At 52.7% G+C, this 140,969-nt stretch overlaps 1 protein-coding gene across 8 annotated transcripts; it reads left to right on the top strand.

The window, feature by feature from the left end:
* The first annotated feature begins 51,312 nt into the window (after nucleotides 1-51,312).
* PTPRF (protein tyrosine phosphatase receptor type F) lies at nucleotides 51,313-138,228 on the top strand. Of its 8 annotated transcripts, XM_067009498.1 has the most exons (36): nucleotides 51,418-51,503; nucleotides 58,540-58,616; nucleotides 66,008-66,143; nucleotides 75,097-75,242; nucleotides 75,424-75,565; nucleotides 87,731-87,919; nucleotides 93,750-93,767; nucleotides 96,544-96,654; nucleotides 106,093-106,362; nucleotides 107,871-108,452; nucleotides 108,673-108,809; nucleotides 109,259-109,403; nucleotides 113,199-113,504; nucleotides 114,155-114,348; nucleotides 117,912-117,938; nucleotides 119,275-119,392; nucleotides 119,473-120,051; nucleotides 120,724-120,821; nucleotides 121,003-121,256; nucleotides 121,346-121,439; nucleotides 122,068-122,283; nucleotides 122,562-122,716; nucleotides 125,278-125,393; nucleotides 128,510-128,542; nucleotides 129,444-129,541; nucleotides 132,489-132,612; nucleotides 132,776-132,951; nucleotides 133,653-133,772; nucleotides 134,090-134,244; nucleotides 134,323-134,608; nucleotides 134,709-134,887; nucleotides 135,101-135,227; nucleotides 135,404-135,529; nucleotides 135,794-135,948; nucleotides 136,035-136,170; nucleotides 136,515-138,228. In XM_067009498.1, exons 3-36 carry the CDS (start codon nucleotides 66,053-66,055, stop codon nucleotides 136,581-136,583), a joined length of 5,772 nt encoding a protein of 1,923 aa, XP_066865599.1. In that variant the 5' UTR covers nucleotides 51,418-51,503; nucleotides 58,540-58,616; nucleotides 66,008-66,052; the 3' UTR covers nucleotides 136,584-138,228. The 8 variants fall into 8 exon arrangements, with proteins under 8 accessions (XP_066865622.1, XP_058918903.1, XP_058918911.1 ...); XM_067009505.1 differs by lacking the exon at nucleotides 117,912-117,938; XM_067009521.1 differs by lacking the exons at nucleotides 93,750-93,767; nucleotides 113,199-113,504 and having other exon boundaries at nucleotides 51,313-51,503.
* Nucleotides 138,229-140,969: the final 2,741 nt, after the last annotated feature.

The following is a 140,969-nucleotide window of genomic DNA, read 5'->3' as shown; positions in this document are numbered from 1 at the left end:
TAAAGTTATGTCATATATATACAATGCATATATATTTAGAAATGTTTTCTAAATCTATATATATATATTTAGAAATGTTATCTCTAGTGTGTTTAATATTTTATCATCTTTATCTGATTGTTTTTATTCTTGGTATTTTTTTTGCCTTAAAGTCTGCTTTGTTTGATATTAATCTAGCTATGCCAGCTTTCTTTTGCTTAGTGTTTGTTACATGTTTTTCCATCTTATTACTTCCAACCTTTCTTTGTCCTTATGTTTTAGGTGTGTCTCTTGTGAATAACGTGAAACTGGATTTTATTGGGTTTCTTTGTTTGTTTCTTTTTTTTTTTTTTTTTTTTTTTTTTTGCGGTATGCGGGCCTCTCACTGCTGTGGCCTCTCCCGTTGCAGAGCACAGGCTCCGGACGCGCAGGCCCAGCGGCCATGGCTCACGGGCTTAGTTGCTCCGCGGCATGTGGGAACTTCCCGGACCAGGGCACGAACCCGTGACCCCTGCATCGGCAGGCGGATTCTCAACCACTGCGCCACCAGGGAAGCCCTGTTTGTTTCTTAATGTAAGCTGACTAATCCTTTACTTTATTGTGATTATATAAATAGTTGAAATAATTTCTACTCTTATCTGTGCTTTCACTTTGTCTTCCTACCTACACACACATATCCACATATATCTACCCCTTCTCACAGTGGCGCACTGGAAAAAGTTTAACCACCAGCTCTCTAAATATAGTTCTGATATCAATGTTGGTTTATATTTTCATTGACATTAATAAGAACATCTTCTTTGCTAAACTAGATAATAGTTTCAAATATTGAAAGGCTATTCCCTCAATATTTTGTGCTATTCCCAATATAATGGCTGCAGACACAACATACTTTATTTGTGCTAGGCGGGCCTCTCACTGTTGTGGCCTCTCCCGTTGCGGAGCACAGGCTCCGGACGCGCAGGCTCAGCGGCCATGGCTCACGGGCCCAGCTGCTCTGCGGCCTGTGGGATCTTCCCAGACCGGGACACGAACCCGTGTCCCCTGCATCGGCAGGCGGATTCTCAACCACTGCGCCACCAGGGAAGCCCTACACAACATACTTTTAAGTTTGACCTGTGTTAACATTTTTCTTCATCACTTTCTTGAGTCTGGATTATCAACAAAACAATAAACCAAGCCCTGATTTGTATTGTTTCCTGATTTCTGGGTGTAATCACTCCTATCATGGCTCCTTTCAAGCTACCAACATGACATCACTAAACACAGAGTTTGAAAAAAATGAGCAATAGCACACAGTATTTCCACCAGACAGATGGAATAGATGTGAATAACTTCAAGAGCACAGGTAATAGTAAAATAATTATGAAGTGATGAATTTTGAGTATTTATTACCTCTGTTATTAATAAACTTTGTATATTTAATTGTAAGTATCTATTTTAACATCTAATCATAGCTATGGTTAACAACTGGTTCACATAATTCCTGAAAATTTAACAATTGGCTCTCAGGAGCCAGTACAAGATGTCTCCAGCACACTACTTCTTGCCTTCTTTTGGATTTTTTTCCTCTACTAGTTTTGAAAGTATACACTTCATTTATATGCTTTTAGTAGTTACTCTAAACATTTTAACATTTATATTTAACTTTAAAAGTCTACAGTTAATATCTATATCATCCTTCCAATCAATTCATGGATCTTGTGATATTTGAACTCCAGTCATCCTATTTCAGACCTATGTGCTATTGTTGTCCTTGTTGTTCTGTATGTTAGATCTACCTCGTTATCTTTAACCCCATGAATTAGATATTATTAACAAATTTTTACAACATTTTATTTTTAAATTTATTCACGTTTTTCATGTTCTTTGCTCACAATTTTTTTCCTGCATTCAAGGCATTTCTAGGATTGATTTCCTTCTGCTGATGTACATCCAGTGGTAAGCAGTAAAGTGGGGGTGAGGGGATCCCTGATTTGAGGTCAATAAGTGTACTCCCACCACAGCCTATTTCAAGCTACCAATGTAACATCACTGAAGGTGGACGTAGGAAGAGACGGTCGAATTTTGTAGGCTCCAGCACGCCACTGAATTCAGTTTTTCTTTTCCCTTCCTCCCTCCTTCCTTCCTTTTCTTCCTTCCTTCCTTCCTCCCATCCTTTCTTACCTTTTTTTACATTTTTATTGAGGTATAATTGGCATGCAATAAACTGTATAAATTTAAAGTGTACAGTTTGATAAGTTCTGACATCACCATCACCACAATCAAGATAGTGAACTACCCATCCCCCACAGATGTTTCCTCATGACCCTTGGTGATCACTCCCTCCCACCCCTACTTACCCCTGCCTCATCCCTGGGCAAGCACTAATCTGTTTTTCTGTCACTAAAGATTAGCTTGCATATTCTAGAGTTTCCCTCAGCAGTGAATGAGCGTCTCGTTGCTCCATTTTCTCAGCAACACTTGATGTAATCAGTCTCTAAATTGTAGCCCTTCTAGTGGGTATGTAGTAGTATCATTGAGGCTTTAACTTACATTTTGCTCATGACTACTGAAGGTGAGTATTTCATCTAAAGGTGCTTAACCTTTAGCATCTTCTTTAGTCAAGTGAAGGTAAATTCCTCTGTTTTTATTTGTCCAGAAATACCTTTATTTTGCCCTCTCTTTTGAAAGAAAATTTTGCTGAGCATATAATTAAACAACAATTACTTTCTCCCAGCACTTTGCAGATTGTATCCTCCCATCTTCTGAGTTCCACTGTGGCTGTTGAAAAGACGGCTTTCAGTCTAATTCTTGTCCCCTTGTAATGATCTGTTTTTGCTCTTTCTTCATCTTATACAGATGTATATTTCCTTTTATTTATCCTCTTTGAGAATTGTTTGCCTTTTTGAATCTCATACTGATAATTTGACACCTGTCATCTGTTTTGGAAATTCTCAGTGACAATCTCTGAATATTGCAGCTCCCCTTCTTTCTGGAATTCCTATTATGTTTATAGTAAGCCTTTTCATTCACTCCTCCTTATCTCTTAATCCTTCACATTTTTGCTACCTTTGTCTCTTATTAATGCATTCTGTGTAGTTTCCTAGATGTATCTTCTCCTTCCACCTGAGTATAATTTCCCTTTTTAAATTTTTTCCCATTTTATTTTTAATTTCCAGAAGTTCTATTTGGTTTGTTTTCAACTCTGCATAATTCCTCTTGATGGTCACTTTCTCCTTTGCCAAACTTTTGATGTCTTCTGTATTTCCTTAAGCATATTAAATGTGTCTTTTATATTATGTACCTGATCATTCTAGTAGCTATCATATGTACAGGTCTGATTCTGCTAGGTATTGTTTCTGCTGATTCACATAGGGAGTGTCTTATTACCTCCTATGTTTGAGGATTTTTAAAATGTGTGTGAACTCATATTCTTTGAAAATATATCTGTGGGAATTGAGGCCTGGGTGAAAATGTGTTCCCTGTGGAAAAATCTCCCATTGTTGCTTCTGCCAGGTAGTTAAGTGCACTGCAAACCCAGAATCACTTTAACTAAGTTTGGGGCTTGAGGGGTTTTTTTGATGCACACTTATGAGACATCACTTCCAAGTGAGCACAGCCCCAGGTTTGGAGGAGACAGGTATCCACATTGCCTTTTTTCTGTTGGCAGCATTTTTTTTTTCAGTTCAATCACTTTTCTAGTTCACACTCAGGGAATTCCAGCTTTATGTGTTTTCAATCCAAACTCCCTGCCCTCTTAGGCTTCAACCCCTATCCTCTGCGTTTTGCTAGGCCATCAGGGATTGGCAGATGTCACCAGGCAAATACCAGCTCCAGCTGGAATTTTTCTGGAGTGGAGCTTTCTTCTTGTCTCTGACAATTTCCCTTTCTTTTCTGACATCGCCATGCCTTTAAAAAGAAAGATGCTTTTTTGTATTTCATCCAGCATTTTAAGTGCTCTATACTAGGAGGTTTCTCCAGACAGCTATTGCTAGAAATAGACTATTTATATTTTTACCCATCTGGAATTTAATTTTATACGTGGTGTGAGGCAGAGGTCTAAGAACTCTGCCACCATTTTTACTGTTCCTCCTTTTTCTTCAGAAATGGTATCTGTAAATCAACTTTTAAAACAATATTTCTTCCCTATTTTCTGTTGCTTATTGCCAGCTGGATATCTAAAAGAGTCATAGAAACCTACGTTTAAGTGAAATATTCCTAAAATAAAAAACTGTAATACTATTGGCTCCTTTAGTGGCTCTGGGTTTTTTACTCTTATGTATTTCTTTATGAATAAACCCAAAATCTATATAACAAAGTTTTTTCATTCTTTTCCCTTTTTAAAATAAATTATTTATTTTATTTTATCTATTTTTAGCTGCATTGGGTCTTCGCTGATGCGTGCAGGCATTCTCTAGTTGTGGCAGCGGGGGCTACTCTTCGTTGAGGTACGTGAGCTTCTCATTGAGGTGGCTTCTCTTGTTGCGGAGCACGGGCTCCAGGCACGGGGTCTTCAGTAGTTGTGGCACATGGGCTCCGTAGTTGTGGCTCACAGGCTCTAGAGTGCAGGCTCAGTAGTTGTGGTGCATGGGCTTAGTTGCTCCACAGCATGTGGGATCTTCCCGGATCAGAGCTCAAACCTGTGTCCCCTGCATTGGCAGGTGGATTCTTAAAGACTGCGCCACCAGGGAAACCCAAGAAAGTTTTTTCTAACACTCCAATTTCATCATTTGATTAGAGAGAAAAGGGAGCTAGGTCTTCTGATATACAGATAAGCAAATGCAGATTAACAACATTTTGCATTTTTTAAAAATCACAAATTTTAACAAAGAAAGGATTCATAACTTGGACTCTCAAAGCTATAAATCATACTGGAATAGAATTATCATCAGTTTGAAGGCCAAGACAACCTGAGATTCGTTCAAAATGGAGGAGTAGAAGGAAGTGCGCTCACTCCCTCTTGCAAGAACACCAGAATCACAACTAACTGCTGAACAGTCATCAACAGGAAGACACCGGAACTCACCAAAAAAGGTACGCCACATCCAAAGACAAAGGAGAAGCCACAATGAGACAGTAGGAGGGACGCAATCACAAGAAAATCAAATCCCATAACTGCTGGGTGGGTGACTCACAAACTGGAAAACAATTATACTACAGAAGTCCACCCAGTGGAGTGAAGTGCAAATCAAAACTACAATGAGGTATCACCTCACACTGGTCAGAATAGCCATCTTCAGAAAATCTACAGACAACAAATGCCAGAGAGGGTGTGGAGAAAAGGGAACCCTCTTGCACTGTTGGTGGGAATGTAAATTGATAACAGCCACTATGGAGAAGTATTGAGGTGCCTTAAAAAACTAAAAATAGAACTACCATATGACCCAGCAATCCCACTACTGGGCATATAACCAGAGAAAACCATAATTCAAAAAGACACATGCACCCCAATGTTCATTGGAGCACTATTTACAACAGCCAGGACATGGAAGCAACCTAAATGCCCATCGACAGATGAATGGATAAAGAAGATGTGGTACATATATACAATGGAATATTACTCAGCCATAAAAAGGAATGAAATTGGGTCATTTGTGGAGTCGTGGATGGACTTAGAGACTGTCATACAGAGTGAAGTAAGACAGAAAGAGAAAAACAAATATTGTATATTAATGCATATATGTGGAATCTAGAAAAATGGTACAGATGAACTGGTTTGCAAGGCAGAAATAGAGACACAGATGTAGAGAACAAATGTATGGACACCAAGGGGGTAAAGCCGGGGGTGGGAGGGTGGCGGGTGGTGGTGGTGGGATGAATTGGGAGATTGGTGTTGACATATATACACTAATATGTATAAAATAGATAATTGATATGAACCTGCTGTATTAAAAAATAAAATTCAGGGCTTCCCTGGTGGCGCAGTGGTTGAGAGTCCACCTGCTGATGTAGGGGACACAGGTTCATGCCCCGGTCTGGGAAGATCCCACATGCCGCAGAGCAGCTGGGCCTGTGAGCCATGGCTGCTGGGCCTGCACGTCCGGATTCTGTGATCCGCAACGGGAGAGGCCACGACAGTGAGAGGCCCACATACCACAAAAATAATAATAATAATAAAATTCAAAAAAATAAAAGTAAAGAAAATAAAGACCAAGACAACTTTCTATCAGCTAAATTCATACCAATGGATGGAAAACAGAAGATGTTGCAAAATAATTTGCTGCATGTTTTTTCATGTAATTGTAGAGAATACACTGCTCAGCCCCAATCACATATAGACAGGCAAACATTAGAAAGAGAACATCTGTTGCAGTTTTCACAACATAAATTTATATTTTCAATTATGTTAAATTGTTACTTGGGAGGCATATCCCCAAGGAAACAATAACTTCTAAAGCTCTATAAACACTGTTTTTTATTTAATTGGCTCTCAGCCAAGCTGAAAATATCAAAGGAAACCTCTAGAACAAAACTCTTTATTCAAAATATCAATCCCACTTAGAAGGAAAGATATGAGGGGGGAAGTTAAATATATTTTTAAAGATGCTTTTTAATTTTAATCAGTGAGTGCAACTCGTGGGGGAAGAAGATCTCCTGGTTCTTCAAGTAAGGTAAAATTTTATGTACAATAAAATGCTCAGATTTTAATGAGTTTTGACAAGAATATACATCCAAGTAATCATCACAATCAAAATAGTAAACATTTCCATTACACAAGAGCGTTTGCTCGTGCCTTGTTCCAGTCATCCTCCCATCTTACCCAAAAGGTAAATACCACTCTCATTTCTATTGCCATAGCTTAGTTTGTCTCAATCAAACATTGGAAAACTTTTCTATAACGGGACAGATAGTAAACAATTTAGGCTTTGCAGGACACATACAATTTCTGTCACTACTGCTTCTCCTCCTCCTTCTCCTTTACAGCCCTCTAAAACTGTAAAAACCATTCTTAATTCAAGGTTATACAAAAACGGGCACTGGGTTAGATTTGATCAATGGGCCACTGTCTAGAACCCCAGATATATGGAATCCTACTCTTTTGATCTGGCTTCTTTCACTTAACATACTTTTGAGTCAATCCATTTTATTGCATGTATCAATAATTTGTTCTTTTTATTGATATTTGGATTTATTGATTTTTCTGTATTTGTCTGTTTCTCTTTCATTTGTTTTCACTCTTATCTCTATTTTCTCCTTTATCCTCCTTACTTTGAGATTAATTTGCTCTTCTTTTTTAGCATTTTAAGGTGGAAGCATAGATAATTGATTTTAACACTTTGTTCTTTTCTAATATTAGCATTTAAAGCTATAAATTTCCTTCAAAGTGTTGTTTTAGCTGCATCCCCCAAATTTTGGTATAAGTTCATTATCATTCAGTTCAAAGTATTTTTGAATATCCCTTGTAATTTCTTATTGACTTCTGGATTTAAAGGGTGTTCTTTAATATCCAAGTGTTTGAGGATTTTCTAGTTTTTTAAAATTTATTTTTATTTGCTTCTAATTTAATTCCATGTTGATCACAGAACATATTCTGTATGGTTTCAGTCCTTTGAAATTCATTGAGACTTGTCTTAATGTCCAGCATATGGTCTACCTTGATAAATGTTCTTTGTGCACTTGAAAAGAAAGTGTACTCTGGAGTTGTATCAATGTTATATAAATGTCAATTAGGTCAAATTCATTGATAGCATTCAAATTTCCTGTATCCTTACTTTTTTTGTGTGTGTGTGTGTGTGTGTGTGGTATGCGGGCCTCTCACCGTTGTGGCCTCTCCCACTGTGGAGCATGGGCTCTGGACACGCAAGCTCAACGGCCATAGCTCACAGGCCCAGCCGCTCCGTGGCACGTGGGATCCTCCCGGACTGGGGCACAAACCCATGTCCCCTGCATCGGCAGGCAAACTCTCAACCACTGCGCCACCAGGGAAGCCCAATCCTTACTATTTTTACTGCACTTGTTTTATCAATTACTGAGAGGACACAACAATTTGAAATATGTATATGCACCTGTATCAGTCAGCTTGGGCTGCCATAGCAAAATACCACAGACTGGGTGGCTTAAACAATAGACCTTTATTTCTCACAGTTCTGGTGGCTGGGAAGTTCAAGATCACAGTACTAGAGCCCTCTTCCTGGCTTGTAGACAGCCAGCCTTCTCGCTATATCCTCACATGGTAGAGAGAGAGTTCTAGTTTCTTCCTCTTCTTATAAAAACACGAATCCCATCATGGGGGCCCCACACTCATGACCTCATTTAAACCTAATTACCAAAATGCCCTACCTCCAAATACCAACACTTTGGGAATTAAGGCTTCAACACATAAATTTGGGGGAGACACAACATTTAGTCCATAATAGCACCTAACAATAGAGCTTCAAAATACATAAAGTAAAAATTGACAACTATCAGGAGAACTGGTCAAATTCACAATTATTGGAGATTTCAGCACCATCTCTCTTGAAAAGTAGATCCTCTTATCATTAAGAAATGACATCTTTATCTCTGATAATACTCCTTGTCTTAAAGTTTACATTTTCTTATATTAAAATGGCCACACCAACTTTCTTATACCTCCAGCCAAGATAGAGTACCAGGGATCAGATTTACCCCCTCACCTGAAACAGGCAAAATACATGAAACAAGTTTTCAAGACACTGTACATCAAGCAAAAAAGAACGGTGATCCTGGACTTCCCTGGTGGTCCAGTGGCTAAGACTCCATACTCCCAATGCAGGGGGCCCAGGTTCAATCCCTGGTCAGGGAACTAGATTCCACATGCTGCAACTAAGAATTTGCATGCCACAACTAAAAATCCCACATGCCACAACTAAAAGATCCCACATACCACAACTAAGACCTAGTGCAGCCAAATAAAATAAATAAATATTTTTTTAAAAAGACAAAAAAAAAGGTGATCCTTGAGAATGGGAAGCAAATGAGGTAAATCCTATGATTTCCCAAACTTACTGCCTTGAAAGAGTTTCTAAGCCATAGAATAAGTAGGGGGAACTTTGGCAGAACCTAGAGATGTCCTGAGTTGAGAGGATGGAACTGAGAGTCTGGAGACAAGGCAGCTAGAGTTTATAGGACAGACTACAAAAGAGTGGAGAGCTGCACAGAGAGAGAACCCTGAAGATTTACAGAGGATCCCACTCATGTATTCAACAGATACACTGGTTAGTACATGTGTGTGAGGAAACTTCCTGAGACTGGAGAAAGAACCATCCAAAAGGATTAGAGGGAGCAGTGCCTGGCACTCCCACACAAGGCCAGACTGGAAAACTCTAAGTTCACCAGGCATTGGGCAGAGTACTCAAGCATTGTGTAGAATGCCACAGGAACAGGGGAAAATTAGCCTTGGACTGAGCATGGCTGCAGACCCAGCCAGTGAATCATAAAAGCAAGACCTGAAAGGACCAAATTGTTTAAAAGTAACTTAGTTGCATCCCAGAACAAAGTTCAAGAAGAATTAAAAGGTTCTGCTTTTTTATATCTAGTCTGTCAATTTCTACCTTTTAATAAGGATATTTAGTCCATTTATAGTTAATATAATTATGATATGGTAGGGTTTTAGTTAAACATCCTGTTATTTGTTTTCTATGTATTCCCTGTGTTCTTTGTTCCTTTGTTCTTTCTTTTCTGCCTTCTTTTGGATTAATCAAGTATTTTTAGTATTCCATTTTTATCTTCTTCATTGGTATTTTTTAAAATAGAGTTTTATTGATGTCTAATTCACATGTCATACAATTCACCTATTTAAAGTACAGTTGACCCTTGAATGACACGGGTTTGTACTTTGCAGGTCCACTTATATGCAGATTTTTCATGATCCCTGGTTGGTTGAATCCATGGGTGTGGAACCATGGATACAGAGGACCAAATATAAATCTCTGTGTGGATTTTTGACTGTGCAGGAATTAGTGTCCCTAACCCTTGTGTTGTTCAAGGGTCAATTGTATACAATTCAATGGTTTTTAGAATATTCACAGAGTTGTGCAACCATCACCACAAAAAATTTTAGAACATTTTCATTACTCCCCTGAAAAAACCCACATACAATTTAGCTCCCTTCCCTCTGCTGCCAGCCCTCTTCTAGCCCTAGTCAACAGCTAAACTACTTTCTGTCTCTAGAGTTGACTGTACTGGACATTTCATATAAATAGAATCATACAGTTTGTGGCCCTGAGTATCTGGCTTCTTTCCCTTAGCATAATGTTTTCAAGATTCATCCACGTTGTAGCCAGGATCAGTACTTCATTCTTTTTTTTTTTTTAAGTTCTGTCTTTTATATATGTATATAATTTATGTTAACCCTCTTATTTATTTATTTATTTTTGACTGTGTTGGGTCTTCATTGCTTCACACAGGCTTTCTCTAGTTGCAGCGAGCAGGGGCTGCTCTTCGTTGCAGTGTGTGGGCTTCTCATTGCGGTGGCTTCTCTTGTTGCATAGCATGGACTCTAGGTGCGTGGGCTTCAGTAGTTGTGGCACACGGGCTCAGTAGTTGTCACACACAGGCTTAGTTGCTCCATGGCATGGGAGATCTTCCTGGACCACAACTCGAACCAGTGTCCCCTGCACTGGCAGGCAGATTCTTAACCACTGCGCCACCAGGGAAGCCCAGTACTTCATTATTTTTTACAGTGAAATAATATTCCATTGTATGGATAAGCCAAATTTATGTATCCATTCTTCAGTTGATGGACACTAAGTTGTTTCCACTTTGGGGCTCTAATGAATAATACTGCTATGAACATTTGTGTATAAGTTTTTGTATGTATGTATGTTTTCATTTCTCCTGGGCATATACGTAGGATTTTAAGTATTAGGTCATATGGTAACCCATTGTTTAAATTTTTCAAAAACTGCCAGATTGTTTTCCAAAGTGACCCATTTTACTATACCTGCAATATATAAGGGTCCCAATTTTCCACATCCTCACCAATATTTGTTATTATCTGGTTTTTCTTTCTTATAACCATCATAGTATGAAATGGTATCTCAATGAGTGTTTTTTAAATTTAATTTAATTTATTTTTTTAGACAGCAGGTTCTTATTAGTTATCCATTTAATACATATTAGTGTATATACGTCAATCCAAATCTCCCAATTCATCACAGCACCACCCCCACCCCCACCGCTTTCTCCCCTTGGTGTTCATACGTTTGTTCTCTACATCTGTGTCTCAATTTCTGTCCTGCAAACCAGTTCATCTGTATCAGTTTTCTAGGTTCCACATATATGCATTAATATACGATATTTGTTTTTCTCTTTCTGACTTATTTCACTCTGTATGACAGTCTGTAGATCCATCCACGTCTCTACAAATGACCCACTTTCGTTCCTTTTTATGGCTGAGTAATAGTCCACTGTATATATGTACCACATCTTCCTTATCCATTCCTCTGTCACTGGGCATTTAGGTTGCTTCCATGACCTGGCTATTGTAAATAGTGCTGCAATGAATATTGGGGTGCATGTGTCTTTTAAAATTATGGTTTTCTCTGGGTATATGCCCAGTAGAGGGATTGCTGGGTCATATGGTAATTCTATTTTTAGTTTTTTAAGGAACCTCCATACTGTTCTCCATAATGGCTATGTCAATTTACATTCCCACCAAGAGTGCAAGAGGGTTCCCTTTTCTCCACAGCATCTCCAGCATTTCTTGTTTGTAGATTTTCTGATGATGCCCATTCTAACTGGTACGAGGTGATACCTCATTGTAATTTTGATTTGCATTTCTCTAATAATTAGTGATGTTGAGCAGCTTTTCATGTGCTTCTTGGCCATCTGTATGTCTTCTTTGGAGAAATGTCTATTTACGTCTTCTGCCCATTTTTTGATTGGGTTGTTTGTTTTTTTAATATTGAGCTGCATGAGCTCTTTGTGTATTTTGGAGATTAATCCTTTGTCTGTTGATTCATTGCAAATATTTTCTCTCTTTCTGGGGGTTGTCTTTTCATCTTGTTTATGGTTTCCTTTGCTTTGCAAAAGCTTTTAAGTTTCAGTAGGTCCCATTTGTTTATTTTTGTTTTTATTTCCATTACTCTAGGAGGTGGATCAAAAAAAGATCTTGCTGTGATTTATGTCGAAGAGTGTTCTTCCTATGTTTCCTCTAAGAGTTTTATAGTGTCTGGCCTTACATTTAGGTCTCTAATCCATTTTGAGTTTATTTTTTGTGTATGGTGTTAGGGAGTGTTCTACTTTCATTCTTTTACACGTAGCTGTCCAGTTTTCCCAACACCACTTATTGAAGAGACTGTCTTTTCTCCATTGTATATCCTTGCCTCCTTTTTCATAGATTAGTTGACCATACATGCGTGGGTTTATTGCTGGGCTTTCTAACCTGTTCCATTGATCTATATCTCTGTTTTTGTGCCAGTTCTATAGTCTTGATTACTAGAGCTTTGCAGTATAGTCTAAGTCAGTAAGCCTGATTCCTCCAGCTCCGTTTTTTTCCCTCAAGACTGCTTTGGCTATTCGGGGTCTTTTGTGTCTCCATACAAATTTTAAGATATTTTGTTCTAGTTCTGTAAAAAATGCCATGGGTAATTTGATAGGGATTGCATTGAATCTCTAGATTGCTTTAGGTAGTATAGTCATTTTCACAGTATTGATTCTTCCAATCCAAGAACATGGTATATCTCTCCATCTGTTGGTATCATCTTTAATTTCTTTCATCAGTGTCATAGTTTTCTGCATACAGGTCTTTTGTGTCCCTAGGTAGGTTTATTCCTAGGTATTTTATTCTCTTTATTGCCATGGTAAATGGGAGTGTTTCCTTAATTTCTCTTTCAGATTTTTCATCATTAGTGTATAGGAATGCAAGAGATTTCTGTGCATTAATTTTGTAACCTGCAACTTTACCAAATTCATTGATTAGCTCTAGTAATTTTCTGATGGCATCTTTAAGATTCTGTATGTATAGTATCATGTCATCTGCAAACAGTGACAGTTTTACTCCTTCTTTTCCAATTTGTATTCCTTTTATTTCTTTTTATTCTCTGATTGCTGTGGCTAGGATTTCCAAAACTATGTTGAATAATAGTGGTGAGAGTGGACATTCTTGTCTAGTTCCTGATCTTAGAGGAAATGCTTTCAGTTTTTCACCATTGAGAATGATGTTTGCTGTGGGTTTGTTATATATGGCCTTTATTATGTTGAGGTAGGTTCCCTCTATGCCCACTTTCTGGAAAGTTTTTGTCATAACTGGGTGTTGAATTTTGTCAAAAGCTTTCTCTGCATCTATTGAGATGATTATATGGTTTTTATTCTTCAACTGGTTAATATGGTGTATCACATTGATTGATTTGCATATATTGAAAAATCCTTGCATCCCTGGGATAAATTCCACTTGATTATGGTGTATCATCCTTTTAATGTGTTGTTGGATTCTGTTTGCTAGTATTTTGTTGAGGATTTTTTTTTGTGTGTGTGTGTGTGGTACATGGGCCTCTCACTGTTGTGGCCTCTCCCATTGCGGAGCGCAGGTTCCGGACGCACAGGCTCAGCGGCCATGGCTCACGGGCCCAGCCGCTCCATGGCATGTGGGATCTTCCCGGACCGGGGCACAAACCCGTATCCCCTGCATCGGCAGGCGGATTCTCAACCACTGCACCACCAGGGAAGCCCTTTGTTAAGGATTTTTGAGTCTGTATTCATCAGTGATATTGGTGTGTAATTTTCTTTTTCTGTAGTATCTTTGTCTGGTTTTGGTATCAGGGTGATGGTGGCCTCATAGAATGAGTTTCGGGGTGTTCCTTCCTCTGCAATTTTTTAGAACAGTTTGAGAAGGATGGGTGTTAGCTCTTCTCTCAATGTTTGATAGAATTCACCTGTGAAGCCATCTGGTCCTGGACTTTTGTTTGTTGAAAGATTTTAAATCACAGTTTCAATTTCATTACTTGTGATTGATCTTTCCTATTTTCTATTTCTTCCTGGTTCAGTCTTGGAAAGTTATGCCTTTCTAAGAATTTGTCCATTTCTTCCAGGTTGTCCATTTTATTTCCATAGAGTTGCTTGTAGTAGTCTCTTAGGATGCTTTGTAATTCTGCAGTGTCTGTTCTAACTTCTCCTTTTTCATTTCGAATTTTATTGATTTGAGTCCTCTCCCTCTTTTTCTTGATGAGTCTGGCTAATGGTTTATCAATTTTGTTTACCTTCTCAAAGAACCAGCTTTTAGTTGTATTGATCTTTGCTATTGTTTCCTTTGTTTCTATTTCATTTATTTGTGCTGTGATGGTTATGATTTCTTTCCTTCTGCTAACTTTGGGTTTTGTTTGTTCTTCTTTCTCTGATTCCTTTAGGTGTAAGTTTAGATTGCTTATTTGAGATTTTTCTTGTTTCTTGAGGGAGGCTTGTATAGCTATACACTTCCCTCTTAGAACTGCTTTTGCTGCATCCCATAGGTTTTGGATCATCGTGTTTCATTGTCATTTGGCTCTAGGTATTTTTTGATTTCCTCTTTGATTTCTTCAGTGATCTCTTGGTTATTTAGTAACGTATTGTTTAGCTTCCATGTGTTTGTGTTTTTTACGGTTTTTCCCTATAATTCATTTCTAATCTCATAGCATTGTGGTCAGAAAAGATGCTTGATATGATTTCAATTTTCTTTATTTTACTGAGGCTTGATTAGTCCCGCAAGATGTGATCTATCCTGGAGAATGTTCCATGCGCACTTGAGAAGAAAGTGTAATCTGTTGTTTTTGGATGGAATGTCCTGTAAATATCAATTAAATCTATCTGGTCTGTTGTGTCATTTAAAGCTTGTGTTTCCTTATTAATTTTCTGTCTGGATGATCTGTCCATTGGTGTAAGTGAGGTGTTAAAGTCCCCCACTATTATTGTGTTACTGTCAATTTCCTCTTTTATCGCTGTTAGCAGTTGCCTTATGTATTGAGGTGCTCCTATGTTGGGTACATATATGTGTATAATTGTTATATCTTCTTCTTGGATTGATCCCTTGATCATTATGTAGTGTCCTTCCTTGTCTCTTGTAACATTCTTTATTTTAAAGTCCATTTTATCTGATATGAGTATTGCTACTCCAGCTTTCTTTTGATTTTCATTTGCATGGAATATCTTTTTCCATCCCCTCACCTTCGTTCTGTATGTGTCCCTAGGTCTGAAGTGGGTCTCTTGTAGACAGCATATAGATGGGTCTTGGTCTTGTATCCATTCAGCAAACCTGTGTCTTTTGGTTGGAGCATTTAATCCATTCACGTTTAAGGTAATTATCGATATGTATGTTCCTATGACCATTTTCTTAATTTTGGGGGGTTTGTTTTTGTATATCCTTTTCTTCTCTTGTGTTTTCCACTTAGAGAAGTTCCTTTAGCATTTGTTGTAGAGCTGGTTTGGTGGTGCTGAATTCTCTTAGCTTTTGCTTATCTGTAAAGCTTTTGATTTCTCCCTCGAATCGGAATGAGATCCTTGTCGGATAGAGTAATCTTGGTTGTAGGTTCTTCCCTTTCATCACTTTAAATATGTCATGCCACTCCCTTCTGGCTTGTAGAGTTTCTGTTGAGAAATCAGCTGTTTACTTTATGGGGGAGTTCCCTTGTATGTTATTGGTCGTTTTCCCCTTGTTGCTTTTAGTAATTTTTCTTTGTCTTTAATTTTTGTCAGTTTGATTACTATGTGTCTCGGCGTGTTTCTCCTTGGGTTTATCCTGCCTGAGTCTCTGTGCTTCCTGGACTTGCGGAAATCTTTCCTTTCCCATGTTAGGGAAGTTTATGACTATAATCTCTTCAAATATTTTCTCAGGTCCTTTCTCTCTCTCTTGTCCTTCTGGGACCCCTATAATGAGAATGTTGTTCTGTTTAATGTTGTCCCAGAGGTCTCTTAGGCTGTCTTCATTTCTTTTCATGTACTTACTGGTCTTCTTTAGAGAAATATCTGTTCAGATCCTTTGGGTTGTTTGGGGTTAAAAATAACCCAATTTTGGGCTTCCCTGGTGGCGCAGTGGTTGAGAGTCCGCCTGCCGATGCAGGGGACGTGGGTTCGTGCCCCGGTCCGGGAAGATCCCACATGCCGCGGAGCGGCTGGGCCCGTGAGCCGTGGCCACTGAGCCTGCGCGTCCGGAGCCTGTGCTCCGCAATGGGAGAGGCCACAACAGTGAGAGGCCCGTGAACCACAAAAAAAATAATAATAATAACCCAATTTTTAAGTTGGATTATTTGTCTTTTTTTATTATTGAGTTGTAAGAGTTTTTTTAATATATTCTAGATAAAAGCCCTTTGTCAGATATATGATTTACAAATATTTTCTCCTGTTTTGTAGGTTGCCTTTTCATTTTCTTGATAATGTTCTCTGTGCAAAAGTTTTTAATTTCAATGAAGTCCCATTTATCTATTTTTTATTTGGTTGCTTGTGCTTTAGTTGTCATATTTAGCAAACCACTGCCTAATCCACGGTCATAAAGATTTACTTCTATATTTTCTTTTAAGAGTTTTATAATTTTAGCTGTTATATTAAACTCTTAGATCCATTTTGAGTTAATTTTTTTATATGGTATGAGGTAAGAGTCCAATTCATTCTTTCACTTGTGGATAATCAACTGTCCCACCACCATTTGTTGAGAAGACTGTTCTTTCTCCCATTGAATGGTCTTGGCATCCTTGTTAAAAATCAACTGACCATAGACTCTTAATTCTATTCCATTGATCTATGTGGCTATCCTCATGCCAGTACCACACTGTCTTGATTACTGAAACTTTGAGGTAAGTTTTGAAATTGGGAAGTGTGAATCCTCCAACTTTGTTCTTCCTTTTCAAGACTGTTTTGGCTATTCGGGGTCTTTTATGTATCCATATTACTTTTAGGATCATCGGGACTTCCCTGGTGGCGCAGTGGTTAAAAATCTGCCTGCCAAAATTTTAAGGCTGTAATGAGGAGTCACATTTACAATCATCAATATATTCTCTACAATGAATATGCTCCCTTAATTAAATCATGATGCTGAAAAAAAAGGAATCCACCTGCGAATGCAGGGGACACAGTTTCGAGCCCTGGTCCGGGAAGATCCCACATGCTGCGGAGCAACTAAGCCTGTGTACCACAACTGCTGAGCCTGTGTTCTAGAGCCCATGAGCCACAACAACTGAAGCCCACGTGCCTAAGAGCCTGTGCTCCACAACAAGAGAAGCCACCACAATGAGAAACCTACACACTGCAGTGAAGAGTAGCCCCTGCTCGCTGCAGCTAGAGAAAGCCCGCACACAGCAATGAAGACCCAATGCAGCCAAAAATTAATTAATTTAAAAAAATTTTAGGATCATCTTATCAATCTCTACAAAAGAGTAGCTGGAATTTTGATAGGGATTCCACTAAATCTCCAGACCAATTTGGAGACTATTGCCAGCTTAACAATATTAAGTCTTCCAAACCATGAAAATGGGATGTTTTTCTATTTATCTAGATCTCCTTTAATTTCTTTCAACAGTGTTTTCCATTCTTCAGTGTAGAAGTCTTACACATATTTCAGTAAATTTATACCTAAATATTGCATTCATTTTGATGCTATCATGAATAAAATTGTTTTCTCAGTTTCATTTTTAGAGTTCATTGCTATACAGAAATATGGTTGATTTTGTTTCTGGATCTTGTATTTTGATTTTGAATCCTGCACACTTGCTTAACCCATGTATTAGTTCTAATAGTTTTTAGTGGATTCTTTAGGATTTTCTGTATATAATATTATTTCATCTACAAATAAAGATAGTTTTACTTTTACCTTAACAATCTTGATGGCTGTTATTTCTTTTCTTGCCCAGCTGCTCTGGCTAGTATCTCTAGTACAATGTTGAATAAAGTGACAAGAGCAGACATCCTTGTCTTGTTTCTGATTTTAGAGGGAAAGCCTCTAGTCTTTCATCATTAAGTATGATGTTAACTGTGGGTTTTTCATAGATGCCTCATATAATGTTGAGGAAATTCTCTTATAGTCCTAGTTTGGTTAGTATCTATCATGAAAAGGAGTTGGAATTTGTCAAATTTTTTTTGTGTGTGTGTGTGTGTGTGTGTGTGTGCCTATTGAGATGATCACGTAGTTTTTGTTTTTTATTCAATTTATATGGTGTATTACATCAATTGATTTTTTTAGCTGTTAAATTAACCTTGCATTCCTGGGATAAATTTCCACTTGGTCAACTGTATAATTCTTTTTATATGTTGCTTGATCAGATTGTTATTATTTTGTTGAGGATTCTTGTATCTATCTTCATAAGACATATTAGTCTGTAGTTTTCTTGTGGTATTTTTGTCTGGTTTTGGTATTAGGATAGTACTTGTCTCATGGAATGAGTTGAAAACTGTTTGCTTTTATTTTTTGGAAGAGTCTGTGAAAAAGTGGTATTAATTCTTTAAATGTTTGGTAGAATTCACTAGTGAAGCCATCTGGGCCTGGGCTTTTACGCATGGACAGTTTTGTATTTTTAATTACTAATTCACTCTCTTTACTTATTATGTATCTATTTGGACTATTTCTTCTTGAGTCAGTTTCAGAAGTTTGAGTCTTTCTACAAATTTACACACTTAATCTACATTATCTAATTGTTGACATAATTGTTTATAGTATTCCCTTATAATCTTTTTTATTTATATGTCAACAGTAATATCCCCACTTTTATTCCTAGTTTTAATAATCTGAGTCATCTCTCCTTTTTTCTTGTCATGTCTAGCTAAAGATTTGTAAATTTTGGTCTTCTTTTTAAAAAACCAATTTAATTTTTGGTTTTGTTGATTTTCTCTATTGATTTATTTTTTATTATTATTATTTTTTAGTTGCACTGGGTCTTAGTTGCAGCATGCATGCCCCTTAGTTGCAGCCAGCAGGCTTCTTACTTTCAGCTCACTGGCTCCTTAGTTGTGGTACATATGCTCCTTAGTTGTGGCATATGAACTCTTAGTTGCAACATGCATGTGGGATCTAGTTCCCTGACCAGGGATCAAACCTGTGTCCCCTGCATTGGAAGGCAGATTCTTAACCACTGCACCACCAGGGAAGTCCCTCTATTGATTTCTTATTCTGTATTTTGTTTATTTCTGATTTCATCTTTATTATTTCTTTTATTCTATTTGCTTTGGGTTTAATTTTCTCTTCTCTTTCTAGTTTCTTAAGGTGAAAAGCTGGGTTATTGATTTGCAATCATTCTTCTTTTTGAATGTACATCTTTGCATTATTTCTCTCTGAGCACTGTTTTCCTGCATCCCATAAGTTTTGATATGTTGTGTTTTTGTTTTCATTCCTCTCAAAGTAACTTCTAATTTCCCTTGTGATTTCTTCTTTACCTCTTGCATGTTTGAGAGTGTGTTGTTTAACTTCCACATATTTGTGAATTCCCACATTTCCTTCAGTTAGTTCTAATTTTATTTCATTGTGCCTGGAGAACATACATTGTATGAGTTCAGTCCTTTTAAATTTATTAAGCCTTGTTTTATTGCCTAACATATGGTCTATTCTGGAGAATAATTCATGTGCACTTGAGAAGGATGTGCATTTTGTTGTTGTTGAGTAGAATATTCTATAGATGTCTGTCAGGTCAACTTGGTTTATAGTGTTGTTTAATTCTCCCATTTCTTTTCTGATCTTCTAATTTTCAGTTTTTGCTTTTATAATTTGAAGCTATCTTTACGTTCACTGATTATTTCTTCTGCCAGCTCAAATTTGCTGTTGAAGACCTCTAATGATTTTTCCATTCTAATTATATTTTTCTACTCCAGAATTTCAATTTGGTTATTTTTTTATTATTGTCTCTTTGTTGATATTCTTTAAATGGTGATTCATCATTTTCATAATTTTCTTTAGTTCTTTAGACATGGTTTCCTTCAGTGCTTTGAATATATTTAAAATAGTCAATTTTAAGTCTTGGTCTAGAAGATTCAACATCTGGGCTTCTTCAGGGACAGTTTTTATTAATTCCCTTTTTCCTGTGAATACTTTTTTGTATTCACAGGAAAAAGAGAATAATAATTTTTCACTAAAACTGGACATGTTAAATACTATTATGTGGTAACTTGGAAATCATTGCCCCCCCCACCAGTGTTTATAGGTATTGCTACTTGTAGCTGTGTGGGGTTTTCTTTGTTTGTTTATTTTTGTTTTTAGTGACTTCTCTGAACTAATTCTTTAAAGTGTATATTCTTTATTGTGTGTGGCCAATGAGGTTTTTACTTCATTAGCTTGGTGGTCAGCAAATGATTGGACAGAGAGATTTCCTTAAAAACTGGAATGAATAAGTCATTGCCAAGGGGTTCTGTGTGTGCGTTGGGATGCATCTTCAACACTCAGTCAGGCAGTTTACTACTCCACCTAAGCCTTTACTTCCTATTTGCACAGGCCCTCAAGGTCAGCCATAAGTGAGAGCTTGGGGCTTTCTCCAGTCTTCCTGAGCATGTGCACAGCTCTACACATGTATGTGGCCTTGTAGATCCCCAGGAATATGACAGAGCTTTTCAAAACCCCATGGTCATCTCATTCCCTAGATTTTCCTTTAAAGCTTTTTGATTAGTCTTTTCTACCCCCAGCTATTATCCATTACTTCAGGTAGCCATGAAGTTAAAGCATTTGCCTGTAATTATTTTCAACAAACACCCCTTCCTTCCCCTCAGGAGGAGGCTGTTTATATGAGCTTGCTTCAAACTAGCCTTGTAATTGGGATCTTTATAGGGACAGGCCAAACAATGACACTTTTTGAGACAAGTCTTTGGAAGAGATCCAGCTCCAGTTTGTTCCCTCCAATGGCTGCCAAGAGGGCTTCCCAAGAGGGAATCGGGCTGTTATTCTTCAAGGCTACTGATGAATGGGAGAGTGGGAGATGAGACTAGAGCATGGGAGAGTGGGAGATGAGACTAGAGCAAGTTTAAATGTGACAAAACTTGCTGCTTTTACTGAGATTCAACCATTTTTCTTGAATACACACTCCCGAGGTTACTCCAAGCTCTTGGTTAATTTCCAGAGTTCTGCATATGTTAATCCTGTCAATCGTTTTCCAATTCTTTTGTTGTTTTTATGGAGGAGTGAATTTTGGGAGGATCTTACTCTTCCATTTTCCCAATATGCTTTTAAACTTATTCAATGAATATTTTATTTCATTTAGTATATTTTTCAGTTCAAGGTTTCCATTGACCTTTTAAAACATATGTAACAGTTTTATTCAGATGTAGTATACATAACATACACTTCACCCAGTTAAAGTGTACAATTTAATTCACATTCACAGAGTTGTGGGATTTGTTTTGTTTTGTTTTACAGTTTTTTACCTCTACTGAAATTCTTCATTTACCACATTATTTTTACCTTTTCCTGTGAGTTCTTTAACGTATTTATCAGTTATCTTGTCTGTTAATTCCAACATTGGGTTATCTGAGGGTTTGTTCCTATTGCCTTATTTTTTTTTCTCTACTAAGAGTCACATTTTCCTGTTTCTTCATATGTCTAATAATTTTTTATTGTATACTGGGTATCATAGGTAAAACATTGGGAGATTCTGGATTCTGTTATCTTCCTCAGAAGAAGGTTGAGTTTTGTTCTAGTGGGCAGTTAAATTACTGGTACATCACCTTGAGATTGTGGAAGCTTGGTTTTATGCTTATATATATATATATATATATATATATATATATATATATATATATATAGGCCTTATTCCTAGGGAGAATTCCTTAGTCCCAGTCATTGTCCTTCTGGAATTTCAATGTAAAGCCTGTGGTATTTACAAAGCTCCCCCTAACATGATGACACTCAAATTCCAAGCACTGCTTCCCTTGAAGTGGAGAGCTATGGAAGTCTCTGCTCAGATGTTTCAGGCTTCTGGAAGGTATTTTCCCTTAATTTTTTTGGAGTCTCTCCATTCATGTAGTTCAGGAGTCAGCCAAGGATTTGAGGAAAATTTATGTACAGATTTGGTGTTCCACCTTCTGTAGTTCCCTCCTTCCTCGTTTTCCCTCCTCAAGTTCCTGCTGCTCTGACAGCCCTACATTCTGTCCTCTGACTCATCAGTTTACAGCTTTTTATTTGTTCTCTATCCTCACACTTTGCAAGAACTGGGAAGTACTCTCCGAGGAGAAACCATATAAACATGGATCTCACCTAGCATGTTCTATTCTTTCAAGAATTGAATTCTCTCAAGTTTCGTCCTGTTTTTTGGTCATTCTCCAGTAGCTTCAAGTCATTTAAAAAATATTTTGACCAGAGTTTATCATTTTTATCTTCAAGAGAACAACTCTGATGTAAACTATGCTGCCAACACCAAAAGTCTGGACCCTGTTCTTAAATTGTTACCCTCTTAAAGTTAGTTATAAAAATTATTCACTTATTACCCATTTTATTATACAACTAATAAATACTCTTATGTAAAATAATACAAGTAATACAGAGATATGCAAAGGAAAAATTAATTTTTAAGTAATTAAAAAATTTAATTACCCCCATCCCATTTTCCTCTCCATATAGTTTGATATTTTTTCTTTATTCACACACACAGAAACACACATGTATTATTTTTACATGAATGATATACTATACATGTTATTTGTCAATTTGCTTTTTTTTCACTTATGTATTTAAAGGTTTTTCTATGAGTACATATTTATTCTATCATCACATATTCATAGGGCACTTGCTATGTGTCAGGCACTATTCCAGGTCTTGGGGATAAATCAGTGAACCAAACATACAAAAGACTTGCTTTCATGAAACTTACATTCTAATGAGGGTGGGAGGAGGTGGATTAGCAATAAACAATAAAAAAAATAAATAAGTAAAGTGATAAGTGATGTGGAGAAAAATTAAGTGAGAAAGGCAATAGGGAGTGCTAGCATGTGGAAGGAAAAGAGGTTTGCAGTTTTTCAGAGGGTGAACAAAGAAGGCCTCACTCAAAAGGTAATGTTTGAACAGACGTGCAAGAAGGGAGGCAATATGAGAAAAGAGCTTTCTAGGCAAAGTGAGAGCAAAGGCTTGGCAACAACCTGCTAGCGCGTTTGGGGAACAACAAAGAGACTTCTGTGTCTGAAGCAGAGTGAGAAAGGGACCAGTAATTGGAGATGAGGTCAGATTGCTATAGAGGGCCATAAACACCAAGAATTGTCTGCCTGTAGTTACCTATCTCTACATGACATTCCATGGAAGAGGTCAACTTGACCCTCTTGAGCCACTAGTATTTTTTCTTCAGTTGACTCTACATGGTGTTCCTGTTGAACCTGGCCCCCACAACCCAATGCATGCTCTTCTACTCTGATGCTGACCTTGTTGGCCTGGGTCTTTCTTAGTAGAGTTGCAACTTAACTCTAGTTTCCCCAAAACATTACCATGCCTAGGTGCTCTGACCTAAAAGCACAGCTTTCCCTATGATCTCTTAGATACTTGTTTTGAGCCCATATTCCCCCTTCCTTCATGATGATTTCTCCACTGGAAACCACTGTGTTTTTCTTACCAGCAGACCTACATCAGGACATTAGTGTTCTACCTGTCAGGGCTCCTTAACTTCCAATGTCAGAAGAGAGGCTACAACTGCCATCCCCTCCTTCTCAGAGAACTTGTGCTTCTCATGTAAATCAGTTTACCTTCTCCGCAAAGACCAAACCTCCATAGCAAGGGCATCTGTAAGAATCCTGCTTTGATGAAGCCACAGAAAGCTTCATTTCACCATTCTCTCAGGGCAAGAGGTGCCTGTCTAACGTACATTGCCATAAATAATGGATAGCACGAAAGCTATCCTTCCCTGAATGGAGGAGGCTTTTTTCAAGGTGAAATGTTAAAATCACCTAAGCAGAGAAGCAGGGCAGCTGCTTGGCCCTCTCTTACATATGGATGTATTGTAATTTAATTGATCTTTCCTCTACTTTTAGATATTTGTTTCCCTCCTTTTTTATTATTATAAATAATTCTGCAATGAGTATCTTGGCATGAGTGCAGATATTTCTGTAAAATAGATTCTTGAAAGAAGAATTGCTGGGTCAAAAGACACATGCATTTAAATTTAAAACATTCCCAAATTGCCCTTCCAAAACACGTTACAGATTTTTATTCCTATGAGAATGTGTTTCCCCACTTCATCACCATCACTAAATATTAAGGATCATTTTTCACTTTTGATATTAATATTGTTTCAATTTCCATATCTCTGATTACTAGTGAGGTTGAACTTGTTTTTATGTCTACCAACCATTTTTATTTTTCTGTGAACTGACTGTTCATAACCTTTGCTTATTTTTCTATTGGATAGTTTGTCATTTTCTTATCTTGCACACATTGTTTTAAGTTTATTCCTAGATATTTCGAAGTTGTTGTTAATTGATTACTACGGACAAATAGTAGAGCTATTGATTTTGATGTCTTGGTCTTATTGCTGGCATCCTTCCTGAACATTTTTCTTGATTTTAATACTTTTATAGTTGATTATAATTTCTTTCCTGGGGAACCCATCATATCATTTGCAAATGTATTTGCAAATGTATTTGGTGTATTTGGACTGATGTATTTGGGCTTGTGCCTACTATTTTGATGTATTTGGACTTATGCCTACTATTTTGGTCTGTATTTTCTGTTGATCATGTTTTCTGATTTCCTTTTTCTCTTCATGCCTTTTGAGGCTTTTGAGGCTTGATAACATATCTTTGTTCCTTTTGTGGTCTGGAAGATCTGCATTCTGTTTCTACACTTCTAGTGGTTGTCCTTGTATATTTTGTTAAATATTGAAACAAATTTTCCTGTTAATGTCAAGAATCAGATCAGCTAATAAATTTCCTCCAAATAAGATAAGATCATTAACTGCACTCCACTCCTCACCCCTTTTTTATTGAAGTCATTTGAAATCTTAGTATCAGATTATTTTTTATAATCGTTTTTCACATTGCAACTCTATTACTTAGGAATCCTTTACTTTCTGCTTTTTGCTATATAGCATCTTCTATTTTCTTTTGTCACCTCCCATGATTTAAAAGGTAGTAATCCTGTTTTTCATTTTACTGGTGATCGACTTTTATATTTACCAACTATATTCCTAAACCTCTATTTCTCTGATTAGGAAAGTAAAGAACAATCAATATCTCCCACTTCCTTACTTTATGTCAGATGAAGATTTTAGTGTATCCTTACCTGTCTTGCCCTCTGTTCTCTCATTTCCCTGTCTTTTAAAATGTGCTGTGTGTTTATAAATCCAGCTTGCGTTTCAACCATATATATTTTGTTGTTGATGTTCAAGTCTTATGATATATTTAGTTCATTTTAAATGCTTGCAACCAAACCTTTTATATTACAGTGTTCCCATTTTCAAGTTCTTAATTTTAATTCATCTCCTGAGCAGCTGAAATATGTCTTCAGGTTGTTTACTTAGGGAGAACACATGTGTGATACATTTTCTACATCCTTCTCTGTATATCTAGAACGTCTTTCTGTTGTTTTCGCACACGAATGACAATTTGTTGGGTACGGAATTCTTGTGTCACCATGTTTTTCACCCAAAACTATAATCATTGCTCCCTATTGTCTAGCACTTAGAAATACTGAGGCAAAGCCTAAGACCAACCTAAAACTTCCCCCTTTGTAACCTGATTTAATCTGTGGATCCGTGCGATATTTTTCCTTCATGGTAGAAAAAGAAGTTTTGCATGGCTAGGATATGTCCTGGTATATAATTCCTTTGTTAATTTTCCCTGGAACTCATTGATTTATTTACCCAATCATTTTTCAGCTCAGGAGGTCATTTCCCATTGAGTAAGTGAATATTACTTCCGTTCATTTGATGATAATGATTGTAAATATCTCTTGGCTGTGCCCTCTTTTCCATCATCTCTCATCTCTCACCAGGGTGAAGGCAACACCCTGCTTTCACTCGGCCCCTACTCACTTTTCATTCTCTACTTCCATTTAAGACCCTTGCACTGAGGACCCTGACTGCTCTGTTCACTGCTCTGAACACGAGCTTCCCACTGCTCTGGGACTGTGACCCAGATCCTGAATGTAGCTACTGCAGCCTCTGGTGAGGCACCCCCATCCCCAGCCTCGTCTCCCACTAAATACCTACCGTGTACCCTACACACCAGCCACACTGCTTCCTCTTACTCCTTCAGTTAGGCCGGCTCCCTCCATGCCCACCACTCTCACCATTGGCCACCCAGGCCTGGCCCGTCAGAATGCCCCATTCCCTAGGACACAGAGATCAGGCCAGAAGAGGCATGTGATCTACGCTGAACCAATCACCAGTTGTCTGGGCCCTGATTTCTGCCCCTCTGCTCTTATGGCCTGGCCAACTCCTCCCTGTTCTTTTTTTTTTTTTTTTTTAATTTTTATTAGAGTATAGTTGCTTTACAATGTTGTGTTAGTTTCTGCTGTACAGCAAAGTGAATCAGTTATATGTATACATATATCCCCTCTTTTTTAGATTTCCTTCCCATTTAGGTCTCCCTGTTCTTTAGATCTCAGCTTAAATGTTGCTTCCTAGAAATACTCTCCCTGACACTTGCACCTTCCCTCTGGTATGTCTGGAACTTTGTCTTTTGTTCATTTTTTTCAGTAAGTATTTCTGAGCATCCCTTATGTGCCTGGGGATACATCAATGAACAAAAGAGACGACCCTGCCCTCACAGAGCTTCATTCTACAGGTGTTTCTTCATGGTGCTTCTTAGAATTAGTATATAAAATAATTTATTGTGGGATTCTTTTTATTCTGCCTCTTCCAGAAAACAGTAAGCTCTCTGAGGGCAGGGATCAAGTCCACTTGTTTATACTTGTAGCTCTGGGATATAAGTCACTTCTTGGTATATGATAGGCACTCAATAAATGTTTGATGAATGAATTAACGAATTCATGCTATTTGTAGAAGTCAGGACTCTTTCAGTTACAGTCCATCTCAAACTAGCTTCAGCAAAAAAATAAAGAAAAGAAAAAAAAAAGAAGAAGTAAAAGGAAACGAAAAGAAAGAAAGAAGTGAAAAGAAAAGAGCAAGGGGAGATGTGGATTCATAGGCTCACTCCAGGGGAAATGCCACGGCAGCTCTAGCATCGTGCATAGTGGACCCAGCGCCCCCCTCGATGCCGACAGGGCTCCCTCAGCTTCCCTCTGTGTATTTATCTTCTCCTCTCCGTCTCTAGATGGATTTCCTCCATGTTGCCAGGGGAGATAGGTGCCTCTCAGTTTAGCAACACCAAAGAAAAAAGCCTTTGTTTCTCTCAGCATCTCTATGTTTGCAGGGCCCAGACAACTGGTGATTGGTCCAGCATAGATCAGATGCCTCCTCTGGCCTGATCTCTGTGTCCTAGGGAATGGGGCATTCTGACTGGCCAGGCCTGGGTGGCACACCTCTCCCTGAGGGTCTGGGGGAAGTCATGTGGGCAGGACACCGAGACCTTCACACCAAGAAGTCTCGCAGTTCAGGAGATATTCCCCGAAGGAATAACAGGTGTCACCAACAGGAAGAAAGAAACATGCTAATAGGACAAATGCAACAATTGCCCCCATATCACAGGATGGGTTTTCTTGCATTCTTTATTTTTTGCAGCCAGTGCTTTTGCATCTCTCTCCCTTAGTCTATTCATTCTGTCTTCTGGTCAGCAGCTGTTTCCTGGGGTGCTGTCCTCGTGCTCAGCACAGGCAGGAGAGGAGTCCAGGGAACCTTGCACCTGCTATACACAAAGCTACCTTTTATTAATTTATTTTTTGTGTGTGTGGTACGCAGGCCTCTCACTGTTGTGGCCTCTCCTGTTGCGGAGCACAGGCTCCGGACGCGCAGGCTCAGCGGCCATGGCTCATGGGCCCAGCCGGTCCGCGGCACGTGGGATCTTCCCGGACCGGAGCACGTGGGATCTTCCCGGACCGGGGCACGATCCCGCGTTCCCTGCATTGGCAGGCGGACTCTCAAACACTGCGCCATCAGGGAAGCCCCACAAAGCTACCTTTTGAAGACAGTAGCTTCAGATGGCTCCTTCATACTCTGGGAACTCTTGTCCCAGAGTAATGCTCCACTGGAGAAGGGCCAAACAGCTCCAATCAAATCACTTTGCGTCTCTGTGATCCAGACCGGAAGACCAGGTTAGTAGAACTGCTAGTTCAATTTCATGTGTTGAGGAGCTAGCTCTTCATCTGGAGCCCTCCCAGGCCCACACTGTTTTGAGGGCACTGCACACTTTGCTGTCCTGTAACAGAGTTAGGGTCCAGGTTCAGATCATTATAAACAGGTTATTCACTTACATGAAAGTCCAGTGGGCTATTCCCAAGCCAGGCAAGATATAGGAGGCCTTTGCCTTGGGGTCCCAACAGCAGCTATAATTCAGATCTCTCCACCTGCTCCCCTTACAAGCATCACATCTAAACATTCTTGCTTCCTGAAAGGCCAGCCCTGGAGATAAGAGTCCTGGCAGTGATAGACTCACATAACCTTGCAGAGAGGGCCCCTCCTCCACTCCACCATGGCCTGTATCACCTGCTGAAGCCCACTGCTTTTCCTGGGGTCTCACCAAGTCCCTCAATTTTTTTCTGAAGGCCCTATAGCTCTGAAGGGCTCACACTTCATGAGCCTAGGATCAAATTCAAGGCAGGCATGATGGGCTCCCCAGCCCCCTTTCCCCCAGGCACATGTGCCCTGAAATATCCCCCAGGCAGGGCAGGTTCAGTTCCAGGACCCAGCAGGCAGGATTGGTCTCCAAAGCAGCAAAGCCCTCCCTCTTCCTCCTGCTGGAAGGAACCTTCTGAGTCCTGAAGCCATTCTTCCGAGTAACCACACTCTCTAGGGCTGCATGGAGTCATGTTTGTCCTGGAAAAGGGAGGAGCAGAAACAGGAGGTCTTCATTTGGGTTCTGAGCACAGAGGCCTCTCTCACGCCTTCATTTGAACCTTCTCTGGATTTCACTGGCTTATCATGTCGCTTGCATATGAGTGGGCCACCCAGGGCTGTGCTGGCTCTCCCCTGACACCCTTGAGGCCAGTCCCCGCTGCACTGCGGCTGCATCCCAGATAAACAGAATTCCAGCTCCAAAGGCAGCAATAGATAACCTCGATTTTTTTCTGAGGCTTTGTGAGATGACGGTGGGGGTGGGGGGGATCCAGCGCTCCCCTCAGGCTCCTTCCATCAAGTCCTTCTGCGCACAGCAGCTGCACATCCCTCCCCTCTCCCCAACCTTTCTTCCTTGCTCTCTCTCCCTCTCTCCGTGGTGACTCCAGCCTCCCCTCTCCTCTCTCTCAAAATCAGCATGTAAACACCCTGCCACCCCCTGCATCCTTAGCCAGATGGAGGCCACCACCTGCTGGCTGTTCCTCTAGCACCCCCAGAAAGGCCTCGGTTCATCTCCCACCCTCTCCTGCTCAACAGATGCCTCTGGTCTTTAGCAGAGGAATGGGCGTGCTATTTGCTTGTGCCCAGGAGTTTCTTCCGGCTCAAGCCCAGCCCACCGCCCCCTCGTCCCTTCCCACCCCATCCTCGCCTTCATCTCTGAAGCTTTGCTCACAGACGTGCCTGCCAGGCCCAGCCTGGCTCTTCAGGACAGTCTCCTCCAGGACCTCTCCCCCGACCCCCACTGGCCCGAAGGGGACACTCGGTTGTTAACAAAACCTGTGGTGATGCCCTGGAGCTGAGGAATGTGTGACTGTTACGGAGGCAAACCCACGGGTCCTGGGATTCACTAGGAGCTGAGCCGGAAGCTGGTCCTTCGGCCGGGGGCTGCTGTCCTGTGTCTCCCACTCCCTCGTTTTCCTGGGCATCACTCTGTCCACTTTGGTCTCCCTTCCCCAGGAGAAGTGCCATGTTTGCCAAGCTCTTTTCCCACGGGCACGGTCTGCTATAGCAAACCCTTCATTGCCACAATCTGTACACATTTTCCGGGCAGGAGAGAGTGGAGAGTTTCATGCCACAAAGCCCTGGACTGTCCTGGGTTGGCCCCAAGGCTGTCTGCCCATTGCTGGACCCTATGGGGAGCCATGAGAGCCAGGAATCTCCATGCACCAAACTTGGACATGGTATCTAGCCAGGTCTGGAGCCCATCTGAGGGACCCTCAGATTGGGGCTTATCTCCCTGCTCTCCAGGGCTCATCTATTGAGAATTTGACCTACATCACCTCCAGCTTCCTGTGCCGTCCTCTCTGATCCCAACCTGCCTCTTTTCCTCCCTCACTAAGAGCTGGAATGCAGGTGGCCCTTCCAGATTCTAGAGGGTCTAAAATTGTCCAGGAAAACTTGGCCAAATCGTCCCCACACTGTCTGGCTTCGGCCATTCCAGATTCTCAAAGCTGGGCTTGTACACCGTGCAAACAGCTCGCTCCAAATGTTTCCGCAGCCCATACACACATGTGAGAGTGCCTCCCCATTCCCGGTGACCTGGGGTCACTACCTCAACACCGGAAACAGGCACCTCACCTCCTTGCTCTCTGCTGTCACAGCTGTCAGCTCATAGGACCACTTGGTTCCCCAGAAGCAGACCCTGAAAGGAGAATTTGTATGCAGGAGATTTAAGAGTTCCTGGGAAAAAACACTGGGGAGTTGGGGGAGGGGGTGGCGGACGGTCACCAGGCAGGGAGGGGGTCAAGTGAGGGTGGGATATTGAGCAAAGTCCCATGGAGGGTAAACTTGGCTTGATCCCACACGGGGACTTTGAGGACCACCCTGCAGGGTCGTCCTGACCAGGGAGCAGGGGAGCCCCACAGTCACTGGTAAAGGCTGCCCCTGCCCTGTGTCAGTTCCCAGGCCCCTGCCTGAGCTCAGTCTCTGACAAAGGTAGAGTGCAGGCTCTTGGGTATGAAAGAGCTCGGGAGCTGATATGCAAAAAACATCCAGGGGAATATGGGCAGAGCACTGACAGCATCAGCTAGTCTCTCTGCAATAACTTCTTTTTCTTTTAATTAATTAATTTATTTTTGGCTGCATTGGGTCTTCATTGCTGCGTGCAGGCTTCCTCTCTAGTTGCAGAGAGTGGGGACTACTCTTCGTTGCAGTGCGCGGGATGCTCATTGCTCCGGCTTCTCTTGTTGCAGAGCACGGGCTCTAGGCATGCGGGCTTCAGTAGTTGTGGCACGCGGGCTCAGTAGTTGTGGTGCACGGGCTTAGTTGCTCCGCGGCATGTGGGATCTTCCCTGACCAGGGCTCGAAACTGTGTCCTCCTCTGCCTTGGCAGGCAGATTCTTAACTACTGCGCCACCAGGGAAACACTGCAATTACTTCTTTTTTTTTTTTGCGGTACACGAGCCTCTCGGGCCTCTCACTGTTGTGGCCTCTCCCGTTGTGGAGCACAGGCTCCGGACGCGCAGGCTCAGTGGCCATGGCTCACGGGCCCAACCGCTCCGCGGCATGTGGGATCTTCCCGGACCGGGGCACGAACCCGCGTCCCCTGCATCGGCAGGCGGACTCTCAACCACTGCGCCACCAGGGAAGCCCTGCAATTACCTCTTAATGCAAACTCTTCATATCTGAAACCTGCCACTCTAAGTCATCTCCCATCCTGGGCAGAGTGCCTTTTTGCCCCATCCTATCCCTTGGCATCTGCTCAGCCAGCAGGTGAAGTAAGAGTGGACCCCAAACTAATCCAGTTATATGGGGTCCCTACTCCTCTCTCCTCCAGGAAAAGATTGACCCCCTTAAGGAACTGAAAGTTTGTTGAGGCTGGAGTTTCCTATTTCCTCACAGAGAGGGATTTACACATGAAGGGTAGCAAGGGTTTGGAGCATCTGCATGCCCCACAGAGGAGGCAGCCCCTAGACAGGTGGGGGTGTCCATCTTGGGCAAAACCACCCTCTAATCCAGCAACTGAGTGACTGGTAGGTTTTCCCTTGCCCATCTGCTCCAGCTCCCAAGCTCTCCACCCACCACCCCTCCCTTCGTGATACTCTTTTCTTCTTCCTTATCGTCTGCTGTCTCCAGATTAAGTGTTGTGAAGAGGGCTTCCCACATCCCCATGGAGAGGAGTAGATGTCTGGGATCAAGGCGTCACTAGGATCCCCTGCCAAATGGTCATCAGGCATATCTCCCCTCCTTGTCATGCTCCTCACCATTCGTCTTCTACCCACTCCTCACCAAGAGAGAGGGCTGCCTTCTCCTCAGCCTCCTTAGGGCATTTCCTGTTCCACTGATCATGGGGTTATGGCCAGAGTCCTCAGACAGGTAGACTGCCACCCTTCCAGGTCTCCCCCCGGTGGAAGTTTGCTTGGATGCACAATCTTACAGCCCTGGCCTGTGGCTGCATATTATAAACAGTCAGGCATCCTGACCAGTCCCCTATCAGATATGGGGTTTCCTTTAGTGCTAAGCTGTCTCCTGCCTACCTGAGGTCACCAGATCCATTGTGAAACCCCGTCTCCAGTCTGCAACCCTGGCTCTGTACTTGGGTAAATTAGTAAGAAACCTCGCCATCGTGTCGACAAGAATACCGGCTCAAACTGCTTTAAGTAAAAGGGGAATGTATTGGTTCATTAACTGAAAAATCACAAGGGCAGTTAGCTTCAGGCTCAGCTGGATCCAGGTACTTAAACAAAGGGTTGATAAACTACTGCCTGTAAGCCACATCTGGCCTGGCCTACCACCTGTTTTATAAATACCTTGATATTGAAACACAGCCATGCTTATTTGTTTACATGTTATCTATGCTGGCTGTCAGACTACAACCAAAGAGCTGAGTAGTTGCAACGGAGACCTATGGCCCACAAAACTGAAAATATTTACTACTGGCTTTTTGTAGATAACTTTGCCAACCCCTGACTTAAATAATATCATCAGGAATCTACCTTTATCTCTTGCCCGATGGTTGTTTGTGAGTTCCCCTAGTCCCTGACCCCTAAACTACACGGACTGAGAGTGGCTGAGGTGTGGTTCCCTAAGTGAAAAGTGGAGTGTGATCCCTGGAAGAAGGATAAGTGGCTTCTGAGCAGGCCAAAACAACAGATGTCTGCTTGGCAGGCTCCGATCTTGTTTTCTGTGCTGTGTTCCAACAAGCCACCGTGGTGACAAACCATCAGCCACCTGGAGCTTATCCTTCAGCTTGGTGGCATACTGAGTGAGACTGTCCCTGTGTGGCCCCTTGTTGTCAAGCCCAAAATAAGATCAATCAGTGGCCATGGCTCCAGTGCAACTATCACGATGGAGCGCCATCAGCAGCACTGTTCCCAGGGCTTGGCATGGATTAGAGCATCTACACACCAGCACCACTGCCACTGTTGATCTGGATAGAACCTTCCATGCATGTTTAGTAAAGTTCTGTGGAACCCCTTAGGTTGGGGTCCATTTCAGGGAGTGGTCCTAGCCTTGCCAATTACCATTCTGCTAGTAAAAGGGTTCCCCAAAATCTCACAATTTCTTGGTGAGGATGTAAAAAGACAGGAAATCCACAAACTGAGAACTTCTCCCACCACACCCCTGCCAAGAGGATGCTTCTTGATCCCTGGTGGGATGCCCGGGCATGGGAGGAACTGTGCCATCCCAATTTTGACTCTCCAGTTTCAGAAGACAACTATCAAGGTACACTGTTTCTAAGAGTGTGCCACTCTGAGTCCTCTCCAGATAGGCTGGTCGGGAAGCAATGTTGTACACACAATGCACTGGGCACATCTGTCCCACTTTATTTGGACGTCCTCTGCCGTCATGGGCCAGAGGAACCATGCCCTAATTAGTCCCAGCATCTGTTCCCTCCCCAAGGCCCAGTGTCATCATGCATGGACCTCAGTGCTGTGGGGCAGCCTTTTTGAAACAGTACCAACTGCTTCCACAGTCCATTTACGAGGCACACAGGATCCTGTGTGATACCCGATAATCAAGGCGATGTCCTAGAGTAGGACATTTGGGCCATAAGAGGAGCTTCATACCCTCCCTGCTAGAAGGATCCACTTCTTCCCCTTCACTGTCAACCACAGCTCACTTCCTGATTAAGCTCTTTGCTGACTCCCCACCTGCATGTGGGGAGGCACAGTTGGGTTATGTAATCCAAGGTTGTAAGTACAGCTTCTGAGGGTTGCCCCAGGCTGTCAGCCAAGCCTCTTTTCCAAGACCCCTTTGCCATTCCAAATGACCTGCACTCCCTCATTAAAGATGGTCTCAGTGACCTGAGGACATGACCTTTGCAATGTAGCAGCTGCACATTCAGAGCAGATGATAACAATACTGGAATTACAGGCCCCTGGAGCTTCCATCCAACTTACCTCTTCATACCCAATTCAGCACTGGAAAATGAGGCAGGTAGCAACCCATGCCAGGAAGGGTGCACCATACTCATATTCCTTAAATGTATTCTTGGTAATCCACTTCAGCATTAAAAACTCTATAGTCTGTTAATGGGGTCTTGGGCCTCACTGCCAGGTGGGCTTTGATGAGCAGTGTCACAGTTTTATTATTCCCATAGACCCAATATTACATCACCTTCCATCTTCTTGTCCTAGACCAAGGTTGTCTGTCTGCCTGGCATACTTTTCTGTAGGGAACCACCACCCCCCCCTCTAATTCCATGTGGTTTAGGTGGCACTGAGCCCCACTCAGTCCCCAGTCCCAGAGCCCAGAGATGGGTATGTGACACAGGCCTGCACATCATTCCATTTCACTAGCCTTAGTGATTAGTTCAGGGATGGGTACATAGCCAAGCTGGGCCAACCTGACACCTCCCTGAGAGTTTTCTGTCAGCTCCATCAAGAAAATGCTCCCTCCGTTTCTGAGAGTTCAAGCTGGAGCCACTGTCCCCATGGAGGAAAAATTCTACAATAGAAGAGAATGAAGCCAACAGGTCAACTGAACCAGAGATCAAGTGGAGATGAGAGATGAAGAGAGACAGAGAGACAGAGAAAGAGAGCACTTTGATGACCATATTTGAGCCCCTGGACCCAACCATGTCTGAGTATCAATCCTTTGAGGAAATAAAATATTATAAGCCCCCAATCTCTTATTTCATGTATGTTTTAGAATGTAGTTGAAACAATAAATAAGGAATCTTGAGAGAATGAGAAGTTATTGCCATGAGGGCTTTTGAGAAGACAAAGCATTGGGTTGGATATAATTTTTGTGTGGCAAAGATTAGGAGTAAGTTGAAAAGTACAAGGAATACATAGAGAGAAAGAGAGAGAGAAAGAGAGAGAGAGAGAGAGAGAGAGAGAGGGAGAGAGAGAGAATATTAACCATATGGAGTTAAGATTTTATTTCAAATTACATTTATTCTTATTTTATATCTTGTCATGATGATATTGAGTAGTTTGTATGCAAGAAGCTCTCCTATAAAATTCTAACTACAATCGTTTATTGTTTTATAACCCTTAACCTTGAGACTATGATGCTTGTTTATTGTAGGAAATTGTACTTACTCATTGTAAGTTTGTTATACGAAATTGAACTTTCCATCAACCTTGTAATATTTAACCTGCTGAGTATGACTTCGGTGCTTTTGTTTTATTTAAACCAACCAGCAGTGTAAGTATGGTAGAGTTTCTTGTCATTTGGAAAAAGAATTTGTAAGTTTTTTCCCCCTTGAAGAAATTATGTAAGAAAAACAAGTACTAATTATAGCCAACTCACATTAAAAACACAATGCAGAATTTCAACTTTTTCTTCCACACCCTGGACTCTTCAGTTACACAGACCAATACATTGTACTTTCTCTGCCATGTGCAATGGAAAGAATCCTGACTAATGTACCTTCCAAGGAGGAGTGGTGAGGGAGGCCAGTCAGGTGGGTCAGCAGGGTAATCCAGGAGCACAGAGTAGCTGATCCCTGGGGTTCTGAGTACCCTGCCCTCGTTCAGGGCCTGTGGCGACCCCAGATATTTTAGAGATCGCTGGGCATCGGCACTGACCTAACATTGATTCCCAGAGCTCCTGATACCAGTAGGTCCACTGGTTAGAGTGGGAGTGTATGGGGTTGAGGGCAAATGGAGATCTGAACCTGAGTCCCCCCACCCCCGCAGAAGCCCCAGTGAGGCCCCGACACTATCTGCAGTCATTCCCCTCATTCAGGAGGTGTAGCCAGGACCCAGAGCTCCAGCAGCTCCTGACCCCCACCCAGATCCCTGCCCTGTATGCATGAAGAGCTTTTTTCACAGGAAGGTCCTAGTGTGAGCTCCTGGATTCTCCTTCTCCATCTAAACAAAATAAAAGGTATCCTATATCCCTGGGACAATTACATATGTTGGTGAAACCACTAATAACTTGAAATATACAGGATTCATTATTTCCATCACATACCAATACTTCCTCATTTCTTTTGGCCCTAGCCTTGGAGAATGGCAGTGGATCATCACACGCTTCCTTAGTGACACTGTTTGCATCTGTTGCTCCAGATGTGCTCAGATCATACATGTGCACACAGCTCCCTGCACGGCTGCCTCCCCTAGACGTTGTCTGGGGCTGCCTGGTTGAACCATCCATGCTCAACAATTACACCCTCCAGCCACCCCGGAGCCAGGTGTGACTGTAACCTCTCGCTCCCCCCTACCCCGCCCCCGCCCCCGGCCCGGGTCTCTCTTCTTCTTCCTTCCATTGCTGGATGCCCTTTATTCCTCAGTACATTCCTTACTGCTCCTAGGATATCACAGTGGAGAACATTGGGATGAACAGTAACATGGTGGGGTTGCCAGCCTCGGTCGATACTTCTGGGTGGTTTTCACTGACACTACTCAACACGACTCTGTAAACGTGGAAGTGAGGGAGAAGTAGAGTTTACTGTAAACAACTGTACTATTAGTCAGAAAAAGGCATATACCTAAAGCACTAAAATCATTGTTGACTTCTGACTTGAGTTTTTCTTCCAATCTGTACAGAGTGTATCCAGAGAACTTTCAAGAATGGCTGGACCCTAATAGCGGCGCAGTCAGCAAGGGCCTTTTCGTGCAGACTCTCATCGCACCCAAAACCACCACCCTCTTGACACTGGGAGGAAGAAAACCCTCTCCTGAACCCTGTCTCTCTCTTCTCTGGCTTCACCTGTTTGTGTGTTGTCTTTCCTTCCCTGGTTCAGGAGCCTGCCTCCTTGAGCTCTGGTTCAAGCTGTCAGTTGTTCAGTTCTGTGGTTTTACTCCAGATGAGTAGGATTGGGATACAGATGGGGGCTGTTGGTTGAGAGAATACCGAGAAAGAAAGACTTTTCCTACCACCATTGCAATCTCCTCTTGGCCTGCGTGTTGTTATGTACAAAGAGCGCTTGTCTCTTTGGTCAGGAGTCACATGGCCACATGCCCTTTTGGTCACTTAGGCCTTTGTATGTCTCATGCTTCAGGAAGGCAGATATGGGCCCAGAGAGGACTTTGTGCCATCACAGTTGTCATTTCTATCTCAGAGTGGTTTCCACAATTTCCCCCTGACTTTGAGATGGGATTCCAAACTTCATTACAGCTCAGGCCTGATCAATCTTCATTTCTTGGTGCCATAAATCTGCAAGCTTGGCAGTCAGAGTGAGGTTGGACTCTGGAGTTTGAGAAGAATGATTTCATCCAAGATGCAGGTAAGTACCACCCATGGGGTAAAAAAATCCCGGTCAAGACCCAGCCTTTAACCCCCACGTGACTGGATCTCCCGAAGGCACTTCTTCCGCCACCCTCTGCCAGACAGGAAGTTGGTCTCTGCACACTATGAAATCTCCCCAAATACAAACCCAACTCCCATGTGACCAAAAATTTCTTGGGGCACTGAAGAGAAAGGTGCATGACCTTTCTCTTCATTCATGCACAGCAGAATCCCCTTGGGTCCTCACTCCTTCAGCAGCTGTCCTCACGTCAGAACCCACACTCACCCCTTCTCCCCACATCCATCCACATTTCAGCCTCTCCCTGCCAGCCTGACTTTACCCCTTCCCTGCTCTGTATATCAAAATCCTGTCAGCCTGAACATACCACTCGGGAAAGAGAAGCCAGCCAAAGGGTGCTGTGTGAAACAGAAGCCCAGTCGTTAGCCGAACAGCTAAACTAACCAAATATTGTTCCCCAAAGGAGTGTGACCCTCGGGGGCCAAGTTTATCCCACCACTACCCATTCAAAAGTTAGAAGAAGTCAAAACATATCTATGTTAAACCAGCTCCTATTTTTTAAAAATAAAATTTCCACTCTTATCCCCAACCCATCTTTTTGCCCCTGTTCTCAATGTGTGATGTTATGAAAGCAGATTGAACTCCAGGCTTTTTTTAAAATTAATTTTTATTGGAGTACAGTTGCTTTACAGTGTTGTGTTAGTTTCTACGGTACAGCAAAGTGAATCAGCTATACGTATACGTATATCCCCTCTTTTTTGGATTTCCTTCCCATTTAGGTCATCGCAGAGCATTGAGTAGAGTTCCCTGAGCTATACAGTAGGTTCTCATTAGTTGTCTATTTTATACATAGTATCAATAGTGTATATACATCAATCCCAATCTCCCAATTCATCCCACCCCCGCCTTTCCCCCCTTGGTGTCCATACGTTTGTTCTCTATTGAACTCTAAACTTTTGTTTTTACTAAACTCCCCTCTAGCCTAGCACCACCCAGTAGAACTTTCTGCAGTGATGGAAATGCTGTATAGATGCACCATCCAATATGGTAGCCACCAGCCCAGGTGGCTCCTGAGCACTTGGGATGTGGCTCAGGTAACGGAGGAATGAAATTTCTAATTTTAGTTTTAATTTCAATGGCCACGTGCAACTCTGGCTACCACATTGGGCGCACAACTCTAGCCTAATTCCACCAATGACAATGAGGGATGTTCTAGGAAACTGTCAAAGAAAACTCCATAGGATGTTAACTGGTTCCTATATTGCCCACTCACTAGGAAAAATTTTTCTCAGGTCTAAGGAACTGAAAAAGCAAAGCTGCTCTTAACCAGTTAGTCTTGTTTTGTTTTTAATCTTAAAGACAAGATTAAATTGCATACTCAATTTGTTTCCTTTTCCCCTTTGGCTGTTAGAAAGCACAGCCAAATTTAGAGCCCACCTCTACCTTATGTACCCTTGGATACTAACATCACCCTCAGTTCCATTTATTTTTTTCCTACCCTGTTGTCCTGTATGGGATGGGATATAGAATGTCGACACCCTTCCCCACAAGAATAATCTTTAGGAGGAGGTGCCAACTTGAGCATTACTGATCAACTTGCTGAAGGCTGCAGACATGACTTACAAGTTATTATCCTGGGGAACAGAATGGGGGAAAGGAAGGGATCTAGGGAGTTAGACCCCCAACCCGGTGGGGAAGGAAGGGATTTTCTGTGTTGCAAGGGGGAGTTGATGAAGGATGCAGTTCAGAGAAAACCTGTATAAAAGAGGGTAGGAGAGTGAAACCCTCATTTGATTCTTGAGATACTTTTCTCTCTGGTCTCAGGGAAAATCCCAGTTATTACCCAGCTATAATTTTTCTCTTTCTTCACTGTGTGTGTGTGTGTGTGTGTGTGTGTGTGTGTGTGTGTGTGTGTGTGTGTAGCGTTAAATGATTCTTAGTAAATTTACAGAATTGTGTAACTATGGCCACAAAACATTTCCATCACCTTGAAAAGAATCCTTGCACTCATTTCTAGTCACTCCACATTCCCACCAGCAACCACTAATCTGCTCTCTGTTTCTGTAGGTTTGTTTTTTCTGGACTTTTTATATACATGGATTCATATAATATGTGATCTTTGGCTTCTTTCACTGAATATAATGTTTTTGAAGTTCATCTGTAGAATCCATTAGTACTTTATTCCTTTTTTATTGCCAAATAGTATTCTACTGTACGGATAGCCTACATTCTGTTTATCCATTCACCAGTTGATAAACATTTGGGTTGTTTCTATTTTTTGGCTATTGTGAATACTGCTGCTATGAACTTTCACATGTAAGTTCTGTGGACATGTGTTTTCATTTCTCTAGGGTTGTTACCCTGAAGTGAAATTGCTGGGTGCATGGTAAATTTGTGTTAAGAATCTCAAACTGTTTTCCCAAGTGCTGCACTATTTCATGTTCCCACAAGTAATGTGTGAAGACTTTAGTTTCTCCACATCCTCATCAACACTTGTTACTGATTGTGTTTTTGATCACAGCCATTGTAGTTGATGTGTAGTGCTATCTTATTGTGGTTTTAATTTGCATTTCTCTAACAACTAATGCTGAGCATCTTTTTATGTGCTTATTGGCCATTCATATGCCTTCTTTGGTGAAATATCTGTTCAATTCTTTGCCCATTTTTTAAAAATTTAATTTAATTTAGTTTTGGCTGCGCTGGGTCTTCATTGCTGTACATGGGCTTTCTCTAGTTGTGGCGAGTGGGGGCTACTCTTAGTTGTGGTGCGTGGGCTTCTCATTGCAGTGGCTTCTCTTGTTGCAGAGCACGGGCTCTAGGTGTGCAGGCTTCAGTAGTTGTGGCACGCGGGCTCAGTAGTTGTTGCACACAGGCTTAGTTGCTCCGCGACATGTAGGATCTTCCCGAACCAGGGATCACACCCGTGTCCCCTGCATCAGCAAGCGGATTCTTAACCACTGTGCCACCAGGGAAGCCCCTTTGCCCATTTTTAAATTGAGTTATTTGTCTTATTATTGAGTTGTAAGAGTTCTTTACATTTTCTAGATACAAATTCTTTTATCAGGCATGAGATTTACAAATATTTTCTCCTAGTCTGTGACTTGTTTTCACTTTTTAAAAATCTTTTTTATTTTTGGCTACGTTGGGTAGTCGTTGCTGAGCATGGGCTTTCTCTAGTTGCAGAGAGCAGGGTCTACGCTTCTTTGCTGTGTGGGGGCTTCTCATTGTGGAGCATGGGTTCTAGGCACGTGGGCTTCAGTAGTTGCGGCTCGCAGGCTTAGTTGCTGCGTGGCATGTGGGATCTTCCAGGACCAGGGCTCGAACCCGTGTCCCCTGCATTGGCAGGCAGATTCTTAACCACTGCACCACCAGGGAAGCCCATGTTTTCACTTTCTTAATGGTGTTTTCTGAATTGAAAAGTTTTCAATTTTTGTGAAACCCAATTTATTATTTGTTTCTTATATTGCTTGTGTTTTAGTGTCATATCTAAAAACTCTTCCTAACCCAAAGTCCTGAAGATTTACTCCTATGTTTTCTTCTAACAGTTTTATAGTTTTAGCTCTTACATTTAGGTCTATGACCCATTTTGAGTTAGTTTTTGAATATGACATCAGACAAGAGTCTAAATTCATATTTTTGCATGTGGATATCCAGTTGTCCTAGAACCATTTGTTGAAAAGACAGTCCTTTCCCCTATTGAATTGTCTTGGCACCTTTGTCAAAATCAATTGACCATAAATGTAAGGGTTAATTTCCGGGCTCTCAAGTCTGTTCCATTGATTTGTAGGTCTATCCTTATGCCAATAGCACACTGTCTTGATTACTGTCCTTGTTTTGGGGTTGTTGTTTTTTTTCAGCCTTTTCATATACTTCCATTTTATTTAACTGGGAGAATAGGCCAACCCCATTCTCTTTCCCCAGATTGATATTAGCTCTTGGCAAGAATATAATTGAAGTGTCCTAAAATCAAGCCATCAAATCCTTGCTTGTGAAAATCACTGAGAAATCATTAAAGGGACTATGACCATATTCTTATTCAAACAAATCCCAAAGGGGATCAAGAAAGGAACAGACATTCTAGCTTTGCCACAATAATCGGATTTACTGATTCCCAGGGAAAAGGGAAGACACGATGCTAATTATGAGGCCGTTAAGGAATTATTTCCTTTCTCAATATGGTTTTAGAATGTACTAGACCTAAGAAGTAAAATCTTTGAGCTATGGGTATGAATGTATTTGTTTAGCAACTTCAATATTTAAGGAAACCAGTATGGATACTGAATATTGAAAAGAATATTTTCATTTTATTTTATTATTATTTTTTTGGCTGCGTTGGGTCTTCATTGCTGTGTGTGGGCTTCTCTCTAGTTGTGGCGAGTGGAGGCTACTCTTTGTTGTGGTGCACGGGCTTCTCATTGTGGTGGCTTCTCTTGTTGCGCAGCACAGGCTCTTGGTGCACGGGCTTCAATGGCTGTGGCACGTGGGGTCTAGAGCACAGGCTCAGTAGTTGTGGTGCACGGGCTGAGTTGCTTTGGGGCATGTGGGATCTTCCTGGACCAGGGCCCTTGAAGAAAAGAAACCCACCTTGAAGAATGGGAAGTAGAATGCCAAAGCCCTTCCCCACAAGAATAATCTTTGGGAGGCGGTGTCAATTTGAGCATTACTGATCAACTTGATGAAGTCTGCAGATATGACTCAGGAGTTATCTTGGGGAACTGAATGGGGGAAGGGAAGAGATCCAGGGAGTTAGACCCCCATCCTGGTGGGGAAGGAAGGGATTTTCTCAGTTGCAAGGGAGAGCTGATGAAGGATGCAGTTTAGAGAAAACCTGTATAAAGGAGGGCAGGAGAATGAGGTTAGCATTTAATTTTTTTTTCTTTATCTTTTTTTTTTTGGCCATGCCATGCGGCATGTGGGATCTTAGTTCCTGGACCAAGGATAGAAACCCCACCCGCTGCAGTGGAAGCACGGAGTTTTCTTAACCAGTGGACAGCCAGGGAAGTCCAGCATTTGATTCCTGAGATACTTTTCTCTCTGGTCTCAGGGAAACTCCTAATTATTACCCAGCTGTAACTTTTCTCTTTCTGCATTGTAATTATTTTAAGCTGCCCTTCCCTGCATTAGAGCAAGTCACATATGGCAACTCAGCCTCATATAATGGTCTTGCAAAGAACGAAAGGTGCCGTGGTGAAGGGGCAGGGGGTTTGCTCCACCTCCAATCTCTTTGTTGGGGTTCAAGGGGAGGAAGCAAAGTGTTCTTGAGTTATCTACATCCCAGGCTCCAGGTGATGACTAGCATTATGAGATGTGATCCCCTGCAGAGCTTAGAAGAACATTTAAAATGGTGCACCAGCTTCTCATGGAACAACTCAAGGGAGGTCTAAGACTGAACCTTCTACTTCTCTGTTTATGTTAGATGAAACCTCTGAAGGGGGGAATGGGGAGAGAGGGACTTCTATGTAACATTTTAAAATGTATTCATTTATTCACAAATATAAGAGAGTCCTACTATGTACCAAGCATCTTACATTACATGTTTTTAATGTCACCCAAGCCCTTTCAGAAAGAAGGTAGGGTAGAGAAAGAGGAAAAAGCACTCAATAAATCTTGGTTGAATCAATGAATTTCAAGAGCCAGATGGCGTGAGCCTTAAATGAGCAGGAATTTTTCTGAGAGGCTGAAGGAATATGATCTGGGAGTGGCTTTTGTGAGAGGGAAGGCTCTGCCCTGGCCTCTTTACTCTGCACTTGTGGAGAATGGCAGCTTCCCTGGAGATAGTTGCTAGGTCCTCAGTGAGGCAGGAATTGGAGGAAGGACTTCTGAAGAGGCTGAGGGAATACAGAGGGCTACAGGGGAAGGCTGGGGAGGGAGCAGTGAAAAGTTGGATGAGGGGGGACGAAGTGCAGAAGGAGGTTGATGAAGGATGAAGCTGGCTCTCATTCAGACAGTAGCTAAGGATTACCAGGATATGGGACCCAGTGGGATTAGCTTTTAAATGGTCCTCCGAACCGATGCTTTTAGAGGCTTGATTATGCTAACTCTAATAATCATCAAATACCTTCTATTTTCAAGAACCTGTGATGTGAAGCGCAGATGAAGCTCTTTACAAACACAATTTTATGTCATTTTTACAATGCTGCAAAGTAAGTAGTATCCCCTTTTTACAGAAGACGAAAGTGAGGCGTAGGCAGAGAAGTAATTTGCCCAAGACCAGATAGCTAGTAAGTGCCACAGGTATAAATCAGACCAGGTCTGTATGTCTCCAAATGCTGGCCTGCCCCTAGCAACTGGTCTGTTCTGACTGGGGCCAGTTCAGCCTGGGATATCCAGTGTCATTGGCAGCTTGTGGGGAGCTCTTGGAAACATGGAGGTGTCCATGATATACACCTATGCAGCTCCAAGCCCCTGGTCAGAAGCCCCCACTACACTTACTTTTAAAAGATTTATTTATTTATTTGGCTGCACCAGGTCTTAGTTGCGGCAGGTGGGACCTTAGTTGCCACGTGCAGGATCTTCTTTGCTGCATGAGGGATCATTAGTTGTGGCATGCGAACTCTTAGTTATGGCATGTGGGATCTAGTTCCCTGACCAGGGATCAAACCCGGGCCCCCGGCCTTGGGAGCACAGAGCCTTAGCCACTGGACCACCAGGGAAGTCCCCCACGACGCTTATGAATCCCAATATGCCCACATGGCCTGGAACCCCCATGGACTCCACCCACCTCCCACACAGGGTGAGTGGCTCAGAGAGATATGTATGTAATATAATTATATATGGAAGAAACAGGACACAGTAAGAATGTGTAACAAACAACCCTGACCTACATCAGGGAAGGTTGCCCCAAAGAAATGATGCTTGAGCAAAAAGTGAAGAATCAATTAAAAAGTGAGTGTCAGCTGGGCTTCCCTGGTGGCGCAGTGGTTGAGAATCTGCCTGCCAATGCAGGGGACACGGGTTCAAGCCCTGGTCTGGGAAGATCCCACATGCCACGGAGCAACTGGGCCCGTGAACCACAACTACTGAGCCTGCACGTCTGGAGCTTGTGCTCCGCAATGAGAGAGGCCGCGACAGTGAGAGGCCCGCGCTCCGTGATGAAGAGTGGCCCCCGCTAGCCACAGCTAGTAGAAAGCCCACGCACAGAAACTAAGACCCAACACAGCCAAAAATAAATAAATAAATAAATAAATAAATAAAAATAAAAAGTGAAGTGACGGAGTAGAAAGGTCTTCTAGAAAGAATGTGCAAAGGCCTGGTGGTTGGGATGGGTGGGGGCACATAAGTGTTTGAGGAATTGAAAGGAAGCCAGTGCAGCTGGAGGGCACTGAGCAGCGGGGAGCGGGGAGCGTGATGCTGGACTGGTGCTGGAAGGCGGGCAGGGGAGGGCATTTCGTACTTGTTAATGGGTTGTGGCTCTTTATCTCAGGAGCAATGGGAAGTTATTAGAAGGTTTTAAAAGGGGAGTGAGTGAAGTGATAAGACTGGATAAGGACAGGGCAGACACAGTAGGAATCCAGATAAGAGGTAACAGTAGATTAGAGAGATGCTTTGGAGGTAAAATTAACAGGATTTGGTGATGGTTCCTAGGATTCTGGCTTGCCTGTTAGATGGACAATGGTGCCATCCACTGAGAAAGAGAACACTGGGAAGGTGAGGGAATGAGGACCATGAGTTAGGTCTCAGACGTGTTGCGGTTGAGGTCCTCTGAGAAATGGAGGTGGAGATGATGAAGCCATTGGCTAGGCTCCTGCTGGTCGGGAGCTCAGACAGGAAGTTCTCCAGGCTGGAGACATAAAGGTGTGAATCATCAGCAGATGAACGGTAACTGAAGCTACTGAAGCTATAGTATGGATGAGATCACCAGGGAGGGTCCACAGTGAGAGGGGGAAAGTCCTAGGAATGGGCTTGAGAAACACCCGCATTTAAGGGAGGAGGGTGACCCTGCAAAGAAGACTGAGAAGGAGACCAAGGAGTTAAGAGACAAACCAGGAGGGTATGGTGTCAAGGGGGTCAAAGAAGCTAATGTTTTAGGAGTTGAATAATCAGGAGGTCTAATAAGATGAATACCGGGAAAGATGCCCATCCAGTTTTGAGACATGGAGGTCCTAGCTCAAATATCATGTTTTGGGGAAGTTGTGGAAGATGAAAGCAATACAAGACTGAATGTTGGAGTGGACAGGAGTGCCCAACGGCCAACAGTGGGGGACGGAGCCAGGGTTCAGGTTGCAGGGGCAGGTTGGTGGGAAGGAGAGCTCAGAGAGGGAAAGGATAATAGATAGAGAAGCCGCAGGGGCTAGGGAGTCAAGGATGGGCAGCAGCCCTGGCCTGAGATAGGAGGGGTGCTTCCTGTGAGGCAGCAGGACAGGGGGCAGGTGTAGGGAGATGTGTGACTGTGTTAGTAGGAAACTGGGGGGCAGGGGGGTGGGGTTCCTGTCTGTGGCTTTAATCCTGTAAAGGAGCAGTCGAGGTCACATGTGCTGGCAAGGAGGAAGTGGGCTGGTTGGAGGCTTAAAAAGAAAACGGCGAAGGTTGAAAACAGCCACTGCGGCGGGGGGCGGGGGGTGTTCCAAGCTGACGGGAGAGATATGTCGAGGGCCCATATGCAGTCAGCAGCTATGATTTATGGGAACATCACTCTGACCTGTGGAGTTCCTTGGCTGTTTGAGCACAGCACAAGAATGCAGATAGGAGGGCTCATCCGGAGCTGGGGGCTTGCCAGACAGATAGGATCAAAAGGCAGAGAGGCAGCGAGGCTTGGGGTATTGACGAGAGTGTTATTAAAATGTTAGGCCTTGACATCCAGGTGGGACAAGAAGAAAAGCAATGGAAGGAGAGAGCAGATGCATTAGAACACAAAGAGGTCCACGGTGGAGAGGTCTGAGGAGACCCAACAGTTATCTCATCTTGAGGTCACCTGAGCAGGTGGTGCGGTGAGGGACGGGACGAGAGGCCCAGCAGGTGACGGTGTGAACAGGTGACCCAGTGGCCTGCAGATGGGGATTCGACGAGGAGGTCAGGAGCTGGTCTGTGTGTGCTGACACTGAAGGGACTGAAGTAGCAAAGGCCACTGAGAGGTCCACTAAGCTGCAAACAGGCAAGGTCGTTGGATTGGGCAAAAGGGAGGTGAATAGTCATCATGTCAAGAGCAATTTCAAAGGAGTGTTGGTCCCGAAAGCTGTGTCATAGTGGGCTGAGTGTGTACAGGAGACGGGAGGGGGGAGGCTCCCCGTGTCAACAGCTCTTGGGTTTGCTGTGAAGGAGAACAGAGAAACTCTGCATCTCTCCCACTCTGGACAGGCCGGTGGGGTCCAGGGAGGGGACTTTTTAGGATGGGAGAGACTTGAGCATGACTGCAAGTTGGTGGGAATGGTACAGTAAAGAGGAGGCAGGTGGGCTCAGCCCCTGCCACGGCAGGGCGCATCTCAGGAGGGAGAGAGAGAGAGGAAGGAGTCGATGGGGTGGATTTGTGGATTTGATAGTGGGGGATGGAGATGTCCTCCCCGGTAGCCTCTGTTTTCTCAGAGAAGCTTGAGGGGAAGTCATCAGCAGAGTGTTCTATTGAGACATTAACTCCTGTCTCATTCACACCCCCCGGACCCCAGGTAGTGACTCACCAGGAAGGAGTGAAAGGCATTAGCCAGGCATTTGTGTTCTAGGGCCTGGGCCTTTTTGTTCCCACTCCACACCTGAGATGGTACACAGACTGTTTTGCGGTGCTGGCGTCTGAGTTCTTTCTGACGGGCTGAGAGGAAGAACATCACTGCGTCTTAGGGAGTTGATTCTCCATCATGGAAGAGAGGGGCAGGAGGACGGGCATTCCCCATCCCACCCTGGCACGCACCCCTCTCCTCCCAGGAAAATGGCTGTGTGTGACTTCAAATGCCAAGGCCTAAGGGCTGCAACTTTGAGAGTCTATGGGAGAGACCCCCATAAAGAGCCAGGGATGGGGGAGTGGCCCTGAAGATGGGGGACAAATAGTGGGAGGCCTACAGCGGGGACGACTAATGTCCTGCAACAGCAGCACCGGCCTGAAATAGACCTCAGCCTTTCTCTGCATCTTTGGGGCTGTGCAAGCCCCTGGCATTCTAGGACCATTGGAGGGAGGTGAAGGAGAGCTGTGAGTGATATGGAATTCTCACAGATCTGCTGGGCAGCGACTCAAGCTGAATTTAATTTGATTTAGACCAACTAAGAGATGACTAAGAGTTGTATTTACGTCATGAGTTTGAGCAGTGTCCAGTGGGCCTGGGACCTGGACAAAGAGTGAACAGTGAGTGGGAGCTGACATCTGGCTCTCCCCTCACCCTGCCCCCTGGGGCTGGAGCCCGACAGACACAGATCTACCATGTGGTAGCACTCGGCCTTCACAGATGAGCACAAGGACGTTCCCTCCCCGCCAGGCCCAGGAGCAGAGCAGCGGGTCAAGTCCACATGGACCCCGAGCTCAGAGTTTGGCAGTCTGGACAGAGCCGTGACTCTTCTCTTTCCACGGCTCTCAGGCATTCACAGGCCCAGCCACCTGAGGCTCTTGTCTGTGTGGCCCCAGGGCCTGGGCCTCTGGTTCCTTTACTTCGGCCTTGTGTCCAGTTCCAGGTGCTGGGCACGCTGAGATCTGGGCAGGCTGCTTGCAGCCAATCTCACGCCCCACCTCAGCAAACACCTGGCCACACGTGGTACTGAGAGGTGGGTGAGCAGGGGGCTAGAGACCAATGGCTTGAGATTCTGAGAACCCTCTGTCCCTGTGAGGGTTGAAGCAGGAGGCTGGCTGGCCCAGCAGTGAGTGGGTCTGCTGACTTCAGCCATAGGAGTGTAAGGCCCCTGGCCCACGGGCCTTCCAAGTATTTAGTTCACAGATTAGGCAGTGCTGGACAGAGGGAACCAGGCTGCCAGAGCTGCAGACCCACTGAGACCCAGGCTGCAGGCACACAGGTCAGCGAACACCACGAGCCCCTCTCAGGGCATGCCAGGCCAGCAGAAGCCCCAGGAGTGGACGAGCTCTGAGGCTTGGTCAGGGAGCTTTCCCAACCTGGTCACTTATGTCTGATGGTCCCTGAGCACAGAAGAGGAAAAGCTATCTTTTTATTCCTTTAACAAATATTTACTGAGCACCTTTTGTGTATCAGGGCCCAGTACTGGCCCCTGGGATATGGCAGTGGACAAGGCAGGCTCATCCCTCCTGCCCTGCCCTCAAGGAACCCACAACCTATAAGGTGTGGGGCGGGGGGGACAGACTCAGATACTGATGGTGGTGACACTCAGTGCTTAGAGTTTGGGCAGGCAAGCCCTCAACTCAGCCAGGGGTTAGAGGTGGCTCCCTGGAGGAAGTGATGGTTCTAAATCGGTACCATTGGTTCCAGGGTACTGACCCTACTCAACACAGAGTAAGTCTTAACGGGCGTTTTTTATGACTATGTGTGAGAGACTTTATGACCAACTTGATTTTGTGTGAACCAAAACCCAAAAGTCAGAAGCTCTCTGTCTCTGTCTCTCTCCCATCTCTTCCCCTCCCCCCCATCTCTTCCCCTCCCCCCCTCTTTCTCTCTCCATCCCTGACACCTGCCCATCTCCCTCTGGGATGATCTCTAGTCCCTTTTTACATTTCAAGATTTGCAGGTTGCATTAGATGAGGGTGCAGGAGGGACGGTGCCCTGTTTCTGGCCCAGTGACTGAGTGAATGAGGTGTTGCTGCCTGAGATGGGACTGCTGGAGGCCAGCAGATCTGGGGCAGGAGAGAGGGTGAATTCAGTTTACCTGACGAACATCCGGGGAGTGATCTAGAGAAGACTCTTGGATATATGGGTTCTGAGCTCAGAAGAGAGGCCCACACTGGAGACAGAGATTTGGAAGTCATCAGCATTTGGTTGGTGGTGGTAGAGATGGTCCAAGGGACAGGAAGCAGAGGGGAAGAAGGGACGGCCTAGGATAGACCTCGGGAGGAGCAGGAGATGGTAAAAGAGATTGAGAGGGCTTCCCTGGTGGCGCAGTGGTTGAGAATCCGCCTGCCGATGCAGGAGACACGGGTTCGTGCCCTGGTCCGGGAAGATCCCACATGCCGCGGAGCAACTAAGCCCGTGAGCCATGGCCGCTAGGCCTGCGCGTCCGGAGCCTGTGCTCCGCAACGGGAGAGGCTACAACAGTGAGAGGAGAAACGGTAGCCAGGGAGGAGAGTGTAGGCCATTGAAGCCAAGAGGAAATCTTTTCACGAGTCAGCAATGTGCAGGTATCACTGGTCAAAAAGCATACTTTTTTAAATTTAGAAGAATCCCACCCCCATCGAAAGCCTAAACCCACTCCAATACTGAAAAACAGGCCAAAACGTCTAAAGATGCACAAAATTTGCAATGCCTCCTCCACAGTACACCAAAATTACCAATGGATAAAAAAACCACGGACTCGGAATGTTCATTTTTGATCCGTTTGTCATCCGGAATTCGGATCTTAATTGTTTGCCCAGAATCACTGGAGCCAGTCCCATCCCCTTCTCACACACCAGGGGGCGCACACGCACCGTTTCTAAATCCAAGTCCAGGGCAAATGCAGGTAGTGAATTAGGTGATAACCAGAACTTGACCCCTCAGCCCAGATCCCTAGACCCCCACCTCTACCCCTGCCCTGCACATTACGCTGTGATCCCCAAGTCCAAATGCCTCAACAATCCCCAACTTTCTCACCTAACCTCCAGACTCACATTGGTATCACAGAGAGACTCCACAGATCAGAGATCCCATAGGGGTCCTCACCTTACCTAGGGCAGTAGGGGTAGGCACCCCATCTTTCATGAGGGGGGCAGGCAGGAGACGGCTGGTGTGGCACGGACTGGACGATAGGTCTGGGGCCAGAGGCTTTGGTGCCAAGGTGTGGCTCTTTGTTTGGAACTCACCAAGTTCCTGAGTTAGGACTTGGAATAAATCTTCAGGTAAGTTATTGGTTTAGCCCAGAAATTTATAGGGTCAGCATCTGAGTTTGATATGAGGAGTCAGAAACTCAATACTGAGGTTTATATCAGGCTTGGGGGACATTATCAAGTCCTGAACTCAGGGGCCAACTCACAACGTGACTCAGGTTCACAGTTGGAATTGGTGTAGATATTGAGGTGTTGGCCAGGCTTTGGGGTTGACATCGGGTCAGAAAAGTAGAGCGTGAGGATGGGGATTGAGTGGATTTGTGTGGAGTTTCTGCAAAGCCAGTCTCATAAATCTTGGGTTCCAAGATTACCATTAGAGGTGAGTCAATGTAGGGTCTTAAATGGGCCTCCATATGGATGAGGTTTGAGGTCAGTATTTGTATTAGGGTTCTTTTCTGGTGACTCAATCCCAGATGAGAAAGTGTGTTGGTGTTGACCTGGGATTAGAACTGCAGAATTAGAGGTTTATGTAAGGCTTGGGGTTCAGAAAAGAGTGCTGGGGTCCATAAGAAGGGAGCCATTGGACTTTAGGTTTCATACAGGGATCAGGGCTCAGCGTTGGTACTGAGGTCCATTTAAGGACCAGGGTTGGTGATGGGGTCACCATCAAGTAGAGGTGATAAAGGGGTTTAGAGTCAGAATTGGTATTTAAGGTCAATATAGGGGTTCGGATTAAAATTATTACTTGAGCCAATTTCGGGGCAGATTTAGGGGTTTGGACTTACTATTGAGTTTGGGGGTGGGTCTGGGCTCGGTATCAGGTTCACATGGAGGGAATGGGGTCCTAGAGTAGTATCAGGTTCATATTTGGATTGGGAGCCTCTAACAAGATCCGGACTTCGTATGGGAGTTTGGGTCTGTCCATGCTCATTTTGGGGTTCTGGTTCGGTACTGGAGCCCGGGTCGGTTTAGGCTCGGGGTTGGGTTGAGGCCTCGTTGGGCCTACGCGTCTCAGCCGCTCTACGAGCGAGAGTGCACGAGGGGAGGGGCGGCGCCGGGGACGCGCACGGCAGGGGCAGGGGCGCGGGCGCGGGCGCGCGGCTGGAGCTGGCGCGGGAGCGGCGGGAGCGGTGGCGGCGGCGGCAGAGGCGGCGGCTCCGGCTCCGGCTCCGGCTCCAGCTCGGGTGGCGGTGGCGGGAGTGGGATTCGGTGGCGGCGGCGGCAGAAGAGGAGCGGGAGCAGCGGCCCCAGCGGCTTGGGGGGGACATGCGGACCGACGGCCGCTGGATAGGCGGTGAGTGACCCCCGGGCCCCCTTCCAGTCCCCTCCGCATCCGTCCTTTCCCACTCCCCCGCCCTCTCTCCGCGTCCGCCAAGCGGAGCTGGGGGCGGTCCCGGGGGGCTGGGGGTGCCGATTAGACCGGGCCGCACCCCCACCTGCCGCGCCCGCAGCCTCGGCTAAGCACCCCCCAAGCCCGGCGGCTCCTCCCCGCGTTACCCCGCGGCAGACGCGCCCCCCCACCCCGCCGCCGGCTGGCTAGCTCCTTGCCGCCCCTCGCCGCCTTTCCCTTCCTCCCCCTTTCCCCCTCCCTCCCGCCGCACCTGAGCCGCAGCCCGCGCCCCCCCACCCAGCGCAAAGTTTCCCTTTTGCATCCTTGCTCCCCCTCCTGGGTCCCGCCTTGTCTCCCCCTACTACCGGCGCGGACGCGCTCCGGGGGCGGCCCTCAACCTCCCTCAGCCACCCCAGCTCCGGGCGGGTCCAGGCCGCGCCCCCGCCTCACAGGCGCCCCCTCCCAGCCGGCGGGGGATCCGCAGCCGCCGCGCCCCCGTCTCGCTCGCGGCTCGGGCGCACGTGCGGTCCCGGGGTGCGCGGGGCGCGAGTTTGGAATCCTCCACCCCGCGGGGTCGCCGGCGCGGGCTGAGGAGGGAGGGGCCCCGCCGGGCTGTCCCCGCCACGACCCGAAGGCCCTGGAGCGAACTGTCCCGTGAGGACGCGTCCACTCGGACCCGTTCCGGAAAGTTCACTCAGTCTCCGCCCCGCGTCCTGTCCCGTGCTGGTGTGTGCCCCGGTCCTCATCGCTGGCCCACGATCCTGTCTCAGCTTCTTTCTCCGTTTCCCTCCGTGTGTCGGTGTCTCTCTGTGCCCTTCCACGTCTCTGTATCTCTGTCTCCCTGTGTCACGGCCTCCCAGTCTTATCCCCACCCCACCCCCTCCCCCGCCCCAGTAATCCCGGAATCTCTCAGCTGGCTGCGAGTCCCTCAGCTGGCTGCGACTCTCTTGGGGTCTCCCTGTTCTTTCCCTGGGTCTCTCTGTTCTTTCTCCCGGCTCTCTGTGCTCTTTGCCGAGTCTCTGTGTTCTTTCCCCGGGTCTCTCTGTGCTCTCCCCGGGTGTCTTTTCTCTCTTCCCAGGCCTCTCTGTGCTCCCTCCCCCATCACTGGGTCTCCCTTCCCGGGTCTCTGTGGTGTCTCTCTCTGGTCTCTTGGTGTCTCTGTCTCCCACTGACTGGAGTCTCTGCCGCCCCTCTGCTGGCTGGCCTCCTCACCGTTTCTCTGGAATGCTGCCCCTCTGGTTCTTCCACCCCAGGGTGGGGGAGGGGCTAGTTTTTCTCCCGTTTTCAACACCCCCCCCCACCCCCAGTGCAGGGCCCCGAGTTGGAGCAGGTTGGTGGGTGGGAGCCCGGTACCTGTCTGAGCTGTGAAAAGGAAGGGAGGCTGCTGGCAGGAGGGGCGGGGGCAGGTGGTCCTCTGGATTCCCCTGGGGGCAGCGGGGCAGGCCTGGGAGGCTGGACTGCTGCGTGTTGGTGATGAAGGCTCCACTTCGGCTCCTGAGCAGATGGGGGCAGGGATCCAGAGTGACCTGGTGCGGGATCTGGCCAGAGAATCCTGAGAAGTGTGTTGGGGTGTGAGGCCTGGAGAAGGATCAATGGCTGATGCTTCCAGGGAGATCCTCAATGGTGAGGGATCAAGGAAGGAGATCTGCTGAGGGATCCTTTGAGAGGCATGAGGGATCCATTGGGATCCAGAGCTGGGTTCTGTCAGAAAATCTCGGGAAATTCTATGCTTGGCTCCTTATCAACGCCTGCTTCAGGAAGCAATAAAATCCCCGTTTTTCACTGATTATATGAATGAGCCCAGGGCTTCAAGAGGGAGCAGGTGTACCTCCCCAGGCGCAGCCCTCCACATCCGCAGCCCCAGGCCCAGGCCACACACTCACACCCCTCTCATTTCCACACTCAGCTCACCCTCCCACCCCTCACCTCCACTCCACATCCACTTGTCTCCTGAGTGCCCTCACACTTGCACACTTGGGCCTGCATGGCAGCCAGAGCTCAGAAATCTGCTGTGCTTGCACACCCATGTACCCGTCTGTGTGCTTGCTGTGCTGTCACTGCACCCCTATGCACAGGCCAGGGAGGGTGTGTGCACACTTGCAGTCTCATGCATGCTTTTCTTTTTATTTTAATACGTTTATTTATTTATTTATTTATTTTTGGCTGTGCTGGGTCTTCTTTGCTGTGTGCAGGCTTTCTCTAGTTGTGGCGAGTGGGGGCTACTCTTCGCTGCGGTGCATGGGCTTCTCCTTGTGGTGGCTTCTCATTGTGGAGCACAGGTTCTAGGTGCGCGGGCTTCAGTAGCTGTGACGCACGGGCTCAGTAGTTGTAGTGCACAGGCTTAGTTGCTCTGCGGCATGTGGGATCATCCCAGTCCAGGGCTCATACTCATGTCCCCTGCAATGGCAGGCGGATTCTTAACCACTGCACCACCAGGGAGTCTTGTGCACACACTTTCTTGCACATTTTTGCTTGCTCAGAGACATTTGAAATGTCTCTGTAGTTCTATTTTCTTTTCCATTTGCTCTTCCTCTTCCCTCTTTTATTTCCTTTAACAAGGAAATTGTTTTCATACAATTCCTTTCTCCCTCCTTCTGCCTACAGCTCCTGGCCTCCCCTCTAGTCAGCCTTTTGCACGTAGTGAGGGTGGGTGTGGTGTCCAGGGCTTCTAGGAGAGGAGGCTGGATTTGGGTGCTGGTGAACCGGTTGGGGGGGGGCAGTTGCAGTAAGAGTAGACTCGCTACTTTTCTTGGGAATTGTTATTGATGTGCAGCAAAATCCTGGCCTTGGCTCTCTGCGCTCCCTCCACTTTCTCCCATCAGTCATAACTGTAGGAGTCCAGTACTGAGGGCCCTTAGTCAGAGGGAGATGGGACCCAGACCTCCTCCTACAGAGGCTGTGACACATGCTACAGCCCCTTCATTTTCCAGTTTGAGACCTTGAGGAGATCCCTTCCTCCCTGAGTCTCAGTTTCACCCCCTGTAAAATGGGAGAGGTCATCCAGCCCTGGCCAGTTCCCAAGGCTGTCATGAGAATCTAAGGGGACTGTGTGGCAGTGTATCAGCAGCGGTGGCAGTCACTTCGCATGTGACTGACACTGCCGTGTTCTTGGGCCAAGCTTGCAGCCAGGGCCCTGCCCTTGAGGAGCTTATGGTCCCGGGGGGAACAGATCACGTCATGGGAACGCAGAGCAATTCAGTAACCTCTTATTGATTGCCGAACGTGTGCCAGACTTTGGGCTAGGCACTTTCAGCCAGGCTGCCATGCTTCCTGTGGAACTAACAACTGTGTAGAAGAGGCAGCCCACCCCTTAGGAGCTGCTGAGGTTGAGCTCAGCAACAGCTCACCTAAAGCAGCTGCAATTCTGAGCTGAGGTTACAGGATTGGGGGAGTTCACCACGAGGCAGAGGAGAGTTCAGAGGTCAAGGAGAGATGAGTCTCAAAGAAGACCAAGAAAATGGGCTATCTGAATTGCGTTTTGAGGGATGAATAGGAGTTTTCCAATTGAAGAAAGGGCACTCTAGGCAGAAAAAAAACAGTATGACTAAACACACTCAGAGATCTTATCACTAGTGGCATGTTCAGAGATACAGAAAATCACAGAGGATCTCAATTGCCCTGTTAAGTTACTGTAACTTTACTGTGAGAACACAAAAGGGAGATATCAAAGAATTAAAGCTTGAGGGTGTGTGTGTGTGTGTGTGTGTGTGTGTGTGTGTGTGTGTGTGTGTGTGTGTGGAATGCGCTATGATCAGATTCATGCTTCTGAAAGAGGATTCTGTGGCTACGGGAAGTAAATGGAGACAGGATACCCAGTGAGGAGAAGGATACAAGTAAGTCAGGTGAGAGAGAATTGTGGCTGGGTAGCATGGAGCCATTTAGAAGGCACATTTATTAAGGCAGGATGATTTATTGGATGTGGGGGTGTGGAAGAGGAAGGGGTCCAGGTTCCTGGGAGTGTGTGGGTGAGGCCTTCACTGAGCCGGGGACTTGGGGATGAGAGGTAGATTTGGGGCACAGATAATGAGCTCAGGGTTGGACATGTTGTTTTTGAGACGTTTGGAGCATTTGAAGGTCGGGTGGGGGACTTTTAGGAGGTGGTTGTGTGTGAGGATCTGGAGTTGGAGAGAGAGGTCTGCGCCAGAGTAAGGATGGAGAGTTATATGAGAGGGTGTAGAGCTGTGTTCAAGAGAAGACAACCTCAGTGGTGAGAAGCGCAGACCCTAGTTTCAAACTGCTGGGTTCAACTCCGCTTAATAGCCGCGTGACCTTGAGCAAGTGGCTTAACATCTCTGAATCAGTTTTCCCACTTGTCAAATGGGTATAACAAAATTCCATGTCTCGCAGGGATGTAATAAGGATTGAAGTTAATATGGAGAAAGTTCTTAGAATAGGGCCTGGCATCTAATAAGCACTGCCATCTCAGTGTTAGCAGTTGTTATTGTAATAATCCTCAGAGGGCGAGGTGCAAACCCATCCCCATCAGAATCTCAGTGGGAGCAGCTTTAAAAACTAGACATTGTTAAGGTTTGGGCACCTGCTCACCTAAAGTAGCTGCAATTCTGAGCTTAGGTTAGCTGGCTAACCTAACCTAAGTGCCCAGCCCTCAGCCCTCATGTCATTGCTGGGATTGTGTGTGTTGCTCAGGTGTATTTGACCTTCAGGTGGGCTGGTGTGAGAAGATTAGAGGATGAAGCCCTGGGGAAGAGACCTCACATTGGGAGTGGGTGGAAGGGGATTCTGAGAAGGAGCAGGCTTCGGTGTGTAGGGTTCCCTTACTCCCCTGCCCACCCTGGGCCCTCTAGTGAGGTGTCTGCCTCTGAGGTCCAGATGCACCCAGACTCTGTATCCCCAACCTCCAGATCTGAGAACAATGGTTTGGGCTCCTCGGCGCTGTTTTAGCTGTTTCTGGGGACTGTTCTGGTGCAGCTATCAGGGCTGCCTGGGGGCTGCTCTGGAGGAGCGTCCGTGCTCCTCTGGATTTCAGCTTGCTCCTTGTCCCGCTGTCAGGCCAGGTTCCGGGCTTGGCAAATGACGGAGAGCCCTGCCAGGGGCCAGCCCCGGCTTGGTGCCAAGGCCTGCTTACCTGATCTTGGTCATGGCTGCCAACCTCACCCCTTATGAGTCCTTTGTGGGTGCCAAGCAGTGATTCCTAACTTGGGTCCGGTACGGGTCAGGCCGTTTCTGAGTCGCTTTCTAGTTGGTCTCCTGGGCACACCCGGCAGCCCTGATTGTTGTTGTGTCTGGGGTGCTTCTGGGAGCTGCTACTGTGATTCTGACAGGTGATTCTGATTGCCCTCCTAGGTTATTTTGGGACACCGGTGGTTCCAGGTGCTGTTCTGGCTCTTCTAGAATCCTATTTGTGCTATAGGGTCTTTCCAGGTGCAAGGTTCTGTGCCTGTTTTGTCTGTTCTCTCACCCACCTCCAGGCCATCTGGGGCACATCCCTCTATCCAGGTGTGGCTCCTGCTCAGCTTAGGTCCAGGTGCCAAGCCCAGTGCTCCTGGTGTGGCCTCAGGCGTGGCAGTAGGGCAGCTGGCTTGGGGGACCCTCCCCCTTCTCTACCTCAGACTCTGCCCCTCTGCCCCAGGGTCCCTGAGCAACGGTGGAGCTGACAGCCTCACATCTGGCCCTGTGAGGCCCCGGCAGACGTCGCCGGACAAACGGGCCTTTGAGTTTGGGACACGGAAGCTGGTTTGTCTGGCCAGACCCGTCCGGCAGCCTGTGTGCTGGGAGCAGGGAGGCCACAGGGAACTTTGCGGAGAAGTCGGTGGGCTGCGAGTCGGAAGCCTGAGGCCATCCTGAGGCCATCCTGAGGCCCGGGCTGTGAGCTGTGGGTGGAGGGGTGATGGAGGCCAGAGAGGGTGTGGGCTGCAGGGTCAGCGCCGGTGGTCGTGGGTTGGCCAGGCCTGTCCTGGCCATGCTCAGGCACAAGGACCTCCCCTGTGTTGCAGAGGCGGTCAGTCTGAGGCGCGGCTGATTCCCAGGTGCCAGGTGAGAGGGTGTGAGCGTGTCCGACCCCTGCCCCCACTCAGGACAGGGCCCACGCTGGTGGGAGCTCAGTAATGGTCCTGGAAGGAAGGCGCCGGGCTCTGTCGCCCTGTGTGTGCCAGCGGAGGAGACGTCCAGGGGCACACCTTCATTTTAAAAATTATAGAGCAGCAGAGTCAAAAATAAATATTGCTTCTGAAGCTTCTTCGAAGGCTGCACGGGTGCTGGCGCGGTCCTCCCAGGCTGGGCTGTTTTCTGTGAACTCATTCGCGCGTTCATCTGCTCACTCAGCATGTCTTGATGGAGCACCTACTATGTGCCGGCTCTCTGCTGGGTGCTGGGGACAAGGAGGTGAGCCGGAACGCACTGAGCTTATGGTTGTGATTCAGTGGCCCCTTGGCAATTGTGTAAATAAATAAATCATATCATGGTCACCACTCCAAGGCAAGGTCCAGGCGTGTAGTCCGGGATATCCTGGAAGGCCTCCCTGAGAAATGCTGTTGGCTCTGAGATCCGAGGGGTCACTGGCCAGAAGAGGTGGGGAGTGCAGTCCAGGCAGTGGCACAGGGTCTGGGCAAGGCTGAGAGACTGCAAGAAGATGGCACATTTGAGGACCAGAAGAGGAAGTTTTCGGGCAGGCTGGCTGGCTGGTGGGAGGGAGTGTGGCCAGGTTGAGCTCCACTGCTGTGCTGGAGGGTGGTGCTGAGGAGTTTGGACACAAGTTTTTCTGCTGAGGTCAGGGACTTGGTCTGTGTTGTTCACGGCTATATGCAGGGGGCCTGGCAGAATGCCTGGCACGTAGTAGGTGCTCAGGAGTATGGAAGAAGTGAGTAAATGAAGTGAAGAGATGGGCATTTTTCCAAATGGGGCTCGTCCTGCAGGAACAGTTCCATAACCTGCTTTTTCTTCCCCCTGCGTAAACAGCAAATTTTGAATGTCTTTCTGTGTCAATACCTGCTCTGCTGTAATGAAATTCTTAATGTTTCCTTATCCTTTTCTCTCTTTCCAGGAAGGAGCAGAGGCCCCAGTGCCCTGCCCTCAGTGCTGGTTGTCCAAGAGTGACTGGCGGGAGCAATCAGAGACCTGGTGAGTGTCCCCCAAGTTGTGGCCGGGCAGGGGTGCCGAGGGCCAAGCCAAGAAGCTTGGATTAAAAAAAAAAATTTTTTTTAATATATTTATTTTATTTTATGTATTTATTTTTGGCTGCGTTGGGTCTCGTTGCTGTGCACAGGCTTTTCTCTGGTTGCTGCGTCTTTGTTGCGGTGCTCAGGCTTCTCATTACAGTGGCTTCTCTTGTCGAGGAGCACGGGCTCTAGGTGTGCAAGCTTCAGTAGTTGTGCAGCACGCAGGCTTTAGTTGTGCGGCACACAGGCTTAGTTGTTCCATGGCATGTGGGATCTTCCCGGACCAGGGCTTGAACCCGTGTCCCGTGCAGTGGCAGGCAGATTCTTAACCACTGCGCCACCAGGGAAGCCCGAAGCTTGGATTTTGACTCAGGCTGGTGGAGAGCCGTGGAAGAGTTGTCACTAGGGGCGTGACATGATCCAGTGTGCGTGTGGCAGAGAGGTGATGGAAGCCTGGAACAGGAAGGCGGTGATGGAGGTGGAGAGAAGGGATTTCAGTGTTATTTAGGGAAGCCAAGTAGACAGGACATGGTGAAGGGTTGAATGTGGGGCCTGAGGGAGGGGAGGTGTCGAGGACGGCTCCCAGGTTTCTGGCCAGAGTGGGTGACGGAGGTGGGTGGGGAATGATATACAGCTCGTCAGCTGCTGTAGGTGTGAAATAGGCTTCCGGGTAACATTCTAGGACTTAACACCAGGATCTCTATGCTTCCCATTCACCATGTTTCTGTAGAAAAGACTGTTCTGTTCAACTGTAGGTTGTGGTAGAAAGAGCAGGGTACTCACAAGACCTGGGCCCATCCTTCTTTGTCTCTTTGAGGTCCACTTCTTTCTTTCTGCTAGAAGCACAGAACGGGTGGGTTGGAGTTACAGGGAATGAGGGTGGGGAGTTAGGTTGGAGTCAGAGTGTGCTGGGCCTTGGTTGTCAGGCTAAAGACTGTAGACTCTCCTGAGGGTGGTATGAAGACACTGAGGGTTCTTAAGCAGAGAAGCAACATCCACACATTTGTCTACCCGTTGCCCATTCGTTTAGTTCATTCATGAAACGTTATCTGCATGTCTATTGGGGGATAAAGCAGCAAACAGAGCTGAGGGCCTTGATCAGATATGCATTTTTGTAAGCTGAAAGGGGGCCTTGGTTTGTTTGCAGGATGGGCTGGAAGGGAGTGACCAGAGGCAGGAAGCCCACCGAAGACATGGGCGCCGATGACGTCTTCCTAACACTGCAGTGGTTGGGGTGGAGCCAGGGCGGATTCAAACGTATTGACCAGTGACATACGTGGGATGAGGAAAAGGGAGAATTTGAGGAGGCCTGGCTGGTTTGGGTGGCTGATCATGGTGGTGCTTGTCACGGAGATGGGGACCTGGAGAAGGAGTGGGATTGGGGAGGATGCATTCTGGTTGGGCCATCCTCTGTAAGCTCCTTGAAGGCAGAGCCCATGACTGTCTTGTTCATCACCCTGCCTTCTGGCTCAGGGCCCAGTAGGGCCCACTGGACAGTTCTGCATGATGGCTGGTGAAGAGGGCTGTAGAAGAGATGGGTCTGGTCTAGGCGTGGAAGGGAAATGAGCATGTATTGGGTATCTGCTGGGGGTCAGGCCCCATGCGTGGTGAGTTGAGCTATGGGGCTATGTAGAAGGTGTGGCAGGAAGGCTGTGTCACAGGTTGGAAAGTTCAGATGGGGAGGGTGGGTGTGGAGATACCTTTCACCTGGCTATCCTCAGATGATGAGTCTGACTTTCCTGGGAGCCCAGTCTCACCATAAAAGGTGCCTGAAATTGGAGCCCTCTGTCCTCTGGGGAGACCACTTGCTGATGGCCTGTTGAAGGGGTAGGGGTGGGGTGTGCTGTATGGCCCAGCTCTGGAGGCAAGACTGACTTGGAGGGGGAGGGGAAGGTGCTGTGAGATCCCGAGGCCTAGGTACAGCTAATATATGTCAAGCCTACCTGGGGTATTGGGGCCCAGGGTACCCATAGGGACTGAGTTCTGGGGCAGGGACCAGGGCAATAGGCCTTAGGTGACATGGGCAAAGGATCTGGCTGTCTGCATCAGGGTTTCTCAACGTCAGTATTGTTGACATTTTGGACCAGATAACCCTTTGTTGTGGCCCATTATTGCAGGATGTCTAGCAGCATCTCTCGCTTCTTCCTACTGTGCCAGTAGCACCTACTCCCCCATCCCCGTCGGACAATCAAAAATGTCTCCAGACATTGCCTAATGTCCCATAGCAGGGCAAAATCACCCTGGATTGAGAAGCACTAGTCTACACCACTTCTTGCTGCCTTCACTGTGTTGTACAAATCTGGGAAACTGGGGAGGGCCGCGCAGGGAAGATTCACAGTGATAGGCCACGAGAGCTGAGTTCTGGTGGGTGAGTAGGTGGCTGAGGCCAGGACAAGGCATTCTTTTTTTGTTGTTGTTGTTGTTGTTTATAAATTTATTTATTTATTTGTTTGTTTTTGGCTGTGTTGGGTCTTCGTTTCTGTGTGTGGGCTTTCTCCAGTTGCGGTGAGCGGGGGCCACTCTTCATCGCGGTGCGCGGGACTCACTGTCGCGGCCTCCCCCGTTGCGGAGCACAGGCTCTAGACACGCAGCCTCAGTAGTTGTGGCTCACGGGCCTAGCCGCTCCGCAGCATGCAGAATCTTCCCGGACCGGGGCACGAACCCGTGTCCCCTGCACTGTCAGGCGGATTCTTAACCACTGCGCCACCAGGGAAGCCCCAGGACAAGGCATTCTTTACAACAGAGAGAACAGTGGGTGCAGAGGCCTAGATGCAGCCACGTTGGTGAACATTAACCCAAGGGAGGCTCCACTCTCCAGAGGAAGGAGGCTGGACGGCTGGTGGCTTAGGGGTTATAGCTGTAGGAAGGTGCCTCTGCTGGCTCCCTTGGTCTTCTGTCCCCAGAGCTAAGCCTTTGCTGGAGCTTGTGCCCCACCCCCCAAGACTCTGGGATGCTCTTCCTAAGCTCCTCGTCCTCTTGCAGGGGAGACCGAAGAGCTGAGGGCTTCAGAGAGTAAGTAAGGTCCCAGCTTCGAGAGGGAGGGAGGGAGGGTGGGCAGATCCTGGCTGTGCTCACAGACTCTGGCCAACTGGCTGGAGGAGCAAAGGCAGCCTGCTGCCGGCAGCCTCCTTTTCTGGAGCTGGGGGTCACACCCATCGTAATCTGGTGGTTGGTTTGGTGAGAGTTGGAGACATGCTGGGTTTCCCTTCCCAAGTGTAACAAGGCCTGTTTCTGCTTCCGCGGCCACTGCTGCAGTGCCACGTGGTGAAGTGTCCAGGACGTGACAAAAGGGCTCGGTTAGCTGCGCACCAGTTAGAAGATGAACAGCTCCGGGCTCTGCCTGCTCTCAGGCTCCTCTGCCCCAAGCGCTGGCCTCTCACCTTCGCCGGCCGCTCCTTGGGGCCCTGGATACCCCTCCTTCTGCTGATGCCCATTTTGGGGCCCCAGCCTCCTGAGAGCCAGGGTCCTGGCCTGGGGAGGAAGCAGGGAGGAGGAGGCTGTAGGAACAGGTGGTATTTGGAGACTAATTAATATTTGTGAATAATAACACGTGCCCAAGAGAAACAAATCAATTTGTGTTTGCATATTCATGAGGAGGCCTCGGAATGATCCCAGATGTTCTCCAGCCAGGGAACCAACCCCCCCGCCCCCGCATGTCTGGTGTCACATGATCTCTCCTGGGGGGCCCCCCATTGAGACTGGCATGGGTGGTTGGTTGGGCCACATGGCGGTGATGTAGCCTCTGTGTAACAGGCCTTTCCGTGACGTTTGTATCCGCATCCTGTGGCTTGATGTGGGGCCTGCTCCTTCCTTTTCCCTCAGAGCAGTGATTCCCAGGCTCTTCAATTTCACAAACCAGTACAGTTTCCAAAAGTACTTGGGGGCCAGACATGGGGTTGGCAAAATTTTTTATCTTGCCAAGTAAGGACATTATTAAAAAAACAACTAGTATCTGCTATCACCATCACTTCCTACAAGAAAGGACATTTTAACACCAAGGACGTAATTTCAGAATAAAGGACAGTTCTTCCCAAGAAGGGGCAGTTGGCAGCTTTACACTGATGTAGCAAAGAAAAAGGGTATATTAAAACCATTCTGAGTGTAGAAAAATGGCATTTGATGATATTGTACAATATCGTTCAGTATGGAATTGTTTTCCTACCCTAGTGTATCAGTTGGTAGAACCAATGGTCCGCAGTGCGATTCAGAGGCGAGATGAGCGTGCAAGTGCTCAGGCCGTGTTTTCATCTGGGCTGTTGAGAGCCCAGACTCACCCAGCCGTGGGCGGAAGTGGACGCTCTGCTCTTAACGCTGTTGCACTGAATTCAGAAGGTTCTCAGCTACCCCAGCAAGGCTAGCGTTGGTCCACCTCGCTGCTCCCCTCCCCACAGGTGACCCTGAGCACTCTGGGGTGGGGGCAGGGCCAGCGTCTAGACGGAGGCCAGACCCAGGAGCCAGGACTCCTCCTATGCGGGGCCCTGGAGCTGGGAGTGCCCTGCGCTGCCTGACACCGGGGCAGGCTGTGTGCCCAGAGTCTGGGGCGGAGGCAGCTTGCTCACACCAGGAGCTGGTGAGGGAGAGGCCCTGGCCCGAACAGCTCTGTGGTTGCCGGAGTAGTTCCCTGAGAATGTGTCCATGTCTGTGTGTCCCCGCGTCTCCCCGTCTCTCTGGGTGTCCTCTGTCCGCGGACCACTGGGAAGAGCTCTCTGGGAGGGAATGTCATTGTTTTCAACTTCTTCACCTCTCTCTGTCCTACTTTCTGCATCTGAACAGTATCCTAGGCACTCAAGACCCAGATACACAGGAGGACCCTGGGGTCCCCAAGTCACGGCCCCTTGTCTTTGTCACAGTGGGGGTGGGGTTACCAGCAGCAAGCCCAGTTTCTCTGACACCAATGGGCAGAATCTCATCCAAGAGTGTACCACATGATGTCTGCTCTGGAATTAACACCCCCTTGATGGCTGTACTGGGGACTGACACCCCATGATGTGTATAACAGGGTTATTCCTCTATCATAACATACCCCTATAACGTCCATTGGGCAGCTGCATCCCCATGATGTCTGTCTACACTCACATGATGTCTGGACAGGACTGCTACACTTCCATGATGGGAGGTGCACTGCCATGATTACTGTACCAAGGCAGCTACAGGGGATTATGCCTCAGTGATCATTGTACAGGGGAGTTACACCCCATGATGATTGTGCTGTGCAGTTGTACCTCCATAACGTCTCTTCTCTGTAGTTTCATCCCCTTTACATCCATACCAGGGAGCTATGTCCCCCATGGTGTGTGTTCCTGAGGGTTATGCCCCCATGATGTCTGCACTGGGAGGAGGGTTCACACCCTGACTGCTTGTACCCGGGAGTGAAACCTCTGTGAATATTGTATTGTTGTTGCACCCTATGATGTCTGTACTAGTCCCCTCTGCCTCTGTCCTTTGGTGTAACACACCACTGATATGTGTACCAGGAGCCGCAGGATGGTTGTATCAAGGGGCCATACCCCCATGACACCCTGGCCAGGCAGTTCACCACCTGATGTCTGCTGGGAAGTTGAATTCTATCGTTGGTCACACTGCTGCATGACAGTGCCATGATGACCAAGCCCAGACAGACAGGACCTTAGTGATGCATGTCCTCCATCCCAAGTTGGCCGTATGGGGCATGGTGCTGGGGACTTCCTCTCTCCTGGTCTCGCCACACTGAGCGGAAGCCCAGGCATGGTGTGACTGGGGCTGGATGCCCACCATGCTGCTTCAGTGTGCTTGCTTTTGCTGCTCAGCCTGTCTCAGACTTTCAGTGAGATCTTGGGACAAGGGACATCTCCCACCCTTTCCCCTTTGTGTTCAGCCCCTACCTCACTTCACAGTTGTACCTGCTTTGTCCCAGCACCTTTGCTCACCTCCTGCCCTCTGATCTTATGACCTTCGACTGTCCCAGTTGAGACTAGGGTCTAATTTCCAGGGAGGAGCAGAGCCATCTTTGGGCCCTGCCTCTTCCTGTTCACCAGCCCTGTCACCTCCTTGCAAATATTCTTATCGTTGTGGGTCAGCTGGCACCTGGGTCTGATCCCCACTCTCCCACCAGAATCCGTAGGTACCACTGTGGGGCCCCCAGATGTGTTCGCTGTCACTCACTCCCCTTCTGCGCCCTGTTGTGTCTCCAGAGCATTAATGAGGGGCTTTGTGCACCAGCCCCTGGCCCAGAGCAAGGTGTGAGCAGAGCTGGTGGGCACTGGCACAGATCCCCCAGAAGCCTCCTGAAAGGGAGCCATGGGAGAGAGACCCTTGGGAGCTCGCCACCGGGGCTGGAGAGTGATAGCAGTGTATGTGTACCGTCTGGTGTGGCCATGCTGAGGGCTCCACATTGGTGCTGGGCGGAGGGGGCGGCGGGGGCACACCTGCCTGAGGAGCCCTGTAAGCAAAGGCTTGGGGGCATTCAGGCAATCCTGAATGGTCTTCCCCATGCCCAGGTTCCTGGCTCAGCCCGGATGGCAGTTGTGAGCAAGTGCACCCCACCCCTTGATATGCTCTGGGCCACTGGGGCAAGGGCCGAGGAGGTGTGAGGTCGACTCTTAGGGTCCAGCACCCCCAGTCCTGGCCACTAGGGCCTCCCTGTGGTTTCCTGTGGAGTGGGAAGGTGCCATGGGAATTGGGTAGGATGAGGGTAACCAGGCGGGGCGGGTGCAACGTGTCCAGAGCACGTCCTGGCGAGCCCGGATGGGTTGTGGCTTTGGCTCCAAGCCTCTGATACCTGGATCTTGTCTGCCACGACCAAGGCTGTGCTGTGAGGCTTGTGCCCAGTGTGCGGGCTCTGCTGGGGAGAGGAGGGGCAACAGGAGACCCCAGGGACTCTGGAGTCCCTGGCCTCTGTGGGTCTGCTAACTGCTCCGTCTCGGTCTTGCTTTGTTTGGTTTCTGTCTCCACCTGTGTGTCTCTGTGTCTCTCAGACCCCGTTTCCCTGTCCCAGTCCCCTTATGGAGGCAAGCTGGAAATTCTAGGTCTGGAACGGAACATCCCTATACATCCTCTCGTCTCAGTAGTCCCTGCCCCCTACTCAGGTTTAGAGAATGACCTGGGGGCCCCTTGTACTCTCTCCCTACAGTGTGACTGGTGGGTTATCCTTGGAGTCACTAGGGGATCGATGAGGAGCCTGGGTTTTCACAGGGGTCGGAAGGTCTGGGTGGTCATTGCACAGTCCAAGGAGGGGGTATCTGTTGGACTAGGCTCTGGGTGGTCAACGATGATGAGTGGTAGTCTTGGTGGTGAGTGGGGGCCAGGAGGTGGCATGTGGGCAATAAGACATTGGTGGGTACCAGCTAATTGGCTCTGCCCTTCTCTCTGTCACAGGTTGATTGTCCTGGACTGTGGCTGGCTGTGGTGCTGGAGCCCTGGATGGCCCCTGAGCCAGCCTCAGGGAGGACGATGGTGCCCCTCGTGCCCGCACTCGTGATGCTTGGTTTGGTGGCGGGTGCCCATGGCGACAGTAAGTCTGACCTCTCAAGGCATGGGATCTCCCAGATGGAAAGGTGCATTCCTCCCAGCAGGACTCTGGAAGAGGGGACGAGGCCAGCCACTAGGAGAGACAGGATGGCTAGATATACCTCCAGACCTTCTGTCCTAGAGAGACCCCCCCCCTTACTTGGAGACCCCCCCCTCCAAGTAATACTCCGGCCCCGTTCTTCCTTGGATCATCCTGTGGAATACCCGCATGTCTCTTAAGGTGCTCCAGGGTGGGGCATGTCTGAGTGTGACCCTGTTTATGGGGGGAGGTGAGACATGTCCAGGATTCGTGTGGTCATCAGTGATGTGCTCAGGCGTGTGCTGCGTCCACCACTGTGGACCTGTGCAGAAGGCACAGTGTGGGCCATGTCGGTGTTGGTGTGGGAATGGGAGGCTGCACACAGGAACATGTATGAACATGGGAGTGGGATGCCAGAGGTGTCCCCAGCTCCAGGGAAAGATGGGAAGGCGAGCCACCATAGCCCTTCCCCTGGGCCAGACCTGTGTGTAGACACTGAGCACTTCCTTCCCCTCCCCACTTCAAGGCAGAGGGGCACCCCCCTCCCCCAGCCCCGCAGCCCTGAGAATGGGGGAAGATTGCACTTGGCCACAGGAAGCTGGGCTCCAGCGCCCCTCTCTGTGTATGGGGGGAGATGGGATTGTCCCCTGCCCAGATCCAACTCCGAACTTTGGTCCCTTTCCTGCCGCCCTTCCCCCTGCCTGGCACTGCAAGACTGGCCGCAGCCCGCCCCGTTGCCATGGTTACCACTGCTTGGTTACCGGTGGGAGGCGGGGCACAGGGCAGATTTAGCCAATCTGCACACTGAGGGGGAGGGGCGAGGTCGGAGCCAAGGTCCCTGGGGAACAGAGCTGTTCCCATCCTGTCCGGAGCCCAGAGGTGGCAAAGGGCCAACCTGGGGGTCAGCGCAGGGGTCAGCAGGCCATAGGGTTCCCCCACCCTCCTTTCCCTGTGTCTGGGAGCAGAGCTCTCTTCTTGCCCCACCCAAACCCTTTCTCCTAATGGCTCATTAATTATTCAGGACCAGATCCTGGAGGAGGTGGGCCTGGAGTGCCCCGCCCTTTGTCCTCCAGGTTGGGTGGGGCCAGTAGAGCAAGGAGAAGGAGAGGGCATTCCTCCCGGGGCGCAGGGTGAGGGGTAATAGGAGCCTTGAGGTGCGGGTGATGAGAGGGCTGGGCTAGCAGGAGCAGGGAGGGGTTAGGGGGTGCGAGTGATCTCCAGCCTGGTTGGGGCTGCTGGGAGAGAGCTTGAGCCTGCAGGGGCAGGCTGGGGTAGAAGTCACTGGGTGGGACTGACAATGGCACGGAGGCGAAGGCTTGTGAGAGCCAGCCCTTGGACCCTGAAGTCCTGGCCTTGCTCCCCCACCCTCACTCTGGACGCTCTTAGGGCCTTCAAATGGGAGCTTGAGAGCAGAGGGAGGACCACCCGGCTGGGCTTTTGGAGACAGTACATCCTGGGAGCATAACTGTCTTCCCTCCTACTCAGACCTAACATGCTGGAACCTGTACCCTCACCCTCATCCTCCCAGACCTGCCTGTCTTTCTGTGTTCTCTCTCCTGGTGAATGGCTTTCCCACCCACCCAGCCACCCAAGTCAGAAACCTGGGCCTCCTCCCAGCCTCCTCCCTCTCTCATACCCACATCTAATCCATCACCAAGTGCCGCTGTTTCTCCCTTCTGAATATCTTTGGAATGCATCCACCTCTCTCTCTGCTGCCCTCACCCAAGCCATGCTCGGCTCTTGCTGGGGCTTTTGCAGGCAGCAACCTCCTAGTGGCTTCCCTGTCTCCAGTCTCTGTCCTCACCGTCCAGTCTCTGTTCCATGGTAGGAGTCATGTTGCAAAATGAAAGCCTGATCATGTCGCCCCTCAATTTAAAATCCCTCACTCTCTTCCCCTGTCGCCTTTAGGATCAAGCCTTGGGGTCCAGGCCCTGCATCTTTAAGTCTCTTGCAACCTCATCCATCACCTGCCCCACCCCACGCCCCCCGCCGTGCTGACTTCTCAGTTGCTCCCATGCTCCCAGGCCTCTGTTCCTTCTGTTTCCTCTGATAGGAACCCTCTTCCCCATCCCCTTCACCTGATGAGTTCCCACTCACCTGGAGCCATCACCTCCTCTAGGAGCCTGGGTCATGTGCTGTTCCCCTGCTCTCCTGGGCACCTGTAACTGCTTCAGGTCTGTCTGTCCCATTGGACTGTGAGTCCTGAGGGGTCAGACCATTGTCCAGTTCAGGGCCTGGAGTGTGGTAGATGAGTGAGTGTAGGGGTGGAGTCAGGCCTGAACCCCTAGTAGGACTCAGGGGGCAGGACAGAACAATTTTTAGAGCAGAGGCCAAGAACCTCCGTGCTGGTCCCTCAAGGACCGAAGACCAGGGTCTTGAAGGTAGGAACCAGCTGGAGATGCCGAAATAGGTGAGTTGGGCTCTGCTCCCAGGCAGAGAGCCACAGGAGAGGGGCATGGCCTGGGGGCTGTGATGACCTGACCCCAGGAACACTGCACATACGTTTGGATCTGTGCCCCACATCATGGCCAGGCTTGGGCTGGGCCTGGGAGACTGCTAGCTGGGGCGAGTAGTCAACGTGGACAGAGCTGCTGCAAAAGGTAGGGCAGGCGCCCCAGAGAATTGACGGCTGGAGCAGTGGAGCGCAGAGCGGACAAATGTGTTTCTATAGGCCTCTTAATGAGACAAATGAATGGGGGCCCTGGCCTCTGAGGGGAGTGCAGGGAAGGGGGGGTGGAGAAGCAGCTGCCAAGGGTTAGCCCAGAGGCCCCAGCATCAATGCCTAGTCAGCTTCGACGGGGACCTGGGCACGTGGGGCTCGGCGGCTCCCCCATCTGGGGCTCATGGCTTCTCACGAGGGAGGCTCGTGGGGCCAGAGGTGGTCCTGAGCAGGAAGAGGTTTCTGCTGATCTGCTGTGTGCATGTCAGGTGCTCGGTGGGAAGAATCCACACAGGCCTGCCTTCGGAGCCCGCAGTGTGGGTTACTACAGCGTCCACTGTGCTGGAGTGGTGCTGACACAGAGGTAGTGACCTAAGCATCATGGGGGGGAGGTGTAGGGGGCTTCCTAGAAAACAGGAGCCCTGAAGGTTGAGTGGGCATTTGCTAATGGGGGCTGTTGCCTGATGAGATGAGATTAGGGGGAAGAAGGAGGAACGGGCCTGGGCTTCTCCCTGGAGCCCATGGGAGGACCATGATGAGGACCATCTCCCTTTTGTCCCCAGACAGCTTAGCACAGTCCAGTTACTTGGAATCATAAGAGCCCAGAGCAGGATGCCTGATGGCTAGGAGTGTAGGTAGGGGCAGAGGCCTAAGTAGCTGAGGATGTATCCGTCGTATCACTGCCCCCACCCAGCCTGGGGAGCTGGAACATGGCAGGGTGCTGCATGCAGTTCTGCTTTGCCCTCCTCTTCATCCTTGGGGAGGCAGGACCTGGTGGCCCAGCTAGACTCTGCCCTCCATGGAACTTCCGGCAGGTTGCTTTCTCTCTCAGGGCCTGTTTTCCTATTGCACAATGAGGATAATCACTTCTACCTGGAAAGGTTAACTGAGGTCACATGTTCAAGGCACCTGGCACTTAGTATGTGCTCCCTCCATCCTAGGCCATGACCTGGGGCTCCCAGCGTGTCCCCTGGGAAACCAGGGTTTTCTCTGAGTGGGCTTCCCTCCCAGGGATGCCAGGAGTGGTCACAGGAGCCAGCATTAATGAGTCCCCAGCTCATCAGACTGTTCAGGGCCTGAGAAACCCGCCTCCCTCCCCTGCCTCACCGCCCCTTGCTGCTGCGTGTATGTGTGCTCTGCAGGGAAGGCACAAAATAGGTGGCTCAGTTTAGCTGGACCCTGGGAGGTGTGGGGGGCCCCCCACCCCAACCCCTGCCCAGGCCAGCCCACTAGTTTCCTTTCTTAGGCCACTCCCTCCTACTTTGCATGGGCTTAGCTATCTGCGCATGTCCAGGGCATGCCCCTGGGGGCTGCTGCCCAAAGACCTGTGCAGCCCACGACCTCCATGTGCTAGGGGAGGGGAGGTGGACCCACATCCTGGTGGGGCAAAAAGCCCCTCCGGACACGTGGTCTTCAGAAGTTCTGTTCAGATCCTCCCCGAACACTAGCTCTGGGTCTGTACTGGGCAAAGTGGTCAAGTCACCTGATTTTGCCTGCCTGCCTGGGGACCTGACCGGTCACTGTGGCCCACAGGCTGCGGGACGCAGAGCAGGCTCCCACAGGCTTGAGAGTAGGGTGCACAGGAGGGGCAGGGCACGCACGAAGGCAAGGGGGTGCCCACAGACCTGGGTGGGTGACGCGGCCACGGGGCCTAAGCTGTGTCCTGCACGGTGCTTGGCCTGTGGCAGGTGCTTTTTTTTTTTTTTTGAAAGAGTCAAGAAAGCCTGGATAAGTTAGCAGGAGTGAGTGTGGGGAAGGGAGCGGGGAGACAAATGTCAGCACAGGGTTGGTGCTCCCCAAAAGTCCACCTGGTGAAGAGAGGCGAGGGCTTGGCAGTGCTGTGAGAAGAGAGGTACCCACCCGTGGGGGTGAATGGGCTGAGTGAAATGAGGGGTGGGTCTGTTGGAGGGGAGGTCCTGCCCCCTAGGCTGCCCTGGGCCCGCGTGCTGCCAATCTTGCCAGAGCCTGGTGGGTGGGTGGGCTGGGCAGGGCTCTGGCCCCTCTCCAGCCTCTGGGGCGGGTGGTGGGGTCCACCTCCTTGATGGCCCCAGGCCTTGGGCGCCATCCAGCCTCTTCTGTACTCAGGCCTTCCCCTTCCTCTCTCTCTCTCTCCCTCCCTCCCTCCCTCCCTCCCTCCCTCCCTCCCTCCCTCCCTCCCTCCCTCCCTCCCTCCCTCTCTCTCTCTCTCTCTCTCTCTCTCTCTCTCTCTCTCTCTCTCTCTCTCCTTCTCCCTCTCCCTCTCCCTCCCTCTCTCCCTCTCTCTCTCTCCCTCTTCCCTCTCTCTCCCTCCCTCTCTCTCTCTCTCTCTCTCTCTCTCTCTCTCTCTCTCTTTCTGTCTCTCTCTCTCCCCCCACCCCCATACCTGGCTACCTCCCCAGCTTCTGGTTCTTTGTTTGGCGTGGAGGCCCTGCCCCCAGGCACTCTCACCCGGCCATTCTGGTTCAGCAGGTTCCAGCCTCTGATTTCTGCAGCTGACACGTTGAGGCAGGAGTTTCACCCGGGGCTTCTCTCCCCAGCGGGCAGCAGGGGCTCCCCAGTGTGATGTGTGAGGGGCCGAGGTCTCCATCCTCTGCAGGTCTTCCCTTGTGGTCAGGTCACCTTCACTTGCCTGCCCCACCCCCCTGTACCAGGAATGGGGTCGGGCACTGGGACAGGGGAGAAGCAAGGCAGGCGTGGTATCTGCCCTATTCAGGGTTATTGTTCTCTGTCGGGAAGCAGCCATGAATTAAATACTCCTCCAAAGTGTGGAGAAAGTAATAACCTCACACATATACATAACAAACCATAAGCCAGTGCTGTGAGAGAGGTGCCGGGAGTCTCCAGAGAGCCTAAAACCCAGAACTGAGCTAGTGGAGGTGGGGGCCACATCAGGGGGACCAGGGAAGGTTTTCTGAGGAAATGATGTTTAAATTGAGATCAGAAAGGTGAATAAGAGGTAGTGGGTAAAGAGGTAGTCTAAGAGCTTTGTGGCAGAAGGAACAGCTTATGCAAAGGCCCTGAGGCACAGGGGGCATTGCTTATCCAGTGGACGGGAAGCCAGGGCTCTGGTGGGTGTGAAGGGCTGGGGTGAGACCTGGCAGGGCTCCAGGTCTGAACTCCATCATGACGGGAGTTTAAATCTTGGGATATAAATCTTGGGAGGCCTTTAGAGGGTTTTGATCAGGGAAGAGCCTGCTGCTTCAGTCTGGCTGCTGAATAGAGACTAGGGACGCAGCTGGTTAGGTTGGTGGAGTGTCCAGTCGAGAGAGGGTGATGGCAGTGTAGAAGGAGAGCAGGGAGCTGCTGTCTGGAGGTGTGGGGGAGGGGCGTGCAGTGTGCAGGGGGATGGGCAGAAGACTCTTCCCCACCCCCAAGTCGGGCAGGGGCGTCCTATCTGAGAGGATCTCACTGAGTGGACAGGCTCTGCAGACAACTGCAGACTGGGAGAGTCCGGAACCTCCTTCAGAGGACAGTCGGGGCAAGGCTGAGGCAAACTGAGGCTTACTGAACCTTTGTGATGTCCCCATACCCCTCGGGCCCCCAGCAGGTTTGTGTGTTTCCCCAATAAGGCTGCCCTCGCCCCCTCTGGGTATTCCAAGAGCAGTCAGGTAGGTCCCTGGGTCTCCTTCCTCCAGGGAGGCCCTGGGTGCTGTAGGATGTGCTTAGGATTTGGAATCCTGGATCAAACCCTAGCTCTACTCCAGATCAGTCTGTGATTTGTCTGTTGTTTAACCTTCTGAGCCTCCATTTCCCCATCTCTCAAACGGGGGTGATAATACTATTGATGCTAAGGAGGGTGATGACTGCCCACAGGCAAGGTCCACCACGTGTGCAGCCTGTGCAAGCAGCCTGCAGACATCATCACATTTCGTCTGCACCGATCCCTATCGCTAGCACCATTTTGCAGATGAGGCTCAGAGATGGTGAGTGACTTTCTTAATAATTACATAAAACCTTCAGAGCCCACTGGACCCTGGGGTGCTCGGTAAGATGGGCCCCTCTCTGCTCCCTGCAAGGCTGAGCCCTCCCAGCTCTGTGTACCTGCAGCTGTCACTCCCAACCCTGGTGGTCCCCCAGACCCTTCCCTCCTCAGAGACTCTGCCCCATTGCTGTCCCTCTTCTCTCCACTGGATCAGCACCTTCTCCCTCTGCTGGCTCCTTCCCATCAGCATTAAATAAATAAATAATTATCTTTCACATCTTAGGAAAAAGAGAAACAAGAATAGGAATTTCCTTGGTGGTCCAGTGGTAGAGAATCCACCTTGCACTGCAGCAGACGCAGGTTCTATCCCTGGTCAGGGAACTAAGATTCCCAGATGCCGCGGGACAGCTATGCCCCTGTGACACAATTACAGAGCTCGCGTGCCCTGGAGCCTGTGCGCCACAACTAGTGAGAGAAAACCCGCATGCCACAACCAGACAGAAGCCCACACACCACACGAAGATCCCGCATGCCTCAACAGAGATCCTGTGTGCCGCAACTAAGACCCAGCACAGCCAAAAATAAATTAAATAAATAATAAATAAATCTTGGGAAAAAAAAAAAGAAAAGAAACAAGAATGTAAAAACCTCCCTTCAACCCATCTTCCATTCCAGGTGCCATCTTCTCCTCTTTATCTTCCCCATCACAGCCAATCTTTTTTTTTTGACTGCGTTGGGTCTTTGTTGCTGTGTGTGGGCTTTCTCTAGTTGCAGGCGAGCAGGGGCTACTCGTCGTTGCGGTGCACAATGGGCTTCTCATTTTGGTGGCTTCTCTTGTTGTGGAGCACAGGCTCTAGGCATGCAGGCTTCTGTAGTTGTGGCACACAGGCTCAGTAATTGTGGCTCTCAGGCTCTAGAGCACAGGCTCAGTACTTGTGGTGCACGGGCTTAGTTGCTCCACAGCATGTGGGGATCTTCCCGGACCAGGGATCAAACCCGTGTTCCCCTGCATTGGCAGGTGGGTTCTTAACCACTGCACCACCAGGGAAGTCCCCAGTCTTCTTTAGTCACTGTACTCTGCCCTCCACTTCTTCACCTCTTGCTCCTTGACCTTCCTTGGTCTGACTTTGGCCCCTGCCACCCCACTGACTCTGCTCTTCGCAAGGCCCCCAACTATACCAATGTGAACTGTTTCTGGCAGGTGTCTTGGAGTCATATAGGCTTGAATTCAAATCTCAGATGTGCCGCTTATTGGATGTGTGACCTTCGGCTAGTGACTTGACCTCTCTGTGCCTCTAAACTGGGGATAACAACAGTGAAGGACTATATGAGATAAAGTACCTGGTGCAGAGTGGGATTATCATCATTGAACAAACATGTTTTTGTTCCAGAGACCAGACCAGGTCTGGGCTCATCAGCATTGAGCAGGTGATCTGAAATGTCATTTCTCATGGTATCAGCCTTCTTGGAGCTATTCATAGGTCTGATTAATAGGAAATGGATCCGCTATCAGGATTAGCAAGGCATTTCTACATCTTAATGAAGGCCGGGTTTCCAGGGTCTTGTGACCCTGGGTGGTGGGATTCCAGGTTGGCCCTGGTGTGTGTATCAAGGTGATGTGGGTGGGCATGGCAGTACAGTGTCCAAGCCCCCTCTCTTCTCCCCCTCCCCCTGCCTCTCTGTGGACATTTTGGGGAGATGTCCAGGCCATCGGAAGGCAATAACCCAGCCAGTGGGAGCCAGGTGGGGAGGGCAGATTTACAGGACAGCATTCACCTGGGAAGACATCCAGAGATACTTAGGAGGTGGAATGTCTAGGCCTTCAGGACTGATGGTGTGTGGGGGCCGGGGAGAGGTGGAGTCACAGTTTCTGGCTTGAGCCTTGTGGTAGATGGAGGTACCATCACCCTGGTGGAGAGCAGTGGGGAGGGACGTGTCCAGGGGAGATGCTAGGGCTGTTCCCAGCAGCTCTCAGCATAACATTGTCCTAGAGCTTGGAGTTGATGGGGGGGATGGGAGACAGAAGAGTGCAGCAGTTAAAGTATGGACTCCAGACTCAGTCGCCTGGGTTCAAATCTTGGCTCTGCCACTAACCAGCTGTCATGTTAGGCAAATCCTTTAACCTCTGTGTGTCTTGACTTCCTTCTCTATAAGCACAGGTAAGTGTAGCACCAAGCTCATGTGCTCACAGCTCTTTGAAGAGTGCCTGGCACATAGGAAGCACTGCATAAGGGTTAGGCGTTGCTACTGTTATTTCCTCTATAGATCCTTCTTGCCCCCCACCCCATTCCTGCCCCGTGTAGTACAGGCCATGTCGGCAGTGACCATGCCATGACTTGGTGTCTCTATCTCTCCAGGCAAACCTGTCTTCATTAAGGTCCCTGAGGACCAGACTGGGCTGTCAGGAGGGGTGGCCTCCTTCGTGTGCCAAGCCACAGGGGAACCCAAGCCGCGCATCACATGGATGAAGAAGGGGAAGAAAGTCAGCTCCCAGCGCTTCGAGGTACGGTCTCGGGTGGGAAGGGGCAGGCAGGGCTCCAGGTCTGCCTATTCTGGGGTCTGGTCCTACCTCACCTGCTCTTGGTCTCCCTCCTTGGGGACCTTTTGGCAGTGAGAGGATGGCTGACCCTGAGCAGGCCTCTGTGTCCTGAGCAGGCTGTGACCACGTGTCTGTCCTGCGGCAGGTAATTGAGTTTGACGACGGGGCAGGGTCCGTGCTGCGAATCCAGCCATTGCGGGTGCAGCGAGATGAAGCCATCTATGAGTGCACGGCCACCAACAGTCTGGGAGAGATCAACACTAGTGCCAAGCTTTCAGTGCTCGAAGGTACATGCTGCGGAAGGATGGGGCCTGGTGGGTGCGGAGACTGATGCAGGGATCAGCCAGCCATCCAGGCCCGTCCCCACCGTGGGCTGGGGTGTTTTTATGGAAAGGAAAACTACTGGCCATCCTGGGGTCAGCGAAGGTCAGTGGTGGGCAGGGACGGTCACTGGATTTTTGGTTTGTGCCAAAGCCCGCTGTGTGCCTCGTGTCTTTGTGTTCTGCAGAGCTGGGATGTTGCTCGGTGGGTCTGGGGACTGACTTGAGGTGTGGGGCTGCAGCTACATATCTCTTGGGGTACATGACTCGTGGAAGTGGATGTGATTTTCATGTGGAACCTGGCAGTAGGCTTCAGAGAGGTGTGTTCCCAGTCACCATTACGAGCAAGGGCCCTAGGCTGGAGGCTAGGGCTCTGTATGTGGACTTTAATGACTTCTCTCACTCCTCGGCTCCTCCATTCATTCACAGACACTCCCTAATGCTGCCTTGTGTCCTGAGAGTTATCTGGCCCGGTCCTGCCCTTGAGACTTCAGTCTCCAATAAATCCTGCAGGTGTGGCCCAGGGGACTGGGGGGCAGGGTGCAGCGTAGAAGGGCGCTGTGGTCTGAGTCCTGGGGACAAGTGGGAGTTGGGTTGGGGGCCTCGGCAGGGGAATAGCATCAGCATGTGCCAAGGCCCAGAGGCAGGAGAGAATGGTGCTTTCAAGGAACTCTGAGTGGTTCCGTTTGGTTTTGGGGTGGGGGGGTCACTGGAGGACACAGAGAAACGGGAAAGAGTAATTCAGCATGAGCCTGGAGAGACTGGAGGGCAGATGACATAGGACCAGGTTGAGAAATGAACACTTTCCTGGGGACATAGGAAGCCACAAATAGAGAGTGACACGATCGCCCCACCCCACCCCAGCTATGATGGAGTCATCAGTCTGAATGTGTCTGCCTATATTTTCAAAATATGGCATTGATTGTTGCTTTTTTAAAAAAATTACAGTAACAATACCTGTTCACTGTTGAAAATTTGGTAAGTATAAAATAGCACATAGGAAAAAATAAAAATCATCTGTTTATCTTACCTCTACTATTAACTTTCGGTTATTTCCTTACAGTCCATTTTCTGTGCATGCATGATGTATGTAACAAAAACAGGATTACATTCTGCTCAGTGATTTGTGGACTGCTTTTTAAAAAAACATTTCATGAACATCATCCTTGCCATTTTTTTCTGCATCATTATTTTTAATGGCTGTGGGCAGGTGTCACACGCAAGTACCCTAATTTATTTAGCCACTCCCTTATTGTTGGACACATATGTTGTTTCCAGTTTTTTGCTTTTATAAATAAGGTGCTATATGCTTCCTTGCAGATAAGATGTGTTCACCTTCCTGATTATTTCCTTATTCTAGATGCATGGAAGTGGAATTGCTGGATCAAAGTGCACATGCGATTTTAAGCCTTTTCAGCATTTCCAGAAGACTGTGTCGGTTTACACTCCCACCAAACAGGGCATAAGAGGGCCTCTTTTCTGCTTATCCTCACCAGCAGTGGGAATTATCATTTAAAAAAGTCTTTGCCAAGTTAATAGGCAAAAAATGGCATCTCAATTTAATTTGCATTTCTTTGATTACAGAGCAGTTGAACATCTTTTGGTATTGGCCATTTTTACGTTGTGGCTTTATGTGTTCACACGCACGTCCATTCAGTAACTCCTTTGTGACTGTGTGTCTGCTGCGAGGCAGGGCAGGGCCCTCCAGCTTAGAGGGGCAGTGGAGGACAGTGGTTAAGAGCAGGGGCTCTCGACCACATACTCTCTCACCTTGTGACCTCAGGCAAGTAACCATGCCTCTGAACCTCATTTGCTCGATTTGTAAATAGGGACATACTACTTGCCACCCAAGCTGGTTGGGAGGATTAAATAGGAGTTAAGCACCTTGCCTGATTCCAGCATGAATGGTAGCTGCTATTGGGCTGGAAGCAGCACATCCCAAGGCCCAGACATGTGAGCTGGCTGTACCTGGCGTCTTTGCTGCCTGGCATCATCTGGGTGATGCAGTCCCCACCATCCACTCCTATGGGGGCGGGGGCCCAGAGGACAGGCCCTGGGCCAAGATCCCTGATGGTTGAGTGCTTTCAGGGTGCTCCCTGCCACCCCTGACCTCAGTTTCCCCACCTATGACCTCAGGACAGGTATTTCAGCACTACCCTCCCTCCTGTTGCTGTCTGCCCCAGCAGGAGCCATCTGCCTTGCCCTGGCATTTGGGAGGTGGCTGAAGGGCCAGACTGTGGCTCCCACCCCAGAGGGCATCCGCCAGGCCCTCATATTAAGGGAAAGAGAGCCTTCTTATTAGTGTTGGAAGAAAAGTCCCCCCAAAGCCCCTACACCCCAATTTTGGCCCTTGCTCTCCCCAGGTCCTCTGTCGGCACTCTCCTATCCCCACCTCTGCCCCGGGCAGCTTTATCTTTCAAAGCGTTGAGGAGGATTGGGATGGTCTTGCAGGGGCTGAGGTGAGGAGGTTCAGACTTGCAGGGGTCTGTCCTTCTAGAGGGGCCTTCTTGGATGAGGGTTTCTCTAGCAGGGGTCTGGGGTCTTTTTGTGCTTCTCGGTGTGGGAGGTGTCTGATGAGGTTGGGAAGCGTGTAGGGCCCTACCCATGTGCCTGGCCCAGCTGAGGTGGAGCTGTGGGCCCGAATGAGCCCCTCCTGCTCCTGAAACACAGCACCCGCAAGATGAAATGCTGACTTACCATGTTGGTCTGCATAACCTTGACCGTCTGTCTGGCTCTGGGCATGGCAGAAAGGAGGGGAGTGGGAGGCCTCAAAGGTGCCAGGGGGCGGGGCCAGAGGAAAGCAGCCCCGCCCTGCCATGCCAGGCCTCCTGTGCTGGCCAGGGAAGCTGCGTGTGTGTAGGAGTTGGGTGAAAGTATGGTGTGACCACAGCTGTGGGCTGGGGCCAGAAGACAGCCAGGGTCACTCCTGGGAGGAGGGCTGGGGAGAGGATGAAGCCGGCTTGGGGGCTGGGAATAAAGGTTGAGTCCCTTACCCGCATCATAAACTGCATGTGGCTCACCACACACTGGGCTCTTCAGGGGAGTGGCCCAGGGCTCTCTGGGGTGACTTGGCTCAGGTGAGGGGTTGTTGCCTCCCAGGCCTACGAGTCCACGCCAAGCTCTCTGCCCTGTCTTGCTCTGTGCCATGCCCAGCTCCCCTCACACTCCAGGAGCACCCCACACCCCTCCCACTTCGTGGCCTTTGCAGCCAGCTCTCTGGGCAGGACTGCCACTCCCAGTGAGTCCCTACTGCCCTGTGATGCCCAGCCGGCTACTCCCCACCCCCTAGGCCCCGCTGGGTACCTGGTGGGGATACCCGGCACAAGCTGGCTGGGGGTGAGCCGCCCAGTGTTCCTGTCGGAGTGGTAATTGAAGCCATTAGCGCACCAGTCTCTCCCTCGCCGGGTAATGGCAGGAAAAGCTCTTCTCACGCCGCACTCTTGAGGCTGAATCACTCCCCCTCCAACCCACCCGCTGCCGCCACTGAGACAGGGAATCTGACATTTTCCCTCGCGAGGGAGGGGGAGTGGAGGGGGAGAGGAGACGGGCCTTGCTTCCTGGCCTTTCCCTCCAGGGTGTGGGCAAGCTGGGAGGGTCCTGGAGCTCGGTCTGGAGGTTGTGGATTCACGTGGGCCAGTGGGTTCCAGCCGGGCGGTACTGGTACTGTGGTCAGGAAAGCCCCAGAGGAGGCCAGACAGCAGAGGTATGGGCAGGGCCCTGGTGACTTGGGCAGGTTCTGGAAGGACCAAGAAGGAGGAGGAGAAGGGAAAGAGGGGCAAGGAGGAGGGAAGAGGCCGAGGAGCAGGGATAAGCCGTTTCTGACTTTGTGGTGGGCACCTGGCTCTGGGGACCCCGAGTGCAGGAGGCAGCATTAGCCTCGTGGTCATGGCTACAGCAGGTAGTGTGTACCCTGCGTGTGGTGAGTGCCCTGTGTGCTGTCTGTAAGGCAGTGTGTGTGAGGTGTGTGGTGTGGTGTTACAGTCTTAGGGGCTGTGTGTGCCTTATGGGTTGTATATAAAGCAGGGGACGTGCGTCTGGCTGCGTGTGTTTGTGTGTGTGTGCACGCGTGCCTGCACACGTGCTTGTGCGTACGCACATCAGACAGTGTGTGTGGGGTGTGGTGTGTACAGCAGGTGGTGTACACCTTATGGCCTGTGTCTGCGGCGGGGGGAGGGGTGTGCAGCAAGCAGCCTGGGCTGAGTGTGTGTGGTCAGTCTGGTGTTGTGGGAGGGCAGAGATGCTGTGTCTGGGCTCATTGTCTCCTGGACCCCACAGTCTCCCTGCTCGGAGCTGTCGGTCAGCCAGGACAGCTGGACAGAGATGGACGTGGGGCAGAGTGGTCAGGCTGAGCTGTTCTCAGTGCCTCAGAGAAGTGCACCTCAGCAGTTCCCCTGCAGCCAGTCCAGAAGGGAGGGGGCCCCAGATAGGGATCCTGCCCAGACCTTGGGACTCTCTCCTCTTCCTCTCCTCCCCTCATCGAGCCCAGGCTCCCTTTCACCTGTTCCCACCTGGCCTTGGTGTCTACTGACTGGCCAGGACCACACCACTCAGGCCACACAGGAATTCAGGTGCCCGCATGGAGTGCCTGGCCTTGCCCCCTTCGTTCCGTATAGGCCCTGCGGGAGGCCAGCTGTCAAGCATGTGGGGTCTTGACTGGGGGAGGTGGGCAGTCCATGCTGGGCCGGGACCCCCAGGTTCTGCAGCAGTTTTCACCCTGGTTTGGGGACTGTGGGATGATGGAGGCCCTTTTGAACCCCACCCGCAGCCCCTTTGGAAACAGCCCCAGGGACATGAGGGCTGATGAGCAACATATGACCCTGTCCTGCAGTCCTGGGCTGGCTGAACCTGGAGCGGGGCCAGTACAGAAGCTTGTGTTTTCAGGGTGGGTGGGCGTTTTCCCAGGGAGTCATCTCTCCCTGCACCACCCTCCTCCCTGCCCCTGGCCCAGGCCTGACTTAGGAGGGTGGGGAGTTTGGGTAAAGGGCTACCGGGCAGAGGATGACTCCTTAGGTGGCAGGATGTGCCCCCTTCCTGTTGCCTGCATACGTGTCTAGGTCATGGGCTTGTTTGAGGAAGCTGGGCCTGTCACCTCCCTGATCTGCATCCATGGAAGATGTCGAAGGAGCCCCAGCACCTAGAACCCGGGCCAGCTTCTGCTCCTCCCCTCGCAGCTGAGGCATGATCTAAGTGCTTCTGGCCCAGTGACTGTGGGATCTATGACCTGTCCTTCCACCCCCCACCCCCCCGACCCGCGCATTCAGAACCATGCAGATACAAGGCTCTGCAACCATTTCCTGGAGAGATCTGGGCCCCAGGCGTAGGGGTGGGAGAGGTGTCAGTAGGTGGGCACTGCCAGGAGGGTCTAGAAGATCAGACTCTGGGTTTCTTGGTATCTGGGATCCCCCATTTTTTTCTATTTCTGATTTGCGTTCAAGGTCCAAGTGGACTCCCTTCTGAATGGGTCCACTTGTGGCGTGGGCGGTACCCTGCCTCTTCTGTTAGCCATGGACAGTGGACACGTTCCCTGTGCCTAGCCTGCCCCTCCCACCCCTGTGGTCACGGGTGCTTACGTGGCCCTGCTGTGCCCATGGCTCCCTTGCCCACTGCCGTCTCCTCCAGCCTCAGGAACACAGCGGAGCCAGCACCTCCGGGAACAGCTAGCCAAGTTGGAGGTTTTAAATGCCCCTGTGTGTGTACCTTCCCCATCTCTGGTGAGGTGCCCCTCTCTCTGGTTGCCAGGGGAAAGAGGATTTTAATCAGGGGAATGACTTGATAAAATTTATGCTTCAGAAAGGTCCCTGGGGATACAGAGTGGGGTACAGGGACACCAGTGAGAGGCCGGGGCAGCACCAGGCAAGAGGTGGTAGTGGCCCAAACCCAGGCAGTGGGTAGGGAAGGAAGGGAGACTGGGTTTCATGCAGTTTATAGAGAGAGTAGTGGTCTGCCTGGCCACCTGTGGGACTGGGGAGGCGGGAGACTCGGGGTTGCTGGCTCTGGGCCAGGTAGATGGCAGTGCTACTTTCAAAGGTTCAGGTATGGGAGGAGGACCTGGTTTGAGGGGCAAGTTGATGAGTCCACTTAGAAATCTGTTGTATCGGGTGTGCGCAGGCATTAGAGGTAGGGGTGTCAAGAAAGACTGGCACTCTGGGGGACATCTGGAGATGCAGTTTTGAGGGTGGAGAAACGGCAAATCTTACGGAGCCAGAGCCAAGGGGGAGGAAGAGGGCCTGGATGGAGCCCCAGACGCTAGCTCTGCATGTTGGGAGGGGAGTTTGCATAGGAATCTGGTGAGGAAGGTGTCTGAGTGGTAGGGGTGAGTCTGTGGAAGTCAAGAGAAAAGTGTCTGGAAGGAGCAGGGAGGGGTGCTGTTGAGAGGTCAGGCAGGATGAACGATGAGACGTGTCTTTTGGACTTAGCTCCGTGGAGTCATGGTTGACCTTGGTGAGCACGCTGGCAGGAAGCCATGGGGGTGGCAGCTGGGCTGCAGGGACCTGAGGAGTGAGTGGGAGGCTGTCAGTGGTCTGGAGGGACTGGGCCTGAACCTAGGGGAGTAAAGGGATCAAAAGAATCATCCTGGAGTAGGACTGAGGTGGGGACCCCAGGAAGAGTTCGCTGTGGGTCAGGGCCCAGAAGCTGGAATGTGGAAAGGGTACAGGCCTGGGGACGGTCCCCAGGTTCACCTGGGTGTGTGTGGCTGGGAGGCCTCTCCAACCAGGTTGTGTAGAGCCCTGTGAGGTGCCAGGGAAGCCCTGGAGGTGGGGGACTGCAAGGGGGAGGCCTCCACTGCTTGGCTGTTCTCAGCTAGCTTGTGCTGCCGACAGGCCCCAAACAGCTCAGACTCAAAAACAAAACAGGCTTTTAAGATGCCAAGTTTGATGAAATCTGAGTGCTAAAAGAGGTGGGAGTTTTCTCTTAGAAAAAGCTGAAAATCAAGACTGAAAGCTGCGAAGGGAGCCCAAGGCTCCCCAGGCCCCCCTTACTGGCTGGAAGTCTGGGAGTGGGGTGGGGCTCTCTGGGAGAGTGTGTGAGCCTGTGGGTCTGAGGAGCCCTTCCCACCTGCTAGGGGGTGTCTTGGCCCTGACCTTGCTAAGGATGGAGCTGCCTCAGAGACAGGGCCTGAGGCAGCCTTGGTTTCCTTAGAGTGCCAGGAGGGCTGGGGGAACCAGCAGCCCTGCCACCCACGAGGTCCCCTCATGCGTCTCTGTCTGCGTTTCCCGGCTCTGTCCCTGCATGTGTCTCCAGGGACACGTGTGTCAGCATATGTGTTATCTCTGCACGTCTGCACATGTGTGTTTCTGCATCTCTGCGTGCTTTCCCTCTGGATCTGCTTGCATGAGTCTGTTTCCACAGGTGCTTGTCACTGCAGGTGCCCCTCCGCAGGCACATGTAGGTTTCTATTTTTGCACCTGTCTCTTTCTCCACGTGTATCTCTGTGGGTCCCTTGTTGTGCATGTATCTAGGTGTCTACGTTCAGAGAAGGGGTGAGGCCAGGCCCAACACTCAGGCACAGGGGAGGGGGTCAGGCCTACAGACGGTGCCACCCCAGGGAGCCTGTGTATGTGTGTGCCTATGTGTGCCTGCGTGCGCACAGACGCCAGGAAGCTGGGTAAACACGGGTGAGAAGTTCGTGCTGACAGACGGTGCCGCCCGCTCCGCGACCCCGCAAGGCGTCCCCCATCTGTCCACTTCCCTGGTGCAGCCCCCTCCCTCTGGCCCAGACTCCGCCTCAGGCATCCCAGGCTGAGCTGGACAAAGAGACCTGTGTGTGCTTTGTAGGGGGCCTCAGCAGCCCCCTCCCCCAGTCATTGCAGCCAGCCTAAGCTGAGCCCCTGTCCACCTCCACCCCAGCCACATCCATCAGGCCTTAGCTCCAAGCAGCCTCACCTTCCCACTGTCTCCCCGGACCACAGCCCTTACTCAGGCAGCCCCTCCCTCCCTTCCACCAGAAAGCTCTCCCTGCCTCTCCTGTTCAAGTGTTTCCTACTCTTGCATCTCCCTCCTCCTTCAGGAAGCCACCAAGATAGCAGGTGAGCTGTGGAGTTGAACTGATCCAGCTCCACTGCTGCTGTGGGGACCTCAGCCAAGCTCTTGCCCCCTCTGAGCCTTAGGCTTCCAACACCCATCCCCCAGCCCCCCCACACCCTGTCACCTTCCTCTGCCCAGTAGGGATAGCAGGGAAGAAGGGGTCAGGGTTCCCACTGCAGTATCTAAAGACCATCCCAATTCATGCACACGTGTGTACCCACCACAGGTACACAGACCTGTGCGGGCAGACGCTAGGAATGTGTGCGCCCTATATATGCATGCAGGCAGAATCCACAAACGGCTGTAGAGGCTCCCCAGTACCTCTGAGGTCTCCTAAAGTCCCCATGGGTTTCTCTTTCCTTCGCGGGGACCATTTTATCAGAGGTTAGATAGACCTCAGCCCCAGAGGCACAGACACTGCGGAAGTCTGGCACTGCGACTGCGAGGCAGGTGTAGGGACCTCCCGGCGCTGTGCACACTAACGGGGCAGCCCCCAGCTACGCGTCGGTTGAGCGTGAAAGAAGCTGGGCTTCCTGGGGTTGGGGAGTGGGGTCCTGAGAAGGGGCGCCGTGACTCCACCCAGGCGGGGGCGGGCGGGGGGGCAGCGGCTCGGGCCGCAAATGCGCGCCCCGCGTGGACACGGCATGTGCCGCCTTTCCGCCGAGGCGCAGAGTCTCCGACGTTGCCATAGTTACCGGCGGCCTGGAAGGGGGAGGGACCATTCCTCTCCTGGCGCTCCGCAGCCCCTCCACCCTCAGGACGGGTTTTGAGGGGATTCGGCGTGACCCGTATATGCGTGTGTTGGAACGTGGGTGCATTCCCGAGGGTGGCCATGTGTGGGGGACAGTCGTGTTCGTTTTGCAGTAAGTAAAAACGCTGCGGCGTGTGTGCAGGGGTCTGCAGCGGAGCTGCGGGCCTGAAGCCCAGCCGGCAGAGGGCGTGGTACGAGGGCAGGATGGTGGCTGGCTCCCCCAGGGCTACCCTGAGCCCTGCCGGAGCCGGCGCCCCTACCCTTACAGGCGTGGAGTCCCACCACCTGGTCTCATGCCAGCCCCACCTCGACTTAACTCTGTGACCTTGGGCAGGTTCCTAGATATCTCTACACCCCCATTCGCTCACGTACCTTACATAGTTTCGGTAAAATCATTTTGTAAAGCATTTTAACGCGGTACCCGGAACTAGTAAATGCTCCATAAACCTAACCTTTATCCCGCATATCTGGACCTCTGTTTTCCCGGTTGTTGATGGGTTTGGCGTGATCGTGCAACGTCAGCCTGAGGAATTTGCCCTGGTCCTTAGCCTGAGTGGTTCAGGCTACAGTGGCCCCAAGCTCCTGTGGTTCCTGGGTGGGGTGGGGGGTGGGGGGTGGGGGAGGTGGGAGTGAAGAGGATAAATGTCACAGTCTGATGGTGGGTCAGTTTACACCAACCTGGCCAGTGCTCAGCTTGTCCAGAAACACGCGGGCGCCGGTAATGGTTGCTGTCCTTGGCTATATTTGAATGTGCCCGAGGCCCCTGCGGGTGAGCGTAGAAGGAAGAGCCAACAGCAGGTCCATTCCCGAGGGGCTGGAGTCCTCCTGTGAGACACGCTTCCCTTCCCCAAGGTGCAGAACTGCAGCCTCTGACTTGTGCCTGGAAGCCTAGTTGGCACAAGGGACTGGCTTTTGGGTCCCGCTGTTTTATGGACAGCTCTTCACACACGCCGGTTTTCGGCTCTGGCTGTTGTGCCTGAGGGATGATCTGAGCCAAGGACAGAACCACTGAGGGCACGATAATTGAGGGAGGAAAATTAATTGTCCTTAATTTGGCACAAATCCCAAAGACTTTCCCCGTGTTAGGAATTCAGAGTATATTCCCAGGACACGGGGCTGCAGATGTTTGTACTTCTTCCCTTCTCCTTGAGCAGCACGTTGTGGGTAGAGATGTAGGCGAGCTGACTCCTGGGCCCTGACTGTGGCAGGCCCTGCCCCCCTCCCTCCTCCACTGCTCTGGAGGGCTGAGCAGATAGGATTGAGGTCTGGGAAGAACTAGACTGGTGCCCCAGTGAGCTAGGATGGCTCCAGCAGCCCTGAGTGTCCCCTGGCTGTTGGGGAGGGCAGGGAGGGTAGACGTGGACGGAGCCCTGCCTGGGCCTTCCTGGAAAAGCAAGTGACGGCAGGACCAAAGGAAGCTGTTCTCCTGCTTGGCGCATCCCAAGTCCCGCTTCATTTCCATCCTCCCTTTCCTTGCCACTGTTAACGTTGTCCTTTTAAAAATCAGAGCTAAAAGTCAGGACGCTGTGGGATCATATTTACAGCCAAGGACACGCTGGGTTTATGTCTGGAACTTATAGGGCTGCAGGTGGGGATGTTCTGCCAGTTACCGGGAGAAGCTGGGAGGCGAGACCGTGCTGGGAGTCCTACTGCTCCCCAGCCCGAGACCGCCCCCCCCTTCTCCTGAAAGGACCACAGTCCCTCAGGGATGCCCCGGGCAGCTGGAGCCTCAGCAGAGTGCCCCCTGGGATGTGGCAGCAGATAGAGGGATGTCTTGCCCCTGCCTGCTGAGGCTCTTCCAGCTTCCTCTCCTGCCTGCCCACCAGCCAGTCCCCCTGGGTCTCTGGGGGGACCAGCCCTGCCAGCCTCCACTTTCCTCCCTTCTGAGGATCCCACTTGTCTTTTCCCTGGCACAGGAGCCTGACCTCAGCAAACATCCCCACATGCTCGTCTTGTGCTGGGCCTGCAGGAGGGAGACGGGAGCGGTACTGGTCTCCTGGTCTCCCCCACCATTTAGCCCCGCTCCCCTGCCAGGAGACTGACAGAGGACAGGGTTCCCCTTCCCGCATCAGGTGTGCCTGGCCATCCACACTGGCAGAGAGGCTTTGCCAACTTCTCACACTCACTCTGCGGTTTGCTCCTGGAAGGGAGCGCCTCTCGCCAGCCCAGGACGGGAGAGGGGGCCCCAGGCCCAAGTCTTGGTACCTGTCTGCCCCGATTGGCCCAGTCCTTGCTAGTTATAATAATAACGTCAACCAATAACCATTGGGTTCAGATTCTTTGTCAGGCACTCTCCAGCACCTTATGTGTATCATTGCATGTAGTCTTCACAACGGCTTTCCAAGGAGGGCACTTGAAGCCTGTTTATAGATAAAAATGGATAAAGGGAGAGGATTAGTAACACTCCCAGGTCACAGAGCTAGTGAGTGACGGGGGTGGGAGCTCCACTTGGTCTGTACTCATCCAGAGCCTGTGCTACCAGCCCAGTGTGTGCTCCCAAGGGTGCAGAGTAGGCAGCCTTGCCCCATCCCTGGCTCCTCAGGGCTGATGCACGAGTCCACGTGTAGTGAGAGTACAGTGTGCTGCTGTGGTCCATGCCTGTTGCTCTCATGGAAGTGAGCCTCAACCTCTGGCAAGCCGGGAGGAGGCAGCCCCTCATCAACTTTTGGTGTCCTCACAGGGCTTTTTTTATCTCTTTAACCTCCACATGCTCAGACATGGTCCCCAGGCCTGACCATGGCTTCCAGGGTCAGGACTGAATTAGGGAGGAGGGCCAGGGTCAGGACCGGGGGTCGAAGGTGGGTCATTGGTAGGGCAGAGGGCGCCCAGAGTCGGGGCCAGCATCCAGGCTGTGACGTGGGGCTCTGCCACGTGGTGGAGCTGAAGGCTGGATACAGGCAGTGGAGGGGACACTGCACGTGCAGCAGAGGGAGTGGGGGCTGAACAGCACGGGGAGCCTTTGGGTTGAGTTGTGGCTATTGATGCCACTGTGTGAGCCCTGGGCCCCCTACAGCCCAGCATCCGTGGAGCACTTTCTGCTGTGGCCAGGAGAGCCTCAATCCTCATTTTCCCAGGTCCTGGCGAGAGAAGTGCTCGTGTCTGCAGTCCGAGGCATTACTTCTCAGACCCGGAGACTTCCTGACAGGGCAGAGTGGGCCCCACGGCAGCTCCCTGGCCCTGTGAAGGGCAGGGCTGGGCAGTGGGGCTCAGGACTCTGGTACCTTATGTCAGGGCAGGCTTCATGCTTAGAAGTCAGGGCAGAGATAAGTCGATTCCAGCCACCCTGGGAGTCTTAGGGCGGTCCTCATGGGCAGGCAGTACCAGCCCTAACATGCACATCTGCTCTTTATCTGCAGAGGAACAGCTGCCCCCCGGCTTCCCCTCCATTGACATGGGGCCTCAGCTGAAGGTGGTGGAGAAGGCCCGCACGGCCACCATGCTGTGTGCAGCAGGCGGGAATCCAGACCCTGAGATCTCTTGGTTCAAGGACTTCCTCCCTGTGGACCCCGCCATGAGCAACGGCCGCATCAAGCAGCTGCGTTCAGGTGAGCAGAGGGCGAGGGTCAAGGGGCCGTGCAGACTTCAGGAAACACATCAGGCCGGAACCCAGCGCAGCCTTCCCTCTTGGGCCTGGGTGCCTGGGAGCCACGGGAGGCCTCAGCCTGGGGCTGACCCTCCAGGGCTGAGCAGAGGGCGCCCAGTGGGTAGACCAGATCCTGCTATAGGCCCACCTGGCCCGCCCAGGAAGAAAGCTTGGCAGCGAGGGCTAGTCAACTGTGATTCTTTCACCTTCGCGGGATTGTCAGACTCCAGACTTCAGTCCAGCTCTGCTCCTTGAGGCACGAGTGTTGTTCCCAGCCTGGTGTTGGGCTCTGCAAAGGTGCTCTGTGGGTGCTCATCCTCCACCTTCCCTGGAGCCTGGCCTGAGGGGGGCCTGGGTGATGCTTCTCTTTGCTTCTTCAGATGGCAGGGAAAGAGGCCCAAGATGCCTGATTCATCAGGCTTCAAAAGGCTTGACCTCAGAGGCTTGGAGCCAGGGGGATGTGCTGCCATCCCTCAGCCACCAGGGCCACCTGTCTCCTCTGGATGTCTCAGTCGAGCCAGCTTGGAGCCCCGCGAGCAAGGATGCCGCCTTGACCGCGCAGGAGGTGTCGCCCCGTCGATCGATCTGCCTGCGAGGCCCCCGCCAGGATAATTGATTCCGTTTTTGTGGGAACAGAGCAGGCGGGAAAGGAGCCTTGGAATCCACTTAGCTGCAATTCTGCATCTGTTGCCAGCACGGGCTGCACTGGTAGACCTTGGTCCAGGAGCCCTCCTGCTAGCTGTGGGATGGCGGGCTCAAGCAGGATGGCTCGGGCAGCACCAGCTAGAGCCCCTGCTGCCCATCACCTGTGGTGTCGACACCGCAAAGGAGGACACGCCTGTGGCCCTTTCGGGGCCCTGCAGGCTGCAGAGGTGCCCCGCCACTCCCTGGGCTGCCAGCCCCTCCTCACCAACTTCTGCCAGGTGGGCACCCCTGTGGTGCCCAGGGGAGGAGTGAGGGATAAGCCACCCAGCAGGGGCAGGATTCTAGCCCCAGCCACGGCCACCTGAGACAGACTGTGAAGTGTTAGCTCATTTAATTTAATTTAAAACTCAACAAGATGGAGGCAGCTGTAGTGCAGTTAATTAAAACAGCTATAATCAAGGCAGGAAACGGTCCACCAACATTTGCAGCCACTGCCCAGCGCGGCACAGTGACCGCTATGGTTCAGCTCCTCTGCGTTTCCCCGCAGCCCCCAGGCAGGCTCCCCAAGCGGCCAGATGGTCCTCCCCGCAGGCCTGGCCTCTGCCCGGAACGGCGCTGACTGTGGCAGCAGTTCTGGGAAGGCACGCTATCTCGCACGTTCGTTCGTTAAGTATTTATGTAGTGCCTGCTGTGTGCCGGGCCCGGTGGCACCCATTCACGGCCCTGTGAGTCAGCTCCCGCCCAGGACTCCACTGGATGCTGCTCGCCAGCCTCCTCAGCCTCTCAGCAGCCGCCAACACCCTCTCTCCCTCTTAGCCACTCTCTCCTCTGTCTCCCCGGCTTCCCTCTTACTTCTCCGAGTGCCCCTTCTCTGTCTGCCCTGCAGCCCCTCCTGCTCGTTCCTCCAGCCAGGGAGCCTGTGAACCCTGCTCTTGTCCCCTAGACACAGCCGTTCCCCCGCCAGCTCGCCCGCTTTTATAGCTTCAGGTGCCACTTACTTCCACTCCTGAGATTCCCAGTTCTAACCCAGACATCTTGCTGGTGTCCTAGACTAAAACACCCATCTGCCTTCTGGGTGTCACCCTGATTGTGAAGGGTGGTAACTTCCTTCCCAAGCAGCGGTGCCCTTCTCCCACTGACCCTCTCTCTGTTGAGTGGCAGCCCCTCTAACCTGAAACCTAGGACACACCGCAACTCCTACTCCATGTAGGGAACCGCCAAACCCTCTTGATTTGTCACCCACATGGTTCTCAGTTGGTCCCCTTTTCTCCTTCTGCTGCCTTGGCCGTATCCCAGGTCACCAAACACTGCTCTCCCTGCCTCCAGGCTCTCCCCTTGAATCCATCCTGCAGCACTGGCGGAGTTCTCTGCCTGCACCCTCTGTGCTCTGACAAGCCCAGTGGCGTCTTGTTGCCCCCGTGGTCAGGTGCACACTCCTGAATAAGGCACACAGAGCCCTTCTCGCTCCTCCCCAGCTCACATCTCCGGTTCATCTCATCCCCAGCTGTCACCTCCCCCAGCTCATCTCATCAGGTCCTGGCTGCACTCACTAGCTCTTTGGCCTCGCTTACGTTATTTAACTTTGAGCTTCAGTTTTCTCCTCTTTAAAAAGGAGTTAACAGTGAGGATTAAGTGAGACAAAGGCAGTGAGAGCTGTAGACAACTGGCGTGTGGTGAGGGCTCCGTGAATGGGGCTCTCTGTAGCTCCGGCCACTCCCCGACTTGCACTGAGCCCCCGACCACATCCTCGCCCTCTGCTCACATTCACTGGAACGTGAAGCTCCGCTTCTCTGCCTGAGACCTGCTCCTTCAGGACTCACCCTGCTTTGTGTTGTCACCGTCTGGCTCCAGCTCTGCTCACTTAGGCTGGGCAGTCTGCAAGGAGGGCCTGGGATTGGCTCCCGTCTGTGAGGGCCCCGCAAGTGGCCAGCACGAGCCCCGCTATAGGACAGGTATCTCTGAGCCCTTAGGATGAATGATTTCCTGAATGTGACCTTTGGGCCCTGTCCTTTCAGACTAACGTTCGTTCCCCCTGCTTCCCAGGTCCGGGGAAGACTTTCTTGTTTGACCTTTCCTGCCTCCTGAAAGCTGTGACCTAAGGGTAGTGGGCCCAGGGTCCAACTCCTGGGATGACACCTGAGGGGCCTCAGTCATCCCACCTCCGCAATAACTGACAGGACTCTCTCCATTGCTGCCTGACCCTAGGCCCTGACCCTTGACCCAATAGCTGCTGCCCCTGTCCTGTGCCATCGAGAAGTGTGCTGGAGCTGTGCCACGCACATTTGACATCCCTGTTGGAGTGGAATCGGGCCCCTGAGTGCTCGGCTTTTACAGGGACCTCACGGTTCACGCATCACCAACAGTTTACAAAGTGCTTTCCTGCCTTTGGTTGCACTTGATTCTCCTGCAACCCTGAGAAGTAGGACAGTTTGTGATTATCATGCCTACTTTACAGCTGAGTTAGGGAGTCACCCACCCTGGGTCACGTGGAGATAGATCCGAGGCCGGGGAGCTCCCCTGGGACGGCATCCAGGGGGCTTCTGTCACATCTGACTAACCTGGAGCCTGGGGAGCCGCTTGACCCTGCTAGGGCCCCAGAGCTCCATAGTCTCGTCCTCTCCGGACCTCAGGCCCGCCCTGACCAGTACCCAGAACTCCTCAGGCATCTGCGGGCTGAGCCCCGGCACGTGTCACCAGGGCGTGAAGAGCTGGAGAGGAGGGCAGTTGGCAGCGTGCGCAGCCCAGGCACGAATTCTGCTCTACAGGCGCCTTCTTCTCTGAAGCGATGTCACCTGCTGCCACAACCTGAGCCTCTTGGAGGATTGAACTTGAGGCCCGGTGTGGGCCCTGGAGGAATGGGCACAAGCTCAGGGAGAGTGGAAGTCAGGAGCGGGCAGCATCACTGGAGCAGTGAGGGGGCTGACCTCCAAGTGGGGCTCCAAGCCACTGCTGTTGGCCCTGCACTCTGCCAAGCCTGGACGGGCCCCTGCGGGACACGGCCTGTGCTCTGCTCCTCCCGGCGCCTGCGTGTGCACGCCGCCATCCCCGTTACCCTGGAGGACCACTTGCCCATCCTGTCCACTACTCACTCTGACACCTGAGCCAGGATGCCAGCATCGGGTGCGGGAAGAGGCCCGCTGTCCCAGCGGATGGGACTCTGCGGTGGGCCTGAGGGCTGCAGCCCCTGCTCCGTCCCACCATCAGCCGGTCTGCCAGGAGGGCCGCTCTCAGTGATGGTCCCTTTTGTCTGAACACACTGGCACCCCTCAGGGGCAATGTGAAATCCGGGGGACCCTCCAGTCTCCCACACCCACATCGGGAAATGGAAAAGGCAGATTCTTTCAGTTTGGTGGGGAAACGACTTTTCGGAGAGGTCCAGAGACTTGTCACGCAACAGGCTAGGTTTCGGAAGAGCTGAGGCCGGAAGCTAGGGTGTCCCAGTCCTGGAGCATCTACGCTGCCACCCCTCCCTCTCCCCATTCCTCTCCCCATCCCGGGTCAGGCCTGAACTGTAGGAGTCGATCAGCCGTGTGGACTTCTTGGTCTCGGGACCCCTGATTGTAAATATCAGAGGACCTCCAAGAGCTTTTGTTTGTGTGGGTTTTATTTATCAGTATTTGCCACATTAGATGTTAAGACTGAGAAGATTTTAGATATTTATTAATCCACTTTAAAATAATTAAAAATCCCATGACATGTTAACGTAAACAATATTCTTTAATGGAAAATAATTATATTTCGTGAAACAAAAGCATTTAATGAGAAGAGTGGCCCTGTTCTACACATTTACAAATCTCTTTAATTTGGTGTTTAATAGAAGACAGTTGGATTCTCATACCTGCTTCTGCTTTTGGTCTATTGTGCTATCACATGTCCTGAAGCTGAAGCCTCTGGGAAACTCCACTGTATGTTCATGAGAGAACAAGAGTGAAAAAGGCAAAAAGCTTCTCAGTATTATGAAAATGGCTTTGACCTTGCGGACCCCCTGAAGGGGCCTCTGGGACACTGAAGATCTGTGGACCACGCTTGGAGGATCACGGTGATGATGGTTCTTCCTGGACAGCCTCTGCGTGCCTTGCACACAGCCCAGGTCCCAGCATCTGCCTTGGCCTTGTCTCCAGCCTCTGTGTCCAGTGGGAAGGCTGTGAGCCAGACCTGGTTAGTTCCTGCCACCTCATAAGCTGTGTGACCTTCGGCTTTGGGCACTTAATGTTCCTCAGCCTCTGTTTCCTCATTCTTGCTGAGATGGATAATTCCTCCTAAGTGGCTGTCTTCAGGTTCAATGAGATAGTAACCAGTGTTTGTCTCCCTGCACACTTCCCTCCCCAGAAGTGGGCAGAGAAAGGCAGGGTGGACGGGGCTGACCTGGGCCTGCCCACAGGCCCCTCACTCCTCTGGATGGGGCAGTGGTAGAAGAGAGGGTCCCTGTTGGGAAGGGAGCGGGTCCAGACCTTATAATGGCCCCACACCAGGCATTTGCAGGGTGAGCATCTGGCTCTCTAGGCTGCTGATTCCCAGGATTACAAGGCAATGAACAGGCAAGGGGCGGGGGCAGGGAATGGCCCCTGGCTCTCACCAATCAGGTGGGGGGGTCTCTGCAGTCAGTCAGTTTTTAGCAAGGTCAGGTGGCTTTACAGGGGTCTGCCACCAGGTGGTGAGTAGGGGGCTGGTGTGTGTGTTTGTGGAGGGCTGGTCTGGTGATAGCCTGAGGTGAGCTCTCCCTTTAGCCCTTTCTTTGGTCTGCTTAAATGCCCTGCTTTGGGTGAGTGCACTGTTTTGAAATCCTACTCACCTGTGGAATCTGGGGAGCCCTGCAGGGTGGGGTTATAGCCTCTTCTCTTCACCTTGCCCTTCCACTGAGCTCAGCCGGAGGAGTCTGCAGGAGCCCTGACTCACCACCCTGATTCCTGGCACCCCCAGCCCTGCTGGCCCAGCCTCAGCCTCCCCCTCCTCAGAGCCGTGCCAGCGACCTGGGGAACACAGCTTTGCCTACACGCAGCCTGGTGCTTGCTCACACCTAAGCCACGCCTCAACTTCTCTGTATATTTAAGGCCCTCTCTCATGTTTTATTTTATCTGATTTGGCTTTCCTTCCTTTTGTACTAATGCTTCTCTCTGATCTTATTTGCATTCAAATTACCTCGCCAGGTGGTTCACCAATCAGAGGTAAGAATGCTGTCCGTGCATCTCGCCACACCACGCCTCGCCGCCACGCCGTCACCACCACTCCATCCCGTCCAGTCCCGTCCGTCACCTCCCGCATCCCCATCCCGACCTCTCCAGCCTCCTCATCTCCAGCTCCAGCCCCTTCAGCACCACCGGCCACCACACACATCCACTCTCAGCCATCCCCTCCTGTGACTCATCCATTGCAAGTCTGGATTGTGGAGATACTCGGCTCATCCCTGTCTTGGGGCTGGAAGCCCAACTGCCCAGGCCTTCTAGGCCAGCCCCACAGAAGGGACTCTGTTGGCTCCTGCAGGGAAGCCAGGCTCTGGTCCTCAAGGCTGGCCAGAGACATAAAGTCTTCCCACGAGGTGGGGGAGCATGACCAAGCCTTGCCTTCCCTCTTGAGAACCTTCTTTGTCTTGGGCCCTCCATTATTACTAACTTCCCCGTTAACATCCCAGCCCTGTAGCAGAATAAGGATCCCCCTGTAAATCCCCCAGCTCAGCAAACGCTAGGAGGGACGCGCAGTTAAGACTTTAATGTAGAGGCTGGGATGACAACAGAAATAAATAGGATCCTAGGTAGCCTGAACCCCTGACCTATCGGCCCCAGCTGCTTTCATGCAGCAGGACCCTACGTTCTGCGGTTCCAAGCCCGGACTGTACTCAAAGGTCCGGTTCGAGTTTGACTCACCTCAACTCCTTCAAAACCTCAATTTCTCTCTCAGAAGTCTGTTTCCTCTTCTTTAAGTCAGGGCCAGGGCCCCACCTCCCTCACGGGGTCGTGAGGATTAGAGGAGAGGAAGAGGATTTGGGCAGTGTCTGGCCCAGAGCAGGCACCCTGTAAAATGGTTGCTTCCATAATGCTTTTATTCAGTATTCTTGGGCACATCTAGACCCTCAGAGTTTAGGGCCAGGCTGCTCTTGGAACAGAAGATGTGGCTGGTTGGAGCAGCTGCTCCCCTGGGGTGCATCTTGTCCATCACCCGCTGAGGCCAGGACTCAGCCTCCGGATGCCCCCGCCCATCCTCTCAGCCTATGCTGACTCTTCAGTGCCCCCGCTGCTGGGTCTTGGTCTTGGTTCCAGATTTGGGGGTCTCTGTGTGCAGTAGGCTCAGGGTCTGTGTTGGGTCCCTTGACCAGTCCTGGCTCTCAGTGCAGGGGAGCCTCCTCCCCCAGCAGGGATCCCACCCAGGTACCACTCCCTGCTCCCGCCTGTGGCACCAGCTGCCAGGACTCCCGCTAACCCCAGCTGAGCTGACCTTGATATATATAGCCCCCCTCCCTCTGGCCAGGGCCCTGAGCCCCACTTGCTTGAATGAACATTTTCTGTGACAGCGTCCATCCATCCCATAAACATGACCTGTTGAGTGCCCATCGGGGCTGTTCTTGCAGGAGATGGGTATTTGGCACAGGCCCTGGGCCCTCACACTCCCTGATGCTGGTGAGGAGGGCTGCCCAGGACCACAGAGCAGGCCAGCCCTTTTTCCCCTTGGTATCAGGGCCCAGCCTGGGCACCCCTCTCCCCACCTCCAGCTCCTAGCCCTTTGGATGTTCACGCCCCTCCTGCTGCCCCAGGTCTGGGTGGTGAAGGGGCTGTAGCTCAGATGCAGTGGCCCTCCCCTGGGGCCCGAGCCATGAGAGCGTGGCCTGGAACCCTTCTAGTGGCTCCGGTCAGGTCAGGTCAGGTGGGGTCAGGCAGTTCTGTGTGTGTCCTGTGTGGGTGTGACTGTCAGCCGGCCTGGGCTCTGGGAGGGGTAGGTCTGCAGGCAGTGGTTTTTGTCAGGCTGTGTCCTGTGGGGTTGTTAACTGTCCATTGGACCGTCCTGTGTGGGTGTGATTGTCCGTCGGCTTGTTCCAGGGAGTGGGCGTTGCCGGTGCCTCGGGATGTTCCCTGTCACAGACGGCTTGTCCGATGTGCTCTCACCAGCAGAGTTCTCAGGCATTTACTGCCAGGGCTGGAGGTGGCCAAGTCGGCCGGTTTCACCCCCATCTCCCACCCCGCCTTCACCTCGGCCTCCCTGGCCTGGAACTGCCAGGAGTGGCTCCAGCCCTTTCCTCCACCCTCTGTGAGCGTCCTTTTCAGCGGCATCCCCAGTCCAGGCTCCTGTCTGTCCGTCTGTGGCCAGAGCAGCCCTTCAGGGCGCTGGCCCGAGTGCAAGCTGCATCCTCCATTAGCCTCCTGAATTATGCAGGAGCCGTGGTGGGTCGAAGCACTTTAGCAGGACGAGGATGAGGAGAGGAGCCGGAATGGGTGGGGCTGGTGTGTGTGTGGGGGTGCTGGGAGCAGAGGCTGCTGGGCACCGGGCCCCCAGGGCCACCCCTTCCTTCCTGTGGGTTCTGGTGGGCGGCAGAGCCTCAGGTCTTGCCGAGGAGGGAGTTGCACGCTCAGAGGTCCCAGGCCAGCCGGTCTACAGGCTGTCCCACCCACTCCTGGCTCCACAATGCTCTGATGGGGATGCTCATTGGCAAACAGGCTCCAGTACCAGCCAGAGCATGGCGGACACTCAGTGGAATTGGGGGATGGGGTGGAGCCCCTGGCCGAGCCAGCAGGCCCGACTGGACCACGCGTGGAGTGGGATTGTGCTCCAGAGCACGACCCTCCATTCCGGCCAGGAGGCCTCCGGGCTTGTCAGGGAGAGCTTCCCGGAAGCAGCACCAGTGCCGGGGTGTGGCCCTGATGTCTGCAACATCTGGTCAACGCAAGCCGCAGATGCTGTCGAGACCCCCCTCCTCGGGTCGCAGGCCTGACCGTTCTCTTTGTGTCCCCACAGGTGCCTTGCAAATTGAGAGCAGCGAGGAGTCGGACCAAGGCAAGTACGAGTGTGTGGCGACCAACTCCGCAGGCACACGTTACTCGGCCCCTGCCAACCTGTATGTGCGAGGTAAGGACTCAGGCGGCGCCCAGCCCTGGCTCTACAGAGCTGAGCTGCCCTTGCTGGGCTTGCTGCCCCGAGCCTTGGTGCGGACTTACCGGGCTGCCGTGGGCCCAGTCTCTCTTCCTTTCCACCTCTTTCTGCAGCGGCCATAGCAGCAGCAGCTCCCACTGGGCAAGCTCCTAACATCCGCCCCGACTTTGCCTTCCTCCCACAGGCCCTTTGGGAAACAGACACTCTTGGGAGCATTTGTATCTCTTGTAGGTCCTGCCTCATGGGCCCAGAGCCCCGCGGGAGTCTAGAGCCTTCCGAGCAGACGTGCGCGCGCGCACGTGTGTGTGTGTGTGTGTGTGTGTGTGTGTGTGTGTGTGTGTGTGTGTGTGTATGTGTATGTGTATGTGAGAGCAGGCACAAATGTCTGTGTGTGAACGTGTACATACCTGCCTGGTCTTCCTTGAGTGTGTCCTGCCCACTCCAGCAGGGTGGGCTCCGGGCCAGGTGTACCTGCCTTCTGACCAGGTTTGCCTGGGGCCTTCCTGGAGGAGGAGCCAGCTGCGCTTTGTCATCAGCCAGGACCCTGTGTAGGGAGTCAGGCCGAGGCAGCTTTGAGCCCCTACAGGTGAGCACCTAATGTGTTTTAGGTGTTCCTTGCTGGGACTTCGTGGATCCCACACTTTCACCAGCCCGGGTACCCAGCAGAGAGGGTCTGGGGACTGTTTTGGCCTGTCCAGTCTGTTATGCTCACAGCCCCAGGAGAACCAAAGCTGGCCACCTACCCCTTCCTTAGAACACTGGGTTTTGTGTGCACGGTGTCCAGGAGGGGCCCTAGGCGCCCCTCCTACCCCTGCCACCACCACCACCCCCCACCCCCTCCCACCCCCCACCACCCCCCGCTTAACCCTCTCGCACAGATGGGCATCATTAAAAGTGAAACCGTCTCCACTCCGGGGATTTGTAAAGGAAAATGGATGCAGTTTCCTTGCAGTGATGATTTCATCATGCTAAGTGCTTAGTGCAGCTTCACAAAGGGTGTCGTCTGCCTGGCCGCCCAGGGCCAAGCATGGAACAGGGCAATGGCAGTGGCCTGTCCCACTCTTCAGGGCCACATGGTCAGACAGGGCAGAGAGAATTAGGCCATCAACCACGTGCTTATTGAGGGGCTGTGTTGTGTCAGGGCACAAGATCCCGAGAGGCCACAGGTGATGGGCCGATTGTGCTTCAGAGACTGGCTGATGCCTCATCGGAATTAGGGGCATGGGACAGGAGGTCCCCACTGGTCCTCTTCTCAGCTGTTCTGCTCTTCGAGGCTCCCCTGAGCTGACCCAGGGCCTGTCTTAAGGAGCAGCATCAGGGCATGGAGGCCAGGAGCGTGCAAGCCACCCAAATGGCCAAGATGAGTGTTATAAATTGCACAGCCTTCCCCCACCCTGCTTCAGGCAGAGCTTCTGACCAGCACACAGGGGCCTGACGCGTCCCCTCTGAGAGGAGCAGCTGGAACAGCCCTCCTCGAAGACCTGCCTCCTCCCACCCGGACCACTCCGACTGCCGTGTGGGCCTGACCAAGCACTTCTTCCAAAAGACCATAGGCTCGAGAATGTGGAGGTTCCGGGCCTCAGCAACAAAGTCCTTCACTGCGTGTGGCTTCACCAGGGAGAAGAGAGGCGTGGCAGAGCTGCTGTGCATCCCAAGCAAGCTGCACGGGTGTGGTCTTGTGGGCACGTTTCCTGGGGCAGAGCTGCAGAGGCCATATGGAGGCAGGAGAAGGCCCAGACACAAGGTGGATGGACTGGGCATCATCGTCTTGGCTGGGCAGAGTTCTCCAAAGTCACCATCACACCAGCCTTAGCCCTGAGGCAGGACAGTGGGTCTCTTTGGATGAGCTGAGCTCGGCTGCTGCTGTAGCTGGTGGCTCAGGCACTGACCAGGAGGCTCTTACCTGCAGCCCCTCTTACCCTTCTCTGTGGGGACCCCACTGTCTACACGTGGTGAGCTCAGGCAGGACTCTGGCCCATCCCCCCTTCCACCAGGTCTTCCTGAACTGCCTTCCTGGGCCCATTTCCACAGGGCTTTTGGACAGGGAATGTGGGGGTTCCTTTAGTTCTAGCCCCACTTGCTAGGGATTGTAAAACAGGGTGTCCCAACCCCACTTGCCTTGTCTCTCCCTCTCTCTGACACGTGCACACACACACACATTCCTGCGGGCCCTGGTGTCTAAGGCCCAGTTCTAAGTCTGTCCCTAGGACCTGCCTCATAACCAGGCCCCACATGAATCTGCACCTGCCCTGCTTTGCAGAGAGCGGTTTGCCCTGTAGCCTCAGGACAGGCCTTACTCTGGACTTCTAGACACCTAGAAAGCCCTGCTCCTAGGACCCTGGCCTCTGGGGTCCACCCCCTCCTCATCACAGTCCTAGTAAAGCCCCTGCTTTCTGCCCCCAGCAGTGCTGAGGGCCCATCAACCCCAGCTCCTCTGGCACAGCCTCTGTGGTACTGGCCACGAATACTGTATCCTGAACCCTGCTTGTGGGTGGTCCATGCATGGAGAAACCCCCAGTGCTGGCCTGCCCACTGGCCTGTGCCTCCCTGCCTCCCAGCCAAGCAGCAGCCACCGGGAGGCCCCCACTGGGCTCCAGCCATCAGGAACCTCAGCATCCGGGTCAATGTGGACTCCAGCTCCATTGACATTTGGGGCCCAGTAACCCTTAGCTGTGTGGGGCTGTCCTGGGCATTGTGGGATGTTTACTGACCCACGAGGTGCCCATAGCACCCCCTTGTCACAACTCACAGTGTCTCCAGAGCTTGCCCAGTGTCGTTTGGGGGAATCCTCCTCCCCCCGTTAAGAAACACTGCTCTGGATGGACAGCCTTGCACTGGCTGTCATCTCCATCCGTCTCTGTCTTCTGCTGTGCCCACGGGGCCTGAGGCCTTGTCTCCTCCTCGGATTTGGCTTCAGTGTCCACCTCACGTCCCTGTGTCCCCCAGAGTCAGGGCTCCCGTTGTCTCTCTGAGACCAGCAGTTGCTGCATTTCATGGGACCGTGCATGTAACGCTCCTAGCCCAGTGCCGGGCACACAGTCCGGAGCTGCTTCCGCTGTGGGGATAGCAGTGTTGGGCCTTTATCACCCAGTTTTGTCTGACTTTGCTCACAGTTGCCCGCAGCTCCACCCACAGTCTAGCAGGCCCAGGCGTGCTGGGTGGACCAACCTCTCTCCGTCCGACTCCCTCCCCCAGTGACTCACTCTCTCCTTCCATCCACAGCGTCTCTCTTCTCCAGCAATTAGGACACACAGCTGCCAGGCACCAGGGAGGAGCCACGCCTCCCACAGAGCCTGGCCTACCTGCCCCCACCCTTCCCCCTTCTCTGCAGGGACCTGGCCGCTGGGCCACAGCTGTCTCTAAACAGGGCGATGCCTCCACGGCCTTTCTCCCCACAGGCCCCCAGACCAGCTGCTCACACTCTGGTGCCACACAGCGTGGGGCTGCCTCAAGGTGGCGGGGTTCTAGTGGCCCATGTGCCTTGGTGGGTTTGTGGGCTGGGTGGGCCCTGACCCCAGAACCCAGCTCACTGGGTCTGTCCGAGCCTTGAAGTGCGCGTGAGGCATGGGGGCCTGCCTGTGCCCCACTCCCGCCCCTCCCTGTCCCACCCTTGGCACCTAGTGCCTGCCAGCGGGACGCAGCCCTGTCCGCCGTGTCCTCCATGAGTCCTGAGTCTTTCGTGAGCGGCGTGGTCCGCGCGCACCTGCGGGCACATGCGTGTGCGAGGGGCACGAGAGTCTTGTCTCGTTTCCGTGCTGTGTGGGCAGATGAAGGTTGGCCTGTTTTTACTCTCTCTGTGTTTCTCCTTGTCTTTTTTTTATTTCCTCCTCATCCTCATCGCACTCTGCCATCAACCCAAACTCTCATCTCTCAGATCAGCGAGAAGGTTGGTCCTTTTCACTTCTTATCCATCTACAGTTCGCCCATCGACGGGACGCTCCCGTCCGTAGGGAACAGCGGGCTCGGTCAGCTCCTCAGGCCCCAGTCAGGCCTGCCCGCCCGTCGGGCTCTGCGCTCCACTGTTTGGGCGGCAGACGGGCAGGACCAGTGGTGGGTGGGCAGGCCCCCCTGCCCCGCATGTTTCTGCTGCTTGGGTCCCTGAAACCCCACGTGTCTGCATGTCCCCTTAGCTGGGCTCCCCTGCTGGGGAGGTCAGGTGGGCATGGTGCATGGCACGAGACTGGGCCCGGCCTTTGTGCCCAGGCCAGACCAGCTCTCTGCTCCAGGTGGAGCTCAGGAGTGGTTGTGAGAGCAGTAAGAGCTGTAGGGCTTTATGCATACCTGTGGGGCCTTCCACAATCCCCCTCACCTAAAATCCACATTTGTCCAAGCTCAGTCGAAACCACTGGGAAGATGAAGGGGAGAGGCTAATGGAGAATGAGCTCACCCCTCAAGATCCTGCAGCACAGGGCAAAAGTCCTACAGAGTCTGCGCTGTCCTTGAGCCCCTCTCCCAGGCTGGATGGGCAACAGCCTTGCTCTGCCTACTGAGTTTAGGGTCTGGGGTGCTGGGTGGGTGGCACCATCTTGGCTCACTGAAGAAGTCTTCCCAGTGACTTGTCTTTTCCGTCTCCGACCAGATCCAAATGAGGGTCTTCGCACCTGCCCCAGACCCTTCTCTCTGTCCGAGCCCCCCAGACAGCTGGCACTTCCTCAGTCCCATGCTGGATGCTGGGCATTCAGAGCAGGAGCTCACACCTGACTGAATGGTCAACTGCCATTTAGGGAGGCCCATGTGGGAGCCTACAAGACGCCCTGGCCCAGCTGCAGTTTGGGGAGCGCTTCTTAGAGACTCCACCATCCCATTCCAGAGCAGTCTCACACCCCCAGGGCCAGGCCCCTACCTCCAGTCCTGGGACCAGCAGTAGGGGCTAGCGGTCCTTCCTGTGTCACATGGCCTGAGTGGTCAGAGGAGGTTCTTCTGTCTACTGGGCTTTGGGCTAAGCCCCAGGGAGCAGACCCAGGCCACCTGGTCCCCTGTTGCATTCTCTCTGCGGCTTGAGTTTCCTCCACGAGGGAGAGGGAGCCAGTTAGGAGGAGGGCTGTGGCCTGGCTCAGATATCAGCCCTGAGCATCCATCCATATGCACTCCTGAGCTCTGGGGCATTTCAGTTACACCATTTCGCTGACGGGGCAGATCTGCCAGGTCGGTTCAGAAAACAGTCATCAGCAGAGAGAGCCCAGCCTGCAGCCGCCTGCCCCTGCACCCCTTCCCCCACCCTCCTAGTCCCTTGTCCCTTCTTCTCCCCGTCCGTGGTCCCACCAAAAATAAGCATGTACACAAATATTTAATGGGAAGGCATAAATGAGTTTCTAAATATTCCGGGGGGATTTTCCCGGCTGGTAATTTGTTTGGCGCTGATAATTCCATCTTACATTTTTGCAGCTTTACTTAAAACTGTGTGCTGAGTGCGCCGGTATTTAATTACTGCTCTGAGGCAGCCACAAGGTTATTTATTAAAGAGTTATTTTATCTTGATACAGTGGATCCTGCCCCTTATCCCCTCCTGAATGCTGTGTTATATTTTCATCAGAGAAATTTCCACGAGTGAATGCAGATCGGTTAGGCTGTCGCCCCACTGAATGCTGATGCCTCCGGGTGCCACTCTGCCATGTCATAGCGGGTTGTCAGCCCCAATTATTAGACTTAAAAGTTACAGCTGGAATATAATCCAGCAATGGCAAGGCCCTGTTTTGGAAATTGTCTATAAAATGTCAGCTCTTGAGGATGCACGGGGAACGGTAATAGACCGGCATTGTTGGAGCTCAAGATTAGACCCTAAGTGCATTTTTCCCCGGCTCTGGTTTTCCTTCCCTGCTGTTGCTTCTGTCAATAGACCGAGTCCCTGGCGAGTCCTGCCCGTTTGGGAGGCCTTGTGTCTGTGACAGCGGGAGGAGTGGCGGTGGGACTGTTGCAGGGAGACGCCAGCCACCCCTGGCTCTTGGGATGGGGGTGGCCATCCAGGCAGGTCCCAGCTGCGGGCCCCCATGGGCACTCGGGGTCCCAGGAGGTAGTCTCTCGCCTCTGTTGCCCCCACCCTCCCCCTGTGGACCTACCCTGACCTCCCTCACACTGTGGGGAAGATGAGTCTGAGCTGTGGGAAACCGTGTCCAGGCTCCTCACGTGTGGCTGTGTATCCCTGTGAAAGCATGAAGGGTGGCGCCCTGCCATGGTGTGCCTTCCAGGAGTCCCTGGGCTTGAGGCCCTTGCGTGGTGCTACGGATGACCCCAAGGGTCATATCTTACCTCTCACTCACCTTAGCCCCTGGGGTTCTCCCTTCCACCTGCATCTAGGAGGGGGAAAATTAAAAGTAAAAACAAAACTCTTCTCGATGTTAGTTCCCAAAAGGCCTCCGTTTCCTGGCAGTGGCACAGAAAACCCTGTCCTCCAGGACTGTTTGAGGTAAAGCCCAGTCAGTTTCCTGCACTGCTTAGCTTGGGACCCGAGGTTTATCGGCCAAGGACCTACTTCCTTCCTTCTGGGGCTCTTTGTTCTTATGTCCAGGGACATGATCAGGTCCCAAGATTCTGCCACTGACCACAGTCAAGCTTGCAGCTGTGACCTGACATAGGCTCAAGGCCCATCCTCATGTCAACTGGAAAGTGTCTTCTGGCAGCCTCGGCTGACCCAGAAGCTTCTTCGTGGAGCCTCCTAGGTCTCTCTTTTCAGCCTTGTGAGCCGGGCCTCAAAGGGGCGTGAGCTTTTTCATCCCACAGACCTACTCTAGTACGTGTATAAACTCGGGCACGTCCCCGAAGTGTCAGTCTTCAGTCAGTTCCCCCGTCTGTAACTGGGAGGTGCTAGCATCCACAGAGTGGAAACCTGCAGCACATAGGAGATTGCTCAAGAGTGGTTTCCTTCCGCCAACCCCATATGGATTCCTATGAACAAGGAGGAGATGGGGCAGCCACTGGCCGAGAGGAGAGTCTTCACTTAGTTAAGACCGCTGTGCCTTTCTGCTCGAGCCAGGGCTGTGCCTTCACCAGCAGGCCTGCCTCTCCTCCGTGGCCTGCCCCCCAGGCTCAGCGCCAGAGCCCAGGGAGTGCCTGCACCGTGTACATGCCTCCCAGCCTCACCCTTGTGCCATTTGCGGGGAGTGCTCAAGGGAGGCTCTTTGTCGTGGCTTCTTCCTGCCAGTCACGTCCCCAGGATCCACCTGTTCCCTGCCGCACAGCACTGCTCTACCTGTAATGTGCTGTTGTCATTCAGTGTACACTCCCAGCTTTAGGACAGATGACAGAAGCCCACTACTATCAGCTTAATCGCAGCAAGGAAACTTTTGTCTTACAAAACTAAAAACGGGGCTTCCCTGGTGGCGCAGTGGTTGAGAGTCCGCCTGCCGATGTGGGGGACACGGGTTCGTGTCCCGGTCCGGGAAGATCCCACGTGCCGTGGAGAGGCTGGGCCCGTGAGCCATGGCCACTGAGCCTGTGCTCTGCAACGGGAGAGGCCACAACAGTGAGAGGCCCGCTTACCGCAAAAAAAAAAAAAAAAAAAAAAAAAAAACCTAAAAACGTAGAAGCAGATTTGGTGTCAGGCAGGCCTGGATCCAGATATTTGAACAGTTTGGATGGGCATTTGTCTAATAGTTTTCACAGCAGTCCGGAGGCTCTATCTCATTAGCCAGATCTGGGTCATGTACCCCAAGAACCGAGAGTGGGGGTAGAGATGGTTCTCCTAAGAAGATGAGGATGCCGATTCTAGGGGGAGGCATAACACTAGACACCCATGGGACACACTGAGAGCCCAGTGAGCCTGGGGCACAGAGGGAAGTAGACCCAGCCCCTGGTGGCGGTCATGCCTGGCCCGCTGGGGCACTGGCAGTGCTTTGGTTCTGTCTGGAGGCCTTGGACGAGGCAGGGGCGGAGGAAGGTGTAGTCTGGGCTGAGGAGTCCTTTAAAACTCGATGCGGGAGATTTTAACATGGGGGTGATATGAGCAGATTTGGATTTGTGCCAGCTGTTTGTGGAGGGCCCGTTTCGGGGTCGGGGGCCCAGAGGGCGACAGCAAGGCAGGAGGAGCCGAGGAGAACCTGGTGCAGCAATCCAGGGAAGAATGGTGGCTTGGACTTTGGAGGTGGCAGTCACCTGTGGACTTGCAGAGAAATTAGAATTTGAAAGATATTTTAGGTGGTGCATTAGTAGGACCTGGTGATTTGCTGGGTGTCTGGTCTGTGGGCTGCCACTTTGACCCCTGTGTAACGAGGTTATAGGTTGGAGCAGGTGGTGTCTGCAGTTACCTTGAGCTCTGATTCTGTGCTTTTGGGCCGTGCGAGCAGCAGTCTGGCACTTGTGGTTGGAGGTGCTCTCAATGTAGCACCACGGGTCCTTCGCATGCCTGGGCTCCCCAGCAAGGGCCCTCAGAGACCCACACTCTGAGTGGTCCCCTCTGGCCTCTTAGGCTCGCTGCCTGCCTTCTCCAGCCCCATGTGTAGGGGTGCCCAGGAAGGACACACCCCAGCCTCTGCCCACCAGCTGCATGCCCCGTCTGCATGCCAAGCATGCCTGCCCACGGCTAGGTCTTGCCTGCCCTCCCTCCCTCTGCATGTTCCAAAAGTCTGTGCCGAGCTTGTGATTTTGGCAGGGGGTTGGGGGGGGGTCCAGGCTGCACCTTGAACTGAGAGGCTCAGAACAGCTTCTGACCCGGGGAGCCCAAGGCCGGAGGTCGTGGCCAAGCACAGCCACCCTCCCCCTTGAGATCCTCGTTCATTGGTGCTGAAGGCCGTCTGCTTGGCACCCTCATCATGTTACTGCCATCGTCATGCCCATCCTGCCCGCGGACCACGTCCCTGGCCCGCCCCGAACCCAAAGCCCTGCCCAGTCCCTCCTGGAGGCCGCCCCTACTCCTGGGTTCTCAGGCTGTGCCTTGAGCGTGGCTGAGGGCCTGGCAGGTGGTCATGCCACTGCCCTCATCTCTTCCCCTGGGACTGTGGTCTGGGGCTGGAGGCAGTGGCTCGAGAGAGGGTGGCCGTGTCACTTCCAGGCTGACCCTCTGCCCTGCCCCAGTCATGCTCTGAGGACCCTCCACCCTGGGATGCCTGGATCTCTTTCACTAGTGCCCCAGCTAGCCCCTCTGGAGACCCCTGGGGGGTCAGGAGCAGGTAGGGGCAGGCACTGGAAGGCGAGCTGGGATGTGGCCCTGACAAGGCCTTGCAGTGAGAGTCCCTGTGTGACCCTGGGCCTCAGTTTCCTAGGCTGTAAAATGGGAGCTTGCTTGTGGAATCTCTCGTGTTTCAGACAGTCCCTGAGAGCGGGGTGGGAGTTGGTCAGCTGGGACCCAGGGACTCCGCCCCTCCTGTCTCTGAGGTGGGCTTGGCTCTGATGAGAGGGGCTTCCTGGATGAGGGGCCCCTGCCCTTGCATCCCCCCGCGTGTCCTGCCCGGGCTGTGAGTGCCTCTCTCCCTCCTCCCGCAGTGCGCCGCGTGGCTCCTCGTTTCTCCATCCCTCCCAGCAGCCAGGAGGTGATGCCGGGCGGCAGCGTGAACCTGACGTGCGTCGCCGTGGGTGCACCCATGCCCTATGTGAAGTGGATGATGGGGGCCGAGGAGCTCACCAAGGAGGATGAGATGCCGGTCGGCCGCAACGTGCTGGAGCTCAGCAACGTGGTGCGCTCCGCCAACTACACCTGCGTGGCCATCTCCTCGCTGGGCATGATTGAGGCCACGGCCCAGGTCACTGTGAAAGGTGAGTGCCACTGGCGTGCCTGCCGTGGCCCGTGGCCTTCCCTATAGCAGGGGACACGGCAGGCGAGTGTGGCTGCCGGGGCACAGGCAGGGCTGAGGGTCGTTGCTCTCCTGGTGCCCGGCCTCAGGGTCCTCCTGGCCCTTAGTTGGTGGAGGGAGGGGGGATTTCTGTCAGAAATTATCTTAATCATTGTAGCTAACAAGTGTTGGGTCCCTGGGGACAGACGCTGTGCTGGTTAGTAAGCAAAGATGATTTTGTTCAGGTGGTGTCACGCTTGGAGATAGGTGCTCTCGTCCCGATTTTATTTTTTAAGTTAGGAAACTGAGGTGCAGGGTCACACGGAGGTAAATGATGGAGCAGGGACTTGAACCCTGGGCGTCTGATTCCACCGCACACCACTCTAACCACTACATAGCACCAGGCCCTCGGCTTTACCAGCCTTCTGGCAAGAAGGATGAGAAACAGTAGCCAAGGAGGGTGGGTTCTCCCCACCCGGAGCCATGGGACAGGCACATGTAGAGCAGACTCCTTGGGGTGTCCTGCTTCCACTCTCCCTTCCAACACACCCCCCATTCTGCAGCTGGAATCATCTTTTTCAAAAGGTAAAAAAAGCAGGATCATGTTACCTCCTTTAAAGAAAGGGAGAAACACCTTCCAGTGGCTTCCCGCTGCTTTTAGGATAAAGACCAGGATCTTCACTGCCATGAACCGAGCAGGCTGACGGTCCTCAGTTTCGCCGTGCCCTCACCCCTCCCTTGCCATCGCTGGCTCCATCTCGCTCTCCAGGTCTCAGTTCTGTGAAGCTTTCCCCAATCACCCCATCCAGGAACACCCCTGGATTTTTCTCCATCTCAGCACCCTGCTTTCTGCTGTCCTTACCCATACCAGAACTCACTGATCATTTCTCTCTTACGCTGGAGTGTAAACCCCACGAGAGCAGGGACGTGACTGTGTGACAGTGTGTCCTCAGCCCTAGCACAGTGCCTGGCAGAGTCGGCACTCAGTATTATTTGTTGAGTGATTGGCTGTGGACCTGGGACCTCGCCTTCAGTTTGAGCCAAGCCACCTGGTCTGTGGGGCCAGTAGCCCGTCACCCTTTCTCAAATCCAGGGCCATTCCCTGAGGAAGTATCTTCCCTCTCCCAGCCCCTGTTACACATTCTTGCCAGTGGAGGAGCCCAGACATGCTGCAGAGGCAGAGATCTCTGCTCCCCAGCCTCCCATCTGCATGGGGCCCGGGCAGGCCCCCTCTGGGTCTGTTAGTTAGATGAGTCACCAGGGCTGATGTGAGGATCCAAGGAGTCCTAGAAGTGACTTGGGTAGACAGTGAATGACCCAAGGCCACCAGCCCCCAGTAAGTGAACTCAGAGGTCAACAAGGGCCTTCCAGGCCATTCTTCAGGGTGGGCTGTGGGGCTCAACCACACTCCAGTTGGATGAATCCCAAGGGCAGGGTTGGCTCCTGGGGTCATGACCTCAGGCAGCCCTGAGCTTTCCACTTTGTCCCCAGCTCTGCCGAAGCCTCCGATTGACCTTGTGGTGACAGAGACAACTGCCACCAGTGTCACCCTGACCTGGGACTCTGGGAACTCAGAGCCCGTGTCCTACTACGGCATCCAGTACCGTCCAGCGGGTGCGGAGGGCCCCTTCCAGGAGGTGGACGGCGTGGCCACCACCCGCTACAGCATCGGCGGCCTCAGCCCCTTCTCGGAGTACGCCTTCCGCGTGCTGGCAGTGAACAGCATCGGGCGCGGGCCCCCCAGCGAGGCGGTGCGGGCGCGCACGGGGGAGCAGGCGCCCTCCAGCCCCCCGCGCCGCGTGCAGGCGCGAATGCTGAGCGCCAGCACCATGCTGGTGCAGTGGGAGCCGCCTGAGGAGCCCAACGGCCTGGTGCGGGGCTACCGTGTCTACTACACCCCCGACTCCCGCCGCCCCCTGAGCGCCTGGCACAAGCACAACACGGACGCCGGGCTCCTCACCACCGTGGGCAGCCTGCTGCCCGGCATCACCTACAGCCTGCGCGTGCTGGCCTTCACCGCCGTGGGTGACGGCCCCCCAAGCCCCACCATCCAGGTCAAGACACAGCAGGGAGGTAGGCGCTGGCTGGCCGGGCAGACCTGGGGTGGGCAGGGCTGGGCGGCAGCGCCTCCCTCAGCCACGAGCTTGCGGCCCGTGTCTGCCCACACGGCCACTGGGGAAGGCGGGGCGGGCACGGGGGTGAGACCCTGACTTCCCCTGCCTCCTTCCCCTTGGGTGCCCCTGCCCTCGGGGTGACGGGCGAGGCTGACGGCGCCGGGCACGGGGTGTTGCAGTGCCCGCCCAGCCCGCGGACTTCCAGGCCGACGCGGACTCCGACACCAGGATCCAGCTCTCGTGGCTGCTGCCTCCGCAGGAGCGGATCATCAAGTACGAGCTGGTGTACTGGGCGGCGGAGGACGCGGGCCAGCAGGTGAGCGCTCAGCAGGGCCAGAGGCGGCAGGGCTCCGCCTGGTCCTTGGCGATCTATGGTGGGCTCACCCAGGCAGGCTCTTCTCGATTTCTGTGGTTGTGTGGGCACAGCCCCTTGAGGCTCTGGGGCCCATGTGGCCTGTGTGGTTCTGTAGTCTTTGTCACCCCTGTGCCAGGGACAAAGGCCCTAGGTCTGTCCTGGGTCTCCTAGGCTCTGTGCTCACGTGGCTCCAGTAGAGCCTTAAAGTTCCCTGGGGCCACGTATCCCTGGTGTTCCCATGGCCATGTGGTCGGTGAGGTGCCCTTGCGTGGTCCAGGTGGCCACGTGGCAGGGAGCCAGCCCTGCAGCCACGGTGGGTCCCCAGGGATCAGCTTCAGCCCATGTTGGGGGTGCCCTCTGAGTGACCTTTTAGGTCAGGGCAGTCAGTGAGTGCTCCTTTGCTCTTCCAGCAAAAGGTGACCTTCGACCCCACCTCCTCCTACACTGTAGAGGACCTGAAGCCCGACACCCTATACCGCTTCCAGCTGGCTGCCCACTCCGAGATGGGGGTGGGCGTCTTCACCCCGACCATTGAGGCTCGCACAGCACAATCCAGTGAGTGTCTCCCGGGGCCACTGTCTTCTACGGCTGGGCGGGACATGGACACACACATACCCCTTCCCTTCGACCAGGTGGGTGGTCAGATCTGCTGGGCCCTGGGCTCAGTCTGGACCCCAAGTGAGGGACAGGTAAGTACCCTCTAGTCTGCATCCAGGCGGCTGCTGCCCTCGCTGCTCCCTGCCCGACTCCTGCCCTCCCTCAGCCCCACCCCCACCCAGGTAAGTTCTATGTCTCTGATTCTTCCCCTCCTTCCACCCGCTCTGTGCTGGTCACACTAGCGCCCTGGGCCACCCTCAGTGGAGGGACCACTGTGCTCACTGTGTCCCAGACCTGCTTTGGTGGGCGTCTTCCCTCCCCATATCCCCGCATCTCATCTCCCTGTTACCCATATTCCTACCTCTTGCCCCCTCCATGAGAATCTGTGTGAGCCACGCAATCACACTGAGCCAGCTGCACACAGGACAGATGAGACCGTGTGACCCGCGTTGGGACTGTGTGGCCACCCGTGTGTTGGACTGTCTGTGAGGCCATGTGTGAGCCCACTTTGTGGCGTGGTGTGTTACTGTGTTCCTGCTTGAGTGAGACTCTGATGCCGTGAGTACGTGCACATTCGAGCAGCTAGCTGTGCAGCACCTGAACGTGTATGTCACTGTGATCGGGTCTGTGTGGCTGTTCTCAGGGCTGGCATCCAGCGAGTGTGTCTCGGGGTGCCTGGGGTCTCTGCAGCTGTCCCAGTGACAGACCGTGAGCCCACAGGCTGTCTGGTCACGTGGCCACAGTGGGCCACTGTCTGTGAGGCTGTATGTGATAACGGGGCCATGCGTGTGTGGCTGGTTGGGATCATGGCGTTGAGACAGCACATGTGATGACATGTGATGGTCTTCTGAGGCTGTCCATGTCACATGGGACTGTGTGAATGTGCCATGTGTGACCCGACGTTCATAGATTCATTCCATAAGCACCTGCCATGCTCCTGTTAGGGGCCCATGCACACTGCAGGGCCAGCAGCACAACCCTGACACAGCCTCCGCCCAAGGGGGTCCTAGTCTAGTGCGGAAGACAGATATTAAACCCACAGTTATCCAAATGAGCTTTTAATTATATTTGTGTAAAGTGCTGCAGAGGAGATAGCGGAGAGATGATGTGACGGGAACCTCATCTGATTTGAGGGGTTGCGGAGGGCTTCCTTGGGTGACACAGAGGCCCCAGGCAGGGGGTCAGCAGGTGCAAAAGACCAAGAAGCAGGAAGGCACTTGGTTGTGGTCAGGGACGAGCAGCTGGCCAGTGTCGCTGGAGCAGCCACCAGACCACAGCATTCAGGGCCTCGGGGACAGAGGACAGGCAGGAGGGCTGCCTGCCTACCGCGTGCAAACGCACGGGCCAGCCCGCCAGGACACCGGAGACCAGTGAAGAGGCTGTGCATAGTCGAGGCAAGAGACGGCGGCTCAGGTGAGGTGGTCGGGTGGATCTGAAAGCTGTCTGGGATGCCTCTGGCCAGACTTGGGGATGGGTTAGGTGTGGGGGACTGAGAGAGAGGGACACGTGGGTTGAAGCCTTGTACGTGGTGTGGAGACTTAGGAAGAGAGCGGTGCCGCTCCCTAGGACGGGAAACGGGACAGAAGCAGGTGCAAGGGGCACACATGATTCCAAGGCCCCCAAGCTCAGGACGCTGGGTGCTATCCAGGTGCTGATGCTTGGCCGGCTGCTGGAATCCAGGTCCGGGGCTGGAGGTGGACTGTGGGAAGGAGGACCAGAGATGGGAGGAAATCCAGGAGAGGGGAGTCTTGGAGGTTGGAAGAAGAGAGTTTCAAGGAGACCAGATGCTGCTGCTGAGTGATCAGGGCCAGAGGGACGCAGGCGTGTCCTCTTGGTCTAGTAATGTGGAGGGGTGGACTTGGCATGAGGGGCCGAAGCTGACTGGAGTTCCACGAGGCATGTATGAGAGGTGAGGAAGTAGAGACAGAGAGCTTAGCTGGGGGGAGGGGACACTGTAGCTGGTGCAGTGGTGAGGGGGAGGGGGAAGCTCTGGGGCTGAGGATGGAATGTGTCTTCTTTTTTTTTTTTTTTTTTTTTGCTGTTGTGGGCCTCTCACTGTCGCGGCCCCTCCCATTGCGGAGCACAGGCTCCGGATGCGCAGGCCCAGCAGCCATGCCTCATGGGCCCAGCCGCTCCGCGGCATGTGGGATCCTCCCAGACCGGGGCACGAACCCGCGTCCCCTGCATCGGCAGGCAGACTCTCAACCACTGTGCCACCGGGGAAGCCTGGGATGTATCTTTTAAGATGGGGAAATCTTGAGCATATTTAAATGCTGTTGCGAATGTGTCAGTGAGGAGAAGTAAAAAATATGGAAAAGAGAAAGACAGTTGGAGGCTCTGGGGGTGAGGAAGAGGGCAGAGCACGGGCGATGGGAGAGATTGGCCTTGGACAGGAGGGTACCCCTCTCCCTTCCCAGGGGAGGGAAGGAGAGACTCGGAGCCGATGCAGGCTGGTGGGTTTGGTAGCAAGAGACGGAGGAGCTGCTGTTGGGAGGCTTCGGCTTTCTCTGCAAAGTAGGAGATGGGGTCATTTGCTGAGAGGGAGGGAGGGAGGCGACGGGAGCTGGAGGTTTGAGGAGCAAGGAGGAGGCGGAAGGTGTTTTGTATTAAGTGGCAGAGGAGGCCGGGCAGAGAGCACAGACCAGCCGGCAGCATGGACGGCCAGGGGGGCCATGGCGTGCTCACAGAGTGCCGGCCTGCCTTGGTGGCTTTTTCTACCCACCCCCATGCCATCTTGGAGGAGATGGGGGGTGGGTTCGTTCAGAGCTTGGGACAGGCTGGGCAGGAGCTCAGAGAGGGGAATTGGGGGTGTTGGGAAGAGTGGTGAGGTTCTAAGCTGAGTATCGAGGGCAGCAAGGAGGTAGATCAATGGATGTGGTCCCCGGGGGTGAAGAACAGGTGCAGCGCTGGGGGCCCTGAGCAGCTGAGCTGGGCCAAGAGGTGAGGGCCTGCGAGGGGGTATTGGAGGCCACAGTTTTAGAGAGAGTGGCAGCATCTGGAGCAGGACCACAGCAGCGCAGGGGAGGAGAAAGCTCTGAAGATGCGGGGCTTGGGAGCCAGTGGATTGAGGGGCTGTTGGAGTCACGTGAGCAGGAGGTGGTGGCAGAACTTGAGATGAGAAAGCCCAGGTGATGGCAGCAGAGTCCTCAGTGGGAATAGGAGCCAGAAACATCACTGGGAACGAGGAGGGCACAGACCCACCTCCTAACACCCAAGGAGCCTGATGAGTGAGAGCCCCTCCGATGGGCACTTTCCCTCCAAAGTGCCTGGGGGCCTCCAGTCTCTGCTGTTTCCTGTGGCTCGGCCGCACCCTGTCGAGGCAGCCTCGCACCAGAAGAGCCATCGAGTCACTTGTCCCGAGAAGAGCGAGAGCTGTGAGCACAGCAGCTAGGGAGGGTCTCCGTGTGTGGTTGCGGGTGTGACCAGGAGTGAGGGTGGCGTGGCCCTGTGCTTGTGTGTGTCTGATGCCCTGTGCATCGTGTTTGAGACAGTGTATGTGTGTGAGGCGCTGTGTTAGAGCTGTGTGTGTGTGTGAGTGAGAGTGAGAGAGAGAGAGAAAGAAGAGCCTATGGTCCAGAGGGAGCCGGGCTGTCTGGCGGCAGTGGCGGTAGCCTGCCTGGAGGGGCCCTGGGATAGCCATGACGCACCCGGGGAGTAGCCTGCCTGGGTGAGTTTCCCGTCCTCTGTGACTGGTCGCCATGCCTCTGACCCCCACCCTCCATCTGCCTGCTTCCCCCCATTTGTCTTCCCCAGCCCCCTCCGCCCCTCCCCAGAAGGTGACGTGCGTGAGCGTGGGCTCCACCACGGTCCGGGTAAGTTGGGTCCCACCACCAGCCGACAGCCGCAACGGCGTTATCACCCAGTACTCGGTGGCCTACGAGGCGGTGGACGGCGAGGACCGCGAGCGGCACGTGGTGGACGGCATCGGCCGCGAGCACTCCAGCTGGGACCTGGTGGGCCTGGAGAAGTGGACGGAGTACCGGGTGTGGGTGCGGGCGCACACGGATGTGGGCCCCGGCCCCGAGAGCAGCCCGGTGCTGGTGCGCACCGACGAGGACGGTAGGCAGCACCGAGGGCAGGCGGGGGTGGGGGCCGCCGTGCCGCTGGACCCCCACGCCAGGCTCCCAGGGCCTTGGCCTCCCGCAAGCCCAGAAGGACTGGCTGTCTTCCCAGTGCAGGCTTAATGGCCCCAACTGGGGAGATGTAGCTTGTGGGACAGCCTGTGCCCAAATCCCAGCTTCAGGGCTTCCTCAAGGCAGCTGGAGCCTTAAAAGGCTAAGGCCGAAGAGGCAGCCCACCTAAGATTTGGAAGGAGGAGGACTGGGGAGGCTAGTAGAATCACTCAGGAGAATCACTGAGGCTCTGCCTCTCTAGACGTTGGCGTGATGTGGGGCCCAGGAGATAGGACAGGTTGTGCTGACCTGGGGTGGTCGAAGGCCTGGTGCCCCGCCTTCACCTGTTCCCCACCTCTGCCCTCCCCACCAAGTGAGGCAGCCCTGGGCCATAGGGGTCGCAGGGTCCCGGGCTCTTCCCCATACCTGGCAGGGGGAGCCCTCCACGTTCCTCTCCAGGGCAGACAGTCTAAGGAAACTGCATCAGGGCCTTTCCTGGGGCAGTGGGGTGCGAAGGCAAAGCCCTGGAGCATGCTGTGCCCGCCTGAGCCCAGATCCATACCACGCACCTAACTTCCTTCTCCACCTGGTCCCCAGTGCCCAGCGGGCCGCCACGGAAGGTGGAGGTGGAGCCGCTGAACTCCACTGCCGTGCGCGTCTCCTGGAAGCTGCCCGTCCCCAGCAAGCAGCACGGTCAGATCCGCGGCTACCAGGTCACCTATGTGCGGCTAGAGAATGGCGAGCCCCGCGGCCCACCCATCATCCAGGACGTCATGCTGGCCGAGGCCCAGGTGTGACACTGGGAGGTGGGCGGGTGGGCGAGACCAGCATATTCCACTTCCTCTTTGGAACCCAGGTTTGCTCCCCTCCCCTACCTGCTCTCAAAGGGACTGTGACACCAAGACATCCTGCTGTATCTGGCTAGGAAAACACTGAGACCAGGAGGTTAGGGCCAGGTGCCAGGAACACTCCCTCCTCTTGTCTTAGGTCTGCCCGAGCTGTGCCAGTCCAGGCTCGGCCAGCCCCATCTGCCCTGGTGACAGTCCCAGCCTGGCAGTCACCTCTGTGGCTCAGCCACCAGCACTAGCAGTGAGGAGCACGGTCTGCACAGACCCAGGCCTCAGCCCCCTCAAGCCCTCCTTTGTGGGTTTCGGAAAGTGCATTTACTGGCAGGCTGGGCTGTCGAGATGTGCTTTCCTCCTCGGCAGCCCTCCTCCCCCAGCCGGCTGGGCATCTCCCCCCACTTGGCCCTTGGCATTGCAGAGTTCTGTGAATGGCTGGGCTGGGGTGTTGCTCTGTGCCTGACACGCAGGGGGATGGCACAGCCCCTGATGTTTGCTCTCAAGGGCTGGGCCTGCACCCAGTGTCACACCTCACTCTGTGCCCTTTGTCCTCAGAGGATGATGATTTTGCCCGTGAGCTTGGGGTGAAGTCCCTGGGCTATTCTCAGCACTGGTTGGCTACCCAGATGGAAAACCTGGGGTACTGGGAGGTTAGGCGAGGGGACCTGAATTTCCCAGTAAGGGGTGGCCGAGCTCAGATAAGAAGCCTGGTCTCAGGATTCCTGGGAAAGGACTGTAATTGCTACCACGAGTTACCTCCCAAAATATTCTGCTGAAGATTCACAATGCCTGGTGTGTCTGTGCTCAAAGGCTTTCCATCCAGAATCAGGGCCGAGGCAGGGTAGAGCCCGATTCTCCCGCAGAACCCCCACACCCTCCCTGTCCAGGATAGGTGCAAGCACATATCCTGTGTTCTACGTGCTGCGCTTAGAGGTGAACTTACCCACAGGCAGATGAGGGCCTTTGTCTCTCCGGTTGGGCTCAGCCCGCTGCCCAGAGGGCGCCCTCTTCCTCCTCTGGCCTGCCTGGTGCTGAAGGAATGGGGTGGAGGAAATGGGCTTTTGGACCCTCCTGCATTCCTGGGGCAGGTTGAGGGCTCTTCCTGGAGTCTCAGCGGACACACCCACCCAGAAACATCCCGGGAATGAGCTCCCTCTGGCCCCTCCTGCCCCAGGGGGCCAGCAGCACAGCTGCAGCCAGTGAAGTTCCAAAGAAGCCACTTCACTTCGGGTGCCCCCTTCTGGTCCTAAGTGGTTTGGAGGGAGCTGGGCCATAGGACGAGGGACACTGTCCTCTTGGCCACAGACAACCTGTGACAGGAGGTAAACATGAGTCCCGGCTCTAGGGAAGCCGAGTGAAGGCGGAGGGCCTGCCCTTGCAGCCCCACCGGGACTGGATTGTTCTGCTCCAAGCTAGGAGAGGAGCAGATGGGGCCCGGTCTCCAGCCTGGCCACAGGGCCCAGCTGTCCCCCAAGCACCTAGTCAAGGACACCACGGCCTGTCCTTCCCCATAGCACCATCTGCCCAGTCCAGGCCCCGTCAGTTCTGAAAGAACCATGGGGGGCGTGCCCTCCACTACTGTGGCCAGACCTGTCTCCTTTCATGTGTGTCTCCATCTCAAGTTTGTCTGTTTCTCCAGGTCTCTGACTCCACCTCCCATCTCCTTTTTTTAAAAAATACATCTTTATTGGAGTTTAGTTGCTTCACAACACTGTGTTAGTTTCTGTTGTACAAGAAAGTGAATCAGTCATATGAGTACATATATCCCCATATCCCCTCCCTCTTGAGCCTCCCTCCCACCCTCCCTATCCCACCCCTCTAGGTGGACATAAAGCACCGAGCTGATCTCCCTGTGCTGTGCGGCTGCTTCCCACTAGCTATCTGTTTTACATTTGGTTGTGTATGTATATATGTTGATGCTACTCTCACTTCGCCCCAGGTCCCCCTTCCCCACAACCCCGTGTCCTCAAGTCCATTATTTATGTCTACGTCTTTATTCCTGCCCTGCCACTAGGTTCATCAATACCATTTTTTTTTTTTTTTTTTTAGATTCCATATATATGTGTTAGCGTACGGTATTTGTTTTTCTCTTTCTGACTTCCTTCACTCTGTATGACAGACTTTAGGTCCATCCACCTCACTACAGATAACTCAATTTTGTTTCTTTATATGGCTGGGTAATACTCCATTGTGTGTATGTGCCACATCTCTATCCATTCATTTTGTCCCTTTCCCATGGTCTGTTTTTCCTTCCTCTCTCTGTTTCTGTCTCTCCCTCTCCCTGAGAGTGTTTTTGTCTGTCTCGTTCTCTTCTCTTTCCTGTCCTCTAATCCCTTCCATCCTCTCTCCCTCTGTTTTGCTTCAGCCTCTGCCTTTCCCTTCTTCTCTCTCACTCTCCTCCTCGTGAGCACCTCCACTCCCAGGCATGGCTTGGACATCGCAGGATACCCCAGGCAAGGAACCTAGAGCAGCGCCGGGCCCAGCCACACCCTAGAAAGTGGCCGTGGCCAGGAGGGACAGTTGATGGCCTCCTCCCGTATCTTGTCCCACACTGCTCGCAAGGACTTTACAAGAGAGTTTCCCAGAACAGAGGCACTGGGGCCATTGGACAGAGACCAGACCAGCACTGCGAGGGTCGCTGGGCTGGAGGACCCCGTGGCACGTCTATCCTGGGGATGGCGTGGACCATCTCCCTGTGCTGTGCTAGATAGCTGCCAGCCGCCAGCCCTCCGGTGCCACAGAACCTCCCTCCCTCTACCTGTCCAGCTAGTAAACCTACATGCGCCACGGCCTAAAGAAGAATGTACCAAGAATGGGCAGCAGTGCCAGCCCAGAAATATGCCTTCCTACCTTGATTTTCAGGCATCCCAGGAAGGAACAGGGGTCTGAGGGCTTCCCCTGTGCCTGTGGGGCAGGGTCCAGGCTCTGAGCTTGGCACTCACGGCCCTTAGCATCTTGCTGGCCAGCCTGCCTGGGCCCCTTCCAGCCACGGTATAGCTCCTGCTGTTCCTAGGGCAACCTTCCTTGCCTAGGGCCACTGGCTAATGTCTTCCCAACTGGGATAATTTTGAGAGTGAAAGGAGACATTGTGAATAATCATACCAGGTTGGCAAGCCTAGGCCAGGACTGGCCCCAGCAAAACAGGTGTACCGCCCTCGGCGTCTTCTCTCCCCTCTGCCTGAGCTGTGGAGCCCACCCCTCAAGTCCGGCAGCCTTTCCTTCGAAGTACCTCCAGGTGGCGCCCTCCGACCCCTCAGTGTCAGGGAGCCCTCACTCTGGCCCTCCACTCTCCAGGTCTCACCTCCTCAGCCCTGGTGCCCCACAGTTGGGCTCACACACATTTGGGCTTGTGAGGCAGGGGCTGGGATCTTTGGATGGGGAGTGGTCCTGGGTTGCCACCCCCCGGGGCACTTCAGAGGCCCGTGCCCGCCATCTGCCCTCCCTGGCCAGGCCCCCTCGGAGCCAGAGTCCTTCACATCCTGTCTCCCTTTCTCTCCCTCTCCCGCGGTCAGTGGCGGCCAGAGGAGTCCGATGACTATGTAAGTAAGAGGTGTGCGAGCGCGGGCAAGACCTGGGTCAGGCTGGGTTCATGGGACACTCCCCCTCCCCCGCCTTTCCTCCCAGCCTGAGCCACCAAGATCCACAGGGCACCAGCCACGTCCAGAGAAAACTGGCGCTTAGGTATGAGCCCCGAGCTGAGCAGTGATTGGCATTTCCTCTAATCCTTACTTCTCACCTGTCGAGCAGCAATTTCAGGCCCATGTTCAAGATCGACCAGGGCCTGGCCCCTGCTCTAGCCAGATGGAGATGGAGTTAAATCCGATCCTGATCGTTAGGCCTTATTGATCCCTGGAGTGAAAAATCACCTGCTCCAGGCCCAGGCTGGGAAGGGAGTCTGGGGGCCGGGTTCCAGCATCGGTGCCTTCTGGAGCCCCAGCCCTGGGAGACCCTCCAGCCAGGGCAGGAGGGGACCTGCGAGAGGTTGGTGGCGGCTGCAGTGGCCCCACCCGAGGCTCAGAGCTGGAGGGACACCAGGGTTGGTGGTGACAGCTCTGTTCCCACTGTGCGGTGGTCCCCTCCCTTTTTCCCACTTTGCCCTCTGTGTGGTGTGGCTTGGCCTCCCGTGGTGTTTCTCGGCATGTCCAGAAATGATGCCTTGGCTGGAGATGGGCGTGTGGGCAAGGCCTGCCAAGGCAGGGGTACGCTGCCCTGGCTGACTTCTCAGGCATCACTGGGGACGGTGTGCGCCCCAGGGTGGGGTTTCTCTGTCCTTGTCTCTCCTCCCTGGCTCAGGAAGCATTGCAGGGCATAAGGTGCTCACAGAGCCAGTGCCTAGAGGGGGGCAGGAGGGGTCCCGACTTGGTCCTGCAGGGTGGCGCCCTGGCCCACCCCTCCACCTCGCTCAGTGGTGTGTGTGCACATGCGTTAGTATCTACAGGTGGTCCTCCGCCTGCTGGTGCAGGAGGAGCCATAGGCTGCATGCATGTGTGTGCCAAGAGCCACACAAGGTGCTCTGTGCATGCGAGGCTGTGTGCTCTGTGTGTCACATGCGCCCAGACCTCACGAGGTGTCATTCACAGCACAATGAGTGAAGGAACAGTGTGGCACTTTGTTGTTGTCTGAAAGGAAGAATGAGCGGACTGTCTGCCTTAGGCTTGCTGCTCCCGGGATGGGCTGGGTCCTCCTGGGCACACATCCACCTGCCTGTCCTGCCTTCTGCAGAGTCCAGCAGCTCACAGCCCCCTCTCTGGGGACCTCTGGCCCTGTGTGCCCTGGGGGTGGGGGGGCCCACCGGCTAACGTCCTGAGGTGGCTGGCCTGCTCTGGTCCCTCCTTGCTCTCCTGTGATGGGCATGGGCCCTTCCTCCTGCCTTAGGAAACCACCATCAGCGGCCTGACCCCAGAGACCACCTACTCCATTACTGTTGCCGCCTACACCACCAAGGGGGACGGTGCCCGCAGCAAGCCCAAAATTGTCACGACCACAGGAGCAGGTGAGTGAGGGGTCGGGGACAGAGCTGAGCAGGGGGGCCAGGGCGGGGGCAGGGCCAGAGCCCAGTGCGTGGTTGTTCAGTCCCAGGCCGGCCCACCATGATGGTCAGCACCACGGCCATGAACACTGCGCTGCTCCAGTGGCACCCACCCAAGGAGCTGCCTGGGGAGCTGCTGGGCTACCGGTTGCAGTACCACCGGGCTGACGAGGCACGGCCCAACACCATCGATTTTGGCAAGGACGACCAGCACTTTACAGTCACTGGCCTGCACAGAGGGGCCACCTACATCTTCCGGCTTGCTGCCAAGAACCGGGCCGGCCCGGGCGAGGAGTTCGAGAAGGAGATCACGACCCCCGAGGATGCTCCCAGCGGTTTTCCCCAAAACCTACGCGTGATAGGGCTGACCACATCTACCACGGACCTGACCTGGGACCCCCCGGTGCTGGCGGAGAGGAACGGGCGCATCACCAACTATACCGTGGTGTACCGTGACATCAACAGCCAGCAGGAGCTGCAGAACATCACTGCTGACACCCACCTGACGCTCTCCGGCCTCAAGCCAGACACCACTTATGACGTCAAGGTCCGTGCACGCACCAGCAAAGGCGCCGGCCCGCTCAGCCCCAGCATCCAGTCCCGGACCATGCCCATGGAGCAAGGTGTGTGCTGCGGGCACGTGGCTGCAACTGGGGACCTCTGCTCTCCTTGACCCACTGACCTCTGGCAGCTGTGATCCACCAACCTCTGGTGTGTGACACTCCAATCTCTCATGTCCATGACCACTAACCTCTAGTGAAGGGGTGCCACATTCTCGGTGTGTGACCCCTGACCTCTGCTGTCCTTGACCTACTGACCTCTGCTGTGTGACTCTCCAATCTCTCGTGACCTTGACCCACCGATCTCTTTTGACTGCATCACCACTCTTGGGTATGCAACACTAATCTCTTGGGGCCACGACCCCTTGACCTCTAGTGAACACAGCCCACTGTGCTCTGGTGTGCGGCCACATGCTTCTCCTGACTGAGTCCCACTGACCTGTGGTCACTCTGACCTGGTGTCTGTAAGCTCCAGCTTCACCCAAGCACTTCTGGAGATCCTGACCACGGGTCCTGTGGCATCTGCCCTGCTCGGTACTCACTGCGAGGAAGAGCCGGGGCTGGGAGCTGAACTGTGTGCAATTGAAGCTGGCGGGAGTGGGGGGTGCCTGGTCCTCTGCAGCCTTTCCTAACCCCTTGGGCCCCCGCACCGCGTCTCTTCCTGGCAGGGAAACCTTCAGGCCCATTCACCCCAGCTGCGCAGCCAGAGCTGACTCCCTCCTTGTATCCCAACAGTGTTTGCCAAGAACTTCCGTGTGGAGGCTGCAATGAAGACATCTGTGCTGCTCAGCTGGGAGGTCCCTGACTCCTACAAGTCAGCTGTACCCTTCAAGGTGGGTGAAGTCAGCTGCACCTGGCACACACACAGAGTCCTGCTGTCCCTCATTGCAGTCCCAGCCTGTGCATGTGTGTTTGTGATGCCGGATCCCGGTTGGGCGTGGGCACGTGCTCAGCCCCGCAGGCCCGTGTTGGGAAGCCTCAGTCAAACGTGCTGCCTGCCCCCGTCCCGCGCAGATTCTGTACAACGGGCAGAGCGTGGAGGTGGATGGCCACTCCATGCGGAAGCTGATCGCAGACCTGCAGCCGAACACAGAGTACTCGTTCGTGCTGATGAACCGTGGCAGCAGTGCGGGGGGCCTGCAGCACCTCGTGTCCATTCGCACAGCCCCCGACCTCCTGCCGCACAAGCCGCTGCCTGCCTCTGCCTACGTAGCGGATGGCCGCTTCACTCTCTCCATGCCCCACGTGCAGGACCCCTCACTCGTCAGGTGCGCAGACGAGGCCTCGGGAGGAGGGCAGGGCTGGCCACATGAGCGCAGACGATGATGGTCCTGATTCCCCCCCTCTGCCCGCCCAGGTGGTTCTACATCATGGTGGTGCCCATTGACCGTGTAGGAGGGAGCATGCTGGCACCGCGTTGGAGCACACCCGAGGAGCTGGAGCTGGACGAGGTGCCTGGGGACCAGAAAGGGTAGCACTGATGACAGTCCCATTGAGGTGGTTGGCTGTGGCCCCAGGGACACCCCCCCCTCCCCCCGCCAAACTGGAGTCACTCTCTGATTGGCAGACTGCCCTCATCTCTAGGGAGACAGACTCTGAGCTGGCCCCTGGGTGCTTTCAGAGAACTCTTGGAGGGCTTACAGAGACTTCCCCCAAAGGGGTTTTTGGAGGATCCCCTGGGGTGGTGGGAAGTGGCAGAGACATCTCTCAGATCTAGAGAATCCTGGGCCCTGTAAGCATCGGAGTCCGCAGGGTCTGGAGGCCGTAGAGGGGCTAGAGTGGAGCCCCAGCACGTTTGGAATCTTCCATCCTCTTCTCCCAGTGGTGTGCAGCCAGCCCTCTCTGGTTAGGCTGGGGCAGGTTACCCAGAGGGCCCCTTCTTACCAGGTTGCCTGGGAGGAGTGGCATTGCCTTGTCTGGCATTCAGCATGATTCTATGAGGAGTGAGTCAGGCTAGGCTTGAGCCCCTTACATGGAAGGTGAGCCTAGCCTCAGGCCAGGGGGCTTATGTCCCAGGCCCCGGGCCTAGGAGCATGTGCTCCAAGGCCACTGTGTGACCCCTGTCCTCTGCTTTGTCAGCTTCTGGAGGCCATCGAACAGGGCGGTGGGGAGCTGCGGCAGCGGCGGCAGGCAGAGCGGCTGAAGCCGTACGTGGCCGCTCAGGTGGACGTGCTCCCTGAGACTTTCACCCTGGGGGACAAGAAGAGCTACCGGGGCTTCTACAACCGGCCACTGTCTCCAGACCTGAGCTACCAGTGCTTTGTGCTTGCCTCCCTGAAGGAACCTGTGGACCAGGTCTGCCTAAGCCCCAAGGCCTGACCAGACACGCCCCAGGCCAGTCTCAAACACCCCAGAGGCCCCATACCTGCACTGGGGTCTCAAGGCACTAAGCCCTAGGACCCAGAACGCCAGACCCGACCTAGCCCTAGGGTCCCAGTCAGCTGGCCAGGCCCAGGTCAGCCTCTTAGTTCTGGGAGACCAGGCCCAGAGCCCATTCTCAAGGTTTGCAGGGCAGAGGGTGGGAGATCTCACCCCGGGCTCACCACCTGTGCTGTTCCTCCACTGGGCCACAGAAGCGCTATGCCTCCAGCCCCTACTCGGATGAGATCGTGGTCCAGGTGACACCAGCCCAGCAGCAGGAGGAACCCGAGATGCTGTGGGTGACGGGCCCCGTCCTGGCAGTCATCCTCATCATCCTCATTGTCATCGCCATTCTCCTGTTCAAGAGGTGAGTGCTCCGGTGGACGGCCACCTGCCCTTGGACACTCAGGTGCTCCCTGGCCGGGTGCACACAGGCCTGGGGCAGCCACACTGGCCTGCACCCCAGGGTGCATCCCTGGGCTCGGTGGGAAGCCAGGAGAGCAGAAGCAGTGCGTGTGCACACCCATGGGTGTGGCCCAGGTGTGATGAGCAGCCTCAGCTTCACAGAGGGCTTGTTCATGTGCATCCCGGGGCATGTCTGTCTGTCCGTCTCTGTGTTTCAGTGGATGTGAGCCTGTCTGTCTCTCAGCTTCAAGACACGGCATTCTCCTGGTCTCCTACCTTCAGCACCCTGTCTGCCACCATCCCTAGATGACTCCCTGCCTGGCTCTCCTGCTCAGGCCTTGAGAGGTCCAGACCCAACTCCAGGGCCGTGTGCCCGTGGACATTCACTTGGCAGACGTTTATTCAGTGCCTGCCATGACCATAGCATCTGTAGCTGTCTCAGACTCAGGGTGTCTTGACCCTTCCCACAGCCCTCCCCCAGGGTCCCTATCACAGGGGACGGGCCCATCCACAAGTTACCAACCGGAAACCTGAGTGTCACCCTCTCCCCTCCTCCCTCTCCCTCCACCCAGTCTCCCGTGAGTCCTGCCCTGGATGTCACTGGACCTGCTCCCCCCTCCCCACCGTGGGCTCCCCACGAGGTAATGCACTTGCACACGGCACGCCTCAGTCCTCTCTCGGGTGGCTGCAGTCTCCCGATCTTGGAGTCTCCCCTTCCTCTCCATCCTCCTCCCAGCCTGAAAGGTGTTTCCAAAGATTTACTTTGCCACCCTCAGCTTAACACTTCTCAGTTTTAACTAAAGAGTTTTCTAGCCCGATCTCTGTAGCCTGAGGTCCATCGAATGCTTGGTTGGTCTGGCCCCTGCCACCACCCCGACATCGTCACTGAACCAGTGCAGTTCCTGGCGGGCCCGGGCTGAGCCCCTCCGCTCTGCAGCTCTCCTTCCCCCTGCCCGGGCAACTGCCATCTTATCCTTCAAGACTCCTTTCCAGGCTCTGGTGCCCACGAGGCTCTTCTGGACCCCTCCTACCCCTTCACCACACTCTCCCCCACTGTCCAGTGATGCTTCCACGGGAACATCGCTGGGCCTGTTTCCAGCACCCAGCACAGGCTGTCGGTGAACGCTTGTTTGTCCGTATGTCTGAACATGTTCACACACGAGTTCCTGTCCCCAGTGCCCCATCTCTCCCTGCCTCTGACCCCGACCCTTCTCCTTCCTGAAGTTAGCTCCTTCCTCCCAGGGTGAATAGGAACAGTCTCGCCTGGTTCAGGGCCTGGAGACCCATGGGTGAGGAACTTGAAGAAGGTCCCACACACCCATTCATCCTTCCCCCACTGCCTCTGGGTCCTGGTGTCTGCCAGGAGAGGTAACCCCTCCCCATGAATGCCACGTGGGTGCCATAGATGGGTCCGCAGTGTCCCCCATGTCGTGAGAGGGTCTGAGTGCTTGGCGGAAACAGTGACCTTTCCTTTCTTCTGTGCTTGCCTGTCTTTCGGGACCTAGTAAACAAGAAAGGTAGGAGTCCTTCCTTCTCTCTTCACACGCTTCCCCCTGCACTTCTTATCCCCATGCACACTGCGGGCCCAGCAGGGAGGGGTGCTGCTTGGGCCGGAAGCCTCCTGGCCTGCGGCTGTCTGGTCAGCTTGGCAGGTGATGGGACAGGCTCTGTCACTCTCTCGACTGGTGCTCTGCACAGGGGATGCCCCTCCTCCGGGCACAGGCGAAGCACAGACCTCCAGCACTTCCCCTGTGGGCACAGACTCTGAGCTCACCAGAGCCTTCCCCAGGCTCCCGGGTCTCTGAGGTTACCTGAGCGCTGCAGGGGACAGAGTCTGGCCTATGTGCAAAGAGCACTGGCTTCAGGGCAGCAGGGAAGTGTGTGCTGCACACTTATGCACACTTGTGTAAGTTTCTTCCCCAAGCACACCTGTGTCCACTGAGCAGGAGCGGCCCCTGGATACTTGTCAGCAGCTGGACGCTGCAGTCTGTCTCTGATCCTGTCCCTGTAGCCCGGGGAGCCCAGGCCAGCAAGGGAGGACTCTGCCCAGCTAGGGGGACGTCTTCCCCGTCCCTCCCCTGCTGCTCTGCACCTGTACCCTTGTACCGAGAGCCAGATAGCTGGGGCCCAGCTCTCTGTGATGTTTGCATATCTTATGTGTCGTTTGCATGTTTCCTCCTGGTGGCTCCTGCTGCCTCAGCTGTGGGGCCCTTGCAGACAACAGCCAGTGCCCGGCAGTGACCTGCCCTTTACGGGAAGGAGCCACCAGCCTCTGCGGCCCCTTCCTTTCTCGCTGGGCTGGCCCTCTGTCCACCCCCCACTCCCGCTGTCTCCGCACCCTCCACCCTGTGTCCTCTCACGTGAAGCTGCTCTGGCCCTGGCTCCCCTGCACTCAGAGACCCCAGGCTGGGGTGGCAGGAGCAGAGCCGTGGACACAGGGGCTCTGTGGTAGCGGGCTATGCCATGCATCTCTGGTCTCCGCCTGGACCTCGGTTCTCACCAATCTCCCTTCCGCCTCTCCAGGAAAAGGACCCACTCCCCATCGTCCAAGGATGAGCAGTCAATTGGGCTGAAGGACTCCTTGCTGGCCCACTCCTCCGACCCCGTGGAGATGCGGCGGCTCAACTACCAGACCCCAGGTAGGGTGGCTCTGCCCAGGCTTGCCGGTCTCTGCCGAGGAACCCTGGCCTCACCCTGGCCCCCATTTCTTTTTCCTCCCTTCTGCCCTTCTCCCTGTACCCATCCACTTTGATGAAGTGACCGAGGAACCCCTTCATCAAGAGCTGGACAGGCACCCCAGGGCCCGGGAGCCTCTGGGGGTCGGGGGCAGCTGCTCAGACCCGACCTTGTCTTTGGTCACGCCCTCCAAGTATGGGCCCGGGGCCCACACGGAGCCACATCCCAGCCCCGGGGTGGCCAGCCTCTGCACCTGTGCTCTGCCCTGCACACGAGAGGTTTGTTAGTGGGAAATGGCCCATCAGACCCTTGTGGCGGGATGGGGTGCCCACATCTGGCCCTTCCTGGTGGCTGGCCCCAGATATTCTGTGCGAGTACAGAGACCCCGCACAGGGCTTGGTGCCTGCCTTTCCTTCCCCGCCACTGTTACAGGGCTCTCTGGCTGCTCCTTCTACCTGAGCTGTCACTCCCTCCCTATGCCCCAGCAGACACGGCTCAGACCTCTTCCCTGGGGGCAGGGTCGTTCCTCGGCTCCCAGATGCTGCTTCCATCATGACGCCTCCCACCCTGGGATGGAATTGCCTCGGTGACAGAGCTCTGTGGAGCCAGGAACTGTCTTCCTCTCCCATCCCTGGTGTGGTGCACATGGTGGATTCTTGTTGAGCACCTGTGAAACAAACACAAGGCAGCTGAATGAATGAGTGAACTATAACACACAGGGTTTGTGTGTACACGGGCTGCTTATTGCTGCATGTTTAATTACCGCAAAACTTCATGGCTGAAAACAACAACAATTATGTACTATTGTCACCGTCTTTATGAGTCAGAAATTCAGACGGGAGCGTAGCAGGAGCAGTTTGTCTCTATTCCAGAATGTCTGGGCCCTCGGCCGAAAGATTCAAAAGCTAGGAGCCAGAATCATTTAGATCAGGGGTTAGCAAACTATGGCCCGAGGCCAAATGCAGCCCACCACCTGTTTCTGCAAATAAAGTTTTATTGGAACGCAGCCACTCCCATTCATTTATGTATTGTCTGTGGCTGTTTTCATACTACAAAGTAGAGCTAAGTAGGTATGATAGACACCATATGTCCACAAAGCCAAAAATATTTACTATCTGGCCTTTTATAGAAAAGTTTGCTGGCCCTGGAATTCTGGAGACTCATTCATTCTCATGTCTTGTGGTTGGCACTGCAGTCAGCTGTGAGCCCACCTGAGGTTTTCGGCTCTCATCCTGTGGCCTGGGCTCCCTGACAACATGCTGACTGAGTCCCAAGGGCACGTGTCCTGAAAGAGAGAGAGCCAGGCTGACTTAGCAGGCTGTTGCAACCAGGTGTGATCAGATCTTCGAGGAATCAAAGCTCCAGAATGCTGGGGCCTAGAGGGCAGAGAAGCCTCCTCTGAGAGGGATGCCAAGCCGTGTGGGCCTTAGTCGGCCAGAGAGGGGGTGGGAGGGAGCGGAGGGAGCTCCCTTCGATGGCAGTAGCATGTGGGAAAGCAGCTTTCAGGCACTGTGTCCTGCAGCACTGGAGCTGGGGATGTTGAGAGCCCAGAGATGAGTCTGGAGGGCTAGACAGAGGTCCGGTCACAGAGGGACCTGCACGCCAGGCTAAGGGGTTTGGACTTTGTCTTGAGGGTTCCAGGGAGGCATTAAAGGTTTTCAGCAGGGCAGCAACAGGGTCAGAATTGTGCTGTAGAAACATAGCTCTGTTTGCCATGCGGAAGGCAGATTGGAAGGGGAGAACTTGGGGAGGCAGGCCGAAGGTGCTGAGGACCTGGACGAGGCGGGTGGCAGTGGGGAGACGTGAGCGAGACCTAAGCAGCAGGGCTCAGGCTTGATTCCATGTGGGGTGAGGAAATGGGGGCGGGGGTCCCAGGATGCCTCTGTGGTTGCTGGCTGAGCATTGGGGTGGGAGGGTCCAGGGAGACTTCCGCACCAACATCCTGGCTGGAACCACGGGCGTGGGGCATGCCAAGGAGCCCGCAGTGGTCAACGCCTGCAAATAGATGGGCTCTCCCAGGAGAAGGGGGCGGGGGGATGAGAACAGCTGAAGGGCAGCCAGGGAAGGAGGTGAAATGATAAGGAAGGATGGGTGAAGGATAGCCAAGGAGGAGGAGCCAGAGGGAGAGAGAACTCGGTGGGTGGGGGGGTGGGGGAGAGGAGTGTCCCAGAGGCCAGGCGGGGAGGGCTGTGCTAGTAGGACCCAGACGGAGGCCTTTGGCCTCGGCAGTTGGGACCTTGGAGAGTGTGTGGTGGGCGGGTCCTGGGGGCAGGAGCATTTCAGTGGGCTGAGGCACAGCGAGTGAGTGAGCAAGTGGTTGTGAAGGCCCTGCTGGGGTCTGAACCCGGGCGAAATGGCAGGGATCTGAGAGGGGAAGGCGGGGTGGAGCACAGGAAGTCACAGGTGGTATGAAAAGGGATGGGGGTCCAGAAGGACAGGAGGCTGTGACCCCGGGCGGGCCGTGGGGAGAGGGCACAGTGAGGGTCACCCGAGGTGCTGAGATCAGGGAACAGGGCTGCTGGCGGGGAGAGGTGTCTTTGTGCACAGGGCTGGTCTGAGAGGGAACTGGTGACCAGAAGGGGTGGCGTGGATGGCAGCAGTGTCCACGGCTGAGGGTTTCCTTCTCATTTTTTTCGTTCAGCAAATGTTTATTATTTTCTCTCATAATTTAACTCTTCTTCAGAAAATGCTTCAAATGCACAGAAAAGCTGAAAGAGTGATACAGTCCCCATCTGCACATCCTCGTGTGGACTCACCCTTCTGTTTCTCACCACACATGCCTCATCTCTCTCTAAAAGCACACTTCCCTTTTGCCAGTTCATCTGGAAATAGCCAGGGTCAAACTTTGATACCAGAGGGCACGAGGTTGGCTTGGACCTAGACTTCCGTCGTAGAGAGAGGCCCCTGAGGCCACCCAGGCTCTGGGTGGGAGATGCTTCTGCTCCTCGGGGGGCAGAAGGGGCTGCGGTGGGACTGCCCCTGCGAGCCCCCAGCCCTGCACTGCGTTCAGCAGCAGTGTAACCAGAGGTTAACGGGTTTCCTTCTCTTGCCCTGCTGTTTTTGTTCTTTTTCTCTGCAGGTTCCAGTGTCCCCAGTTGCCCGAATATCTCAAGTTAGTTTTCTGCGTTCCTGTGTTTGGGGCCCACTCTGGCTTCTGTGTGTTTCCTCTACTTCTCTCACCCATCGCCTCCCTCCTTCTCTGAGTTCTTCTCTCCCCTTTCCTCTCTTTTCTCCACCTTCTCACTTCCCCGCCGTCTTTTCTTTGTCCATCCCGCTCTCTCCCCACCTTGCCCCCTTCTTCCCGCCCTGTTTTCCTTCCCGCCACCCTGTCTGTCTCTGCCTCTCGCCTCCCGTCTCAGTCCGACCCCTCTCCCGTCTCAGTCCGACCCCTCTCCCGTCTCAGTCTGACCCCTTTCCCATCTCAGTCTGACCCCTCTCCGGCACCTCTCCTGTCTCCCTGCCTCCCTGTCCCCACATCTCCCTCCTCCCCTTTGCTTCTCCCTCCGAGTTCTTCCACGTCTCTGCCATGTACATCGTGATCACTCCATCCCCATGCTGGGTGCTGGGACAGGGACATCACCCAGCCTCCCATGGTGACTGGCGCCAGTGAGGGCAGGAGCGCTGTCCAGAGGCAGGACCCGCAGGCGGGGTGCAGGCTGAAGCAGCCCAGCCCCATCCTGTCCACTGCCTTCCACCTGGGCTTCTGGCCCCGGCCTGGGAGGGGGGAGGCCACCCATGCCTGTGGAGAACCCGCCACTCAGCACCGTGTCACACGGACATGCTCACTCGTGCTCACAGCACACACCCTTCCACCTCTGTCCTCTCCAACCCCCACCCCCAGCCACTGTGTGCCCCGCCATCCCTGTCGCCGCATGTGCCGCCGCCTCCATGCCACCAGTGACGAGTGCTCCATGGTCACACATGTCCACATGTGCACATACATGCATTGGGGCTGTCTCCGCCACCCCACTCAGGCCTCACGCTAACTCTGCCTGTGTGTGCCCTGCTCCCAGGTATGCGAGACCACCCGCCCATCCCCATCACCGACCTGGCAGACAACATCGAGCGCCTCAAAGCCAACGACGGCCTCAAGTTCTCCCAGGAATACGAGGTAAGACTTCCTCCCTCACCCCCGCTTCACACTCCCACCATGTGCCTGGCCCCAGACCCGCTCCTTTCCTGCCTCGGGCCCCAGGCTTCTCCAGAACACACACTGGAGGGGTCAGCAGTGGCCAGCAGGGAACTCAACTCCTCAGGTTCTGGGCCTGACAGAGGCCCTTCCAGATCCCCAGGTCAGGACACTCAGTCACATGCCCCGATGCTAACAGAGGCAGACAGGTCTCTGTCTCTCTCTCTCTCACACACACACACACACACACACACACACACACACACACACACTCAGTAATAACAGCTGGCATTTATGGAGAGCTTCCTGCACACACACACACACACACACACACACACACACACACACACACACACAGGTCAGTAATAACAGCTGGCATTTATGGAGAGCTTCCTGCGGGCCAGCTCTAGGCTAGGCACTTTGCATACCATTCTGCCCTCTCCACACCCTATGAAAGGGATACTGGTTATCCCATCTTACAGATGAGGAAGCTGAGGCTTAGCAAGGGGAAGTGACTTGCCCAAGGTCACACAGCTGATGAGTAGCGGAATGTGTCTGGCAGCCTGTACCCCGCACATACATGTGCTCACGGGTGTTCTCAGGGTGCAGATCACAGAGACGGGGAGCTGGGGGGCCTGAATCTTGCCACTTGGGCTGCACAAACCCTCCTGCTCAGGGCCCTCCAGGTACTCCCTTCACTCTGGCCTGAACCCGACCTGCTGGGGACTCAGACTTAAGAGCACTGCTCCTGCCCAGAGTCAGGGCTTCCAGGCGCCCAGTTGGGGAGGTGCTTTGCTAGTGAAAGGGGTGTTAAGGAGGTGATAAGGAGAGCCCCGCCTCCTCTAAGGGCGTTGGTGTTGTTAAGACATCTTCTGCCTCTGCCCCACTGGGCCCCTCCAACCCCCCCTCCCCTCCCCCAGCGCAGCCCGGCACAGGAGGCACAGGATGACGGGTGGATGGATGGGTGATTGACCGGCTGGCTCCACCCTGCCTGTGAGCCCGCCCCACTCCAGTCAGATGTCCACCCTCAGCTGGGCTGCTATCGCGGGCACCAGGGCTCCCCTTCAAGGGCTGTGAGCCAGGTTTCCGCAGAGGAAATTGAGCTTGGCTGGGGAACTGATGATCACCTGTGCCGCGAGGAAGGCGTGCCGCTTCTCCCTGCAGAGCGCCCACTGGGGGCCTGCTCTGCGCAGGCCCGCCATGAGGGGGACGGAGCCGCTAAGGCGGGCTCCCCGCCTCCAGCTCCTTACCTGGCCTGGTCTCCCACCCGCACTCATCCAGTCCCATGGCCCACGCCGCCCTTCCTCCCATGGGGCTCTGCGGCTCACTGTCCAGACTCGGTGTCCCCCATCCACCTTCTGCCACTTCTCTGCTCCAGTCTGCGCTTTCCTCACCACAGCCTGCTCCTCCAGGAAGCCTCCTCTGGCCACCCGGCCTGCCGAGGGCTTTCCTGCAGCCAGGATCCCATAGCTGTGTTACCTTTAATGGTCAGTCAGTCGCTCATCTGGCATCGTCGGGCACTTAGCCTGCGCTGGGTGTTGGGGATGTGGAGGCAAGTGCCCCCAGGGAGCTCAGCCAGTGGGGAGATGAGTGCAGACAGATGAGAGACACTGACTGTGACCTCATGCCCTGGGGTTAAACATGCAGACGTGTGGAGAAGGTTGGCCGGCCGACAGCACCGAGGCAAGCAGGTTAGGGGTGGGGTGTGCTGGGGTCTCACGGAAGCAGCGCTCGCTGACCCGTGGAGAGTAACAGGCTGGCGCCAAAACCTGGGGGACACGACGGTGTGCTATGCTGAGAACTTCGGGTGGTATTTGTCTGTAAAAGGAGGGTAATAATAGAACCTGTTTCATGGGAGGATTAGATGAGGGAATACACGCAGAGTGTTGAGAACAGTGCCAAGCACACGGTAAGTTTTCGCTGAGCCTCAGCTGTTATTATTATCATCTGAGGCGATGAGGAGCCATGGAAGACATTAAGCAGGGAATTAATCATCAGATCTGCATTTTATAAGGATTGTTCCGGCTGCAGGACTGAGTGGGGCAAAGCGAAGAGGCAGGGAGATGCCAAGTCTGAGCAGAGGTGGCCTGGCTGAGGCCCTGGCAGCAGGGTGGAGAGATCCGAGGGGCTGGGAGTGATGGGATGGGGCACAGAGGAGTTTTGAGGACGACTTGCAGGTTGTGGCCGGGGCTTTGGGGTAAATGAGGACAGTGCCCTTCCCTGAGATGGAGCCCCAGCAGCAGAGCCAGGTTTGCAAGGGGAGCTGATGAGCTCAGCTTGGCAAGGGTTGAGACCGACGGAGTGTGGGATGTCCAGGTGGGATGTCCAAGGGGCCGCTGGCTATTCAGACTGGGAGCTCTGGGCTGCAGCTGGGGTTATGGCAGCTGCAGCATATGGGCGTAAGGTCCTGAGAGCAAGTGAACTCACCCAGGAAGGGCTGGAGAGGGCAAAGAGGGCCCAGGAATGAACTCCGGAGGAGCACTGCTTCCTGCCTATGGGAAGGAACAGCCAGAGAGGGAAGAGGAGAGCTGGGCAAGGCCGTGCAGCATTGGCCAGAGCCCCAGCAGCATTGGGTCGTGCACAGCTGGCCGCCGTTGCTTCTGCAGTCATTCATTAGCTGGATTCAGGGCTTGAGGGACTTCCCTAGCCCCCACCCCACTCCTGACCACTCTCCCGGGCGAGGGGATTTGGTACCTTGGTCAGAGGAGTCTTCGGTCCATCGCCTTGCTGATCAGTGCCGTGCCAGCCTCTTCGCTCCGTGGCCAGGGGAGCTGGTGCTCAGCCTTCACCAGCACCATGCGATAGAGCAGCTGGCTGTGACCTGGGAGCGAAGGCCGGATGTGGACACTACCTGGAAGACTGGGTCTCCCTGGAGGCACTAGGTAGTCAGCTCTTGCCCCACTCCACCTGCCTCCTCCATTCCCTGCAGTCAATTGACCCTGGACAGCAGTTCACGTGGGAGAATTCAAACCTGGAGGTGAACAAACCCAAGAACCGCTACGCCAACGTCATTGCCTACGACCACTCTCGAGTCATCCTTACCTCCATTGATGGTGAGCCGAGGGTGGGGCCCCCTCCCATCCCCTTGATCTCCTCCTCGCTGGGTGACATTTCATCCTCCAGAAGAGGCCCACGGGTCCCAGGGTGCACCGAGGAGGTATGGACTGGGTTGGAGGCCCCAGGATAATGCTCTCCCATGTCCCTTCCTGTTCATAGGTGTCCCGGGGAGTGACTACATCAACGCCAACTACATCGATGGCTACCGCAAGCAGAATGCCTACATTGCCACGCAGGGCCCTCTGCCTGAGACCATGGGCGACTTCTGGAGGATGGTGTGGGAGCAGCGCACAGCCACTGTGGTCATGATGACACGGCTGGAGGAAAAGTCCCGGGTAAGGCTGTGCAGAGCCCTGCCCAGGGCGGGGGAGGGGGGTGGCAGTGGATACTCAGCCACCAGGTTACTTCAGACACCTTTTCCCATCCCTGTGGGAAGAAGCTCCTCAAGGGACTTGCCAAGTGCTATTGTTTTCCTGGGGTGTCTTCATGTCCCAGCTGCTGGATGTTCCTGGGATGTGGCATGTTCCCCATATACTAGTGGGTTCCCAGCATGTTAATATGTTGCCCCAGATGCTGTCATTTTCCAAGAATGTTAATATGTTCCCCAGTTGCTGGCATGTTTCTGGGATGTTCACGTGTTCCCCAGATGCTGGAGTGTAGCTGGGGCATTAACACGTCTCCTAAGTTAATTAGTGGAAAGAGCTGCTGTTATCTTCTTATGCACAGCAAAGCGTTGACTGGAAAGTAATATTTACAGAGCTTGAAAATGGTGCATAAACGTTATGGGTAAATTTGGCAGAAAATGTGCCTGGTGAAATCTGGTCATGAATAAACAATTTTCAATTACGTCCCCCGTTCCCCTGGTGAGGGCAGGGGTGGAGGCATATCGTGAGACCATGATAGGCTTTGGTGAGGGGTGGTATAATGGATCTGAGAGCTCGGGACTGAGGGCCAGACCTTCCACCCTGCTTCTGCCCGCCTGAGCCTTTGGGTACCTCCAAACACCCTTGCACCCTGCCCTGCTGTCCCTCTGCAGGTGAAGTGCGATCAGTACTGGCCAGCCCGTGGCACCGAGACCTACGGCCTCATCCAGGTGACCCTGCTGGACACGGTGGAGCTGGCCACCTACACTGTGCGCACCTTTGCGCTCCACAAGGTATGGTCCTGCCCCGGTGCTTGTCCCCCAGCCGGGACCTATGAGGACAATGGTCTGAACATGGCGTGCTGGCAGGGAAAGGGGCGAGTGGGAGCCCGGTGTTGGAGGTCGGGGCTTGGAGGTGTGAGCGCACCATGACAGCCGGTGCCATGGGCAGCATGGATGGAAGCAGCACCCGAGCTCCTTCAGGCTGCTCCGTGTGGCTTCTGAGTCCCCTTGGAAAGCCGAGGTCTGGCCTCAGCATTGGGGCATCCTGCCCTGAGTCTGTAGAGGGCACACTCCCTGGTCACACCGTCTCTCCCCGCTCTCCTCCCCAGAGTGGCTCCAGTGAGAAGCGGGAGCTGCGTCAGTTCCAGTTCATGGCCTGGCCAGACCACGGAGTTCCCGAGTACCCGACCCCCATCCTGGCCTTCCTGCGGCGGGTCAAGGCCTGCAACCCGCTGGACGCCGGGCCCATGATGGTGCATTGCAGGTGAGGGAGTGCCACGCCACCGGGGGGTGGGGAGGAGGCGGGGTGGGCCCCTGCCCAGGCTGAGTCCGTGTCCTGCAGTGCGGGCGTGGGCCGCACGGGCTGCTTCATCGTCATCGACGCCATGCTGGAGCGGATGAAGCACGAGAAGACGGTGGACATCTACGGCCACGTGACGTGCATGCGGTCGCAGCGCAACTACATGGTGCAGACCGAGGACCAGTACGTGTTCATCCACGAGGCGCTGCTGGAGGCCGCCACGTGTGGACACACGGAGGTGCCCGCTCGCAACCTCTATGCCCACATCCAGAAGCTGGGCCAAGTGCCTCCTGGGGAAAGTGTGACTGCCATGGAGCTGGAGTTCAAGGTGGGCTCAGGGCTGGGCCTGCCTGGCTCCAGGGCCTGGACTGGGTCCCGGGGACAGTGCCCCAGGAAGCCAGGCCTGACCAGCCCCTCCCTCTCGCTAGTTGCTGGCCAGCTCCAAGGCCCACACATCCCGCTTCATCAGCGCCAACCTGCCCTGCAACAAGTTCAAGAACCGCCTGGTGAACATCATGCCCTACGAACTGACCCGTGTGTGTCTGCAGCCCATCCGCGGCGTGGAGGGCTCCGACTACATCAATGCCAGCTTCCTGGATGGCTATAGGTCAGCACACTTGTGACTGCCCACCACGCCCACGGGTAGCCAGGCCTGCTCCTGGCCGGCTAGGGGCACAACAGAGTAGGGCCAGCCTGGAAGACCAGGGTGGGCTTCCTGGAGGAGGGGTGATCTGAGCGGGGCCCCAAGGGACTAGGCAGCCATGGGGAGACTCGGGGGACAGCAGCACCTCCAGCATGTCCAGTCTTATGTCCACCCCAGACAGCAGAAGGCCTACATAGCCACACAGGGGCCTCTGGCGGAGAGCACCGAGGACTTCTGGCGCATGCTGTGGGAGCACAACTCCACCATCATCGTCATGCTGACCAGGCTTCGGGAGATGGGCAGGGTAAGCACACCAGCCACCCCTTCTCTATCGTGTCCTTCCTCTCCCGGCCCTGTGAGCATAGCCTCAGGCCCCATTATCACCACCTGTGGCGTCCTGCCCCCGAATCCTCTGAAACCCGGAGCTCCCCTCCCCACTTTTCCCCCACCTGACCATGGGGCCGGGCCCTCTGTCCGCAGGAGAAGTGCCACCAGTACTGGCCCGCAGAGCGCTCTGCTCGCTACCAGTACTTTGTCGTTGACCCGATGGCTGAGTACAACATGCCCCAGTATATCCTGCGTGAATTCAAGGTCACAGACGCCAGGGTGAGTGGACAGGGGAGTGTGTATATTTGTACGAAAGCATGTCTGTAACCCTGCCGGAGCCCCTGTGGTGGGGCTGCCTGTTTGGTGCCCCAGCTCCAGCTGCAGGAATCGAAGGTGAGCTGTGGGTGTGCAAGCCCATTTCCCAGGGTGGCCTCGGTATAACGACCTCAGGGTGCTTACCTGTGCTACCGCGCTGTCCGCCTGCCCTGGGGGGCTGCCGCCTGAAGCTCCAGCCCTGACCCCGGCCTCTGCCACCTCTCCCAGGATGGGCAGTCAAGGACGATCCGGCAGTTCCAGTTCACGGACTGGCCAGAGCAAGGCGTGCCCAAGACGGGCGAGGGCTTCATCGACTTCATTGGGCAGGTGCACAAGACCAAGGAGCAGTTCGGGCAGGATGGGCCCATCACGGTGCACTGCAGGTGGGGCCGACCCCATGGAGGGCTGGGCGTGTGGGGGCTTGGGGGTTCAGGGGCAGGAGCCCTGACCCAGCACTGTCCCTGGGCAGTGCCGGTGTTGGCCGCACCGGGGTGTTCATCACGCTGAGCATCGTCCTGGAGCGGATGCGCTACGAGGGCGTGGTCGACATGTTCCAGACTGTGAAGACCCTGCGCACACAGCGCCCGGCCATGGTGCAGACGGAGGTACGCAGGCCACTGGCCGTGCCAAAGCCAGCTCCTCCCAGACACATGCTGGGGAAGGCTGAGCCGGACGGGTTCCCCGCTCGGCAGCCGTGCACTGGACACCAGTGTTGTGCGTGGCTCCCAGCTGGGGTTGCTCATGTCGGTCCTTACAGGGTACACGATCTTGGGGCAGAGTGGGGGTGGCAGGGGGAAGCCTGGGCAGATATCTGGATCTAGCCCCTGCTGCTGGCCAGCAGAGGCAGAGGCTAAGTCCATGACCCACTGGCTGCAGTGTGAGTGCCCTTGGCTGTGTGTCGGGGTATCCGCCATCACTGTCTGTGCTGACCGGACCCCTGTCCCGGCAGGACCAGTACCAGCTGTGCTACCGTGCAGCCCTGGAGTACCTCGGCAGCTTTGACCACTATGCAACGTAACCACCGCCCCCCTCTCCTCCGCTGCCCCCACCTGGGGGCTCCGGAGGGGACCCAGCTCCTCTGAGCCATACCGACCATCATCCAGCCCTCCTGCACAGGTGCTGCTGCTGGCAGAGCACAGCCCACTGGGATCACAGCGTTTCAGGAACATTGCCACACCGAACGGAGAGCCCAGAACTGCCCTGGGCGAGGGGGTGGGCCGGCAGGCAGGCAGGCCGGCAGGCGTGCACTGAGGCCACGTCTCTGTCCGCCAGGCCTGCCCCGGAGCCCCTGCGAGCTCTCTGTTCCGCTGCCGCGTTTCTCATGCTTCTTCTCGTGGGGGGGATGGGAGCAAAGCCTCCTTTTTTATACATAAAGTGGGGTAGACAGGGATTCTAGCCTCTTCCCTCTGACTTTTCCTTTTGCAAATTCTTAACTGCAGAATGGGGTTGCAGTGTAGCTTGTGTTCTCTTTTGAATTCGCTCTGGACCCTTTTTTGGTACGACTTTCACTGCTGAAGGATGGAGTGTGCCTTCCTCGTGTGTGTGGAGCTGGGGCCGCCAGCCTGCGCAGAGGCATCGCTGATCCAGCTGCTCTTCCAGCCCTTCAGACAAGATCCTGTTTTAGCCAAATGCAGGGAAAGTTTTTTTTGGTTTAATTTCTGTTTTGTTTTTCCGTAAGAGCCTTATTTTTGGCCCCATAGACAGTGGTGGGCGGGGCGGAGATAGGAAGCACTCATCCCCAGTCGTCTATTGCAGTGTGTGTTTAACATTCACAGCCCAGAACCACAGACGTGTCTGGGGGAGCCTGGAAAGGCATTCCTCATCACCGTCGTCTGCAAAGTTTAAAGATAAAGCAAAGACAAAAAACAAACAGACAAAAAAATCCAAAAAAAAACAAAAAACAAAAAAAAAAACACAAGAAAAAAAGAGAGTCATCCCCTGGCCTCTGCTTCCAACCCCTGAGAGGGGAGGTGGCTCCGTGCACCTGGGGTTCCCTCTGGGTCCACAGAGCCTTGCTTTTTGTCCCCAGCATTGTGGGATGGCGCGGTGTTGGTAGGCTGTGGGTCTGGCCGTGTGGCCAAGGCAATGGGCACCAGTCAGGATGTGTGCCATGCCCCACACACCTCTGGGCCAAGCAGGGGTGCAGCTGGCCCTTCAGGTCCATGCTAGTGGGCCTGGTAGCACATATCTGTCCTTGGAGCAGGGGCCAGATGAATCCCCTCCCTGGTTTGCAGCTGTTTTCAAAGCCCCTGAGAATCGCTCTTTTCCACTCCTTCAAGATGCCCTCCTAAACCAATGTGGCAAGACTACTGGACTTCTCTCAGTGGTACTATACTCAGTCCTTATTATCTCGGCTTGCTGAGGGGCAGGGAGCGGCCTCTTCCTCTGGGCAGCACTATCTAGGTAGGTAAGTGGGGGCGGGAAGGGTGCATAGCTGTTGTAGCCGAGGGACTTGAGGTGGACGTCCCCAGATCTAGCTAGGTGGTCAAGATCAACAATCCAGGGTTGGTAATGTTGAATGAGACATTCATTTTTACCTTGTGGATGCTAGTGCTGTAGAGTTCACTGTTGTACACAGTCTGTTTTCTATTTGTTAAGAAAACTACAGCATCATTGCATAATTCTTGATGGTAATAAATTTGAATAATCAGATTTCTTACAAACCGGGCCTCTGTCTCGGCTCTTTCTGGAACCAGAGTCTGGGCTCTCTAAGTCAGTCCCTAGGGGTAGGTTCTGCCGATTTCCTGCTTCTCAGGAGACAGCGAGGCTGTCCTGAGGACCTGTGAGAAGACGGGCTCCTGGCCTGGTGCCCACTTTCTGACGGGAGCCTGAAGACTGAGCCACAGTGCGTGGAAGGAGCGCCTGCCATGGGCTGCGACTCCCCAGGGCCAGAAGCACCGCCCCTGCCTCTCCTCACCCCCACCATGTTCTGGGTCGCCACGTTGTGGGTACCAGGACTCCCCAGGCCACACACATCCCCTTCCGTCACCTCCTCCCTCTCTTCCTCCCCTGCCATAAGGAGAAGGATGGCACTGTGGCAGTGGAGACCAAGAAGGTATGGAAATTGGTTAGTAAGGACTCTGGTAATTCTTGCAATATGGGTACTGGACACAGTGTGGCCGTCTGGGCCCTGGACACACGGCAACATCTGCAGTGGTCTCTCCACTGGTGATCAGATAAGTCCTACCAGGTTGTCAAACCATATGGAACTTCTGGGGACAGAAGACAAGCAAAACCCAGAACAAGTGAGGAAGAGAAATACATGTAGTCAGCAGTGACCAGACTATAGAGAGTGCCACGATGAGCCCAACGCAGAGGTGCTGTGGGTGCACTGAGGCAGCACCTCACCCTGCGGCAGAATCAGGGAAGGCTTCCTGGAGGAGGTGACATAAGCTGGCTTCTGAGTGTTTCATAGGGTGAGTAGGGGTTACTTTCAAACGATGGGAACAGCATTTCTGATGGAGAGAGCAACTTGTACAAGGGCTTGGAAGCATGAAACAGACCAACAAATACGAGAAACTACAAGGAACACACATGATCCGGGTAGGGAGACATGAGGCTAGAGGTAGGCTGGAGGCAGCTGACGGGTTTGAGGTGATTGAGAATGGGATGCAGGTGTCCCTGCTGGGTGAGATGCCTCTGTACTGCGCTATGCCGCCTCCTTTGAGGCCCTCACTGCACTCTAGTGTTGCCAGCTGTCCCCCTGGGGGCTCTGAGTGACCAAGGCCTGGGATCGGGGCTCTTCTTGGTTTCCCTAGCTCCTAGCTCACTACCGGGCATATTTCTATTTGTTAAGAAAAACAACACCATCATTGCATTACTTGATGATGTTAAATTTGAATAAATATGTCCTCGTGAAAAAATGAGCCATTAAACATTTGCAAGTGAGGGTAGCTATCAGATTATCACTTGAGGAGCGACAGCATACAAACTACCAGGCAGGCAGACCACAGGGCAGGTAAGCGCCGGTGCTGGGACCCACACGCACCTGGTTATGTCTGCTCCAGAGTCCCTGCCCTTTCCACCCGCTGGTGTCTACCCCCCTCCCCTTGGCTGTCACCCCCCCCCCAACCCACTCCTCCAAGGCTCCCCATCCACCGGTCCCCAATCGGGCATCCCTTCCTCCCTCACCCCCACATCCAACTACTCACCAAACCCTCCCCATTTGGCCTCTTCTGCACCTGTTCCGTCCTCTGCATTCCCAGGACCACCGTCTCCTGCAGCCATGCCTGCTCCCTGGTCTGCCTGCCCCCAGCCCTGCTCCAGCCAGCCCATCCCCAGCACTGCAACCAGAGTGATTCTGTTGGCAGACATGACCATGGCACTGTCCTGAGGAGACCCTGCCAGGGCCTCAAGAGTTGGCCCGGACTCCACAGGTTTCCGAGGCTGCAGGACCCAGGCTCTGCAGCCTTACCACCCCTCCTCGTCCTTGACCCCCGCCTTTCCAGTCATGACCTCGTCTACTCTTTTCGTGCTTGCCTCAGCATTCTCTCAGCTCCAGAGCTGCCCATGAGCTAGTCTCCTGGAACATCTCCCCTTCCACACCTCTCTAGCTGGCTAACCTGGTCATTAGTAGTTCTTTCAGGAGCTGTGCAAGCTCCTGAAATTGCTTGCTGTGCAAGCAATTTGAAATACATATTTTTCATGTAATCCTCACAACAATGTGTGGGGTGGGTCCTACTATGCCCGTTTTGTAGATGAGAAAAATCAGGTCTCATCCACTCATTCAACAAATACTTGAGCATTTGGGATGGGTGAGTCCCATCAGTGCAAAGACTCCTGCCCTTGTAGTGTTTATACTCTAGCAGGAGGAAATGTGATGCACACAGAAAATAATAAATGTATATATAGTTTGTTAGAAAGTGATGTGTCACGAGGTGGGGGGGAATTAGAACAGGCACATGGGGAAGGTTTTGTTACTAATCAGGGTGGTCAGAGGAAGCATCATTGAAAAGATGGAATTTTAGGAAAGACTTGAAGCTGGCGAGGGATTTTGCCTAAACGTCTTCGAGATGAGCATCCAGGCTGAAGGAGCACATGGAGCAGAGGCCCTGGGTGGGAATGTGCCTGATGGGTTGAGGCAGGTGTGCCCATGACGCTGTGAGCAGGGCATGGGAGCAGCGGGAGATGAGCTCAGAGAGGAAATGGGGCAGCTTCTAGGCCAATGGGAGGACTTCGGCAGAAATCCAGGTGTGGTGAGCAGTGGCCAGACACTGGTTCTGTCTTAGAGGCAGAACTAAGGATTTGCTTCTGGACTGGATGAGAGAAAGGAGTCAAGGTTGACCCCACGGTTTCGGCCTGAGCAACTGGAAGGATGAAGTTGTCATTTATTGAGATGCGGAAGCTGTGCCAAAGGGTTGAGTAACTTACTCCAGGCTCCCAACTGGAATTAGTGGGTCTGCCT

Source organism: Kogia breviceps, chromosome 1 (assembly GCF_026419965.1).
Source record: "Kogia breviceps isolate mKogBre1 chromosome 1, mKogBre1 haplotype 1, whole genome shotgun sequence".
Classification (NCBI taxonomy): domain Eukaryota; kingdom Metazoa; phylum Chordata; class Mammalia; order Artiodactyla; family Physeteridae; genus Kogia; species Kogia breviceps.
Note: the sequence above shows the minus strand (reverse complement) of the source record. Positions and strands in the feature narration are given on the sequence as shown.

Excerpts from the sequence above, each read along its gene's own strand:
- PTPRF (XM_067009498.1), top strand. The coding sequence starts at position 66,053 with ATGGCCCCTGAGCCAGCCTCAGGGAGGACGATGGTGCCCCTCGTGCCC. Across the intron at positions 128,543-129,443 it reads CAGTTGCCCGAATATCTCAA|GTATGCGAGACCACCCGCCC; the intron begins GTTAGTTTTCTG and ends CCCTGCTCCCAG. Across the intron at positions 132,613-132,775 it reads CATCCTTACCTCCATTGATG|GTGTCCCGGGGAGTGACTAC; the intron begins GTGAGCCGAGGG and ends TCCTGTTCATAG.